At 44.6% G+C, this 144,179-nt stretch overlaps 2 protein-coding genes across 5 annotated transcripts; one reads left to right on the top strand and one right to left on the bottom strand.

The window, feature by feature from the left end:
• Positions 1–25,807: 25,807 nt before the first annotated feature.
• Positions 25,808–27,518, bottom strand: LOC118572130 (zinc finger CCHC domain-containing protein 2-like). Its single transcript, XM_036171517.1, has 2 exons — positions 27,152–27,518; positions 25,808–26,121 (listed from the first exon to the last, which is right to left on the bottom strand). The coding sequence occupies exons 1-2, from the start codon at positions 27,437–27,439 to the stop codon at positions 26,095–26,097; spliced, it is 315 nt and encodes a 104-aa protein (XP_036027410.1). The 5' UTR covers positions 27,440–27,518; the 3' UTR covers positions 25,808–26,094.
• Wasf3 (WASP family member 3) lies at positions 26,970–124,380 on the top strand. 4 transcript variants are annotated; one of them, XM_036171513.1, is made up of 10 exons: positions 26,970–27,291; positions 70,481–70,568; positions 86,813–86,955; positions 101,361–101,495; positions 103,202–103,355; positions 105,154–105,271; positions 113,022–113,197; positions 118,188–118,454; positions 119,656–120,020; positions 121,729–124,380. In XM_036171513.1, the coding sequence occupies exons 3-10, from the start codon at positions 86,823–86,825 to the stop codon at positions 121,884–121,886; spliced, it is 1,506 nt and encodes a 501-aa protein (XP_036027406.1). In that variant the 5' UTR covers positions 26,970–27,291; positions 70,481–70,568; positions 86,813–86,822; the 3' UTR covers positions 121,887–124,380. The 4 variants fall into 4 exon arrangements, with proteins under 4 accessions (XP_036027406.1, XP_036027409.1, XP_036027407.1 ...); XM_036171516.1 differs by lacking the exon at positions 113,022–113,197 and adding an exon at positions 117,233–117,399 and having other exon boundaries at positions 27,211–27,291; XM_036171514.1 differs by lacking the exon at positions 26,970–27,291 and adding an exon at positions 47,654–47,829.
• The last annotated feature ends 19,799 nt before the right edge of the window (positions 124,381–144,179 follow it).

Here is a 144,179-nt window from a genome sequence, read left to right as displayed (position 1 = left end):
ACCTCTTAACTTTCTTCTTTCCTTTGGTGAGCACATACCTCCACTTGGGTATGTTCTACTTTCTTCTGAATGCCTCTCTTTATCATAATGCCATTCTGAGGCATAATTTCCAACCTTTCTTCACTATACCTGCTGGTCCTGAAATTCTTTTGGAGCGATGAATGGCAGTTTGGCTGTGGTTCTTAGGCGAACACCCCAGGCACTGAAGGAGGTAGTGTCCAGGTGGGCTTCCTCACAGTGACATTCTCATGGTTACCTTTTTATGGGAATTTTGACAATGATTGCGTTGAATCTGTAGGTTGCTTTGGGTACTATGCCATTCTCACAATATTAATCCTGTCAATCCAGGCACATGGGAAGTATTTTCATTGCCTAGCATCTTTTTAAAATTTCTTGCTTTTTTTTGTTTTTGTTTTGGTAATTTCTTTGAGTGTGTTAAAAATTTTCATCTTAAAGATCTTTAACATTGGTTATTTATTCCTAGGTGGGTTTTGTTTTGTGTGTGTGTTGTGTTTTGTTCTTGAACTATTGCGAGTGGAGTTTCCCCCTGATTTCTTTTTCAGAAAATTTGTTTGTTTTTGCATACTTGGAATTGATCATTTGCTGAATGTGCTTATCAGGTCTGTGAGTATTCTGATGGCATCTTGAGAGTATTTGTGGTCTTTTAAGTACAGGGTCATGTTGTCTGCAGAAAGGCAAGTTGACTTCTTCCTTGTTCTGTTCACATTCTTCTAATTCCTTTCTCTTGTCTTGTTCCTCTAGCTGACTTAAAGTCCTCTATTGAGAAGAGTGGAGAAGAGGCTCTCCATCTCTTTCAGAGGCTGTGCGTTTAGTGTCCCTGCACAGCACAGTGCTGACTCTAACGTCGTCCTGTGCAGCTTTTATTGTGCTGAGCTATGTCCCTTCCTAATTCCCTTGGATCCTTTTATCATGAAGGGATGCAGAATTATGCCAAAGTCTTTTTTCTACATCAGTCAAGATGACAGTGTGATTTCTACTCATGCGTTGTGGCACCCTTCTTGATTTGCATAGATTGAACCAAATCTGCATCCCTGAAATGAAACTAAAATTGGTCATGTTTTATGACTTTTTTTTTTTCAAGACAGGGTTTCTCTGTGCAGCCCTGGATGTCCTGGAACTCACTTTGTAAACCAGACTAGCCTCAAACTCACAGAGATCTGCCTGGTTTTGCCTCCTAAGTGTTGGGATTAAAGGTGTGCACCATCACTGCCCAGCCTCTATGATTTTCTTAATGTGTTATTTATCTGAGTTTTACTGGGGATTTTTGTTTCTATGTTCACCAGGAAATTTGATCTATAGTTTTCCTTTTTATCCGTGTCTCTATCCTTATCAGAATAATGCTACATTCATAAAGTGAGCTTGGAGCACCTTTCAATTTTATGGGACATTTTGAGTAACATTGTTAAACCCTTCTTTAAAAGTTTGGCAGAAATCATTGGGGATCTCTCTGCTCCTGGGCTTTTCTTTGAGAGACTTCTTATTACAGCCTCAGACACATTGATGACTGTGGATCTGTTTGTGCTGTTTATATTCTCTTTGTTTATTTTTAGTAGATCATGTACGTCCATGAATTCAGACAGTTTTCCCAGAGTCTTCTAGGTTTTTAAAGTATGTTTTCAAAGTACTCCCCCAATGGAACCTGTAATAAATATTCGTTTTCATCTTTAATTTTATTAATTTAGGTGTTCTTTCTTTTTCTGTTAGCTAATTAGAGACATGTTTATCGAGCTTAGTTATATTTTTCATGTCCAATTATTTGATTTATTCTATGTACTTTTGCTTTAGTCTCAATTTTATTAATTTCTGTCATGATCATTAATATTTCTTGCATCTGCTGTCTAGGGTTTGGATTGTTCTTATTTTTTTCAAACATGAGGTACATCATTAGGCTGTTTATCTGTTAGTTCCAGTATTTTTTAAAGCAAGCACTCAAATTTATAAACTGGTTTGCTTAGAACTGATTTAATTCTATCCTAAAGGTTCTGTTAAGTTATAGTTTTATTTTTATTTGATTCTAGGAACATTTAAATGCCCTCCCTTATTTTCTCAGTGACCATCTACTGGTCAGTCATGAGTATACCGTTCAGTCTCCAAGTAAACTTCTCTCTATATTTTTTATTTATATTCTGTTATTTCTAGTTTCACTTCACTAAGATCTGATAAGCTATATGAAATTACTTTGATTCTTTTGCATTTGGTAAGACTTCATTAGTGGCCTATAGTCTAATCTATTTTAGAGAAGGTTCCTTGGGTTGCTGAGAAGGTGTATTCTTTGTTTGTTGGATACACTCTTCACTTCTGGGTTTTCTTTGTTAATGTCTAGTTTGAAAGACCTATCTGGAGATGAGGTCAGGGTATAGAAATTACCCATCATTATTGTACATAGACCTATCAAACCTACTGTGTCCATTAGTGTTTGCTTTCATGAAACTTGAAGCCCCAATGTACAATCATTATATCTTCTTGATGAATTCTTCCCTCTGTTAATATATGGTGGCTTTGTGTTCTAGTATAATTTTTGTTGATGTGATAAAATACCTTGACAAAAAGAAAGGTTTTCTTGGCTTACAGTTTTAGGTGACAGTTCATTATCCTGGGGCATGAAAACATCACAGCCACAATCCAAAGCAGGGGGACAAGCGCATGCATATTTATTTGCCAACCTGCTACTCAACAAGCTTTGTTCACCCTTTATAGTTCAAATATCAAAACCAAACCAACATTCTCTGCATTTTGAACGTTTTGTGCATTCCAGCATGATTGAGTAGGGTTTTATGATGTCTATTTTATCTCCTCCTAGAAGATTTCCTCTTTCTATGTTAGTTAATAACATAGAAATAACATATATTAGTTAAGGAAAATTCTGATGTGTCCATCCCTGGTGGAGTGTGGTAAACTATTCTTGGTTGCCAACTTGACTACTTATGGAATTAATTAAAACTTCAAAATGTAGGAGCACAAGTGTAATGAGTCTTTCTCTGTCCCGCCAGCCAGCTCCCAAATAATGACATGAGACTTATATTAATTATGAAAGCTCAGTCTTAGCTTAGGCTTGTCCCACTAGCTCTCATAACTTAAATTAAACCATTTATATGAATGTACATTTTGCCTCATGGCTTTTTACCTTATCTCCATATTGCCAATTCTGCTTTCTCCATGTGTCTCACTTCTGAGTACCTAGATTCCTCCTCCTCTTTCTTCCTCTCTCTGCTCAGAAGTCCTGCCTATACCTCCTGCCTAGCTGTTGGACGTTCAACTCTTTATTAAACGAATCACAGCAATATATCTTCACACAGTGTAAAAATATCCCACAACAACACACACCTGTGAATTTTTTCTTAATTTGAAGTAGGAGGATCCACTTCTAATCTGGATCTTTGAGGAGGGACAACACACCTTTAATCCAGATCTTTTGATGTATGAAGTCTCACTTTTAATCTGAACCATGCCTTCTGCTGGAAGCCTGTACAAGAGTGTGGAAGAAGGAGGCTTTTGCTCTTTGCCTTCTTGCTCTTGCCTCACTAGCAAGTCCATTCCTTCACTTGCATTAGAGCCTACCTCTTTAGGATTCCAGTGTATACTGAAGACCCGCTGAGACATCCAGCCTTGTTGATGGAACAACGACTAGTTTCTTGGATTTCCATTCATAAGCAGCCATCATTGGACTAGCTGGACCATAGCCTGTAAGTCATTCTAATACACCCCCGCCATGTGTGTATGTGTGCGTGCATGTCTGTCTGTCTGTCTGTATGTGTACACACACACACACACACACACACACACACACACACACACACACATTCTATAACTTCTGTTATTCTAGAGAACTCTAACACACAGACCAAATATGAATAACTAAGTACTAAGAAAATTCTAGCAATTCATTTTATGAAGGGATGGTTTGGCCATACTGTGCAGGGGTAACCATTGGCTATTTTGATGGCAATAGTTTTTTGTTTTTGTTTTGTTTTGTTTTAAACAGGGTCTCACTATGTAGCCCTAACTGGCTTGGAACTTGCTATATAGACCAAGCTTGCCTTGAGCTCACAGAGATTCATCTACCTATGGTTAAGAATGTGTGCCACCATGCCTGGCTCAAGATCTCTGATGCCACTTCTTTCCACTTTGCACAAGTCCTTATGGTCTTGTGAGTATCAATTTTCACTTTTCTAAACAGAAAAGTTGTTATCACTAACACACCCACTTCATGGCAATTGTTTATTTCATGCCGATCTTCCCTTTCAGACAGGAGCTTCAGAAAGCCAGGTATGTGCCTGCCTCCTCATGTAGAACTGGGCACATAGCATCCTACACAAAGCGGAGGAAAAATGGACTCCTGTGACGTTAATACTGTCTGTGGGTAGGAGATGGACATAGAAAGGGAGAAACTGGTATAGTCTAGAAACAATGGAATACAGCCTTTAGCTTGCTAAGTGGCCAGGTTTAGGTTCAAATAGCCCAGCTATGTAAAAATAGTTTTGTTAATATTTAAATAGTATGAACTTAGGGGGAAACCATTGTCTCTGTCACTCTTGTTCAAAGGGTAATCGTGTGAGAGATCTTTGTTGTTAGGACTTGACCTCAGGGAATTCCCCACTCACTTGCGTTGGGATCATTGTGGAGCAACAAAAGTTCCTAGTGAGATCTGAGCTTGCTTCACTCAGCAGGCCTGCACTAGAGCATGGCTTAACCATGTGCGTAGTCACAGGTGTCTGGAAGGGGCTGCACTTGGCTGAGTTAGGGGAGGTTCTTTTTCTCCACCCACTGGTATTCCTATAAAAAGCCCTTTAGAAGAGACAGAAGGGGCTGGTGGATAGGGGTCCAGGTCATTCTGAGCTGTCCTGTGTCTCTGTCTTTTTCTCTCCCCTCTATTCTTCTATCTAAATCTCTTATTCCTCTCTCCTCAAGAGTACCCTGGAGGTAAAAATGTTGGAGCTGGTCTCCCACAGATCACCCTCAGTTTCTACATGGCTGCCTCTCTGCAAGGTGCATGCAGATCAAACATTAGCCCAGACACTATCATCTAAGGAATCTTATTTTGTTAACTTATAAAAAGATTTATTTTTGTTTTATGTGTATGGGTGTTTTGTACATGTGTGTACCGTGTGTGTGCCCAGTGTCTATGGAGCCAAAAGAGGACATCAGATCCCCTGCAACTACAGTTATGAATGGCTGTGAGCCACCATATGGGTCTGGGAACTGAACCCAGGTCCTCTGCAAGAGCAGCCAGTGCTCCTAACCTCATAGCCATCTCTCCGGCCCTTATGAATTGCTTATTTATCTTCAAGTTGAACTACACACTTCACCTGCCTTATATATGACCTCAAAATTGTGCCTAGAAGATGCCTTTATACCCATTTTACAGAACAAAGATGCTAAAGCTAATCCACACAGAAATTAAGATAGAGCTAATTTAAACTCGTTTGCTTTAAATAATCCTTTCCTGAGACTACACTACACCACCACAGAGGCTGCATTTTTACCTTGTCAGCATGTGGCTTGTGTAGGCCAATGGTTCTGGCAAGTGGGGTGGGAAGAGTTAACCTTTCAGGTCTGTTTTCCTCTAATCAGTGGAAGAGTGAGGACGAGGTGGAGCTCTCCACGGTCCTGAAAAGGATGCTCAACCAATAAGGCAATAATGAGCTTATCAAAGGAAGGAATACAGGAAGCCAGAAATGCGTGTGTTAATAAAGATCTTACTGCTATTCCCCAGGTCTTTAAAGTAATCAAGCATCCTCTCTCTCGTTGCCAAGAGTGAGGATTAATAAACAAACCAAATCAGTGCTAACTGAAGGTGTGAGTACATTCACTCAAACATCTCCTGAAAAACACACCTGAAAAACTCCTCACATTTTATCCGATTAAGTAATGTGTGCAATATTTTTATTCTTTAGCCTTGAATTTCAGATTCTCCTATGTGACAGGTTTTGGGGGCTGGCCTTCCAAAGGTCACCACCCCAAGAACCGAGGTTAATCTAATGAGTTTTCTATGAAGCCACATAACCCCTTTGTTCATAGCAATTTTTATCTCTCCTTCCAGCTCACTTCCACATATCACATCAAAGGGCAGAGAAATTACCATACAAATGGTAACATGAGCAAGAGTTTCATTTTCATCTTTATTATTTAAAACGTTTATGCATTTATTGAATGTAATGTACACATCACCACATACACATGGAGGTCAGAGGAAAACTGGAGGGAGTGGGTTCTCTCATTCTACCATTTGAGTTCTGGGGGTCAAACTCGGGTAGTCGTTTGGCATCAAGTGGCTTGCTCCACTGAGCCATCTCTCTGGCCCTAGTATCAGTTTTTAAAAGATGTAATTGATGCAGGATATGTGAAAATATTTAAGCTGAGCACCCCTCCTACATCTTTCTGTCAATGATTGCTAGTTTTTGAGTTCTGAAGCATCCTTCCTTATTGTTCTCAATGTAACCCTACTACGTAGCTCACAAAATCACATGGGATTTGGACATCCTTTTGCTCCAACATGATCACTGAACAGTTTCTTCAAAAATGGTCATGTTAAAGATATAAGGAAATTTTGCTCATTAAATACATTAAAAGACTGTATCAAGCTGGGTGGTGGTGGTGCATGCCTTTAATCCCAGCACTCAGGAGGCAGAGGCAGGTGGATCTCTGTGAGTTCGAGGCCAGCTGGTCTACAGTGCAAGTTCCAGGAAAGGTGCAAAGCTACACAGAGAAACCCTGTCTCAAAAAGAAAAAAAAGACTATATCACATCCAGAATTCTCTCTCTCTCTCTCTCTCTCTCTCTCTCTCTCTCTCTCTCTCATATATATATATATATATATATATATATATATATATATATATATATATACATATGTACATGTATTGGACCATAGCAAAACTAAAATTCTAAAAGGAACAAAAGGTAAAAATTATTATCTAGGTGCCCTTATGGTTATTTGGGAGTGTGTGTGTGTGTGTGTGTGTGTGTGTGTGTGTGTTTGTGTGTGTGTGTACTCAAGTGGTAAGTTCACATATATGGAAGGAGCTCTTTCAAATACAGCTGGATATATTTACACACATCCACATATTTGAAGCTGGAACTATTTGCATAAGAGACCAGAGATCATCTGCATTTCTTCCTTCTGAAGGTTGAGCCTGAGCACTTTGCAAAGAGAAACCTCCCAGAAGTTGGAAGGATTGATCACTGGGGCACACGGTGTAAGAGTTGAATTCCTAAGCCAACACAGAGTCTGGAGCTAATGCAGCTCCAAGGACTGGGATAAAATATAGGAAGATGTAAACATTCTTAATCCATGTGTGGAACCATCCCAGAGCTGGAGGCTCAAGGGATCTCAATGGGATCTCAGAGTGTTTGTAATTTGGGAGATACTGGAAGCAACCCCCTAGACAGGGCAGCATCTTCCCAGGAGGCTGCAGCAGAAACCACTAGAAGGAGGTGGTGAGTGCCCAGAACTCAAGGCAGATGCATGGGATTGGCCAAGCCAGGGCAGCAACCAGTTGGTGCAGAATGAACAAACACCATGGACAGCACCGAGGTCCTGAAAGATGCATCACTCCGCCAGAGTAGGGTGGAAGAGTTCCCAGCTCCCATGATGGCTGATGGCTGTGCCTCTTGCTGCACCACAGGAAGTCCAGATATTTGCCTGAATATCACCCTGAGGATGTCGGAGAGGGTGTTTCAGACAAGAAAAACAGGATTTTACAGTAGGAGGAAAATAGAGGGAAAGATTTGGGTCTACACGAGCAATTTGTGGGCTATTCAAAGGAGAGGGAAGAGAAGAAAGAAGAGAGGAATGGAGGGAGAAAAGTAGAGAAGAGAGAGTGCTGGTTAGTTTGTTGTCAGCTTGACACAGCTAGAGTCATTTGGGAAGAGGAACCTCCACTGAGAAAAGCCTGCACAAGACTGGCTTTGTAGCCAAGTCTCTCCAACATTTTACTGATTGGAATGTGGAAGGGCCCCATCCCACTGTAGGCAGTGCCACACCTGGGCAGGTGGACCTAAGGATTTGTTTTTTATTAGTTTATTTGTTTTTTCAAGACAGGGTTTCTCTGTGTAGTTTTGATGCCTTCCCTGGATCTTGCTCTGTAGACCAGACTGGCCTTGAACTCACAGAGATCCACCTGGCTCTGCCTCCAAAGGCTCATTCCTCATGACCCCAGCCAGGTCAAGTCCAAAGTGCTGGGATTAAAGGCGTGCACCACTGCTGCACAGCGTACCTAAGTTATTTAAAACACAGGCTAAGTGGGCCACAAGGAGCAAGCCAGTGAGCAATGTTCCTCCATGGCCTCTGTTTCAGTTCCTATCTTGGGTTCCTGCCCTGACTTCCCTCAATGACAGAGCATGAACTCAGAGTTGAGGATGAAATAAACTCCTTCCTCCCCAAGCTGCTTTCCATCGTGATGTTTTATCACAATAGAAACCCTAAGACAGAAGGGGTGTCCACCTGGAATCCAGCACTGGGGCAGGGCACTGAGGCTGGATGATCACAAGGCAAGCTAGATTACATATCCACATGAGGCAAACATCTGCTGATAATGATGACTCACTTTTCCCTGACTGCTGTTTTTGCTGTGGGAAGCTGATGAAGTCCAAAGTGGATGTGTATTCCCTGGTCCAAGTACAGATGTTGAGAGCATGTGCAGAAAGCATCAACCACAAAAGCCCTCCCCTTCTTGATGACTGAAGCCTGGGACTGCTCCTCCACGAAAACCTGAGCCAGGAACCACCTCCTCGTCTATGCTGTTTATAATAAAGTCACATTCTACGGCTCCATCCAAGTGCATAGCCAGCTGTTCCCCAGCTTTCCTGTACATGTGTCTGGTATCTCTTCATTCCTCATGGCCCCACCCAGGTCAAGTCCAAAGCCATCTTGTCTTCCAAATCTTGTCTCCATGCTGAGGGTGTAAGGCATCTGAGAGATTAAAGGAAGGACTACTGTTAGGATTAGAATCTAAATTGTCCTCAGCAGGCTCATGCTTTGAACTGCTGCACCCCAACAGCTGCCACTATTTAGAGGGGGGCCATGGAACCTTTAAGAGGGGGTCTAGCTGGTAGCAGTGGGTCATTAGAAGCAAGCCTTTGGAGGTTATAGCCCATTCCTGCTGGTTGCTCTGATCTTCTGGTCAGCTGTGATGTGAACAGCCTCTGCCATACCCTCCTGCCTCCAGGAACCCAAAGAAACAGAGCCAAAATCCATCTTTCTTTGTCTATATCATCCCTGTTGGTATTGTGGCCACAGTTATGTGAATGTAGCTGTAGCTAAGACACTGCATCTTAGGTGTGGCCTATTAGTAGTTCATTAGGAGGTAGAGGGCTGGAGAGGTTCATAAAAACATCCCTGTCTGAACAATTTCACCAAACAGAACACACACAGCCTGTCAGGCCTCCATGTGTGGTGCTCTCCTTCATGTCACATGTCACAGTTAACTGGCTGTGTCAGGTGACTGCTCTGAGACGGTAATCAGTGTTCTCACGGGCCACCATGCACAGAGAGAACTTGGGTCAGTGTGCTCTCTGGGCAGAACCCTTGGCACCTCATTGTGGTTGCCTTCCCTGTTGTTGTGAGAAGCACCATGACTGAAAGCAACCTGAGGGAGGAAAGGGCTTACTTAGGAAAGCCAGGGCAGGAGCTCAAGCCTGGAGCCTGAAGACAGGAACTGAGGCAGAGACCACGTCTGCCCACCAGGCTGCGTGTTCCTGAATTTCCACAACCTTCAAAAACAGTGCCACCAAATTTTAGGGGCCAACTGCTCAAATTCATGAGCCTTGGGGGAATGTTTCCAGTTCAGAGAGTGACACTGGGAACCGTAGGCTCCTTCCTCACTGCCCCCCTCCCCCCAGGCCTGGCAAGCATCACTCTTTCCATCTCTGTCTGGCCTCCTCTGTACGTGGAATCAACAACATATTTGTCTTTCTGTGGCTGGTTTGTTTCCTTCATTTAGTGTCCACAGGAGTCACCAATGTTGTAGCATGAATCAGAATGCCCAGCTTTTTAAGGCTGAGTAATATTCGACTGCTCTCCAGCCTGTTGAATCTCTATCAGGCTAAAGAGGATATCATTGGATTGCATCTGATATGCCATTTTGGGAACATCACTTTTATAGAGATGGCCTCACAAATGATTTGAAATGTATCCTTCCATTGATGGTTTCAGGTTGTGTAAAGTCTAAATTAATGAATGAACTGATTAAAATTCCATTGTGTATATCGAACCCATATTGTGTGAATGGGTTTCCATCCATTGCTTATACTGGTTTGCTTTTGGCATTTCAGTAATCGAGAATGATATTACTAGAAGCATCAGTATACAATCTCTCTCTCTCTCTCTCTCTCTCTCTCTCTCTCTCTCTCTCTCTCTCTCTCTCTCTCTCCTTCCCTCCCTCCCCCTCTGTCTCTGCTCCTCCTTTTTCTCCTTCCCCACCAAGATGTGATGTTAGGGATTGCAAACTTACTTAACACCAAGAGGACACTTGAGAACCATTAACACCTTGGTGCAAATGTGTTTGAAGTGCTGTAAATGAAAGCATCCATATCCTAAAAATTAGGCCAAAGTGAAAGAGTACATGAATATGAATACCACATTACCCATTTTTCATCTTGAGTCTTTGAACACATGGCCATGCTGCTAACAGGCCTTGGAGCACCCCAGAGGTCCACACAGCACAGCCCTGTTACCACTGTCTTGGGTCTGCTTTTCTTCTCTCTCTCTCTGTTTTTATTCTTTGACAATTTCATCCATGTGTACAATGAAATATGATCATACCCACCACACACTTCTCCCCCCGTACCCCCATCCCAACTTTATGTCCCTCTCCCTCCTCTTCTTTTCCCTTTTGATATCCACTAAGTTCAATTAGTGCTGCCCATATGTGCATGGGTGTGTGGCCACCCACTGGAGCATGGGAAACTTGCCAATGGCCACACCCTTAAAATAGAATAATACTCTCCCCCACAACAGCTATCAGCTGGCATTCACTCTTAATAGGAGTGGGGCTTGACAGCAACTCCCGACCTATGTCAGAATTTTGGCTGGATTAATCTGCTGCAAGTCTTGTGTAGGTAACTAGAGCTGCTGTGAGTTTATGAGTTTGATGACTACATCGTTCCCAGAAGACAGTGCACAATGAATATGGGTATGCAAATGCCTCTGAAGTAGGATATGAAGTCCTTCTGGTGTATGCTCAGGAATAGAATACCTGGGTCACACAGCCATCCGACTTTCATTGTTTTGTTTTGTTTTTTGGGGGGAGGGCAGGGGAAGGGAGGTGGACCTAAAGACTTTTTTCCAAGATGGCTTCACTTGTTGGCACTCCCACCAACTCCGCTTTTGCCATATCCTCACCAGAATTTGCTGCTTGTTATCACTTGGATTCTTCGTGATGACTATTCTGACTGGGTGAGAGAATCTTTAAGACATTTTAATCTGCATTTCTCTAATGGCTAAGAATTATGAGCACTTCTTTTAAAATGAGGTCCTCTATATAGTCTGGCTGTCCTGAAACTTGCTCCATAGATCAGGCTGGCCTTGAACTCACAGAGATCCACCTGCCTCAGATTCCAGAGAATTGTGATTAGAGGCATGTGCCACCACCCCTAGCTTGTGGATTGCATTTTAAAAAATATTTCCTGGACACTTGCTTTCCTCCTTTCAAGAATTTTCTGTTCAGTTCTGCAGCCAACTTTCTAGCTGTTCCTTGTTTTCTTAATGTCTAGTTTTTTTGAGGTCCTGGTACAGTATGGACACTGATTTTCTATCGGCTGATAGCTGGTGAAGACTTTCTCCCACTGTGTGGGCTGCTACTCCTGATTTCACAGTTGTTCAGAAGCTGTTCTGTTCTGAGATCCTGTCTGTCAAGTGTTGGCTTTCCTGGGTTGTCAGTCTTCCTCAGCGAGGCCTTCCCCATGCCTGCAAGTGGAGGCACAGCCTCTACCTCTCCCCCAGCACTTCCTGGGCACCCGGCCTCTATTCAACTCCTTGATCCATCTGGAGTTGTGTTTTGTGTAGGCTGAGGGATAAGGATGTAGTTTCATCCTCTTACATGTTGACATCCACTTTCCCCAGCACTACTTGAAGATTCTGTCTTTTCTCTTATATATATATATATATATATATATACAGCATCATTGTCAAAAATCAGTTAACTGCAGTTGCATGGACTTATATCTGGATTCTCCAATCTATCCCATTGATCAGCGCATCTGTTTTGTGCCAGCACTATATTGTTTTTATCACCATTACCCCTGAATGTCCTTGCTATCTGTGGTCATTTCCAAAGGAAGCCCATTTAACCAGAAAGTGTACACAGGAGTTACAAAGTGTTCATGCATCTCAAACTGCTACCATCTAGTGTTCCAACAGGAAGAGGGGGCCCTAACGACTACAGAGGCTCATTTGGCTCAAACTACGGTTGAAGTGAAACCACAGCACACACCCCGACTCCTTCCTGCACACACCTTTGTCCTGCCCCACTGCAGCCTCACTAGTCTCTTCCGGTTGTCTTGTCCTGGTGAAGGCTGTGCTGACTGGCCACACCTGCCATCCATCCACCTGTCTGAATTACACACTAAGAGTCTCCTCTAGACAATAGTCCTTCAGAGAAAGGTGTGCAACCTGCCATCCATCCACCTGTCTGAGTTACACACTAAGAGTCTCCTCTAGACAACAGTCCTTCAGAGAAAGGTGTGCAACTAGCCATCCATCCACCTGTCTGAGTTACACACTAAGAGTCTCCTCTAGACAACAGTCCTTCAGAGAAAGGTGTGCAACCAGCCAAACAGTTGTCATCCTACAAACTGCACATCCTGTTCTCAGAAACCGTTAATAACCTGCCGCGTTTCTTTCTCTGATCATAATGTCACATCATCTTGGCCTGTTGTATCCAGTCAAGTCCTACATGCACAAAGACAGTTTGGGAAGAAACCTCAGCATGTTGGGGGTGGTTGTTACTGGGGAGGAGAATCATACAAACCTTTATATCTCCTACTTTGTAAAATTTGTCTGTATCATCCAGTTATTCTAGAGCCAGTGATTATTTAAAAATTATTTTAAAATTTTTTCATTTTATTTTTATTTTATGTTGGTGAGTTTTTTGCCTATGTGTATGTTTGTGCATTGCCTGAAGAGGTCAGAAAAGGGTGCTGGATCCCCTGGAACTGGAGTTGCAGACTGTTGTGAGCTGCCATGTGGGTGCTGGGAACTAAATTCAGGTCCTCTGCAAGAGCAGCAGGTGATCTTAACCACTGAGCCATCTCTCAGCTCTTCAGCATTCGTTTTAATAAAGAAAACAATGAAGACTCATTGTTGGATTTACAAATATATGAGGTACAATAACCCTGAGGGTTCTGGTCCAGGCAGAGAAGGCAGAGATCTCACTGAGAGCTTCAGTGCCAGAGCGGGCAGCTCAGTCCCAGTGTGTTGGGCTCAAGCTACTGAAGGCAAAAGAAGGTTCACAGATGGCGACTGTAAGAGATGTTTGTGGTTTTGTACTCCAGTGTCCCACTGATTAGCTGTGCACACCTTTGCAAGTTCCTTAGTCTCTCTGTGTCTTGAGGCTTTGACTTGAAGAGTAGGATAGGCTTATTTTATGCATAATCCCCTAGGAACATTTTGAGGACTAATCCTTATGTAATAAATACCTCAAGGACAGCTGGGACACAGTAAGCACTCAAGCAGTGTTAGTTATGGTTACAGGACAAGGTAGACGAACCTGGTAGAACACTCCTGGCTCTCCAGCACTCATGGCCTAAGCCTCTTTTGATGCCTGTTTGTCCCCAAAGTCCACACATTCCTTAAGGTCAAAGCCTTCCCCCAGGCTGTCTTTTCTGAGCCTCCAGCCATTAGAAGTCCCATCATCGCCCGCTCCACAAACTCTTGCAGCCACCTCCAAACATCTCTGCTGTGTATCTCTGCGCTTGCTTCCTGCCCACTTTGAGCCTGTTTGCAGCAGGAACTGTACTGCCTGTCACATGCTGGAAGGCACACTAATTCTGTGCACTGAGTTGCACGTTTTTGAAATGATTGACTTGCCTTTTTTAGAAGTGTCAGTGGTGGTCAGGTGGTGGCAGTACACACTTTTTAATCCCAGCATTCGGGAGGCAGAGGCAGGTGGATCTCTGTGAGTTCGAGGCCAGCCTGGGCTACAGAGTGAGTTTCAGGCTATCTAGGACTATACAGAGAAACACTGTTGCAACACACGCACACACACACACACATACACACACACACACCAAAAAGAAAAAAGAAAGAAAACGAAGGAAGAGAGAGAGAGAGAGAGAGAGAGAGAGAGAGAGAGAGAGAGAGAGAGAAAAATGAATGTAAATGCAAGTTTTCACCTGGGAACCTGCAGCATGGGAACCTGACTGACTGCCTTGATGGAATAGTTCACCTCTCTGCCTCACACCTACAGATTAATCTTGCACTTAACACTGATCTTTGTTCTATGGGAAGGCGGCAGACAACAGGCAGTACCAGGTGGCTCACCTTATTAATCTGCCATCTGAGTTGAACTCTCTCTGACCACAAAACTCACGGATGTCTGATGGGGTTTTGGTGCTAATAACTGTGCATCTCATTCTTGGCCAGTTTTAGTTTGGGGAGCCATGCAAAGCTGTGCTCTTGGCCTGCAGTCAGCAGCTTTATATTTAGAGATGCAAAAATGCTAAATTCGCTAGCGTGTTCTTTTCTATTTACCTCCTGCATGTCTTGGCAAATAAAATGTATACCATTTATTAGTCTCCATCTAGACCACACTTCCTGTTCAGACATTGTCTTCCATTAGTCAGAGAGCCACAGAATCTTAACTGCTGTGCTGTGTCTGTTGCCCAGTACTGATTAGAGTACCAAGCACCTATTCACACAAGCCTTGTGTACTGAAGTGACATTATCTGAAAATAAGGGCTCAGCATTATACACTTAGTATTTTATCTGTATCGAACAGTATTCTGCATGACCTCTTGCATGAAGCCTACTTTAAATTCACCAGAAAGTGTGATTTTCTGGGTTGGAATAGATGTTTGATTGATCTTGAGATTTTCTTAAAAGGCATCCCTTTGGAGCACGCAGAAATTGTGTCTGCACACAAGGGGCATACAGCGCTAATGGAACAAATGTAGGCACATGGGCTAAGGTACAAAAGGAATAAAAGAATATTGAAATATGGCTGCCAGGATAGCATTTGGGGAAATTGTGTCCTGGTGATGTTTTCAGTGAAAGATGGTGCCTTATTCTTTGATGCATGCCAAAGCACTATGATTTGGGGGGTGAGGTGGGAGAGATGGGAGGTATCTTTCCTAATTCTGACCCCAGGGCCTTTTGTTTGTTCTTGATCTGCTTGACCCTTGGAGTTCCCATGCATATGTTGGGGTGAGCAAATACAGATTTATGTCTATCTGCTAAGTTTGAAAACAGACCCCTAAACCGGAAATGTATGAGGGTTTAAGTAGGCAAAGTTTTGAGGAGTGAAAAATGTATGATTTATTGATTACAAAAGATTTTCAGTCTTCATGATAATTGCTAAATGAAATAAGGATAATTTTCAAAGGGAAAATTACTTCCCTTTGAGAGGTCTGATGAGGAAAACTATTGCTGGGTGGCATGTCGACATGAGTTAGGGAGCAAAACAGTAATGTTCCATGAAATTCCAACCCTGAATTCTAGGGGAGGAGTGGACGAGCTGGAAAGACAGGACAATGTGCAGCAAGCGTTACAGCTGTGGTCTCTTTGACACGCCGAAGACATGAGGATCAGAGGCATCAAGCCTGTCTTTCAAAAATCTGGAATTCCAGAAAGATTGGGAGGGGCAGTGACAGTGTCCCTAGCCAGGCTCTCCTTGACCTCTCCCGGCTTCCACAAGTAATAGAGTGGGAAATTGCTTTCAGCGTGGCTTCTACGCAATTGTCAATAGATCATTAGCTGTAGCTATATTTAGCCCAACAAGGATTGATCACTGAGATCCCAGCAGCTGTTATCGACACAGAGATGGTTCCTTAAAAAAAAAAAAAAGTGTTAAAAACCGTGATTTTTGCGTCTTGGTAGACAGATAGATGATAGATGGATGGACAGACGGATGATGGACAGATGGGTGGAAGTTCTTTTGCATCTAAGCATGTCCTTTTCCAGTAACATGACTAGAGAGGATTGGGAAGAATGAGTAAGAATCCAAAGCTGGACTTGGGAATGAGGACAACTAGGAAATATTTTGTTGGTCTCATCAAGGTGTGGTGGTGCACACTTCTAAATCCCAGCACTTGGAAGCTAGGAGCAGGTGGATCTCTGTGTTCTAGGCTTGCCTGGTCTACACGGTGAGTACAAGGCTGACTGAAAGAGAACTATACCTTTGCATATCAAGAACACTCTTTCATTTTTCCTAGTTCTGGATATAAAACTGATTTGTGATTAGATCTCATCATGCAGAGAGTTCTGGGCCAACCAGGGCTACGTACTGAGATCTTGTTTCAAATCAGTTTTACAGCAAGAATTGGGAAAGGTGTTAGAGTGACGTTGATAAGTCAGTAGATAGCTTTCCATCAGAACCACACCTGTCACAGAGAACAGGCGCCACACGTAGGCGTCCTTGTATTATCTGGCTTTATAGGCCAGGCTCATCAAAACATCAAAATATAGCTAAGAATAGCACTGAAGCTAATTAGCTTGAATGTGTCTAAGCAATGTCACAACACAAGATGTTTTCTCACCATCTAGAGAAAAATGCAAGTGACGAGTCCAGCGCTGTGGCGTCTTACACGGCTCTGAGTAGCGGAGCATCCCGAGTCTCTTTGGTAAAGTCTGCTACCATGGAGACTGCAGGACCACTCTTGGCCAGGGGAATGGATGCACATGGCCTCTTAGCGGTCAGAGGGAAAGCCAGACTCTGGCCTGGCGGCTCCCACTACACTGTTTCCATGTTTCCCATACGGTTTCAATTCTCTAGAGCTATGCATACGTCTCACCCAGTATATGCTAAGCAGTGTGAATGGTGGGCGGGCATTTTCCTAGACACTTGAGTAAGAGATGAAGTGCCCTAAGCTCCTGGGCCGGCTGAGATCTGCGGTGGTCAGGGGCAGGAGTGCTGTACGGGCAGCGAAGGGTGATGTGGTGCTTGTCTGCATCCGGCTGCTCTTCACCCTATCCCTGCCCCCTTCTGGCTTAGAATTGCTGCATTACAAGTTTAAGGTTTCCTTCTATGACGCAGGGGTCCTAATAACAGAAATAGTGCCCTTGGCATGACATTCTACAGAGCACCTTGCAGTTTGCCTCTCTACACATGCTAATTGAGTATAGTTAGTGTTTCGCAGTAACCGAGAACCTGATGGTCTCATACTGGTAGGAAGGGCTAGTGGACCTGACACAGGCATCACGGAATTGACTAAAACATGGTCCTTGCCAACAGATTGATTCAGACCAGAAACCTGGCCAGGCAGGAAACTGGGACCTGTGATGGCAGGCAAGTCATTTAATTTCCATATATATTAGGTGCCTGACTGGCTAGTGAAATATCTTCTTACCGAGGGTTTCTCTGAGGAAAAATAAAAATTAACAAACATCCAAATCTGTGAGAAATATTTGTTTCATGAGCAGAGTTGTTACACGATAACTCATGTGTATATGGCATAGATAGTTAAAGAGCAACCCCTCCCCCAGGCCTTGGTGTCAGGGGACTCTGATAATGAAGGCAAGTCACTCAACTCCCATCCACCTGGGATTTGTTTGATTTCCGCCAGAGGCCTGGTGGCTTATATCACTCTACCCCACCACAGCACACAGATAAAAGCCAATCCTCAGTGGCTGCCACAGGTAATTTTGCACAGGATGCTCTGGAAGAGAGTGTGCAATATTTGTTTTAGAAGCAAACTGGGTATAGTAATAACCCAACCAATAAAATGAAGATGTTATAGTTTAATAGCCAAATCTGGGGCCATTAGAGGGCCATTGTCCTCAGCTACATCAGGCTGTAGGGTGTATTTTAAAGATAGAATTCTTTATTGGAAACTATAGGCATACCACACGACCTGGTTCCTATTTGTGTAGTGTGTACAGTGAGCCTTCTTTTGCTTTACGGGCTTAGACTTGGCCACCGCAGGTCACTCTTCTGTTTGCCCTGTAGAACACTGGCCACAAACACACTTCCTCCGGAAGGTTTTGTTGGTCAGCTTTCCAACATTATAACGTAAGTACCTGAGATGATTAGTTTGTAAAGAGGAAAGGCTAATTGGGCTTACAGTACTGAACGTTTAAGTCCATGAAGGGTCGTGGGTCCTGTGGCTTTGTGCTTGTGGTTAGGCAGAGCATAATGGTGGGAGTTCAAGAGGGCAAGGAAAAGCCTCTCCTTAGGATCCACCTCAGACAAATCTTCCAATAGTGCCATCCTGGGGTCTCGGCCTTTAACACTGGATTTTTGGGGGGAACATTGCAGATTCAAACTATATCAATGATGAAGAGAATTGATCTCACTAGTCACAAAACATAAAGAGGAAAGGATGGTGAGAACAATATTATTAATGACTATTGGTCATTGCAGAGCTCCTTCTTAACCATAATTTTTCTATTATTTTCTTTTATGTACGTGGGCCTGAATGTATGACTGTGTACCACATGCATGCAGGCGCCTCCAGAGGCCAGAAGAAGACATTGGATCTCCTAGACCTGGAGGTGTGAGCTGTCATGTGAGTTACAGGCAGGTGTGAACCACCATGTGGGCTACAGGCAGGTGTGAACCGCCATGTGTATTACAGGCAGGTGTGAGCCATCATGTGGGTTCTGGGAACAAAACTGGGGCCTCTGCCAGAGCAGCAAGTATTCTTACCACCCCCTGCATAGCTATTTAAATACCTATGTATATGAGAGAAGTAGGGGTCTTTAACATACTAAGTCACTCTCCCAAGTAAATTATGGATTTGGAATTTAATCCACAGAGACTTGATTCAAGAGGTCATGTCCTGTGCATCCAATCCTCTGAGATTCTAGAATCCAGAGGAAGTGAACAAGGAGTCACAACTAAGTGTGTCTTGCACTTACCTTGGTGTACTTACTATCTCAGCAACCAGGTAACTGCAAGTCCTGATGTTTCCTATGTCTCTTCCCTCAGCAAGCCCAGCACTGTGCATCTGCCTCATGAGGGTAAGGGGAAGCTAGCTGAGTCATGGCAGACAGGGCTGAGCAGTGTGGGAACAGGTAACATGCACTGTCCAGACTACATGGAGTATCACACTCTGCCAGCCAATAGTCACATGGCTACCAGCATCTTCCTGGGAAAAAAAATTTTGAAATTTATTTATTTTTTAATTGTATGTGTTTTGCTGGCATGTGTGTGTGTAGTGCCACGACAGACCAGATGAGGGCACCAGATCCCCTGAAACTGGAGTCATAGACAGTTGTGAGCCACCATGATTGCTGGGAATTGAATCCAGGTCCTCTGGAAGAGCAACAAGTGCTCTTACCACTGAGCCATCTCTTCAGCCCCATCCTGAAGTGGGGACGTCTATTCTCCACATGTTCACCACGGATGTTTTCAAGCCTGCTGCCTAGGAGCCCACTGTCTCTTGTTGTTGTTGTTACTATTTTGGTTTTTCGAGACAGGGTTTCTCTGTGTAACAGCCCTGGCTGTCCTGGAACTTGCTTTGTAGACCAGGCTGGCCTCAAACTCATAGAGATCTATCTGTCTCTGCCTCAAAAGTGCTGGGATTAAAGGTGTATGTCATCATACTTGGCTTTGTCATTATTATTATTTTTAGTTAGCATAAAAATACTGAGTTTCATTGTCACACATGGATATCATTGCACTTTGATCATACTACTCCATGACCCTTTTGCATTCCCCTCTTCCCTTCCCATGGCCCCTTTGTCCCCATATACACGTATATATTCTATATATGAGAAGACATATGAGATATGTCTTTCCTCTCCTCATTAGGTTCTCTTATCATTTAGCCCTCTTTCTTCCCTCAGATAGTCTGAATTATGTGTTCATGTAATGTATAATATATATGTCTTTTCATATTTTAAAATCTGTATTTTGTATATGAAAGTAAACATGATATTTATCTATCTGTGTCTGACTCACTTCAGTAGCATGATGATCTCCAACTCTATCCATTTCTCTACAGATGACATAATTTTATTTTATTTATTTATTTGTGTGTGTCTTTTTGTGTCTGTGTGTGTACTCCCATGCACTTGCACCTGCACACACACCCATGTTTGCATATGCACTCACTTTTTATTGTTTTATGAAACAGTTTCTCACTGGGACCTGCACTTACCAATTAGTCCAGGCTAGCAGGTCAGTGAGTCCCAACGATCCTCCTGCCTCTGACTCGCCAGCGTTGGGATTATAAACATGTGACATCACACCTGGCTATTTTTATCCAGCTGGCTGCTGGGTATCAGCTTCAGGTCCTCATGCTTGCATAATCAGCACTGTACTGGCTGAGCCATCTCCCCAGGCCCCAGTTTTGTGTTCCTTTATGAACCTACTGTCCAAGTACTGTTTAGATTGCTTGGACATTAGTTAATGTTAGGATATCATGAATATTCATTGAACAACCACAAGCTAGCTGCTGAGCATGTGATTGCAGCTGAGAAATTAGAAATAACCTCCTCCAAGGAAGAATGTCCAATACTATAGGGAACAATGTTGTTGTTTTTTGTTTTGTTTTGTTTTGATTTGTTTTTTTGTTTTGTTTTGTTTTTAAGGTCCCAATGCCATGGAAAGCCCAGAGGAATGACAGAGGTAGTCAGGTCAGCTACCCAGGAAAGCTTCAAAGAAAAGTTGGGTTTGAGCTATGAAGATGGTCGTGCCTCCCAGATGAAGATGGGCAGACAGAAATGCTGAAAGTGCGTGAGGACAGCTGGATTTGTCTTGTAGAGATTGGGAGCCTCCTCCGAGGGCTTCTGAACAGGAGATAGATGAGGTTGGGGCTATATTTTAAAAACACCTGCATCTGTGTGAGACAGACTGAAGGAGAATAAAAGAAGGAGAAATAAAGTAGAAGAAGTGATGATGTTGACCTTGGGTTGTGGGGATGGGAACTGGGTGTGGGAGCTGCTTTGAAAGAATCACTAGCCAGCTATTTGTCAAATGTCTCTTCCTGAAGCCATGCTACTTCCCCTGGCAAGAACAGCAACATTTGTAGCTGTTTTAATTACTTTTTCTTGCTGTGATAAAACACCATGACTTAAGGGACTTACGGACAAAAGTGTTTATTTTGGCTTATGGTTCTGGAGGGAGAGTCCATCGTGGCAGGACAGGTATGGCAGCAGGAAGCTGAATAATCATATCTCCTTCCACAGGCCAGAGGCAGAGACACAAATTGGAAGCAGGGTGACGCTAGCCATGCCCAAATCCACCCCTCAGTGACATACTTTCATGAGTATGGCTCTACCTTCTAAAGGTTACAGAACCTCCCACAAACAGTAGCACCTAGTGGGGACCTAGTGTTTAAATATCTAAGCCTATGGGGGATATTTCTAATTCAAACCACCACAGGGAATGTCCTAGGTTAATGGAAAAAATAGCTTACCTGTAAAATATCCTGGGTAGTATTAGGGAAAATAACACTTCTTTATATTTTCACTGCAGAATGGACATGAGAACACAGTGAGTTCATGATAAACGTCTGTTATTTTCATCTCTAACATTGCTTCCCTCATGATAAGGTTATTACCAATATATTGTCCTGCTGCTGTGAGGTAATTAAGTGAAGATTTCCATTTAAGACCTGTATCTTTACATAACTGGAGATTTTATCCCTATGAAATGTATGCATACAGGATATGTTTACATGACTCTTGGGTCAAGATGAGAATAAACACTAATTTATAAATTTTAAAAAGGATTTATTTTCACTTGTGCATCTGAATGTTTGCATATATGTGCATACAGAAGCCAGAAGAGGGCACCAGATGTCTTGGAACTGGAGTTACAGGGGTTATGAACTGCCATGTTGATGCTGGGAATTAAATATGGGTCCTCTGCAAGACCAGCAAGTGTTATTAATTGATGCACCTTCTTTCAAGCCTCCAGTACTATTATACTCTTTGGGATAGGTCTCACTGTGTAGCCCTTGACTGGCCTGGGCTATGCAGGACACTATGTAGGACAGGCTGCCTCGAACTCATAGCCATCCACCTGCCTCTGCCTCTCAAGTCCCAACACTGCGGTGTTTTTTTTTTTTAAAGGAAGCTAGATTAAGTAGAGTAGATAAGTAAAAATTTATGCATGGATCTAAATTAATTCCTGAGAAGCCAAGTATATGTAGTCATTATCTCACTTCATTCTGAGAACAAATACATATGAACATGTCAGGAGCAATGACAATGATTATGTCTTTATAATTTGATTTCTTACATGTTTTAATTATATTCTCTTAATTAGTGGCACCTCTTTGTTCTTCGGCTTTCCCGAAGTGAGACTGGACTCTGCATCTGACGTAGAACAGCGTGTAATTTTTCTGTAAGATGACAGGCCATTAGGTGCAGGAGAATGACAATTGTTTTCTACTCACAGGTTAGCAGCGACAAAAGAGAGCCTAAACCAATTACTGAGCAAACATCTAATTTATAAAGTGTCTCAAAAAGACCGGGCGTCACTATCCATTCCAAGTGCAGATGGACTTCTAGAGCTTTACTTCTTTTTACTTTGGAATCCCAGCCAAGAGTGTGATTAGCCAAGGAACAAAGATGGCGTGTTTCAAGAGGTTTTAGAAATGTCACCATGATTCTCTTACTAGGATTATGATTGAAGGCTGTCCAGGTACATAATCATGTTGGACAGCTGCATCCCACACATAGAAAGGGGTGGGCTCAAGTCTGGCTACACCTTGAGCTGCTCACACAGGATTCCATGGAACATTATCAGTCACTCACATCACCAGAATTCTCACCACCATGATGGCTGATCCCCTCTATCCTCGTTCCAAATTTAATTTTGTCACCTTAGTATGATGCTGGCTCATATCAGTTAGCTGAATATTTATAGCAAAAATAAAAAGGAGATACAGTGAAGTCTGAACGCCTGGTTTCTAGGATGCAGCTACATGCCTTTTTTATATGCCTAAGAATTGATGGAAGTTTCGCATTTGAGATACTTGTTGAAGTATTTAGTGATATGGTTTGAATTTTAAATGTCTCCCAAAAGCCCACATGTGAAGGTGCTGTTGGGAGGCTGTAGGTCCTTTAAGAGTTGGGACCTTGTGTGAGGAGGGGGGTCACTGCGGAATTACCTTTGAAGCAGAAAGGGATAGTGGGCTCTCCACTTCTTTCTGTTCTGTATAACCACTATGAAGGAAGCAGTCGCCAAGGGGTTCCTGTCATGATGTCCTGTCTCACTAGGAGCCCAGAGCAACAGAGCTAAGCAAACACGGACCTGGACTTCTGAAACCATAGTCAAAATATAACGCTCCACCTTTACAGTTAATTTTCTCAGGCAATTTTTTTTTTCACTCTGACAGAAAGTCAACACATTTAGGGTCAAATGTATTGGTGTTTGGCATTTGCCTCCAAGTGGTTTAGTTAAATGACTTATGTGGCTAGAGGAAGAGAGGGGATAGAAAGGAGGGATGGAGGGAGAGAGAGAGAAAAGAAGAGGGAGCAAGAGTGAGCACCTGCAGGAGGAAAAGCCAGTGTGGCAGTGTGTGGCAATGACAAAGTAAACGGACATTCATCCTACAATTCCTTACCTTTCCTTCCGCATTTGGAAAATTTTCAATACAAAGTTGCGTAAGAACTTAATTATCTATGTGAGGAAGGACTCGAATGTAATTTGTGACTTCACTAGGGCAAAGGTGACCTTTTGAGGAGATGAAAGTTTGTCTTCATTGTGATTACTACAGTTTCTATAAGCTTGTCATTGTCAACGATTAACTCATTTTAGAAAGGACATCTGGATCTACAAAATACTTGAGCATGTAAGCACACACATTTCCAGGCACTCAGCCTCTCCTCCTAGGTTTTGGTTATAAATACATTAGTGTGGCCCACTTGTTACAATTGGTAGGCCCATGTAGGTACATTTTTATTGAAGAGAGCCCACAGTTTGCAAGAGAACTTTTCATTCTTTTGGTCTGAACAAATGTGTGATGCACATGTGGCCACTGTAGTGTCACCTCCAGTGGAACTGCATTGTCCTAAGGGTCTATCCAGTCTTTCACTTTTCTACTTCCCCTGACCCCTAGCAACCACCAATCTTGTGCTCTCCATATTTTTGACTTTTTCAGAATGTCACATTTTCAGAATCATGTAAGACACAGTTCCCCCCTCCCCACCCCAAACTGGCTTCTCTTATTTAGCTGTTGGTGGTTTCATCATTCTTTTGTGGCTCCGTGGCTCAATTTTTCTCCTTGTGGAATATCCACTATTTGGATACATCACTGGCTATCTCCTTACCAATAAGGAGTTTCAGTGTTTAGTGATTGTGGCTAAACATTTAAGCATATGTTTTAAGATTTTAAAAAATATTTTTTTTATGTGTATGTGTGTTTGACTGACTGTATATATGTGTACCATGTGTGTGCAGCTCCTATAGCAGTCAGCACAAGGTGTCTGATCCCTGGAATTGGAGTTACATATGGTCGTGAGCTCTCTATGGGCGCTGGGAACTAAACCCCTGTCCTCTGCAAGAGCAGCAAGTTCTCTAACCACTGAGCCATCTCTCCAGTCTGAGGTGTGAGTTTTGTATGCACTTGGATACATTTTAATTCCATTGGATAAATTTCTAAAAATGTTTGCTGGACCCTATGGAAAAACTTGTCTTTACTTTGTATGAAACTGCCAGATTGTCCTCCAGAGTGGCTGTGCCATTTTGCATTCCCAGCAGCAGTGAATGATCAGTCCTGTAGCTCTGCATCCTTGCCAACAATTGGCATCATTGTATTTTTGGATTTCAGTCAATCCAGTATGTATGCTGTGCTGTTTAATTTGTGTTTTAATTTATAACTTCCCAATGGTATATTTGGTGGAGCATATGCCTATTCCATCCCTGTGCTTTCCCATGCCCATTTTGACAGAGGGTTTGATCAGATATATTGCTCATTTTTTTTTTTCAAGACAGGGTTTCTCTGTGTAGCTTTGGTGCCTGCCCTGGATCTCGCTCTGTAGCCCAGGCTGGCCTCGAACTCACAGAGATCCACCTGCCTCTGCCTCCCGAGTGCTGGGATTAAAGGAGTGTGCCACCACTGCCCAGCTATATTGCTCATTTTAAAACCCTGTACATCGCTTTCTTACTGAGATTTCAGTAGCTTTTTATAATGTGGGTCTTCTCTTGAATAAGGCAAATGGGAGACTCAGTCATGAATTTACTTATTTAGCAACTTCGGCAGGTACTGGCCATACATAGACTCTGCATATGTTTTCCCTCTTACTAGCAGAAACTGGATGTCTTTCTATCTTAAAGTATGTAACACTTTTGACCCCTTTGTAGCCATGTAACACAGGTCTGACTAAGAAGAAGCAAAGAGAAGGTGCTCCTGGGGCTTCCTGGAAAGTTTGTTAAAAGGGGTAGAACCCCCTGGCATGGAAATCACTGATCTTTTGAACTTTGTCTATCTACCATTTTCCTGCATGTGATGCGTTGTCTAGAGGACTCATCTTGTAAAGACGATGGCAAGCATCCCGTGATGAGGGACATATTACTAATGACTCTAACAAGCCAAGACATGTGACACCATGGAGATGTGGTTGCAGGAGCTCTGGTGCTTGCCCCAGACTTCTTGTTTAGATATGTAGTGCATTTGAAATAATTTTAGTATGTTGAGGACATGATGCTAACAGTAAGTCATATGTTCTACATACTTACTCAGTATGCTGGTACGTGGTATCACACTGGATGGAAGCAGAGAATAAAGCGATATCTTCCTCAGGGAAGGAACTGAGGTCTAGTTAAAGGGCAGTGACCTGTATGTAGCAACTGCCAACACTCCAGGAACAGGCAATTAGGGATCACAGTATGTTCAAAGTAAGTCCAGAGGCAGCGCGGATACGGCCAGGGTTACTGAAGAAGGAGTGCTGGGGAAATCGTAGCTGGCGAGACAAGGACTCCTTGGTATCAAACACCTTCAGCGTTTGGAGTTCTTGATCAGTGACCTAGATACACACAGGGCAGCCATTCCCCTGGGTAAGAGCAGGTGAAAAGGAGGAAAGACAGTTTTAGTTTGAATGTCAATTCATCTTTGGGCTGTATAAATTTATCACCCCAGTGTCAATGTCTAGAACACCAAGGAACTGAAATTTGTTTATCTGTATATTACACATTGCTATGTTGTGGAAACTGAGGATAGAGCTGTTAAAATCCTTGGAAAGCAGGGCAGACTTTGTGAATGGTGCATGGTTTTTCTGCTGTCTTTCTGGTGGTGTGAACTCTGCTAAAATCTCTATCAACAGTTAGACATTTACTAGTGGCTAGTTTATCACATGCCTTGAAGACAATCTGAATCAGGTTTTCTTGAGCTCTTTATTGGGAATATACATACATACATACATACATACATACATACATACATACATACATACATACACATACACAACTGTTTCCATTTTGTGATCTGGTTTGTAAATAAAAACAAAAGGCATGTGTAACACTTCTGTTTGTAAAACTCATTTCCTTTGGATCCTGGGAGAACATACTGTCTTCTCTTTTATCCCTTTTCCTCCCTGTCTTGTTCATTTTCGCTTCAGTTATCTGGCACCATCTGGGACTGGGGTGAGTTGATAGTTCAAGACTGTCCTGTTTAATAGGTAGTGTGGCTTTCCTCGTGGATGGAGGGATAGGATTTGGAAATGGGTGAAGACAGAGGGAAGAGGAATCTGTGGATGAAAACGATGGGAGAGTTCTGAAGTGATCTGATCAGGGCTTAATGCCAACTGATGACAGGGCTCTAATCCTTTTAGGCTTGGGTGAATGCTCAGCCCTGCACGGTGTCTGAGGACCTATAGGTTTGTAGACAGCTTGTGTCTGAAGTCCTCAAGCCCCAGGTGAAGGTTAGGTTACAGGTGGTGGTGACTCATGAGGTCTGCAACCAGAGGGGGCTACCCGGGTGCCCTGGTTCCCCACCTTGGAGGAGGAGGAGGCCTGAGGAGGCGCCGCCTCCTCCGCAACGCCCCGCCCCCGCAGCGCCTACGCTGCCCACTCCTGACCGCTCACCATTGGCCGCAGCGCTCGCCAATCCAGCCCCCTGGCCGCGAAGGGGGCGTGGCCGCGCGGTGCCGGGCCGGGGGCGGCGTCTATCGCTGCTGCGCGCTGCGGTGCGGGCGGCGGGACGATGGAACCGGGATCGCGGCACGGTGAGTGCGGCTGGGGTCCTTGCCAGGCTCCTGGCCGACCTCTGGGGGACGTGGAGCGGGATTCCGGGGGCGCCGCGCTCGGGCTGCGGACCTGCCCTGGTCCCTCCCGGCCGCAGGTGGCGCCGCATCCTCCCTGCGCATCCTTCATCCCGATAGCTCCCGTCCCGCGTGCGGCCTGGCCTGCGCCGGGGTCCTCCGGGCCGCGTGCGCCGTGGCTCCGGCTACTCCCAGCCTGGTCCACGGCGCAGCTTCCCGGGCTGAACATCTTTCCCCCCTCTGGCTTTGGTACTTCCCAACAAATGCTGGTTTTTCCTCTTGGTTTGGCCTCTCTGCAGTGGAGAGCAGAGTTCTTAATTATTGAGAAACTATGCGATAGGCCTGGGATTAAAGGGAGCCTGTCATCTTCTTGGCTGCTGTTGAGTGGAGTAAGGGATTCTTTATCATTTAGGGGTTGGTTTTAATATGGTGATTGCCTTCTAGCAGTGATTTTTTTTTTTTTTTTTTTTGAGTTTTCAAAAGACGAAGGTTAAAAAGGGTCCTTTTTATTTCGCGTCGAAGCTGTTAAATTCAAATGCCTAATGAGGCATGATATTTTGACTTTTAAGATTCTGAATCCACGTTTTTGTAAGGGTAGAGACTGTTCATTTGAAATGTTTTACATTTTGGAAGTTTAGCTTGTCTAAAACTGTGACAATACCTGCGACTCTACACCAAACCAAGCTTAGCGTGTTAGACACTTGGCTGGTTTCTCTGTCTCGTCCAGGGCAAATTCTTCTGAGCACCGGCTGTTTTTGTGTATGCTTTACCAAACTTTCCTATTCAAGCAGCGAGACAATGCAGTGAGTGGATCTTTTCAGCCAGTTCTTTCATGTACTTGAGAGGCTAAACCAGAGAGAGCAGGTTTGACCTTTCCCAAAGGCAGTTAAAGATCGGATCCTCTCAGCTTCCTTCTCCCGGGAGTCTCAGAGCTGCTTTGTAGCGCTCAGTTTTCTGAATTTAAAAGATCTTCAGAGTTGATTTTTAAGAAAGCTGTGTTGTTTTAGATGTTCAAAGCTCACTGGATTGTAAAGGAGGCCTCGCTTGGACTGGTATTTGTGATGCTTTACTTACAGCAGGGAAAAGAATCTTGTTCTAGACCCATGTATAAACCTCACATTTGCGCAGTTAGCTTTTTCAAGTGAAGCTGCTTTAAAGAATGGCTTGACCAGTTTGCTTAAAATTTATAATCTCGTTCTCACTGATGGTTGCCGATCATCTCAAAAATTCTGCAAATAAAGCTGGAACACATTTTGCTAGGTGGTCGTGCCAACATTGACAACCTCCCTCACCCCGACATGGTCCGTCATCAGTGTGTCTGTGTAGACATACTGTGCAGTTTTCATACAGACTTATACGTTGACAGGCAATTGGAATGCTTGCATGAAAACAATTTTGTTCAGTAGATACAAAAAGACTTGTCTGTGCTGTGTTTTACTGGATTTCTGATTCCAAAAGTTTCCTCTGTAGAATGTAGGTTGTGGTTCTCCCTTGAGAGTGTGTCTTTAAACTGCTGCACAGACTTCAAATTGCTCACCTTCTCAATTCTTTACAGGTTAATTAACTTATTTTAAGTGCTTGTTTAAATTCAGGTTTTTTGTGTCCAGTGTACATGTGTGTATGTGTGTACGTGGGTCCTCTGTTGATCTCTGACTTTCTTGAGGCACAGCCTCATTTAAGCCCTCAGTTTTTTAGCAGATGGTCATCAGCCCCTTGTCTCTGCCTCACCTTCCTCCCCGGTGCGGGGTTACAGGTGCATAGCTATTCTTGGGTTTTTACATGGGTGCTTGAGATCCAAACCCAGTCCTCACGCATGTGTAACAAGCTCTTACCCACTGAGCTGTCTCCCCAGCCTCAGAGCCCTTTAATTTCGTTAGGCGTCGTTTCTAACTTGACTTTTGGGCATTTGGAACCACATGTACTTTGGGGAAAATATTTAATGTCAATATAGAGATGCATGGACTAAAGAGTGTTGGCTTCTACCCTTCCCCCCTTGTGTCTGTGCCAATGCAGTTTCTTTAGGACTAACCAGACTTAATACTATGGGGTATATCTTTCCAGACTTTTTAGAAAGTTATTTATTTATTTAATGTGTATGGGTCTTTGCCTGCATATATGTCTATGCAGGTGCATGTAGCGCCATGGAGGCCAGAAGAGGGCATCAGATCCCCTGGAAATGGAGTTATAGATGGTTTTGAGCCCGCATATGGTGCTAGGAACAGAACCTGAGTCCTCTGGAAGAGCAGCAAGTGCTCCTGTCCATTTCTCCAGCCCCCAGACTTGATTTGATTTTTTTTTTTCAAGCGGCCATTTCTCTTTAGGTGAGTGCGTACTCAGTATCACTCATCACCTTATCCACAGGGGTTACAGAGGTGAGAGACAGGAGATTTTTCAGATCTCCATGCTTGATTCTGACAGACAGTGGAGTGTGGTCAGTATCATGATGGGCAAGCTTCCTGAATGACCTAATGTTTCATTTACCTCTCTTCAACCTTCAGGATCCCTTAGAGTTTGTCAATATACTGATAACAGGATAGATAACTCTGTGGGCTGCCTGTGAAGCTTTCTGTGTACACACTGGCTACAGTTTTTATCGTTTTGTTTTGTTTTGTTTTTTCGAGACAGGGTTTCTCCGTGTAGCTTTGGCACCTGTCCTGGATCTTGCTCTGTAAACCAGGCTGGCTTTGAACTCACAGAGATCCACCTGGCTCTGCCTCCTGAGTGCTAGGATTAAAGGCATTTGCCACTGCTGCCCAGCCTACAGTTTGCATCTGAAAGGACCATAAAACCTCAGAGGAGGACCACTGGCCAGAATTAAGGGTTGTTCTGAGATGAGAAAAACTCCCAGAGTAAGTGAATGGAGAGGAGTCGGCTCCAGTCTCAGCGGAGGGAGAACTAATGTACAGAGAGATGGGCAGGGTAGAGTGGAGTCACTGAAAACAGCTGGAGGGTGTAAGCGCATGGAAGTAGCAAGGCATGAGACTAGAAAATGAAACAGTGCAGGCTGTTGCTGATGGGGGAGTTGGAACATCAGTGGACAGTAGGCTGTGGTTGAAGGATTTTGAACAAAAGAGAGACATGGTTAGATTTGGTGAACCAGAAGAGGGAAGGCTGGGAGGAGGGAGATTTGAAGAGGTCAAATTGCTGGGACTCCATCGTTAGTTGGCTGGACAGTACTTCTAGGGCAGTACTCTGTTGTCCTTGGTGGTTTGTGATTTGGTTGGCAGCCTGGGATTTCTAGGCTTAGATTGGGACAACAGCATCTGGTGCTAGTGATAGGGGGATCCAGGCTTGTCCAGGCTAAGCTGCTGTGGGACAAGTGTTCTGGGGTGTAAGAACAGTGCTGGGTGGCATGAGATTTGAGGAATTCTGCATTTTAAGATAGGTGTGAAGTGATTGAGAAGCAAGAAGGTCACGGTGTCCAAGGCAGCCTACACCAGGAGTACGCTGCAGCCAGGATATCATTTGTGACCCTGAGGTGACAATGACACCTAGTGATGGAGACTGTCCTATTGGTGAAATTATTAAGGCCACTCCACGTAGTTAAAAGGGAGGTTTATTTTGTGGGGTACTTACAAATGAAGGGGTAGGTTACAGGGTCTGGCAAGGGTATAGTGCAGTCCGGCCGTGTTCTCTGGAGAACTCTGCTCGGTCTACCTCCAGCGTCCAGAGTCCGGGAACCAAGAGAGAGACCTCTTCCCAATCCTTGGTCTTCCGCTTCCTCCTCCGCCCTGCCTTGTGGGCGTGACCATTACCGAAGCCTCAATGGAGGTTGGAACTTCCAGGCCAATGCTGGGATGGCTATCCACTACACTGTCCTAAGGCCGGTGTACACCAGGGTTCACTAGTAGTTGTAGCTCTGGAGTGTAGACTGCCTTGTTCTGGAACTTTGGTGGTAACAGTAAAGGATGGATTTAGGGAGTGGAGATGAAGGGTGGCCTTTGGGGTTTTACCTGGATGGCTCTGAGTTAGTATAGAAAACGTGGATGGGAGGAGTCAGAGAGAAGTCCCTCTTTATAGTGACTTCAAGATAGCTGTTGAGTTTGGCCTAGGGGTGCCATTAGTAGCTTTGGTGAGTAGTCTCCCAAGCCTTGTTGCTGTAGATTAAGAAATGAAGGGAAGAGAGAGGAGCTAGCCAGGGTAGGTGGGCTCCTAAAACTCCAGGAAGAGAGAAGAGTAGAAATTCTTTTTTCCAGATGGGAACCAGGGAAGGGCGTCGGGTACAGGATAATTTTTTGGAGATTTTAAAACAGGGTAGTCCTTATTTGAATGGATTCCAACTTGGGCTAGTCTGTCTTTGGGTTCCTCTTGAGGTCATGTTGTCCTTAAAGGGGCAGTGGCCCATTTTGCTGTTTTTCTTTGATGAATGAGTACTCTCTCTGAGTTAAGTTTTGCGCTTGCCTCAAGGCCAGCTCTGTTTGGGTCAGAGCCCGTCCCTCTAGGCTGGTAGACACCCTAGATAGAATGGCTGTTCCATGCTCACATTTCTGTCTCTCTGCCGTCGTTTTTCCCTGGACCCATGCCTGCTCTGGAGGTTACTACTGTTTGTTCCTGTCTTTCTTCTGAGGAATCTTTAAAATTATTTTAATTTTAATTTTAGATGCTCCAAATATCCCACGGTACACTCTCATGTTTCAGGTCAAGCTTCTAAGCCTTGGTTCTGATCTCAGGATCTGTGGATAATTTTCAGCTTTGGCTTTACCTTTTCTGGATGGTACAAACAATTAAACCTGTGTCCTGTCCACGCTAGGTATACCTTCCACCACCAAATCGTCTTAAAGCTTTGTTGGGGATTTAGCTCAGTGGTAGAGCTCTTGCCTAGCAAGTGCAAGGCCCTGGGTTCGATCCTCAGCTCAAAAAAAAAGTTTTCTTATTTTGAGACAGGTTTCACTGGTTACCCAGGCCGCTCAAGCAGAACCTCGGCTCCTCTTGCCTCCACCTTGAATAGCTGGGATTATTGGCCTGCATCACCAGGCCTATGCCCTCCACTTTGTACTATTTTGAAATTTTTCCTGGGGTGTGTTCTCAGGGTCCCCTCTACCACCAGCCCACTGGAGTAGTGGTGTTGAAATTGGTTGAAAATGTCTTCTGTTATTTACATATCTTATTATAAATATATAAATCAGAGCAAATATGTATTATCTATGTATATGTTGACTCTTTTACCATGTAATTTTATGGTTTTCCTTCCTTTTCATTGTGCTAGTTATTGTTAGTCTGTTACTGTAACGAATGCCCGAGATAACCAGTTTATAAAGTGAAAGGTTATTTTGGGTCACTGTTTCAGTCTATGATCAGTTGACCCTCTGTTGCCTTTAGGCATCTGACAAGATATCAAGATAGCATCATGATATAAGGGACTCATTGCTTCAAGGGCGGAGTAGGTGTAGGAAGAAGAAACTGAGGACCTACAATCTCACACACCCAATTCCTTGAAACTTCCCATCAGGCCCCACTTCTTAATCTTACCATCTCCCTGTCACATTTCTCTGACAGTCAAAACTTTAACACTAGACCTTGGAGTGTTTAAATTTCAACACTAGCAGTCAGTCCTCATGTTTGGAAGCCTGTGTCTTAGGTCCCATTGGTTACATGATCAAGCTTCTATTTAAGTATCCTTTATCTGGAGTGCCCAGGATCAGAAGTGCTTTGGGCCAGGCGGTGGTGGCACACACCTTTAATCCTAGCACTCGGGAGGCAGAAGCAGGCGGGTCTTTGTGAGTTTGAGGCCAGCCTGGTCTCCAAAGCGAGTTCCAGGAAAGGCGCAAAGCTACACAGAGAAACCCTGTCTCAAAAAATCAAAACCAAACAAACAAACAAAAAAGAAGTGCTTTGGATGCTGGAAGTTTCTGCATAAACATAATGAGGTATCATGAATATGGGACCCAAGTACAAACACAATTCATGAATGTTTTATATATATCACATATAGGCCCTCAAGTTAATCTTACACGATGTTTATAATATTTTTTGTTTTGCATAAAACTAAGTTTCATGGTGGAACATTTTCTACTTATGTCATATTTCAGAGCTTATAAAGTTTTGGTTTTGAATTTCTGTTTTGGTGTGTGTGTGTTTCTGTGTGTGTGGTCAGAGGTCAAATCTCAGAATTCTGTCTTCTCTTCCAACATGGAGTCAACTGGCAAGAGCTTTTACCCACTGGGCCATCTTGGTAGCTTATAGTCTTGGTCTTTGGATTAGAAGTTGCACTGGTTAGTGTTTGTCAGCTTGACCAGGTAGAGTCACCTGGAAAAAGGGAACCCTAGTAGGAGAATTGCCTCCATCAGATTGGCCTGTGGCAGTGTCTGTGGGACTTTTCTTGACTAATGGTTAAATGCGGGAGAGGGGACAGCCCACTGGGAGTGGTGTCACCCCTAGGCTGGTGGTCCTGAGTTCTATAAGAAGGCGGGCTGAGCAAGCCATGATGAGCAAGCCAGTGAGCAGTGCTCCTCTGTGAGACCTGCCTATGCGCCTGCCTCAGGTTCCTGCCCTGGTTCCTTCCGTGACTAGCATTGATCAGGATGGGTAAGTCAAACCAATCCTTTTCTCCCTAGTTGTGTTTGGTCGTGGTGATTATGACAGTAGTGGGAGCAAACAGGACCGCTCAGCCCACTAAGAGTAACTCTTCTCCTGGTAAATCATGACTACTTTATAGATGGTATTTCTCGTTTGTTTGTTTGTTTGTTTGTTTGTTATTAGTTGTTTTAAACTACTGTTACATGATTTTTAGTAAAAGAGCAGGCTCTGAGTTGTACTTCTGGCCCTGGACTAGATGGATATATATATATATATATATATATATATATATATATATATATAGTAGTTTACATTGTCCAAAAGAATCTAAGAGTACAAAGACACATCCTACTTTAAGAGTTAATATAAATGAGCCGGGCCATGGTGGCACACACCTTTAGTTCCGGCACTGGGGAGTTCGAGCCAGCCTGGCGCGGCGCGCGCGCACACACACACACACACACACATACACACACACACACACACACACACACACACACACACACCACACACACCACACACACACACACACACACACACACACACACACCACACACACACACACCACACACACACACACACACACACACACACACACACACAGAGAGAGAGAGAGAGAGAGAGAGAATATTAATGTTAATGGATCTCTCAAGTCAGTGTCAACCACCTGAACACAGACAGCCCTAGTTATACTTTAAGTGATCTGTTTAACTATTCCTTTAATAAGAGATGTACTTAAAATGTTTTTATTATTATATTCACTCTCCCTCCCCATGTGCGCGTGTGTGCGTGCGTGCGTGCGTGCGTATGTGTGTGTGTGTGTGTGTGTGTGTGTGTGTGTGTATGTATGTGTGTGTGTGTGTATCAGAGGACAACTTACAGGAGTTCTTTCCGCCATATGAGTTCTGGGGGTTGACTGCAGTTCCTCAGGCTTGGTAGCAAGTGCCTTTCCCGTACAGCCGGCTTACTGCCCCTGAGATAGGGACTTTTACCCAGAAGTCCTTTCCTCACTGCAGTAGTTTATAAATCCTCACTGAGCCTCCCTGCTTTTCCGAGTTAGAACTCTGTCTTTTTCTTTCTCTCTTGATCTACCATTTTCTTCTGCTTTTCTGACCCCTTCACTTAAAAACAAAACAACAACAAAATCCTGGCTTTCTCTTCCTCTAACCCAGCTGTCATGAAATTGTTCTCCAGTTCCCTTCTGAGTCAGCTGTAAAATTTTGTCATCTCTGAGAACCGTAACTTGAAGAAGGGACCCTGAGTTCCCACGTCAGCAGGGAGTTCTGGATGCAGCTGCTGGGACTTGGAGGTTTTTGTGTCTCTGAACAGGAAATGGACAGAGGCACGTGTCTGATAGTTAGAAAGCTCAGATGTGTTAAGAAAGACTACAGTAGGAAGCAGATCTGAGCAGGGAGAGGGAGAGGCTCATGGGAGAGGTGCAGCAAGGATCCATGTGGTGTGTTGACTTCCTGGCTTTCCAGCCTTAACGTTTGAAGAACCGTTGTTATGCCTGCGGGTCTGTAACTTACTGGTCTTGCTGGGTCAAATGTCCCTCATCCTCTTTGCCAGTGGGGGCTTTTTCTTGAATGCTAATTTTGCAGTCTTTGTGTGAGGCCTGGACTTCACTCTTGGCCCTACTTCCCAGCCTTAATAGTACCACTGAGTCTGGCTTCTTGATTTTTAACTTAAAACTAGAAATTACAGAAATCCCCCAATTCCGAAGTCACCAGGCAACTGGTTTTAATTATACAATGCAACAATGTTTCTCAAGACTTCAACTGCAGTTGAATCATTCCTTGAAATATTCTATTAAGCTGTTACACCCCCACCTCCCATCCCCCTACCCCCCACCCCCCGCCAAAGTTGACATTGCAGTTTATAGCAGTTTCAAGGTTTGTCAGGGATAATGATAAATTCATACCTGAGCTGTCCTCCCAATTTTCATGACTTCTTTGCTGTTTGAACCTTACACAAGCTTAATTAAAAAAAATTCTTCCAGTGTTGACATGTCCAGTTCCTTCTATACTTACTCAAAACAAAGCAAACGCACAAAGACCAACAAAAACATAAAACGTGGTAGAATTGTGTGAGGCTCACACATGGTTACCATGAGTTTTAGTAATCAACTTTACACAATCAAGTGTCCCTTGGGAAGAGGGGACCTCAGTGAGGAACTGCCTCCACCAGATGGGCCTATGAGTGTGACTGTGGGGCATTTTCTGACTGCTAATTGATGTGGGAGGCTCAGCCCACTGTGGGCGGTGCCATCCCTAGGCAGGGGAGCCTGGGCTGTGTAATAAAGACAGCTGGACATGAGCCTGGAGCAAGCCAGTGAACAGCGTAGCATTCTGCCACAGCCTTTGCTTTAGTTCCTCCCTCAGCCTCCCTCAGTGGTGGACTGTAATCTGTGAGCCAAATAAACCTGCTCCTCCCCAGGCTGCTTCTGCTCATGCGTTTATCACAGCAGCAGCAGCAGCAGCAGGCCAGCTAGGGCAGGGAGTTCTGTGGTCAGGACAGCCGCAGCTGCCCCACTCTCAGTCTGTTTATTATTAACTGTGGTTCGCCAGTAGGCACTGGGAGTTTGTGGCTTCACTCCTCTGCTTTTCGGTGTCTAATGATTGGCGGACTTAATTGAGACACAGCGTCTTACTCTGCATTCTAATATCTCAGAGTGCTTTCTCATTTTGGACAAAGAATTTAGGCCTGCTTGCGGGTTAGTGAAAGTGACTAGTTGTGTTTAAGTGGGCGTGTTTATTGTCTGAGACGCTCATGGTTTTATTGGTCATAGTCAGTGGAGGCTTCTGTAGATGAACAGTCTTGTTAAATAAGAAACGCAGAGCCAATTGCAGAGGTAAAAGCCAAGAGGTCAGAGCAATAGTTAAGAGCTGAAAACCTTTTCTTACCCTTCACTGCCGCTGCTGTTCTTCCTCTCCGCAAAAAGAGACCTACTTCTGTGTGTCTGTCTTTTTTATAGACCTTCTGTTCTGCCTTCTCATTGGTTGTAAACCCAGCCACATGACCTCCTCGTCACTGCCTGTCTGTACAGACCTCCAGGTCTTCTATGGTTGGTATTGAGATTAAAGGCGTGTGTCTCCATGCTGGCTGTGTCCTTGAACACACAGAGATCTGCCTGTCATGTGATCTGGATTAAAGGTGTGCACCACCACCGCCTGGCTTCTGCTATGGCTTGCTATTAGCTCTGACGCCCAGGCAACTTTATTTATTAACATACAAATAAAATCACATTTCAGTACAAATAAAATATCACCATAGGCTTCTTGCTTGCCTCTCACTAAATGAAGATCTGAGTTAGCTCCTAAGAAGTACCCATAACAATAAAGAGCTAACTGTGAATTCCAAGAACCATTAATCTATGGGGACCAAGAGTGAAGCACCAAGGCTCGTTCCTCCGGTATGGTTAAGTCTCCATGGCCAGCATTTTAGATGGCAGAGCTAGCAGCTTCAGTAACTGCAAGATTTCAATGACTGGGCTGGAGAAATCTGTGTGTGAAGGCTTGTGTCTCCGGCAGCGCTGGCATCCCTAGTGAACTTCTGTATGGATGTCCTGGTAGTCAGTCTTTTTTCACCTTGCATCACGCTTTCTGTAGGAACTGGGACCCTGGGTGGTTTGACTGGTGGCTGGGGAAAGATAAGAGCCTGTGGACGGCTCCAAGAGCCCGCACAGTCACCCCTCCAACTGCTGGCTGTGCTGGGACTCAGCCTCGCTTAGCCAGCCATAGGTGTGGCTGGGAACCCCCAGAGAAGAGACGGCATCACCAGCTCTTGCCGGGGCTGACTAAGAGTGGTGGTTTGCATCCTGGTGGCCTTTAGTAAAGGAGCAAAACTCAGCTTTTTGCTGTAGTTTGCACTATTCACAAAGAACGTACCAGCTTCCTTAATAAATCCTTGATTTCACATCGCGTTTTCTTCAAGCTGCTACTCAGAAACAGTTTAAAAGGCGTGTGTGTGTGTGTGTGTGTGTGTGTGTGTGTGTGTGTGTGATGTCTAAAGGATTTGTGTGACTGTTTTCTCAGCTTGGGGGCAGGGACACAGTATTTTGTGCTGTTCACTGAAGGCAGATTTAGAGACCAAAGGGATGCTTCACTTACTCAGAGTGTTGTTCACTGTGTACTACAGCAGAGGTTGGTGCACCCATTAGTTTTTGCTTTTTATCAACTTCACACAAACTAAATTATCTAGGAAGAGAGAACCTCAACTGAAAAATTGCCTCTTTCAGATTGGCCTGGAGGTTGTAGGCCATTTTCTTGATTGATGACTGATGTAGGATGACCCAGCCCACTGTGGGTGGGGCCACCCCCAGCCAGGTAGTCTTGGGTGCCAGGCTGAGCAAGACAGTCAGCACTGTTCTTCCAAGGCTTCTGCTTCAGTTCCTGCCTCCAGGTTTCTGCCCTGACTTCCTCCATGATAGACTAAGGTTGACAGTGTTAGGGTAATAAAATCAACCATTTCCTCCCCAAGTTGCTTTTGGTCAGAATGTTTTATCTCATCTCAGAAAGTAGGACAGTTGGTAAGCTGCATCCCGGGAACCAAACCCGGATTGTGACTTGATTTGGTAAGACTGTGTTGGTATACAGACATACCCTTTTGTTTCTTCGTGGTGTGTGACTGCCTCAGGACAGCTAGGTAGAGTGGAACAGAGGTCAGTGGTGGCAACTAGAAGTGTGCAACCCGCCAAGAGTGGAGTAGTTAGTGTGTGACGCTTTACAGCCAAACGCTTAGCCCAGTTTCAGAGGACCGGCTTTGCACCGTTCGCTGGGGAGAGACGATGGGCACCTTGTAAACACAGACAGTAGGGATGGTCTAGGAAGATGAGTGGGGATGGCGAAGAGTACCCCAGGTTTGTACGGTGGTCAGGGAAGTCCTCTGTGAGACATAAGCGAAGGTGTGAGTGAAAGGGAGGGGAGCTGTCTGCACAGACACTTTGGGAAAGAGCTCAGTAAGATCAACGAGGAATACATCTGTCCCCAAGATGTCTGGAGATGTGTGTGCCCAGCTGTGCGAACTGATTGCAACTGTAAGGGGGCCAGTCTAGGACCGAGTGGACCAAGGTGGCACTTTGTACTCTGAGGTGGGAGTTTTTGAGCAGGGAAGAGGCTGGTATCATTTATGATGGATTCCTGGAACTGCTATGCAGAAAACAGGTTGTAGGGGGAACAGTTGAGGCAGGGTGTATGTGCTAGGCATTTCTGGGTTCTATGGCTGTCTGGATGACTGAGGCATTCCTTCCTTGAAGATCTCATGGTGTGATCGTAAAGGGAAGGGGTTCCTGCAGTGTGCTGCCATAGGTGGGGCAGCACACTGTCCTTAGCAGAGGTGCTGGGTCAAATCAGGAGGTAACACATCATCGAATTTAGAGAGTGCCAATCAAGACTACTTCTGTACCCACATTCTGAGGTCCTTGGAAGGACAGTGGCACACAAGTGTTTCACCCAGTCCAGGCACTTGGCTGGACTGTTAGAGCTTTTGCTAGAGTTTAGGTGGTTTGGCGTTAAGATCAGGTGGCCATGCCACCGGTGGCTGTCTGGACCCATGAGCAGGAGTGATGCTAGGACCCTGTCTCAGCCCAGAAGGACAGTGTGTGGTCACTGAAGAGAGGAATGACATTTGCCTTCTTTGCAGAGAACAGGGCCAAGGTAATTTTGATTTGGGAAAAAATAGTATCCCTGAGTTATAAAAAGTCAGTAATCTGTCAAGAGTGTATTGTGGAGAACTGCTGTCTTCATGTGTACCCAGCAATATGAATTAGTTGCAAAATGCACCTCTGTGTAATTAAACAAATTGCTGTGCTCCCTGGAGTTATGGATATGACCCAATTAAACTTGGGAAGATGCCTAAAGAAATTACTTTATTTTCCAGGTAGGTGACATTAAGCTGTTTCGGATAATGATTAGTTGAAAAAAAGATTAAAAAAAATAATTGTGGAAGAGGTCATTTACCTTCCTGTTCCCTATAACAGGATGTCTACATAATTAGAAATATTTTTAGTTTTTATAGTTTAGGTTTAAAATGAAATTAAGGAAATAAAACCACAAATTGTGGAATTTTTTTTAATAAACACATTTCTGCAATGGCTGGAACTAAATTTAGTAAAGATTTGAATGACATAATTAATCCATTTCTCTGGCATGTCCAGATGTTGCTCCTAAAAGCTATGAGTGCACATTCTTTAAAGTTCACACAGACATTTACACAAGCTCCCAGCTCAATGGGGCAAAAGAAAATCCCAGTGGATGCTAGACAATTCAAATAAAATAGAATGCTGTTTTTAAACAAAAATCAATAGCCAAATGTGTCCAGAAGATTATTCCCAAAGTAACCCATGGCCAGAGAAAATGTTATAATAGGAATGACTACATTTTAGAAATATTTTGATTAGAAGTAATATAAAAATACTATATGTAAAGAATTCGGGGTTTGGGAATTTAGTTCAGTGGTAGAGCACTTGCAGCGCAAGGCCCTGGGTTCAGTTCTCAGCTCTGGGGAAAAAAACAGAGACTTAGGGTGCAGCTAAAATTGTACTCAGAGGAACATTCTTAACCATAAATGAATACATTAGGAAAGAGAAAAGCCTGGAAAATATTTAGTGCTCTGAGCATTCATTTAGGGTGTCAAATGTTAGTGCATACTCATGTGAGCATGTGTACCTTCTTTCACGCTTTCTCATGTTTGCCCTAAAGTCACATCAAGAAAGAATTCATCCATTCCTATTCACTCAAGAGACTTAGTATGTGTGGGGGTATGTACATGTGAATGCAGGTTCCTGTGAAGGCCAGAAGAGGGTACCAAATCCTCTGGAGTTGGAGTTATAGTGGGGTGTGAGGCACCCAATGTGAGTGCTGGGAATCCAACCCAGGTCCTCTGGAAGAGAGAGCAGTACACATTCTTTGTTGTTATTGTTGTTGTTTTGTTTTGTTCAAGACAGGGTTTCTCAGTGTAGCTTTGGAGCCTGTCCTGGAACTTGCTCTGTAGACCAGACTGGCCTCCAACTCACAGAGATTCTCCTGCCTCTGCCTCCCGAGTGCTGGTATTAAAGGTGTGCACCACCACCACCCAGCACTCTTAATCTCTGAGTTTATGGCTCCTGCCTCCTCAAAAGATTTGCTATTGTTGTGATTATGAATGGGTGTTGAATTCTATCCAAAGCTTCTTCACCCTTTCTAGAGGTAACAATATAATTCTTCTCTTGCTGTTTATTAGTTTGGTGAATTTCTTGCCACAATTGCCAATAGTGAAACATTGTTACATTACTGTCATAGCCCTTGATGGTGTTTCTGCAGTTTTTCTGTTTCTTTTTTCTTTTCTCCCCCCCCCCCCCCCAGACAGGGTTTCTCTGTAGGTTTGGAGCCTGTCCTGGACTAGCCCTGTAGTCTGTTTCTTATGTGTTATTTGGTTCACATGAGTCATTAGCTTTTCCTTCATTGGAAGTATAGCTTCCAGTCTGTAAGCAGTTATTGTCTATGTCAATAGTTTTATCTTGGATTTTATTTTAACCGATATTATTAAAACATAATATTTCCATTTGCCTAATAATTTTTTTGTCTACTCTTTAACTTTTTGAGTATGCATTTTAACTTCCTATAAATGCACTAATTATTCTGAATTTTAAACATGACTCATATAGTCAAAATAATTTGCCCTAAACAATGTGAAATATTTTTCATTCAATAGGCAAGTTAAGATCATTTACATTAATTGCTATTTAACTATGTTTTCAATTCTGTCACTGTATAATTATGTCTACATTTCACTTCACTTTATTTACTTAGTGATTCATTGTTAGATTTGTTTCATTGATTAAATTCTTTTGATGTCAGGAAAGACTTTATTATTCTTGTGATTACCTTTGAAATAGCAACCACAGAAGCACCTTAATGGCCTGCTCATTTGAACCTGTCCATTTTGACTAGCATCCTTTGTTCTCAACTATTGCCTGCATGGTAATGCTGACTCGACAGTGTTCTCCTCTCTCTCCCCATTTCCTCTCAATATCTTCGTGGTATTCTACATAGTTTAGGTATAGAAGGTTTGCCTCCATCAATTAATTTATTTTTAAATTTAGTTTTATTTTATATATTTGAATGTTTCCCTGCATGTATATATGTATACTACCTGCATTCAGTAGCTGTAGAGGCCCTAAGAGTGCATTGGATCTCCTGGAGTATGGAGTTATGGGCTGCCATGTGGTTTCTGGGAACCCAACCTGGGTTCTGTGGAAGAGCAACCAGTCCTCTTAACCCCTGAGCCATCTCTTCAGCCTCATGCCTGCTGTTTCTCTGTCCAGGACTCCGGTCTTGTTCCGCCTTCATTCTACCAGTGGATACACAGACGTTGACTCCTTCACTAGCCTTTTACTCCGCTTGCTTTAGTAATCCCCATTAGAGAGACTTCCAGCTCTGACGCATCTGTTGAAGAAGCCACCTCTTGCTGATGTATCTAGGGTGGTATTAGTTGGGTACCATTTGGGGATAACTGAGAACTTATTATTAAGATAATTGACTATGTCTGTGGTCCAAGTGATGAACCTGGGTCTTAGCATGGGTGTGTAAGTACTTTGAGTCTCTGCTTGTTCAGATGTATGTGTGTCTGTATTTAAATGGCCTTGATATGTGACAGAAGCTCACTTGGCTGTCACTAATTAAGAACATGCCTATGGACCAATATTTTAGAGACATTTTCTAAATTTAGGTCACCTCCCTTAGATGACTTTAGCATGTGTCAGGCTGACATAAAGCCATCCAGCATGCCTTTGGTTCTTGGCACCTGTTGAGATTCAGTACCATAAGAAGGTCCTGGGGACATGCATCTGAAAGGTACTGCTTCCTACAGGAATGGTTTATCTCTGGGATTTCCAAAATCCTAACTTCTGGGACCCAGTCTCTGAATTGTGATGCCTCTAGAGTGCTATATGGGTCTGAAGTTTTGGGTGTTAATCGGGTGATTCCAGTTTGTTTGGGGACATGACCGGTCTGGCTTGGAGTGGTGTGGAGCTGCATACTGCTCCTAACCATTGTATTTGCTGTTTCAAAAAAATATGTAAGATAGGTTCCCAAACACACAAAAGGATCATCTACAGATTTTCATTTCCTTCTTGGGGGTTTGCTGTTATTATATAGAAATGCAATTAATATTGATTTACTTACTAGTATTGAACATTGGATGTAGGGCCCCATGAATGCTAGGCAAGCACTGTATTACCAAGCTATATCACCCTCTGTCCTTTAAATATAAAATTTATTTATTGTTATTGTGGTGCATGTGAGTGTGGATGTATGCATGCCCTGGTTGTGTGTGTTTGTGTGTGTGTGTGTTTGGGGGGTCAGAGGACAACTTTCAGGAGTGGGTTTTCTTCTTTTACTGTAGGATCCGGATCTGGGAATTAAACTCAGGTTGTTGAGTTTATGCACCAAACACTTTTACCTGAGCATTTCGCTGCCCTCAACTTCTATTTTAGACTTTTTATTTTGAGACCAGGTCTCACTAAATTGCCCAGGCTGGCCTTGAACTTGAGACACTCCTGCCTTTGCCTCGCAAGTACCTGGAATTTCTGGCCTGTATCACCAGGCATAGATAATTACAGTTTATTTTTAACTTTTTATTTTAAACAGTTGCAGGCTCATAGTAAGTTCAAGGAGGGTACTGAACAATCCTGTGTACTCTCTGCTCAATATCACATCTGTTGGGAGTAGTGCAATATCAAAGTTAGGATACTGACAGGGTTGGGGAAGGCTCAGCAGTTAAGAGCACGGGCTGCTCTTGCAGAGGACCTGGCTTCCATTCCCAGCACTCGCACGGCCGTTTATAAAGGGCTCTAACTCCAGTGCCAGGGGATCTGGTGCCCTCTTCTGGCTGCCATGGGCACTGCATGCACATGGTACCCATATACATTAAATAAAATAAAATAATTAAGAGGACTCATCCTAACTTCAAAAAATAATCACTGTAGGCAGGGCAGTGGTGGCTCACACATTTGATCCCAGCATTTGGGAGGCAGAGGCAGATAGAGCTCTCTGAGTTCGAGGCCAGCCTGGTCTACAGAGCTAGTCCTGGGATAGCCAAAGCTACACAAAAAACCCTGTCTCAAAAAACAAAAACAGACAAAAAACGAAACAAAACCACTTAAAAATGATCTGTGATTACTGTTGGGTGTGTGCACACCACAGCAGAACTCTGGAAGTCGGAGTGGAGCCTGTGTTCTCTCTCCTTCCAATATTATGTGGATCAGATGGTGGAACTCAGATCGTTAGCTTATGCCACAAGTACCTTCCCCGCTGACCACTGACCCAACTCTGTTTTCCAAATGACCTCGCCCTTGAACTTATCTTTTGATTCTTGTGAGGCTTCTTTTTTTCTTTTTCATGTGTATGAGAAGTGTTAAATCTTTTTTACTTGATATTATAACTAAACCACTCAGAAACTATGTTCATCAGTGAAAGACGGCATTCTTTGACAATAGGGAATTTTAATTAAATCAGCCTCATCAAGAATAGAGACCATTGCTTCCTTGTGTTTGAACAGGAACAGGCCAGTGAACACAAGTGCAGACTCAGTGGAGTCTTCTGTTCGGATCTGCGGCAGTGAGTTTCCCCATGTTTAGACATTTTCTGTAAATCTAGTGTAAAACAGTCATATAAATCTAAGTGGAAGACCATTCCATAGGCTTGAAGTTGGCATTTCCCATCTTTATGGAAAGTCGAACATTCCTAATTAAATCCAACCCATCTTTAGAAAGCACCACAGTGGTAGTGCCTCCAAACTGGGGTTGTTACTGTGAGCCAACCTTAAGTAAATCAGGACTGTCCAAACAAAACATTCTGGTAGCTGCTCACGATCAGAGTTCTGGTGTGTGACTTACATTATGGGTCTCACTAAAAGTCACAGAATATTTGTCTTGTAAATAAGGCAGTGGCTATGGTGGCCTTTTAAAGGTATTAGGTCTGCTCTTTCCCCCTTCTTAATCCCGGTGAAGTAATTAATGCTCAGGGATGTTTCTCCAGACATTCACTCCATGCCTGCATCATCTCCCAGGTGATGCCTCTGCTCTCGAGGGCATGTGTATAAGAGAATCCAGTGGTTTGACCCATCTCCCCCCCCCCTCCTCGCCCCCTGCATGCGGTGAAGATTTGGTCCAGTCTTAAGCTTGCCTCCCATTTCTACAGTGTGTCACCAGGCACACTTCTGAACAAAAACCTTCTTGCCTTTCTCAACATTACTTATTTTTAACCAACACTGTGAATGTTATATCCCGAAGCCACGTCCTGCTCTCTGATTCGAGTAATTTGATTCTGTGCTCCTTCAGATTTTCTGCATGTGACATGATGACATGAGTTAGTCATGAAGCTGAGCGGCAAGGTGATGTCACTGCCTCTTCCCTGTCTGACTTTGCTGCTCATTTACCATGTTCATTGGCACTGATCTCTCCTTCTTTCTTGCCTCACTGCTCTGGGTAGGATCCCATTGCAGTCCTGCATAGAGGAACGGGTGTGTCTGTTTTGGCCCTCAGTCTCAGCATTGTGATATTAGTTGTAGTGACTTTTTTTTTTTTTTTTGTAAATGTCTCCTGTCAAGTTGAGGAAGAAAAGATTTTTGTTTTATTCTTTATGTCTCTGTGTGTGGGTATGTGCATATGAGTACAGGTGTTCACAGAGGCCAGAAGAGGGTGTGTCAGATTCCCTGGAGCTGGAGTTCCAGGCAATTGTGAGCCTCCTGACACAGGTACTAAAAACCAAACTCAAAAAAGAAAAAAAAGAAAAAGAAACAAAAACCAAACTCAAGTTTCCTCTGAGATCAGCAAGTGCTCTTCACTGCTGAGCCTCTGTCTAACCCCAGAATTACTATTACTTTTAAAAGACAAGAAACGAAAGTTCTCTGTCACAAGGGGATTAATGGATGGCAAAGCTGGGCTGAAAATTCATCCAGTGTTTATTTCTGAAACAGGTAAGCTGGAAGATGAAGAGTAATTCACATGAGTAGTTCAAAGAGAGTAAGCTGAACTCAACTCATTCTTTTGTTTTCGTTATTGTTATTAGCTGTGTGCTAGCATTTCATTGAAAAATACCTCATTTTATTAAAAACTCAATATTAGGGATGTGTTGGTCTTTGTCACTATAACAAAATATCTGAGGTTGTCAGTTTATGATGAGAGATTGTTGTTTTCACTCAGTATTTTAGAAGTTCTACTCTGCGATAGGCTGTCTTGTTTGGGGCCTGTAAAGAAGCAGTGCCTTATGGGAGACGTGTGTGATAGAGCAAAGCCATTCATGGCCAGAAAGCAGAGAGAGGCATGGTGAGGAGGGAGCAGAGGTTCCATAATCCCCTTCAAGGACATGGTGCTTCTTGGCGCTCCTTACTATCTCCCCTCCAGAAGGTTCCATCATTTGAGAGAGTCATCACCCCCTGAGAACATTGTCACATCCAGACTGTAGTTGTGAGTTCGGTTTTGTGACCTTTTTTGTGGTTCATTAAACAGTTGTGCAGTATAATGGTCTTGACCATTTTGCATTTTCTTTTAAATTACTCTTGCACGTGTCCATGTAGGATTTCCCTTTCTCTGTGTCAGAGCCTTTATTGTCTGTTGAAGTCACTCCAGTCTAGCTGTGGCTTGTTGGCTCCAGTCTTTCAGTCCGTCCCCCCAAACCAGGTGGGTCCTCACAGCATAAGAGCCGCGGCTGTCATTGGAGGAGCCGGGAGTCTGCAATGAGAAAGCAGACCCTTGCAGAGACAGCTTCTGTTCAGAGGCTCAGCTCGGTTTGAGAAGATGTTTGCACTCATTGCGTTGTGCCTGTGGTCTCCAAGAGACAGTGCATTTTTGCCTGATGTTTTAATCCTCAATTTCCACCTGCTTCTTGTCTCATCCTCCAAGATATATTTCGATTTTACAAGATTACTGATATCAAGCAAACACTGCTAAATAAAGTAATTCTTTCTTGATACGCCTTTTTCTCTCTCATTTTAGATTAGTTTAGATTGGTTCCAAGAGACCAGTAATTGAACAGAATGTTGGGACCTTAGTGATTTTTTTTTCTTCATAGCTAGTAATTTTTGGTGATACACAGCTGAAGTATTTTAGGGTTTTAAAGACCTTTAAAATTTTTATTTATTTATTTATTCTATTAGGGTTTGTGTGTGTGCCTGAGTGGATGTGTGTGCACTTTGTGCATGCGAGTTCCCTGGAGCTGGAGTTACAGATGGTTGTGTAGGTGCTGGGAGTTAAACTCTGCTCATCTGGAAGAGCAGCCAGTGATCTCAACTGCTGAGCCACCTCTCCAGCCCCTCAATGTGACCACTGAGCCACTTCTCCAGCCCCTCAATGTGACCACTGAGCCACCGCTCCAGCCCCTCAATGTGACCACTGAGCCACCGCTCCAGCCCCGCAATAATGATTTAAAAGACCTTTCTACTTTAAGACTACTTAAAATTTTATTTCTTCTAGTTCTTAGTGGTTACCATTGAAATACTTGACTTTTCTTTTGTTATAAAGTGTCCAATAATGACCCCCTCAGTGAATCTAGTTGTTATGGCAACACTGTTGTATTTGTTTCCTTACTGTCAGTTGGTTTGTTTCTTTCCCTTCCCCTCTCCCTCCCTCTCTCCTCCCCCTCCTCCTCCTCCCCCTCCTCCCCCTCCTCCCCCTCCCTCCCCCTCCTCTTTTGTTTGAGACTAGGTCTCACTCTGTACTTGGGGATGGCCTGTAACTTACTGTTCAGCCCAGACTGGCCTCGGTCGGTCGCTACAGCCTTCCTCCTCAGCCTCCTCAGTGCTGACCTGGCTCTGTTTCTGCTCTTTCTGTTCCTCATAGCTTTGTTTGCTTTGCTCTGCCTAACTCGGCACTTCTAATGTCTTCGTCTCTGTTCGTCATTATTCTTTCGTAGATTTTCTTTGGTTATTTATTCTGTGAGAATTTTAAAGTCAGCCTGTCTGGTTCCTAGAAGATGACCAGAGATACTCAAGAAAACCATTCTCTCTGCTGTAAGTTCTTGGGGGCCTTGTCTGGATTCCAGATCTGGAAACAGGGTTTTAGACTTTGGTCTGACACTGGCTCTGGAAAAAAATATTTAGATTTATGCTTTGTTATCAGATAGTGTTCATTGGTCTTTGAAGACTTACTTTGCTGTCTTCTTTGTTTTGTTTAATTTTGTCTGTATTTTTGTCAGTTGAGCACGGGAGCAGTAGTCCTCCTGTTTGCAGACATGAGCACTGGAGCAGTAGTCCTGTTTGCAGACATGAGCACTGGAGCAGTAGTCCTCCTGTTTGCAGACGTGAGCACGGGAGCAGTAGTCCTCCTGTTTGCAGACGTGAGCACGGGAGCAGTAGTCCTCCTGTTTGCAGACGTGAGCACGGGAGCAGTAGTCCTCCTGTTTGTAGACGTGAGCACGGGAGCAGTAGTCCTCCTGTTTGCAGACATAGCTCAGCCCCTTCGTTGTTGTAAAACTCAACTGGGAATAATAAAAGTCCATTATATCACCAATCTAATTAAGTCTCGAATTAAAATGTTTGTAGGAAAAAGGCTTTCTTACCAAGAGAGAAGCTTCAGAAATGGTTTTGGCACAAGATATTTCTCTCTGCCTTTTCCTCCAAACCAGTCGGTGTTTTGGGAGGACGTGTGCTGTCCAGATTTTCAGAATTCTCCATGATGAGGGTGAGAGAGGCCCTCATATCCGAAGCACAAGACACGCTGTGTGTCTGCGACAGGAGGAGGCTTGTGTTCTCTGCCTGTCATTCATGGTTGTGGTAAGCCTTCTTCTGAGAGCTGCCAACACAACAGTTTACCAAAGACAGTCAAGACTGGTCGTTCTTGAAGGCTGATCTCCAGACCTTGAAGGGCAGATCAAACCATGCTTCAGTAACTCAGTGAAAGATCAGAAAAGAATGGAGCAAATAGTGAGGGAAAACTGACCTTCATCTGCTGCTGAGTGGCGGCTCTGCTGATTGACAATGAACTTCCTAAATGAGGTGGCTTTGCTTGTTTGTCTTGTCCCTTTTGGAAAATTATTTTGAGGTTTGTTAAAATTGCCACAGGATTTAAGCAACTTTTCTTAAACTTTAACCATAATCTGTCATTCCAGTTTTGATAATATTCCACAGAAGAGGGTGAGGTTTCAAAGTCGTGTGGCTACACTAGACAATTTATTGAAGAAATTATAAATAATATTCTCAAATATGATAACCAAATGGACTGATGTAATGATCATTATTGAAATTAGCAAGATGAGAGAAGGGAGTTTAGAAACAAATGTAAACAAAACATAGTCCTGGAGGATTAGTGTGAAAAATTCAAAGCAAGGTCAGTTTAATGACCCCTCAAATGTTATTTCTTTTGCCCTAAGTAGGAATGAGTTGCTGAGGCTGAGAGGGTGGAGGAGGAGGGAGCTCTTGATGGCATTTGTATATTATTCAGTGTGTGTGACAAGATAAAATCAGAATTGCTCAGTCACCATTCAATTTTTCAGGAGGGCCGTTTGGGCCCTTTTTGGGTCATGCCTGTTTGGGCAACCTTCTCCAGGTTTATGAAGTGACATCCATGTCCCAGTTACCTCTGTGTTCAATTGTCATCACAGTTTACATTGGAGAATTATGTATTTCTTTCTTCTAGAGCTGAATTTGAGCTGTGACCCCCTTCTCAGCTGTCCACATTTACACTAGAGCCTGCAAGTACCTTCTTGCTCCCACATTCTGGCCTGCATTGGGATTTTCCATCTTTGCTAATCTAATAAATTAAAATTATTATGCATTGCATTGTACTGTACCTCTCTTCCATTTCATTATGTTGCATGAGGCTGGACTTTAAAAAAAAAAAAAAACACCTATTTTCTGAATAATCAGTAGGTGCACATTTTGTTTAATTAATTTCTTTTTGAAACAGGGTCTCACCTGGCAGCCCTGTCTGGCTTGGAACTCACAGAGCTCTGCCTGCTTCTACCTCTTGAGTGTTGAGACTAAAGGTTTATACCACATACCCAACAGGCAGTGTCATATAGCCCAGGCTGCCCTGGAACTGCTGAGCCTCCTGCTCTTCCTGCCCCCCACTCTGAAGTGCTGGGCAGTAGGCACAACCAGCTTGTTAGGTACATGGTTCCTTGGTTTCTTCTATTTTTTTTTTCCTAGCCAGATTGGTGGGCAGTACTAAGATTCTGGTTTGGGAGAGTCAGTATGGAGGCAGTTTTATTCTGTCAGGAAATTGAGTGCTGCTGACAAGTGCCTGCTTTGAAAGCAGGAAGCACAACCCAAAGCTTGCCCTCTCAGTGAAAGCCACTCCTAAACCTCCCCAGAGTGCCACCAGCTGGGGACCAGGCTTTCAAATGCAGGAGCCTATGGGGGACAATTCTTACTTAAATCATCCCACGGTCCCTGACCAGGGTGTGTTGGGAGATGTCTTGATTGGTAGATAACAAACCTTACCATAAATTGCCCTCAGAAGAAAGGGACCACTGTGTGCTGCAGAAAGTGACTTGCTTGGACAGCAGTAAGGACCTACTATGGTGGAGAGATTCAGCCTGCTGTGGCATCCATAGTTGATGCATTTGTGAGATGTCTTGCTCTTTGGCATATTGTTGAATGTTAAGAATAAAGAGGTTACCTCAGTGATACTTTAGCCTGCTTTGTCAGTATATGTTCAGTGGAGTGTGGCTTTCCCCTGCATATGTCCAACCTGCCAATGTTGGATTTGCAGGAACAAATTGCAGAGGACCAACGGTACCTCTGAAGGCATTTCTCTAGTTTCATATAGAATAAAATGGAATGCCAGACACACTCCACTTTTATTTTTGAGTGGCTACTTAGTGGCTGCTGTATGCCACAGCCTGTTTTGGGCAATGGGGGACACATGATTGAACAAAATAGTTAAGAAGTTCCTGCCCTGCCCCTCCCCACCCTGCCCGGCACACATAGGTGAAATGTCATTGAAGACCCAGGCAGAAGAGATTTGCACTGCAGAGCGGAAGCTCACAGGTTGTAACAGAGAAGAAGGTAGAGGTCTGGCGTGGCAGTTTTAGTTGGAGTAGGGTCAGAACAGGTAATGTTTAAGCAGAGGTGGGAAGGAATGGGACAATGATGCATTTATCTAATTATTTTATCAATAAAAATCAGAGAAGCAGTGGAGCAGCCACCAGTGACCTGCTATCTCTTCTGTTCCTCCATCCAAAAGGGCTGAGATCCTCTCTCAGCCCCACCTTACTACTTTCTGTTCCTATCTATAGTCCTCCAAACCTCTTTGGTTAATGGTTTTAGTCAGCTAGTGGTAGCCCAGCCCTCTGACTCCAAGCAAGCCTTATTGTCAGAATATGATCAAAATATCACACAGTAGGGCGGGGTTTGGGGAAGAACATTCCAGGTGCGATTGCTTTGGAGCCAAAATCCCCAGGTGGTTGCTGCCTGTGGGTGGATCTGTGCCGCATATGTGACAGACACACACACACACACACACACACACACACACACACACACCCCAGACAGCAAGAAGGGAAGCGAGTAGGTTGGGTCCTTGGAAGAGTTCTTTCTTCTGACAAAGTTGCTCTGGCTTTTGTGTGATGGAGATCAGCCTGTTGAGAACCAAAGAAAAGACCAGAAAACCAGGCCTGAAGCTTAGGCTAAGTTTGAGGCAGTAGAGTGGTCCGCTTTTGGTCTGTGTAGAAGGAAGGAAAGACTTGGGTGTCAGGATGCCTGAGTGGTCTGAGGTGCATGTAAATAACAGCATGAAACTTATTGTTATATATACTATCAGCTAGTAAAAATATTAGTTATAAAGAGGATTTTACAAAATGTTAGTCTTCTCAAATAATTTTGCAAAGTATATAAATACTTTTTGCATATTTGTAGATCTGATATAATTTACCTTAATTCTTTGACTTGGTGTAGTTAGTTACATCTGAGTTTATTGCCAGAAAGAAATGTGAGTTGAAATGATTTGAGATCAGACTGACATGTGCTGACGACAGAGGTCTCAGAGCTCCTCGCATGTACCACCTCTGCTGTCCTGTGTTCACCCCCTTGGGTGATCCCAGCTATGGCTGGACTAGACCTTTGATTGCAGCCAGGACTGTTGCTTTGCAGGTTCTGCTCCTGGCTGCAGCTCTGCACTTTGTAGACAGCAGGACGTTCCCTGCACTGGAAACTCACCGACTCCCAATGTGTAATTTTTAGTTTGCCATCAAAATGTGTTTCCTGCCTCTGTAATGCTTCTGAGAGAGATGACAGTTGAGTGGAACTTCAAGAGCGAGTCTCAGCTCTGTCTTCCCTTTTATCCTTAACTAGCTTGTAGATGCGATTTATTACAGTTTGCATCTGACCCGTCCCCTAGAGTCACTGTGTGTGAACACTGGATTCCCAGCAAGCAGTGCTGCCTGGGGAAGTTTCAGAGGCTTTGGTTGAGGATGGGCCTGGATGGCAGATGTGGGTGGAGATTAGTCTGTAGGGTGGGCCTTTGAGGGTGACAGCCCAGCCCTGCTTCCTGGTCTGAGGCCATGGTGTTGGCAAGAAGCATCACACTCCTCCCTGTGCAGAGGGAGTTGCTTCAGCTGCCAGCCCAGATGACTCTCCCTCCCTTCGTCCCTCCCTCCCTCAGTCCCTCCCTCCCTCAGGTTGTTTCTGCCAGGCTTTGTCACAGTGATGGCAGAGCACGCCTTTCGTTTCTGTGCTTTTTGATGTGGCTTTGGCTCAGGCTATGAGGGTGGCTCTCCTAGACTGTTGCGTTATCGCCCCCACACCGACAAGCTAAAGCACCCCTCCCCTTCCTCTCTTAAGTGGATCCAGCCCCCCAAACCCTCCCATGTAGAGTGATGCTTAAACCTTTGGCTCAGCAGAGGCCCTGTGCTCTACCTACCCACCCGGTTTGCCGTTTCCTAGGGCTTTCTCTCTTCTCTCTTGGGTGTCTGGAGCCCTTTGCACATCCCTCACATGTCTTCTTTATACATCCATAGTTCTGTGCCTGAGTATCGTCTCCCACGATTGACTACATTCCTCCTTAGATCCAGTTCGGTGAAGACTTTCTCAGGAAACATCTGTGGAGGAGCTGACTAGCAGTGTGCATTGAACTAACAGATGTCTCAGTGGGAACTCACGGTGCCCAGTGCTCTTGGCTCTCCTGTGTCCAGCCTTCCTGCACAATTCAGTGTTTCATTAAGCCCAAGGAACTGGAGGGTCTTTCTCCTGTGGGTTTGCTCTGGTTTGGTTGACCAGAAAAGGTCTTATTTTGCCTTCCTCTAAAAAACAACACTTTTATTTTCCAATAATTATACTCTCACAGAATATTAACACACACACACACACACACGCACACACACTCACGCATGCATGCACGCACATGCACACGCACTTACAGTATCCCATCTATTTTTTTGCTCAGGTTCTCCAATGATGACATCCTTCACAATTAGTATAATATTTTAGCTGCTGAGCCATCTCTTCAGTCCCAAATATATTTCTTTTTAGCTTCCCCTTTATCATGAAGCAGAACACCCTTCAGGTCTATTCAGGGGGTTGTATCCATTGTATATGTATTTTATTGCCGACTAGTATGTCATTATGCAGGTTGTCCAGCTACCTGTCCAAATAGCTTCTTGGTATTAGCAGTAAAGCTGAAATGAACTTTCAGATAAGATTTTTGTGAGATTATAAACTTTTATTTCTCTGGGATGAGCACCCCTGGGAGTGATTGCTGAACAGTCAGTAGTAGTAGTAGTAGTAGTTGATTTTGTATAACCTGACCAAACTGTTTCCTAGAATGACTGCTGTTTTCCATTTGTACCAGAAGAGTGTGAATGACCCAGTGTTTCTGGATTCTTAGCTGTCGATGTTTTATTGCAAATGTTCTATTGTGTGTGTAATGGTCTCTCATTTTGGTTTTGATTTGCATTTTCCTATGACTAGTGATGTACTGATGGTCACCATCTTTTTTTGTTTGTTTGATTTTTGTTTGTTTGTTTTTTTGAGACAGGGTTTCTCTGTGCAGCTTTGGAGCCTTTCTTGGAACTCACTTGGTAGCCCAGGCTGGCCTTAAACTCACAGAGATCCGCCTGGCTCTGCCTCCTGAGTGCTGGGATTATAGGCGTGCACCACCACCACCTGGCTAGTCACCATCTTTAAAGCAGTTCATTTGCCTTCCGAGTGTCCTCTGTGGCGAAATGGTCTTTTGTATTTTGTTAGTTTTATAAGTGGTTTATTTTCACCTAGTTCTTTTTATTAGAGATTTGTATTTTGTTTTTGTTTTTTTACTTTATGTATATGAGTATCTTGCCTGTGTGTATGTCTGTGTACCATGTGCATGCAGTACCTACAGAGGCCAGAAGAGGGTGCTAGATCCTGTGGAACTTGAGTTAAGACAGCTGTTAAGTGGATGCTGGAAACTGAGCCTCTTAACCATTTAAACCTCACTGCCCATTGCTGCATCATGCTCAGCGTGGTCCTGGAAACCTGACTTGGGTAACAGGGAATGAAGAAACTACAGACATACAGACACAGGTCCAAAAATCTGGGTGCCCATGGGCTGTGCTCACTCTGATACAACAACCTGGAACCTCAGTGCCAGGGGGAGGGGTGAGCTGCTGTCCACAGGAGGTCTCTGTTGGTGAGTCTCAGCTTGCAGTAATCTGGGAGGAAGAAGCTGTGGTTGTTAGTTTTAAATATGCTGCCAACATCTGTACAGAGACCAGAGGTAGGCTTTGCCACTTCCCACCGTCTTTCTCAATAATACACATCACTCAGGACTCCATCCACTCCTCACACTCAATCAGGACTCCATCCTCACACACTCACCCAGGACTCCATCCTCACACACTCACTCAGGACTCCATCCTCTCCTCACACACTCACTCAGGACTCCATCCTCACACACTCACTCAGGACTCCATCCTCACACACTCACTCAGGACTCCATCCTCACACACTCACTCAGGACTCCATCCACTCCTCACACACTCACCCAGGACTCCATCCTCACACACTCACTCAGGACTCCCTCCACTCCTCACACACTCACTCAGGACTCCATCCACTCCTCACACACTCACTCAGGACTCCATCCTCACACACTCACTCAGGACTCCATCCTCACACACTCACCCAGGACTCCATCCTCACACACTCACCCAGGACTCCATCCTCACACACTCACTCAGGACTCCTTCCTCACACACTCACCCAGGACTCCATCCTCACACACTCACTCAGGACCCCATCCACTCCTCAGATTGTTTAATCTGTGTGCAGTGACCACACCCCCCTGTTCAGTTGCATGTAATGAACACACTGACCTTCAGGGTGCTACAGTTTCTCCATCAGAGAGCGCAGTCCTCCAGTCCCAGCTGTCTGTGTGAGTGTCTGCCATCTCTTCATTCCCCTGCGTCCCAGTCAGATCCCGGTCCCTGATGCCGTGCAAAGACATGGTGAGTGGTTCTCTGTTAGGTTCCTCCTACTCTAATCCCCGCCCCTTTAATAGGTCTCTTTTCCTTTTGGCCCTTTGGCCATTTACTCTGCAGTTAGCAGTTCGCTGTTGGCTTGCAGATGAAGTGCCCTCCCAGCAAGGCTCAGGTGTGAATGAAGACCTGGTCTCTGCCTCAGGGTTCTGTCCATTCAGACACAATCAGCTCATGAGGCCTCTGGTGGCATCACTGCACAAATCTTCTGAAAATTCATAACTTTATGGAATTGTTCGGAGGGGGCTCGGCTGGACAGGTAGGCTCGTGGGAGCTTGATGTTGAAGGGCATCTTGTTCTTCACTTCCCTCTGCCTCTTTGTACGCTTCCCAGAGTTCACCAGGTGAGCAGCTCTGCCCCACCTTGCCTCTGCGCATCTTAGACCCAGAAGCAGTGGAGCAGCCACTGTGGGCTGAACCTCTGAGCTGCCACCCATGACTCTTGCCTGGCTCCTTCACTCTGTCTTTTAGGCCTTTGTCACAGTGGCAGGAAGTGGACCGTAGAGCTGTGAAGCCCGCTGTTTGCATGGCACTCCCCCTCCTTGGGGTTGGTGGAACCGCTGGGATCGATCACGGGTCCTCACGGTTGCCGAGTTCTCCGTGTGATGGACGCAGCTGTTGGCTGTCTCCTTGCCATGTTTGTTCTCCCTGCCTTCGGGGTGTCCTTGGTTTCCCATCTCTCTTTCCAGAACATAGACCTTTCTCTGTATCGAGTTTGTTCTTAAACTCATGTCCTTTATTTCTGAGATTATAATTTCTAGGTTTGCTGCTTGTGTATACAGGTGTATCTTTTGAAAAAAAACTTACATTTTCTAAATTTAGTATGTATGTATATATGTTTGTATGTGTGTGGGTGCATGTGTGTGGAGCACAGGACACATTTGGAGGTCAGAGGACATCTTGCAGGACTTGGTTCTCTCCTTCAGTCCTGAGGATTTGAACTCATATTGTCAGGCTTGACAACAAGCACCTTTGCCTGCTGAGCCATCTCACTGGCCCTCATTCTTTACTGTTCACATCCATTTTCTGTTCTTACCAGATCCTTTATGGTCTCATTCAGGGTTACCTGTGCTGGTTGTAACATCAGGGACATGTCTAGGTCTACCTCTGTTGGTTTTTAATGGATTCTTTGCATTGTGTCTCTCATGCTGGGCCGCCTTGTCCATCCTTAATACATGGGAGGTGCTTAGTCTCACTGCAACTTGATAAGCCATGTTTTGTTGATACTCGTGGGAGACCTGCCCTTTCCTAAACAGAAACAGAGGAGGAGCGGATTGGGGGGTGGGACAGGAGAGGGGCCATGGGGGAGGGACTGGGAGGAGAGGAGGGGGGAAACTGGCCACCGAAGACCCTGGGTCCCTGCTTCTGGCACAGCACCTGTCCTCTCTGCTGTGTGGGTTTCTGAGGGCGGGCTTGGGCCTTGTAGCAGCACTAGTCAGATTAATCCCACTTCTGCTGTCTCCTACTCTGGGATCAGCCTTTGTTCCCAGCAGACTTTCAGGTCTCAGTGCAAGTGGACCTGGGAGCTCTCTGTGCTCCGGAGACCAGTTGCTGAGCTTCTGAACGGCAGTGCTCTCTCTGCCCTACCACTGTTAGGGGTTTTCTCTGCCTTCCTTTTCTGCAGAAGAACTGGGCTCCATTCTCCAGCCTCATCCCAATGTCAGGCAACCTGTGCATTCAAGAACATCCACAAGTGTGCGAAGGGAAAACCTCCCAATTCTCCCCATCGCCAGTGTCCTACCCCTGTGTACTTGGTAGTGTCTCACAGGGAAGAACTGACAGGTAGACTTGTTCTGGCTTGGCCTCGACTCACAGGTGATTTATAAAACTTAAACAATATCTAGTCCCTTCTTAGCCCCATTGGTGGTGTGCTGCCATGCCGAGCACAGCTGTGATGTCTGCTTTTCTAGGGAAGCCTTTTTGATACCTGGCATTTCCTTCATTTAGGTTTCTTTGTGTACTGGGCTTATTTTAAGACCCAGGGCATACTGTGTCTGTATAATGGGCATTACTGTCCCACCCCAGAAGGTTTGGTTTGATCCCTTAGACACAGTATTTCCAGAGGCATCATCTGTGAATGAAATGGGCAGTTCAGATGTCAGCTTTACTCCCTAGCAGCTTTGTGGTAGGATTCAGTAAGTGTCTCTGGAAGTACTCATTCATTTATCTGCCGTCCTCTCTGCGCCCTGAAGATGATGGAGTTGAGTGTATACAGAAGAACACAGCAACTTCATGGGCTTGAATGGCTGCCCAGATTACTGCACAGAGCGTTTTTGAGATGTTTGCTTTCAGTAGTGGAGTGGGTAGCTTTCTGTTTCCAGAGACATCTTTAGAGTGAGAAGGCTTTGTTCTAAATAAAAGGCTAATGGCTGACAGCCCTGTTTTCTAGAAGCAGGTCTTCCAGGTTTGACGTACTTCTTTTTGTACCACGTGTAGAGGTAAGAGAGGAACTGGCCAGGGGCATCTAGCTCTTTGGTCAGTTGCCACAGCATCTGCACTGTCCTTGGGATTGGTGCCCCCACTGTCACATTCAGGGATGGAGAAGGGGGCGTGCCACCTGCACACGAGTGTGGGGTGACGCCAACACTTCCTCATCTCCCTGCACACGAGTAGGGGTGACACTAATGCTTCCTCTTCATCCACCTGCACACGAGTGTGGGGTGACGCTAACACTTCCTCATCTCCCTGCACACAAGTAGGGGTGACACTAATGCTTCCTCTTCATCCACCTGCACACAAGTGTGGGGTGACGCCAACACTTCCTCATCTCCCTGCACACGAGTAGGGGTGACACTAATGCTTCCTCTTCATCCACCTGCACACGAGTGTGGGGTGACGCCAACACTTCCTCATCTCCCTGCACACGAGTAGGGGTGACACTAATGCTTCCTCTTCATCCACCTGCACACGAGTGTGGGGTGACGCTAACGCTTCCTCTTCCGAGCATCCAGGTGAAGCAGCTAAGTGTGGCAGCTGTGCTCTTCTGTGGCCTTCTCAGTCTGCTGACAGGCTCCACCTTGTGCTCCCCACAGCAGAAGAGGGATAGCTGTCATTCATGAAATGCACCGCCCACTCCCCTGGGTTCTTTGCCTGGGATAGCCCACCCCCTCTATCTTCACACCCTGAAGGAGGTGTTGTCAGCTATGTTTTTATACAAGGGGCACTTGAGGATCTTCCAGCCATGTCCTCACCAGTGCCCAGAGCTTTGGGTGGTTGATCTCTGCAGACACCCCCACTCCTGCTTTAACATACAGGCTTGGGAGCCACAGAAAATGTTTCTAGCAAGATCGTATTGGATGCTATAATTAAATGAGTACCGCAACTTAGCGAATCAGAGATTGATTTGATGTTAGAGATACTCTTATTGTGAATCATTATGCTGGTCGTTTCTCTCCTTGGTGTGACAGAAATGCATGATCAAAGCAGCTAAGGAAGTAGGGAATCACGCTGGCTTATAGACCTAAGTAATTCAGTCCATCAGGGTGAGAAGGCATGGCAGCAGGAGCTGGTCACATGCCACCCACATCCAGGAAGCAGAAAGATGGATACTGGTGCTCAGCTCACTTTCTCCTTTTCATTCCATCTGGGACCCCAGCCCATAGGATGGGGTCACCCACATTTAGGGTGGGTCTTCCCTCCTCAGTCAACCTAATCTAGACATTTCCTCACAGATGTGCCTGGAGATCTGGGTGATTCTGGATTCTGTCAAGCTGACAATGTTAACCATCACAAGCTTACCTCCTTGTCAATTTGGTGTCAACACACATCAATGTTAAACCACAACCTTACTCTCCACACCACTCAGTCCCCATTGGCCTGTGGTCATCTCCTAATTCATAATGCAAAATGCATGCAATCCAACTTCAAAGTCCCCATGATCTTTAGCAGTCCCAACACTGTGAAAAGGTAAGTACAAAGTGTCTTCAGAGACTAAGGGCGTCTCTTACCTGTGAGTCCCTACATCAGAAAACCAGCTAAATGCTTCCATCGTGCACTGGCATAAAGTAAACATCCTCATTTTCAAAGAGAAGAAGACTGGGATGATCAGAGCAAAGCAAGATTGAAACCCAGCAGGGAAAACGCCAAATCTGCAGCCCCATGCCTGGCATATGGGGCTCACGATGGAATCAGCTGGGCTCCAGGGGCTTAGGTAGCTGTCTGCAGCACACATAGCCTCTCTCTTGGGCCAGTTCAACTCCAGGTCTTCAGCTTTCCTCCCTAGATGTCTGATGGTTCCAACATCTCTAATATCTTGAGATCTCTACTACAGCCTCGACTTCACCTCCATAGCTTTATGTCACCGCCCCTCAGATCCTTCTTACAGCAACTCTGACCCTGCCACGCGTTGCCTGGCCTGTGTGGAACCTCTTCAGAACCTCGGCCCCAGGCCCCACCCCCTACTCTTGCATAGTTCACAAATGCAAAAGAAGCGCCACATGGTCGGCACTGCCAAGTTCTGCTGCTAATCTGGGGTAGATCTCGGATCACAGTTATATCAGCTTCTATGTACTGACCCTGGAAAAACACTTGTCTGAATGATTGTTTTCAAGCAGGGAATCTCCCGAGTGCCTACCCTTTCAGATGAATTTGCATATTCAGCAGATGGAAGCTTCAGCGGGAAAGGTCTTGCCTTTAGGGTCCTTTCATGTTGTGCCAGTGCAGAGAGTATGGTTTCTCCTAATGATACTGCTTTTGTTAGCTATCACAGCTGCCTTCAAACCTGCTTTATCTGTAAGGCTAAACCTGCTTACACTTTTCCTGCACGAACTGCACATCTTAATCATTGCTCTGCTTCGCTTTTTGCTCTGGCTTGCTGTAGACTTGGATGATGGCAGTATTATGTATGACATAGCCTAATTGCCGTCCTGGGTCAACAAATGCGCCCATTACCTTTGAATTCAACATTGATGCAGCCGTTCTTTGCCAAAATGTAACATAAATGATTTCTAGGTGAGTTCCCAGGAGAGTCCGTGTTCCCTTCTGAAACATCATGAGCCAGACTCTCACTTTCCACATTTTTTTCAGCATTCTGGCCTTCTGAGCTCCCACCAGAATAGTCCAGCAAGTTCTGTTTATAACATCCAAGGGCTTCTCTAGCCTGAAGTTCCAGTTCCAGACTGTTCCACATTCTTCCAGCAAACCAGCTCCAAAGGCTCATGGATCACAACAAAGATGTCATGTCTAGGTACCAGCTCTGTGGTGGTCACTTTCCTGTTGCAGTGGCCACAGTCCTGACAGAAGTGGTCATTCAGCTCTCTGACTACTTTATATGGGTCACACCAGAGGCTTGGGAGAATGGGGCTGGAGCCGTGTGGTAAAGCAGCCCAGCTGTGTTCGTCAGTCTTTTTGAACACAGTCCTCTGTGGGTAGAAGTTTACAGACCTAGTTGTTACAATAGCCATGATTATACATTATCTGCAGGTAATTTGTACACAAAGTCTTTGTATCAGATTTAGTATTTATTTCACAGCTAGCTGTGAAATATAGTTTGATTCTAGAATAGTAAAAATTGTCATGGTAATAATGAAAAAAAAAAAAAAAACCAAACCAACAAAACTCCCTGTAATGTTCCTCAGGCCTCTTTGCTTTCATTTGATACAGGTGCAGTTTTCCCAAGTATTTTGCTCATTTATGTAATAATTCTCATTATTTTCCTTTGTCAAAACTAGAGTTAATATATCCAGTGACACTGAATGGCAATCCCGTGATCAGGCTAAGACTTAACTTTCAGTGTTGGGGAGGTTGCTGGACATGGTGTTTTATTTTAGGTCAGGGTATCCGTCACCTGTTTGGAAGCAGGAATTTGAAACAGAAGGAGGTCAGGGCCCTGGGAGGTGGGAGTAGCTATTAAGGCTGCTGTTACATTTTTCTTTCTCCCCAAACAGCTGTGGCAGTGCAGAGTTCCAGCTGTCAGCAGAAGTTAAAAAACATAAAGGCACGACCCCTCTCTGGCCAACAACAGAAGGCTGTGTGGCTCCTCTGGAGAGGCTGAGGGAGCAAAGGCTGGCCAGTGGGGCTGGGCTGGGGCTGGGGCTGGTCATTCAAGAGGAGGATACTGGCACCTGTGGAGTACTGAGGAGTCAAGGTCAATTGCATTTATTTATTTAGTGTGCACTGGAAAGACAGAGGGATGGAAGGCAGGTTGTGCTAAGCATCACATGGGTTCTGAGTTTATTTGAAGTTATTGGGAGGGGTGCTCCTTCTGGGTGAGATGGTCTCAGGATATGCCGAGGAAGATAATGGGGCGCAGAGCCAGAAGGAGCAGACTTTTGTGGAGGAGACCCTTCATGTAGGGTTCTTTTGTTTTTCCCCAGGGTGAGTGTGGGGAATTGAATTGAAGGCCTCCAGATGCTAGACAAGTGCTCTGCTACTAAGCTATGTAGTCCCAGTCCTGGAGGGATGACTTGTGAGTGCATGTTTCACTTTTTAGCTTGTGCCCTAATTTACTGAATATATAAAAGTAATTCTTGGGCCTGGAGAAATGGCTCAGTGGTTAAGAGCGGCAAGTGTGCTTCTAGAAGGTCAGAATTTGGATCTTGGCACTATGTCAGCAATAAATAAATCCAGCTCCAGGGCCTCTGGTGCCCACTTCTGGTCTCCACAGATCCATACACACGTGGCAGACATTTACATAGGTGCTTACACACATATACACATAAATTTTTTAAAGTAATTCTTACTTTGCTGGTGTCAGTGTTGTGGATTAAATAAGATGATTTATCTGAAAGCCTTTTGTAACTGACCCTCTGCATTCAAATGTAAGTTGTTATTAATAAAAATAATTTGCCATTTTTGATGGGGAGCCAGATGGATGGTTGCTTTGTTTTAATCCTTTCATCGTATGTAATGAGATTGTATTCTTGTCATCAGGAGTCGTTTAATGAAGGTCGTGATTAGAAGTAGAGGGAGTAAGCCTATAAACTCTTGTGTTTTTTGTTTGTTTTGAGACAGGGTCTTAACATGTAGTGCTGACTGAGCCATGAACTCACAGAGATCCACCTGCCTCTGCCTCCCATGTGCTAGGATTAAAGGTGTGCACTCCAACATGCCTGGCTAGGAAACCATTTTTAAGTAAGATATAATGCAGTAATTTCAGTAATATGTAATTGATATGATATTGAAAATTAATGTTTTGTGTATCTGAAGTGTTTTACATTTTGGCTAATAAAAAGGCAGCATGTTTGAAGGATACATTGAAGGAAGTCAAGCTGGGAAAAAATAAGAGCAAGATGGTGAGATGCGTCTCATTCTGCATTCTGTAGTGGGCTATTTTTAGCATCTCTTTGAATCAATGATGAATTCTCATTTCAAGATTCAACCATTAAAGGAGAGAAAAACATAAACCAGTTTAGTTTAGGCCAGGATGCTTTCCCCTCGGCCCAGATCTGTTTCAGGCTTTAACATGTGACGGGGCACTTCCTGGGAGCCAGTGGTTTGCAGTCTTTGAAGGAGCAAGGGCAGTGGGGAGAGAGAAAGCCAGAGGATCAGCCAAGGACACGCTGCTCCACTTTGACAAACTCCGGAGTGGGGGGATTGCTTAATGAGGAAGCTGCATTGTATCTGTGATGCTGGACAAAGGAGTCAGTCAGGCGTCCCGTGGCCCCACTGCCTCCCTCCTGTCCTCGGGTCCTGTTCTTAGCGGTTGGTGTCCACCCTCTGGACCCCATCCCGTCTGCTACCCGACCTGGCTGCTGCCCCGGCTCTTTCCTCAGTCTTGGGCTGCCTCTGAGGACAGCTCGAGAAAACTGCTTCCGAAGCCAGCTGGGACCAGTCCACGTTGCTGATGTTCAGCGGTGCTGCTGTCCACCAGCCTGGCCACGTGCTTCTCCTCATCAACCTCTCCCAAAGTGGGAAGCCTATTTCATTCTGAACAAATTATATTCTTATTTTTATCTGTCGATGCTCATCCCAGAGAGGCTCATTAACCATTTGGTGGCCTGGAAACAGCTGCTCCCTGGCACACATTCTCATGCTAAGCCCATGTGATTCTTGAAAGTGGTGACCACAGATTCAGTTTGAGGTCATTGAGTCCAAGGCACAGCCAGCTTTCTCTTGCTCAATTAGGTCAGAAACAATTCTTCTTCTTTTGTTTTTTAAGCTTAGGCATTTGAGAAACTCTCTTATTTGTCAAATGATTGGGTATTGTGTATGTACTAAGGGAGGAATGGGAGGGAGAGTGGAATTAGGATGGAAGGTCTGAGAACGTTTAGGGCCATACTCTCCCACCAAGGGAGATTAACAGAAAAAGAAACACTAGCCTGGCCTGTGTAGGCTGAAACATTGTATAGCTGGGTAATCCACTTTTCCTCTGAAAACCAAGTATGTTTGCTATGAATATCTGACCATCTCCAGCCTCTACAGGTTTTGCTCTCCAGTGGTCTAGTTATTTTGATCTGCTAATCAAGACCTCAACAGATTTACTACCAGAGCTGAGCTGAACCTTTCCAGAAGACATCTTAAGGGTTAGTTTTGTGTGTTGGTTTTGTTTTGGCTAACATTGAGTGGAAGCTGCTGTGCTGTGATGTCCCTTCTGGGTGACCCCAGGGCTTAGGACCCATGTGCAGTGACCCACTCTGCAGTCGGCAGTGACCGCTGGCCAGTGTTGTCATGTCCTGAGGCTGGTTCTTCCTGTCATGAAGTCATTTAGTGACTCTCCCAGTCTCTTCTTTGTAGCTTGGGAACAGGTTTGAAGGAACTGCCCTTCTTCTCTTTGTGAGTAAGTGGAGGGAAGCCCATGAGAGATTGAGGCTCGCTTAAGTGCCCACTGCAGACTGGCCTTCTGTGAAGCGGGCACAGAGAAGAGAGATGGGCTCTTCCACAGGGGTCACCGCTGGTTGCTCACCGTTAAGAAAGGGATGGGAAATGCCAGTGCTGGCCTGCTAGGGCTGAGGTGGTGTGTGCTGATGCGAAGTACTTGAAGGCCACCTTGGAAAAGCAATTGGCATCCTGCATGGAAGGACTTGGATGCTATGCTCAAGAACTGGACATCACTGGAGCTGCAGGGTCAAGGGACAGGGACCTGATTTGTGCTGACATTGTCAAGGAAGTAGATATGTACAGAGGGGACAGACTGGTGTTGCAGTCCAGAGGTGTGTGCCTTCCTGGTAGACCTTGTGTGGTGGGCGACCTTGTGTGGTGGGCGACCTTGTGTGGTGGGCGACCTTGTGTGGTGGGCAGGCATCTCTCCTGAAGCTAGAGAGCCCTGGGCACCTTTGGGCCCGTGTTAGCCCTCAGGAAGGCGGTGGAGTTGTAGACTTCGGACACTGGTGTTGGGTTAGAGCAGGGAGCACTGACCTGATGTTTCAAGGATGCAGCTTCCTCTAAGTACAAAGCGAGCCTTAGTTCAGACAGAGGTGCTTAGTCTCTGGGATAACAAAACATGAACTCCCTCTGGCCTGCAGTGCTCAGGTGGAAGTGGCCGGGAGTTGGAGGAGGGGAGCTCTCACTAAGTAGGTGTGTCTCTCAGACTCAACACCTGACACCAATGAAGTCAAGTGTGAGAGGCCCGTCTCCATGGAGATGCATGTGCACTGTATGTAACGTGTCAGGAGCAAGCAGCGGCTCGCATGGTGTTCAGATGATGTCAGCCCTTTATCTTCACATTCACTTTATATACTCTGCATCCAAAGGATGGCTTCCCAGTGTCCATGTTCCACGGGCAAACTTTAGATCCTGCCTTGCTGCAGCTGCTGCCAGGTTTCTCTCAGCACTTGGTCTCCCTCCCTCCAACACTTCGGCCAGGATGAAAGCCAGCGGCTTTCTAACCTGTAGTGGGAGGCCAGAGCCGAGGGGCAGAATTCAACTCACGCTTTCAAGATGGCTGTTAGAGGTGATTCTGTAGTCAGGCAACTACTTGTATAAAGACAGTAAGTCGTCTCGTGTGCTGGGCAGACAGGCGTGGATCCACTGGCAGAAATAGGGGTGACGAGTGGATTGAGTGCTTTAGCATTGCTGCCCATCTTACACGGCACCCCTGATGGGCTGCTCAGTGTTTCTCTCTTCAGATTTGCGCCCCCCCTTGAAAGTCAGTCCGTTTCAGGATTCCGTTTGATGGTGTGACTGGCACCTAGCATGAATGACAACATTTCTGTTAGGTCTGACCCACAGAGGCCTACTGCAGTTGAGTCCAAAACAGTAGCCTTCCATGGTCATCCTTTCAATATTTTCCACCAGGCACGGTTAGCGTGGTCAAACACACGTTCCAGTCCTGAGTTTCTGCAAAGTCGTATTATGGCAGGGATTGATTTTCCTTCCTTCATAGCATTTCAGGCTCGCAGCCATCCTCACTTCCAGTTCCCAAGGGCACCATGCACAATTGTGGTGTGCATACATACATGCAGGCAAAACATTCATGCACATAAAATAAAGAAATTTAAAAGGATTTTTCAGAAGCGAAAATACTAGCTGACAGTGTGATTTGCACTGCATTTGATGACTGCCACCTGGTGTTTTTATTTTAACTTACTCCACCGTCTCTTCCAGCACCTGCTTTATATTTATCTGTGTGCCCCTACCAGTTCAGTAAAGACTTGTAAGGGCAAGGACTGACTCTTGTTACTCAACAGTGGCTCCCCATCCTCTTTACAGTCCAGTTATATGTTGTATTGAGTCGTGGGGCCAGATAAACGCAGTCCTACTGGTTCTGCTGTAAAAGGTGTAGGTGTGTAATGCAGTGGAACTAAACTCCAGAAACCACAGAGAGAACACCAGAGCTGCTGCTGTTGGTGCCAGACATCTGCTTCCTGACCCCACTCTCTCTCCCTCCCTCCCCTTCCTCTCTTTCTCTCCTCTGCCCTTCCTTTCTCTTCCCTATGCTGAACTTTGCCCCCAGTCCCTTGAAATGTCATGTTTCATGTTTTATGAAGTGTGCTTTCCAACACTAATAGTGGCCACGTGTTTTATAGGCTTGAGCAGGGTGTTGCAAACAGAACTTGGTTTGTGAACAGTTGAGGATGCTGCTGGCCTGATCTGGTAGATGGAAATGGAGTCTAGTTAAGAGAGGGGGACGAGGAAATGAAGCCAGCAAACAGCCGCACCAGGAGGGGCCACATGTGAGTTGTGTGTGTCAGCTTCTGAGTTCTGTGGAAGTAGGATCGGGAGGCTTAAGAGCCATGGCATGGACCAAAATAGTCACCAGATTTAGTGCAATCAGATTAGGAGAATCTGGGCAGATTAACAGTGAGCAGTTTAGACACAGTCTGTTTGATGTGAAGCATTTTCATATCACAGAATTCCTTATTTCCTATTGACTTTAAATGTCACCAGCAAGTGAGATCAGCAGACTGCTCCAGAGAACGTTAGATTACCATTGGCTTTGGAAGATGCTCCATAGATGACTTCCCGAGCATGCATAGTATGTCACCTTTCATGCTGCGTGCTGAGAAATGTGAACTGAAGGTAATTTGTACTGCTGCTGTTGCCATAAATGGCCTAAAATGCATTTGAAGTTATCTGAATTCATGTTCGTAATCATAAAAGATGTCTGGTCCTCTTCCCTCTTTCCTCTCTTGCTTTTAGGACAAGACTTGAAAGCAGTAACAACAACAAAACTAGGTGGTTATTTATCCAAAGCTGTGACTCACTATGGCTTCACGATGTACTTACTATAAGTGATTTTTATTTGGTAGCAACATTTTGACAATTACCTGGAGACAGCATGAGTACATTTTGATGCTGCTGTGTTGAGGTCGCTAATCAGAACCCAAATGGCCAAGGGTAGATACATCTTTGATGGGATTTTGGAAGGGTGTGTGGCTCCACAAAGACCACCTCTTTAATTATTGATTTGCTTGTTCTTGGAGTCAGCAATCACTTGAACGTATGTATGTTGTTTTTCCCAGTATTTCTTTCTTAGATACTTGTAATAGGAGCTTCTGTCCAGCTCTCTGAGCCAGAATCCCCAGGGTGGTACTGTTTGACACGGTGGTCAGTTGCTTCATATTATTGCTTATGTTAACATTAATTAAAATTAAATATAACACTAAGTCTCTCCATCACACTAGCTGGCACCCAGGTAAGTGTTCCAGGTCCCTGGAGGCCGTCCGATTGAACATCATTCTCTGGAGCATTTCTCTCATGGCAAGAAGCTTAGGTGCTCAGGTTACCTTAGGGTATTCCTCGTCCAGGAGATAGCTCAGCCTTCCCTCCCACTTCTGCCCATGATCTGCGTCTTCCACTTTATTCCCCGTAAACTTCTCCCGCATCTTAGTGTGAGGCTGTATCCCCAGCCACCTGAATTGTGACACAAAGTCAGTGTCTAAATCCATAGCCCTTCCACTGCCTCCCTCCAGATTCCAGGCCCCTGCCCTGTGCTGGTTTGGACCATTGAAACCCCTGTAAAGTGCTGGTTACCTGAAACCTCACTTGCTCTTTCTGGTCTGCTGAGAAATGCTTTGGTATGCAGGAAGGGGCTTTGGTCATTGCAAATTGGGAACTCCGGCTGTTTGACTTGTAACTGCAAATGTATTGATTGAGGAGTGGTGTGAAAGTGAATGATATCTCTAAAGGATAGAGATGATTTGGATGCTCCTGACAGAGGAACATGATGGGCAGGAACAGACAGGGGCTATCCTCTGCTCCTGGGTGGTAGCCACACAGGGTTGCTGAGTTAGCCTTGGGCACAAGAAGAGCTGGAACCATGGTGCTCTCTGTAAACGTGTGTCCTGAGCTGGCAAGATTTCACCTCTTTAAAAATTCATCTTTAAAGCCACTTGATGGTGGCACATGCCTTTAATCTCGGCAGGAAGGCAGAGGCAGGCAGATCTCTGTGAGTTCAAGGCCAGCCTGGTCTACAGAGTGAGTGCCAGGACAGCCTGGGCTGTACACAGAGAAACCTGATCTCAAAAAATAAAAAGGAAAAAAGAAAAAAAATTGTGTTTAGATTTACTCATTTTAAGTGTATGACTGTTTTGCCTGCATGTATGTATGTTCCTAGTTCCTATGGAGGTCAGAAGAGGGCAGTAGATCCTCTGGAACTCTAGTTACAGGTGGTTGTGAACTGACATATGGGTGCTGGGACTCAAACCCAGGTCTTCTGGAAAAGCAACCAATGTTCTTAACCACTGAGCCATCTCTCCAGCACCAGGATTTCACCTCTTGGTAGCTGTGCTGGGTTTCACATATAATAACTTTGATCACTAACATGATCTAGTTAATTCTTAAAGACTTTGGTGGTTCTGGCCTGTATTAGAAACATGAGCAGCTCTTCAGGGAAGAAACCCGCATGTGTTATATCTGAAGAGAGACCACAGGATCTAGTTAGTAACAGGCTACCGTGTCCACCAGTCAGTTAGCCCGGTGCCTGCTTGTCCTGTGTGGTGCTGCACAGGTCACCCCCTGACACTCCAGTTCTTCGCTGCAGTGGATGCTCTACCTGCTTCGAAGGGTAAGTTGGACCCATGTGTGATGTTGCTTCTCGAATGGTCCTGACTCCTGACTGCAGCAATTACCAAATGTCAGCTAGTAGTAAATGTGGTGTATCTGTGACTTCACACAGGTTGGAGAGTGCCTGGGTATAACTGATTATTCGGAAACCAGGACACTGGACACTTTCCTTCCCTAAGGTGCAGTTAGATGTACCCATTTCTAAAGTGAGCCTAACAGTGTTGGCAGATTAGCTGCTTTTTTTTTGTCACTGTGATAAAAAACACCATGGCTAGAACAACTGGTAGAAGGAATTTATTTTGGCTTACCATTCCAGAGCCAGAGTCCGTGGTGGAGAAGGTATTGGCATGGTGAAGGAACAGGAAGCTGGGGGATCTTATCTTGACCATACGTGGGAAGCAGGGACAGGAAACAGGAAGCGAGGAGAGGTTATAAACCCTCAAAACCCACCCCAACAATGTGCTTCCTAAAGGTATCATAGCTTTCCCAAACAGCGCCTATTGGGGACCAACTATTCAAACACATGAGTCAGATTGGGGGGGATGGTGTTTCTGATTCAGACCATGATAATTGGTTACTCTTAAAATCATCTAGTGGAGGAAAAATGAGGCCTGGATAACCCAAAACCCAAGTATAATTTTCTGAACTTATAAATAAATTGGTACCGTACACAAATTACTTAGGAAAAAAAGGACATCTTTTTCAAAAAGGGTTTATTTTCTTTTGAGTCTTATGTGTTCATGTGTGTTGTGTGTATGTGGCCATGAGTGCTGGTGCCTGTGGAGGTCAGAGGACAGTGTCAGAGCGTTGGAGCTAGAGTTACAGTCCGTTGTGAGCTGCCTGTCGCAGCCTGTGGGAACTGAACTCGGGCCCTCCGCAAGAGCAGTAGGCAGGCACTCCTAACCACCCGCCATCTCCTCAGTGCCCGGTTTTCTTTCACGCTTCAAAATCAAGAGCAGGCGACCCAGCGGACTTCTAACGTGTTCTCAGAAGGATGGTGGCCGCCATGCTGGTTCTCAGTCTTGAACTGGTGTAACTGAGGCAGGTTCAGATGATTCTTCTGGAAGACTGAAGCTGCTTTGCTCTGCTCAGAACCTGTACCATTTCTGCTATCCCCCTGGGCCTGGACTGCCTGCCCCAGGCTTTCCTGGTGACTGGTTGGCCACTGGTGACCGCTAAGAGGCGGTTTGGCAAATGCATCCGACTTCTAGGCTGCATTGTTCTTGGTGTCTCACAGGAGCTGTTTTTGCAGTAGAACCCCCGTGTGTTTCTTATTTTGATTCTTTTGTGAGCAGTCATTTCTCAAGGGTTGTATGTGTTTGGTTCTAAAAGGGGCTGACTTGTCTTTTTGGTGTTTATCTCCACATTTTTCACCATCGAAATGTTTGTAACACAATTATCAAGATTCTAATTAAATACAAATGTTGGGAAAAATGAATAGTCCTTACATGAATGATCAGTATTACTTGACTAATTCTGTAGAGGCGGTAACAAGGCCTAAAATAACTTACTGTTGAATGAACAAATCAAATCACTTAGCTGAAGGTGCTTAGAATACAGCTGACATTTTTTCTGCCCTTTAACTTTTATTAACTATGAATCCTTGACATTACTTCTAGAATTTCTTCCAGAACAGGAAGCTGAGCTAAATAAAGCTTTATGTACTGTATTAGATCTTTGCTTAAACTAATTTAAAAAAATTAGTTGTTCTGGGATTAGGGCTCCCTTGGTGAAACTGTTGAGTTGTAAAATCTGAATTTCGGGTTTAGGAGAAGACTTGAGAACATCTCAACTACTGTTATTAATTATTTCCTTTATTTTCTCATCTAGTTCTGATCCCGCTCGCTGTCCCTGCTGACACCTGAGCCGCAGCGGTGATGCTGCCGAGACGTCTGCAGCCCACAAGTCAACCTGCATGGTAGGAGTGCCAGCCGCTTAGAGTCAAGCCACGCAGGTTCAACAACAGCGTAGCTAGAAATGTAACTGAAAATAGAATGGCATACGGGATACTGATGGCTTTGGATATTTACTAACAGTGTAATTTAATGTCTCAATAATAACTAAAGGCCTGTGGTTCTAACCAGTGTTTCAGGGTGTTAAAAGAGAAGGACTGGCTGGAGAGATTCATTGCATTTTCATGTGAAGCAAGTAACATGTCTGCCTGGTTTACATCTTATTTTACAGTTCTATTCTTATTCCCCCATGAGAATTTTTAATGAGATTTTATTTCTATTTTATGTATATGGGTATTTTTCTGTGTGTTTGTATCTGTCTGTACTATGTGCATGCCATGCCTGCAGTGACCAGAAGAGGGCATCAGATCCCCTGGCAAATGGCTGCCATGCAGGTGCTGAGAATTGAACCCAGGTCCTCTGGAAGGGCAGCCAGTGCCCTTAACTGCTGAGTCATCTCTCCAGCACTGCCTCCCCCCATTAATTGATCTGTACAGTTCTCAAGAAGGACCTTTGTGTATGACAGAGTTGTGCCACAGTGTCATGCCCGGGACTTTTTCTTCCAGTTCTTCTGTGCCCACTCCTTGTCAGGTGGTCCTGACTCACAGCCCATTCGTCCCGTATCCAAATGTAATCAAAGGTTCTCTTTTGATTGCAGAACTCCAGTGATGAAAGGAGACATCCTGGCTCTGCATTCTCAATTAGTCCGATACCAAGGACTCCTGGCAACAAAAACATCCTTAGCACTTGATTTCATTAGTGTGAAAAGGAAAATATGGGATGCCAAGTGCTGTTGACTGCAGAGGCCCAGGAATCTGACAGTGTTTAGAAATCAGCATGATTCACAATATTAACAGACTAAGCAGCAGAGTATTTTCACCTCCTGTGATCGTTTATGTAGCTGCATCTAGCAATACTCATCACTTCGTGTAATGATAAAATTCATAATTGGTAAGGTCTCAGAAAATCAGGAATGTAAGAAACATTTTCAAAAATAGGAAAAGAAAATCCTTCCAGACCGTGATAAAGGTGTCTGTGAAAACTCTGTAGGTAATACTGGACTCATTAGTAACTGTAAATGTTGGGAACCTTTACCTGAGGTTGGGAACATGCCAAGGTGGCCCAGAGATCTGTGAGCACAGTGAAGCAGGAATGGAAATCAGAGGATTCAGGAAGAAAGAAATGAAATCACCTTCCAGTCTCTGAAGTAGGGAAGGATGAGAAGATGATAAAGTCTAGACACTCGTGACGGCAGCACAGTCTATAACTCACCTCTGCCGATAGAGATGAACAGAACAAGAGAAAACAGCTCACATGCTAGTGCAGCACAGCACAGTGGTTTTTCAATCCCTGGAAATCTCTGTCCTTTTCCCCACAGCCCACACCTGACCCTTCTAAAGCTCCCCACCCTGTTGGTTTGGGCCACAGAGGGCTTGAGGCTGCCTCCATTTCTAATTGTGGGCTCTGTCACAGAGCATCCAGCCTGCGACTCTCCATCTCTCAGAGTTCCAAAACAAGCAGGGGCCAACAGCGAGGGGAGGCGCTGCTCCCTCCACACCTGTAACGCTGATGAATTCTCAATATGCCTCACACTGAAGATGGACCATAGCAACTCGTTTCTAACAAGAGGACTGGGGGATAGGAATGGAATGTGAATGCCAGTAGACATTGTCTGCTAAAAGTGTGTGTGTGCATGTGTGAGGACATGTACATGCAAGTGTGCATGTATGTGTGTGCTTGTGGGGAACGTGTGTGTGTGCACACTCACATGTGTGCCTGTTCACTAGTGTGTGCATGTGTGCACATGTGTATCCTTGTATAGTGTTTATCATTTGAGTCTTATTTGTATAGCACTATAAGTCACATATTATGGCTGTTGATTTCTGCTTAGTGCTTTCCAAATCTTTACTCATTTTTATGAAGTTTTGCAGTATGGAGTTGAGGAAATTTGAGTTCTGGTCCCAACATCTTGGAATAGTTATGTGACCTGTCTAGTGGCTGTGGATGATTTTCCAGAATTATTCCTAAGTCACTTGAAATAAGTCAGTTAATTTGCCTGGGTAGGACGTATAGACATTTTATAAAAGCCTGTGGCAGCGTGCCCTCCCCTCCGAGTGCTCTGTGTGGTGGGATAGTGCAGTAGTGCACACATTAATCCTGAATGTGGAGTAGACAGGTTTAAGCGGTATCAATCAGCTGCTGTTCTTCTACTTAAATTGGGTCGACGTCTTGCAAACACAAAGTCCATCTTCTTAAGTGTTCCAGCCTTGAGCTCCGCGTGTCAGTGGCTCTCAGCTCTCAGCCTCAGCAGCTCTGAGCTCCCATTACTGGCAGCTGTCAGCAGCAGTGTTGATGGCTGCTCTTGGCAGCCCTCTTAGCAGCTCTCTGTCGCTGTCCCCAGCCAGAGCCAGTAGCTCCTGGCAGCTCTCTTCACGACTCTGCCTGCTTGGCAGTTTCAAAGCTCCTGGTGTTACCAGCTCTCAGTGAAAGGAACTCAGCCCACTCAGTCCCTGACGCAGACATGAGCAGATGATAAAACCATAAGAACTTGGCTATACTGGGGTTTACATAAGCTGCTCTGCTTGGAGCAGAGGTCTGACGCTGGCCTGGTGAGGACAAGATGATGCTATTTCTCTAGACGTACAGGGTGGGCTCATGCAGGGCTGCTGCTCACTAACTGTGGACTCCCTGGATTGCCATGCCGCCTGAACAAGCACATTGGACTTACCTACCCTGGCTGTCACAGACCAGAGTTAGGAAACCTGAAATGGCTGTAGTGTGGGTGGAGATTCCTGGAGTGCTGAGGCTCTACGTCCAGGGCACCTGCAGAGGGACTACTGCACACAGGGCAGAAGGAAACGTGCAGGAATGGGCTGGATAGTTTTAGTTCAACCAGGCATAACTCAGTTGAGAGAAAGCTCCTGTCAGACTGGTCTGTGGCGAGCCCGTGGGGGATTTTTTCTTGACTGATGTTTGCTGTTTGTTGTTTTCTTACCCTTTAGGGGCCCACCACCCAGCTCCCAAATAAATCGTACACGAAGACTCATTCTTAAGAAGCCTTAGCTTCTTGTTTTTTGCCAGCTTTCCCTAACTGTAAATTAACTCGTCTGTCTTTTGCCTCTGGACTTTTACCTTTCTCAATTTTTGTATATCTTTCTTTCTTACTCTATTGCCGGCTGTGAAGCTTGGTGGCTAGCCCCTGATGTCTTCCTCCTTCTCTTGCTCCTAAACCTCCCTCTCCCAGATTTCTCCTGTTTATTCTCTCTGCCTGCCAGCCCCACCCATCCTTTCTCCTGCCTTGCTATTGGCTGTTCAGATCTTTATTAGCCCATCAGGTGTTTTAGACAGTAAAGTAACAGTAAAGCCCAGTAAGTAACACAGCTTCACAGAGTTAAACAGATGCAGCATAAACAAAAGTAACACACCTTAAAATAATATCCCCCAACATATGATTAATGTGGAAGAGCCCAGTTCACTGTGGGTGGTCCTGTGTTGTACACAAAGGCAGACTGAGGAAGCCAGTTCCTATCTCCAGGTTCCTGCTCTGTTTGAGTTCCTACCCTGACTTCCTTCAGTGATAGACTATGATGTAGACTGTAAGCTGAAATAAATCCTTCCCTCCCTAAGGTGCATTGGGTTGTGGTGTTTTATCACAGCAACAGAAACCCAAGGGCAGGAATTAAGACCACCCTGGTGGTTGCTCTAACAACTTTAGAAGTGGTGGTGTCTGGAAGGGACTTTTCTGTGCTGTCAGAATGATAGCCTAGATCGATACTCAAAACAGCCTGTACACTCACACGCTCAGTGGAGTCCTCAGCCGCAGTAGAAGCCGTGACAGGTGTTGTGGCAGCTAAGATGCAGAGGTCTAGAATTCAGAGCCAGGGCTCCCAGCAGCCATGCCTGATCTGTGCTGATCTGTGTGCCTGTGGACCATCTGGACCCCTTTAGGATGGCAGCGGCAGCCGTACTAAGGAGCCCATCATTTAGGGTTGTGGTGGGAGATGCAGGCTTGACTGTCAGTTTGCTGGCCTCCCAAGGGAAAGGTCCTGGTTGATTGACATCTGCTGTTTTTATTTGGAGGGAAGGACGCTCATTTGCTCTCTTGTTTGCCAGCCATTTGTGTTTCCTGGATGGGACTTCCTTCCCTCTTCCTTTATGTCTCTTTAGCCATGCCTGCTGACCAGCACAGCCCTCAGCGTGTGTTTAGCTTGTGGTTTCTTCGTTGTTTTTTAACTGTTGGAGGTTGTTTGTGATCTGTAGCTCAGCAGCATTATGCAGACATTTCAAATGTGGGTCTTGCTTTCTATGAATTGGAACCTGAAGGACAAACCTACACAGGAATGTTTCTATTGATTATAAAACCTTTGAAATAATTCCTATAAATAATTGTTTATCATTCTAAACATACCTGTTGACGTGCAAACCTAGTCATACACCTCTCGTTTTAGTCAAGAAATGCATACATTTGGCATGTGCCAGGGCTTGTAGGGAGAATAGATTGCATGGAGTACTGAAGGAGAGCGAGAAGTTTCTTCCCCATCTGTGGGAAATTGCACTTTTCCTTGGCCTGGCCACAGCGTTTCACTGAGTCTCCTTAGTGACTCTGTGCATTTCAGTCTTGCACACTCAGTTTCTTCACAGTTACCAAATAGAATTAGTGTCACAAAGGGCCATACTGGATCCTGGCCCACAGAGACTCAGAACTGTTCCTCTGGCCTGAGCAAGTGTAGGCTATGGCGCAAATATCTACACTCTACAGTGGCCAGCCAAAAGCTAACTGCATACGTGGAAAGTGCAGAAGAGAGGGAGACAGGAGTCTCAGGTCGTGCACACAGTCAGCTACAAGGCAGTGTGGGGAGGTGAGGATCCAAGCAGGTCGTCTGTGAGTGAGAGAAAAATCTCAGACACAAATGGAAGAGCAGAAATGCAGCCTGCTTGTCTTTCACATGCTGGAGCTCACTGTTCATGGCAGATGACAGTTAAATTGGGAGGGAAGTAGAGAAAATGGAAGTCAAGGGCCTCTCCAGTCCTCAAGCCGATGACAGGCCACACTGTGGACAGCAGAGGGAACCAGTTAGCACAGTGCAGTACTTTGGTGAATGTGATCTTAATGGTCCCTCTGCCCCCCTCAGATTGCATTTCTCTAAAGTGCAACAGAGAGGATATGCATGACTGCAGAGGACCATGTGACTAGTGGGAATTCAGGAAGCCAAGTCCTTGCTTTGATTGTGGGAAGGTAGAGCTAGTGATGGCTGTCCTTGCTTTGACTGTGGGAAGGTAGAGCTAGTGATGGCTGTCCCCTGGGAGATAGCAGGAGGCACTTGACTCCACCCATGGTACTGTAACACAGAGGCAAATAGATCTAGATTGAGTCCCGACCCTTGGAATAGAAAGGGCACCCTTAGGTGAAAAGCAGAGTGGGCTCTGGTCAGCATCATGCCACTCGCAGTGTGACCACAAGGATGCCGCTGGGACCGCTTGTCTTCCAAGGTGAGTTACAAGTTCATGTAACTAGAAAGCCAACATCTGCAGCACGTACGAACTTAGTTCAGTGGGTATAATGCACTCGGTGTCACCCAATTTAGCTCTGCCACATGCTGCAGTCTTAATTGCCTGGCATGCAGCAATCAGAGTAAAGGTCACCAGCCCATCAGGAATAGAAAAGACAGACTCGTTAGCCCTGCCAGGTCTTGCAAACGGATGGAGCCTTTAAGTTGCTGGTGTAAAGCATCACATCATCTACAAATAGGCGAAGCCTTGCTCCTTCCTCCCTGTTTTTAACCCTTTGATTTTTAACCCTTTGCTGTAGCGAAGATGTTAAGCACTGTATTGAAGTCTTCCCGTGATCTTAGTGGCGAGGTTTTGATGTTTTCTCCATTTGGTACCATGCTGGCCAAGGTTTTCGTGTGTGCCCTTGTTTTGGTGAGCTCTATTCTTGGTTTCTTTGTTTTTGTTTTTGTTTTTTGGAGCTGAGGATTGAACCCAGGGCCTTGCGCTTGCTAGGCAAGCACTCTACCACTGAGCTCAATCCCAACCCCGTGGTTTTTTTTCTTCATGAAGGAACCCTCGGCCCCAAAACACAACTCTCCCCTCACAAGGGTTAAGAGGCAGTCAGTTCTAGAGTGAAATATGAGTGACTGAGGCCCAGGAACACAGACTCAGATTATCTTAAATAATAGGTTCCAATATGGTGATCATTTGATGATGTCTTTGTAGTAACAGAACAAAGACAGTCATAAATCAAAGCATTTTTCAAATGGAAAATGTTAGGCTCTGGGTTACAGCAGAGCTGGGAAGTCTCAGCTGTGACTTCAGATGCTGGTTGGTGGCTTCTTAGACTTTGCATGATGAAAACTGGGGTTTTGTTAAGTTAACCTGTTCCAGGAGGTTCCTCTGTTAGTCACAGAATGGAAGATCAGACACAGAAGTAGACCAGGAATGGTTGTTTAGTGGGCTGAAGGTATGTTGTATATTGTACATACAAGATAAACTGTAGTTAGGTTCTGGACCGGCAGTATTCCAACCTCTCTACAGTCAGTGAGGTTCTGATTGGTCAGTCAGCCTTGCAGAAGGCTCAGTGGCCAGTGTGCTTTTTGGGGGACTTCGACTCACAGCCATTAGGAAACAAACTACAATGATTGGATCCTATCAAAATCTACTAGCCATTGTCATCCAGATTTGGTTTTTTGGTCTGTATTTGTCACGACATGTTACTTGTAGCCTATGAGCTTATTTTATTGTTTGGAGTCTTTGAAAAAACCTACTGCCTTTTAATTTTAGTTGGTCTTTTGGCCAGCTTGATCTTACAGCTACAGCCATGGTACAGCATGCTCTAATTCCCAGGAAAGATAACTTGATTAAAAGTTAGTACTACCAAGATTAATATTGCTTTACCATATATAAGAATAGACAAAAAGTACTAAATATTATAAGCAACTTTAAGAAAAATCTAATTTAAAAAGAATTTAAGAAACGTAAGAAAGAACTGTTAGGTGTTAGGGACTGCATTGCTAATGTAGTTGAAGATGAGTATAATCCAGTGTTCTACATCGTGTGGATGTGCTCTGGGATGGAGCCGACACGTGTTTGAAATAGCAAGCTAAAAGTTTGTCTCCTGAGGTTTACAGCATAGGAGTAGACTGGACCTAGCAGGCTGGAACCCTTTTCTTGTAGGCCACCTGGAGGCTTGGGTGGGATGATGGGATGCCTACTTCCTGGTTGATGAGTTCATCTGGTTTTCTTTGTCCTTCCAGGAAGGCTCTGTAATTCAGAATTTTTATTTATCATATTTAAAGTTTCACACTTCCTGAGACCTTGTGCAGGAATCCACTGGACCAGCTCGTGGGAACCACTGCCTCAGACAGGCACTTTTTATTGGCTTCATATTCAGTTTCTCTCGCATTGTGGGACATTGTGGGAGGGAGGGGTGTTAATTTTGTTAATTTGCAGAACGTAAGGTTTTATGCCTTTATCATGACCTGCTTAAGAAACCCGACTTGGCTTGTCCGGTAACCTTTGAACTCAGACTACCTCTCTCTTCATAGAGAGTGGACAAGACAGTAACTGCCGGCAGCAGCTCCTGTTGGCTCCTCCTCTGCTGTCTCCTCCCTTCACTGGTCCAATTGCAGCTGTGCTGGTTTCTGACCAGCACCCACATGCTGAGTCACCACTGTGAACACTAGGCTGGGGCTTCCGCTCCGCTCCGTCAGCTGGCCATGTGAGTCTGCATCTCCAGTGGAGACTGGGAGGTCTGACCATGATGCTCACAGGGTTCAGCTCTATCTCATGCACTGTTGCGGGTTCAAATTGGTAACTCAGCTGACAGAACTCCACTAATTCTGGGAATCCAACAAGACCTGGTGACACACCAAAAGCTTTGTACCAAGGGCCTTCTCTGAAGTGATGGCAGAGTCTATAATGTTAGTGAGGTTGTATAAGGAAGGAGGGTCTCAGCTAAAATTACACAAGAAATAAAGCTATCCGCCTGACCTAGGAGACAGGTGTTGTTTCCACAAGGATGTTACTTTAGTTCAGGAGATCGTTTGGCCTTGGATGCTTGATAGGTATTTTAGATAAATACGCCATTAGGAGTTTTTGGAAGCACACACAGCATACAAGAAAATCATTGTAGGAACCAGCTAATATATACACAAAAGCTAAAATATCACCAAGACTTCTCAAGCCATGGCTTGACCTTTGGAAAAGTCTTTGACTTTTCCAAGTAGTAGCTTTTGTAATAGTAGCTGGATTCCATTCCATTTTCCTGTGACCTGTAGCACACAGCAACTCTTATAAAGGAAAACATTTAATTGGGTGACTTACAGTACAGACGTTAAGTTCATTATCATCATTGTGGGAAACATGGTGGCCTGTAGTTCATTATCATCATCATGGTGGGAAAAGTGGAGCATCTTCACTTGTAGGAAAACAGGAAGTAGTCTGTCTCATTGGGCATGACTTGAGCATATGAGACCTCAAAGCCTGCTTCTGCAGTGACAAACTACCTCCAACAAGACCACACCTACTTGAACAAAGCCACATCTTCTAATAGTACCATTCCTTTGGGGCCATTTTTTTTCAAGCCACCACAGAGAGGACAGTCCATCACAGCCTTGACTAATGGATCCCATCCAGCATTCTAAGGTCAACATTCTAAGGTTCTCTGTAGAATTTATCTGTCACCCTTTGAAGACACAAACCTCCAGCTATCAGCCACCATGCATCCTTTCTGATTAGTCAGCATGATGCCCAGTGATGTCTTTCTTTCTTACTGGGCTCTGCCCTTCCGAGACTGGATTATGCCACTGTCTGCCCCTAGACACAGTTTGTTGCAGAGGAAGGATATACAGCGCCCCCTGGAGGTGTTTGGACTCAGCAGCATCTTATGTATCTATCTACATGTTCCCTCTGAGTCTTCAGGATGCCAGGTTTCATCTACTTCCTGGGGCCCAAATGCTGCTCCTGTCTTGGCTGGCAGACTTTCCCCATTCTAACTCCACAGGTCGATCTTTAGCCCACAGCTTCCCATTGTGTCTGTGCTGTAGGTACATACATGTCCTAAGAAGACTGCTTTTACCTGCCAGCAAGGCTTTATGGTTTTCATCCTTGTCCATGATCTGCTCATTTACAGCTTTCAGTCTCTCGTTGACTTTCCATGGGACAGGAGGACAGCTCATCTGTCACTGGCTGCCTTGCTCTTTTGTGGTTGGTGTCTCCTCTCTATCATTCAGAGGCCCCACCATGCACATTCCTCAACCAGGAATTTTCCAGGTTACCCAGTGAAATAGTCAGTAACTGAATCATACCACATGACAAGACTGCATGTTACCTATCAGCTAGGTCATCAGTCCCTCACCCTCACCTGCAGAGTGGTATTCAGGCAAGTCCTAAATCACCATTCTTGGGGTCACTGTGTTAGTTTTTGTCTGAGAAACCAAGGCCAAGATGTGATTGAGGAAGTCCCATCTGTGAAAAGGGGTGAGGTGGGGGCAGGGCGGATGTCACTGAGGAAGCCAGAACTCCAGGGAAGCGCAGGCCAGCCCTGCAGGGACAGAGTGTCCTCCCTGGACTGCCATCCTCCTGACAGGGTGATGCAGTAGAGGTGCGGGGACCCTGGCTTTTCCTGACTTTGCCAGTTGCTCAGGTATTGCATTCCAGTTTCTCTCTGCAGACTTTGTCGATCTGTCTCATGCAGTGAGGTCTGTCTGTCTCCTCCATTAAAGAGCACAGTCACTCCAAGCTGGGCATTGTGGTCCCACTTCCAGATTCCTAGGAGTCTGAGATCTAGTTCACAGTTGTGGGATCTAGGTTGTCTCGCTAAGTTGAGACCATTTTCCAGACAAGTGGGAGACATCAACCACACCGCTAACACTGATTAACAAAGCCCCCAGTAACCCATACAACTTTCACTGGCAACCTTTGCTTCACTCTTAGCAGACAGACAGACTTGAAAGCATGGTTTGATGCATTCTGGTTCTTCCAATAGAGACTCGTGCTGAGCTCTTCTGTGGGCAACAGTTAGATTAATCAACTGTTTGTCTTTGCCATTTGTAAAGCATTCCCAGGAGTAATGACCACCCCGACATTGGTTTTCCTTTCTCATTCTTGTTCTCAGTTAATTCAAGACTGAATTAGTGTCAGATAAAATAAAGGCAACCTGGGGAAAGTGTGCAAGGACTTCACACTGGCCCAGAAAGTGTTGCTTACAGTGGGATTGAAAACCTATTTACTGAAATTGCAGGTAGGGACTTCAGTCCCGTGTGTGTTGTCAGTGTTTTACACCTGTGTGGGAGCTTCAGCGAGAGAGACACAGGAGAAACAGTTGAGAGACTAGTCAAGGCTGAAATTCTAGAACAGCAGCCGGCAGGGGACCAAACAATACATAAGCACGTGGCTGACTAACCAGCAGACTCCTTTTTCCAGAATCAGGCTGTGCTGAGGGCATTCGTGGCATCGGAGTGAGCAGATTCTTAGACTCAGATCACTTTGGAGCACAGGCAGGAATGCATTTCAAGTGGGAAAAGAGGAAGTTTCAAGTTGCTGCAGTCTCAGCCGGCCTTGGGAGCGCGATCCTGTCTGGCCTCTGCTTCATGGTCCGCCATCATCCTCTTCAGAAGCCCTTGCCCTCTCTTCGCCTTTGTTGCTCTGTGATTTTTGTTTTCAGTTCTTGGGCAGTTTCGTACATGCACACACTGAAATTGTGTCATTTTCACATCTGTGTCTCACCCACCTCCCTGTCCTGCTGACATCTTCCTTCCCAACATGGCCCTTGGAACGTGTGTGTGTGTGTGTGTGTGTGTGTGTGTGTGTGTGTGTGTGTGTGTGTGCATGTGTGCGTCCCATGGAGTTAAATTAAGATTGCTTGCATGAACATCCATGGAGGTTATTCATGCATCATGGGCAATCCCATCACAGTCAGCCTTTCACCCCAGGACCCATTAGCTGCTCATACTCCCATAGTCTGTGAGGGATGGGCCTCACTGGCTCCTCCTCCACACATGATAGTACGGTGACCAGCCCAGTCCTGTGCAGGGTTTATGCAGGTAACCACAGCTGTGGTGAGTTCAGGAGTGCAAAGGCAGTGCCGTGACCAGACGCTGTTTTACATCACTCCTCCTGACCTCTGATGCTTAGATTCTTCCTGCTCCTCCTCCCGGGATGTTCTCCAGCCTTGGAGGGGGGTAGAGATAGCTTAAGGACCAGTCAGTGACTCTCAGCACTTTGATGAGTTGTGAGCTGCTGCATTCACCCCCATCATTGCAAAAAGGCGCTCCTCTGATGAAGGCTGAGAGCTGAACCAGGCTGTGGATATAAACACAAACATTTAGAAGGCAGTTCGTGTCCATTTACAAAACAGCAGTAGTGCGTTTTCTCCTGGGGCCTATGACATCACCAGCCACAGATTCTTGACCAGGTTTACAGTCGAGGCATGAGTCCCCTCCTATGGAAAGGGCCTCACATCTGAATAGAAAGAAAATTGATTATTCCCATAAAAGTTATGCTACTATTGCATCAGCAAGCATATCTAGCAGGTCGTTGTTGTAACCGGTCGAGTCCACAGCTGGGTAGAAACATTGGTGACCTTTCTCTGCCAGCAACTATCTAGTACCTTTTGGCACCGTGAGAGCTAGCCGCCAGGGAGGAACCTTCCAGCCACAAGTTGTGCAGACAGCTGTAGTGCAGCAGCTTCTGTGAGTGGTTGTCCAGGCTGGGTGAGTCATTTCTGCTCCTGAGTAACACTAGTTACCTCCTTGGTTCACCACGCTTGACTGTAGTGGTGTCCTTTGGTCTGTCTGCTTCCCTAATCTGGAGTGAGTGGATGTTTGTTCCCATCTCCTGGGATCAGTGCCACACAACACAGGCATACTAATGGGTTCTCTTCTTTTTTCTTCCTCATAAGGAACCCTAGTTTTGTAGTTCACTGTGATAACTTACCACCTTGTTTTAAATGATCCTCCCACAAGTAAACATTAATTCATAATAAATCTTTTACCCCTTTACTCAGAGACTTTACTATCTGGAATTTCATATTTTAACACACCCACATTGAACATGTACCTCTTCAATGATATTTTGCAAATAATGCTGAGAATTTTCTTGGGTCTGTCCTTCAGCCAACTGTTCTCATTACAATGAGAATAATAATTAAAATATAATCATTGTATATAGATGCAATTATTACAACCAGTTACTCTTTAGTGTTACTTCATACTAGTCAGTCTCCTGAGTGATTGATGTATGTGTGGAGGCACACACAGCCCCAGTTCCCCTTGGGGAAATGTCATTGTCCCCACTTTCTAGAAAGGCATCTGAAGTGCAGATGGGTGAAGTGATGTGCGTAGACACGTACCAGAATGGATGAGGTAGTTTGGTCTGAAATATCATCAGTGTGCTCAGTTGCCATCATGGGACACTAAGGCAAAAATAGCAAAGAACAAGCTGTGATTCAACAGAACTTTTCCTTAATTCCTCATGGCTTGACTCGCTCCTCCTCCTCCTCCTTCTCTTCCCCCACATAGTCTCTGTTGTGGACTTTTTGGAAGTTGGCTATCATGCATTCCCTAGGTTTAAGTTCATCAGTCACAGTCACAGAGAGTGCCCATGAGCCCTGAGATTGCTCAGCACCATGTCCTTGCAAGGTTTCATAACCCCCCAGACCTCTGCTTTATTGCCATCACAGTGGGCATGTCAACACTATGACTTAGCCAATGTCCGGCTTCTCTGCTAAAGCTCCCCTGGAGGAAGGTCTCTGCAGACCTTGCACATCTCTCCCCCACTGTCACATCCTCAGCACCTTGCATCTCATGGGTACCTGGAAGGTGATCAGAAGGTTACAGTTTTGGAGTCAGTGGACTCCAAGCTCATGAAGAGAGGAGGAAGAGAATCAAGGGTTAGTCCACATTGCGACTTTCTGGCTTCTGTCCATGCAGCATGCCATTTAGTTACTGTATTGGCTGACAGTACTGTTTGCTTCAGGTAATGGAAAACTCAACTACATGGGCTTAAACATAGGTTATTAATCTCCCTCGAGCCATAGGAATCCCAGATCAGTATGTCAAGACTGATTTAACTGCTAACGAGAGTCATCTATGTACTGGGCTTCTCTTCCTGGAAGTTGGAAAAGCAATAGGAGAAGCTTGTGAAATTGAAAATTCATCTCAGTGGTTGGATTTTCTAGTGTTACATAAGGAGCGATGTATGAAACTCATAAACCTCTTTCAATAAGTGTGCAGTTCTGATTGCATTTATAATTTATGTGTGGGGGCTGCAGTTAAGAGCACTGGCTGCTCTTCCAGAGGACTGGGTTCAATTCCCACATCTATATAATGGCTCACAACTGTTTATAACTCCAGCTCCAATGCCTCTTCTGGCCTCTGGGGGCACTGCACATACATGGTGCATCTGCAGACATGCAAGCAAACACTCATGCACATGAAATAAAACATTTGAAAAGTGTTTTAAAAACCAAAGAATCCCATCTCCTCTTGGGAAAGCAGTTCTTTGTTTAAAAATACGTAATATATTGTAGAGGGGAGACAGCTGGAAACGGGTCCTGTTGGGGAGCTCTTTCCTGCTGTGACTGCCTTTTATTGAAATCTGAGGCCCCAAAAGCTGGTTGAACATGTGTGCCTGGGGGACTATTGACAAGTGCTACTGCAGGGTGACCTGGCTGTCATTTTAGCAGGGAGACACCAGTGTCAGTGTTTATAGATTTTTTTTCATATGTTCCCTGGGGGAAATATCCCCGTCTCTGGGTAGGGAGTTTTCTGAGATGTAGTGTTCTGGGCAGTTAAGATGTTTGCTCTACGACTGTCTGCATTTCCCATCTCTATTCCTGTGCCCAGCATCATGCCGAGTGGGCGGAAGAGGGGATTCCCAACAAGGGAAGAAGGATCTTTAAGTGCATTTTTAAAAAGCCACTTTTTAAATTTCCTTGTATTCCATTCCCATTTCTTTAGTACCCAGTGCCCCTGATTCCTTAGCATTTGGTAGTGAGGGCAGGGAATGTTCTAGAGTTCAGGTAATACAGCCTCGTCTGTCTGCGATCTGGCTGTGCTTCATCTGGTCTTGTGGTGACTTCCCTTCTCTTGTTTTCAGTTCTGTGTCTGTCAGCTTTTCTTGGTGTGTTAGAAAATGCTGGAGTCAGTCATCAAAGAGGAAAGGCTAATTTGGCTCACAGTTCAGGGTTCCACCCCACAGTTGGTCGGCCTGTTGCATTGGGCCTTTGGTGAGGTAACGTGTCTTAGAGGCAATAGAGGGACAAACTGTTTAACCTCATTGCTAAGAACTTTGCAATGAGGGGCACGTGGCTAAAGTCTGCCAGCCTCCTTCAGTGGCACTCCTGAAATGTCCAAGCCCTGGACCCCATTTCTTCAAGTTTCTACCCTGCCCTCATCACATTGCCTCAGATACCAGGACTGTTACACTCAAGTCTTGGAAGGACATTGAAACCCAACAGTTGGTGTGCTTCTGTGTGTCCACATGTATGTTTAGTTTTCAAAGCATCATCCTTTATAATTGACTCAAACTTAAAATGACTCAAAAGCATTCAACAGTAGAATGTGTAAGTAAATTGTGGCATAGGCACAGCTGATGTGTAAAAACAAATGTTGAACAGCAAAGAAAGAAAGAAAGAAAGAATATGTAGTCTATTTTCATGAATACTCACAAATATTTCTGGACATTCCACAGAAGTATTAAAAACCCAAAAAGTGAAGGCTGTGGAGTCTTTTTTATTTTTAAAATGTTTTTAATTCTAGTAGAATTACATCATTCCCCCTTTCTTTTCTTTTAGTTGATAGCCTTGTTTTATTTGACTATTATTCTGTATATTCACCCTGCTGAGTCCATTTTTATTGATGTGTATATATGATTTCAAGGCTGACCACTTTGCATTGGACAATCAGTGTGGGGCTCATCCCTAAGAGAGGCTAATTCTTGTTCTCCCAGAAGTCACCAGTTGCTTTAGTTTGTTGTCTAGAGTGGAACCCTGCAAAATGTCCCCCTCCAATGTTGACATGTCCATTGACATTGCCACTGTTCCAGCCTTGTTTATGTGGCTGTTTCTAGAAGAGACTGTTTCATAGTAGAAGTCCTGGGATGCTGGCTCTTACAGTCTTTCTGCCCCTTCTTCTTTGATGTTCCCCGAGCCACAGATGCAGGAGCTGTGTGTACCCATTGTCTTGGATGAGCGGTGGTGGTTACACTTATCAGATTTAGAATGCAGTAAGGGATTACGCTGCTCTGGCAGTGGCAGTTGTAGACTCTTTTCTAAGGTCCGTGACCTCACTGGCCCCAGGAAGCTGGCTAGGTTTCCCTCCTGTTGTTATAAAGCAATGAAAATGAAATATACCAACTCTGATAAGTATTACAAACATTATATACAAGAAAAATCACAAGACTTGGTATGACTCCAGTTATATCACATCAATCAAAAAACTAAACCATATGATTAGAGGCTTCATACATAGGTGGTAAACTCAACAGAAAGGACTGGGGACACCTGCCAGACACTCAGGGTCTTGGGGAGTGAGGAAGGAACTGTGACCAGGAAGGGACATTCAGAGACCTTGCTGGCTGCCAGCAGTCCCCACCCAGTGGTAATAACAGGAGTACTGCAAAGCATCCTTGAGCATTGGGAGAGATATATAAAGGATTCTGTATGTATTTTGCTTTAACTAATACTAATGGGTTTGTTTTTGTTTTGTTTTTGAGACAGGGTCTTCTTTGTTTTTGAGACAGCTTTGGCTGTGCTGGAACTTGATTTGTAGACCAGGCTGGCCTCAAACTCATAGAGATCTGCCTGCTTCTGCCTCCCATGTGCTGGGATTAAAAGTGTGCACCGCCAAGCCCGGCTGTAATTTGTTTTTTGTTTTTTGTTTTTTGTTTTTCTGGCCTTTTTTCTTTTCTTTCTGCTGTCATTTTAGTGGAGAGGGAGAGAGGGAATGATTCGTGTGCCCAGGCTCTTGCCTGTACCGGGAACTCTAGTGTATTCTCCTATTAAAGGAGAATTCTATGTATATCTGAAATCTATGAAGTTTTAAGGTAACCAAACATGTATCGCCCAGCCAATTCTTTCACATAGGAATGAAAGACCAATTAAAATTCCTGGCCAAGAGTCCACTTCCAAAAAATATTAAAACTCCAGGTTTGTTTAAATGAAATCATGACCTTTTTTTTAAATGAACATATATATCTTTTTAATTTTTAGATTGTCAGCCATGCCTTTAGTGAAGAGGAATATCGAACCCCGGCACCTGTGCCGTGGGGCTCTGCCGGAAGGAATCACCAGTGAGCTTGAATGTGTAACTAATAGCACTCTTGCTGCAATCATCCGCCAGCTAAGCAGTCTGAGTAAGTCCCACCTTGTCCCCTGGTTATTGGCAGTATTTTGTGGACTTCACACCACCCAGTGGGTTTTGACTCAAGAGTGGCATCTGTGAAGATGAGAAGCCTCCTTCATCCGCCGTGGCCAATTAGTGTGTCTGCCCTAGGCTCCCGAAGCCTGCCTCTGCATTTAAAGTTGTCATCAGGAAAATATGAGCTTGCGTATCGCTAGAGAGGACCAAATGTGTAGACTTCACATGTTGTTAATTTTTAATGCCTTTTAAGAGGAACTTGATTGTAGATTAAATTTTTTTCTTTAGCGAACTGCCTTATTAAATTGACAGGACCAAGTTTTTTTGTTTTTGTTTTTGTTTTTGTTTTTTAACCTGTTTGGTTGAAAAGTAGTTAGCATAGCAGTGTAACAGTATGCTGTTGGCGTTCAACAGATATTTGCCCAATTCCAAATAGAAATAAACAGGTAAGCTGATTATTGCATGCATGTCACGTGTGTTGTACATATATGTAGTTGATTGATAATGGATGCACCCTTAAGGAAGGAAAGATTCCATCATTCTATCAATGAAGGTTAATATTAAATATCCAAGGGATTATTCTGGGGACTCAACTATGCATGAAAAGGCTTTTTTCTTCAAAGCTTTCTGAAATTATATATTTCTCCCACTTTGACTTTTCCGTCCTAACCTTCTTTTCTCACTTGTCTCCACTCTTCTTTAGTGATGACAGATTTTCACACTTAAAATCTGTAGGAACTGGTCAGAGCTAGAAAATCTCCATGAAATTCTATATTCTGGTAGCCTTAAGTACAGAAGGTAGATGTGTGTGTGTGTGTGTGTGTGCGTGTGCGTGTGTGTGTGCGTGTGTATGTGTGTGTGTGTGTGTGAGAGAGAGAGAGAGAGAGAGAGAGAAAGAGAGACGGGGGGGGGGGAGACTCATGTGTACCTTAATGTATTTATTTTGGAAAAGAGCTACTGCACATAACTATTTCTTTATAAGAATTATATTTGGTACTGATGTTTTTAAGGAGATTTGTAAATTATGGAAAACATAACTTGGAAATTGATTAACATGTATTTTGAAATAGATTTCCTCAGGAATCTAAGCTAATTACATTTGACTTTGGGGTAGTAGTTATTCATAGAATATATACATTTATATAATTACAGGAAAAAAATCTCTTGCAAGTTACTGATCGACACACATTTCTATTTGCTTTTGTGTATTTCTGCAAGTTTATTTTCTTGTTTGTAGCTAGAATGTCTTCTGACAAAGTATAAGTAATGAAAACTGACTTAAACTTACAAATGTAATAACCAGGCTACCCCTTGAACTGTGTTGTTCAGCAGAATGTTGTACTAATCAGGTTTATTCTGCATGTTTGGGTACAGTCCCGTGTAGCTTTCTCACCTGTTTCACTGCACACAGCTCTAGCGATCTGTACCCCCAACCCCTTCCCAGTGTGCCACACCCCTGTGCTTGAAACCTATAGATCTGCTAAAGACTCAAGAACATTCATAAAGCAGCTGCCCTTAGGGTAAGGATATTTCCCTGGTCCCAGGAAATCACAGATTATGGGCTTCCTTTAAATGTGGAGGGGGCAATAGAAAAATTGGTGCCAGAGTGTTTCCTATCAGCTCCCCTGCCTTTGAAGGTGGGGTACAGGTAGTCCTTAGAAGCTAAAGGCAGGGGAATGGACTCTCCTGAGCTCCCAAAGGAACAGCCTTGCTAATATCTCAACTTTAATCCTGTACAGACCAAGTCCATTCTAGACATCAGTCCTCCAAGTATAGGATAATATCTGTGGTTTAAAGCTGTCATTTGTGAATCCATCTGTTACTCTGGAGTGGATTTTGTTGTATTGCACAGGATCAGACACTTGGCACCACTGGGCACCACTGATCCTCTGTGGCCTCACAACTGGACCAGCAGTGGTACCTGTCTCTCCAGGACACTCAGTCCCTACCTACGTTCCCTCAGTGGCTCCCAAACCTCTGACTCCTCCAGACTCACTTGGAGAGCATTAAGACAAGATTCCAGGAAGCATCACATAGGTAGAGATTGAAACATGGAGCAGAGATGCCAGCCACCAAGTGCAGACCTGTGTGTCTGCATTTAAAAGATAATCTAGGCCAATCAATTCATTTTAGGAACTTTGAATGAAGAAACACAATGAATTATGGGACCTGCTGTTAAAATGTCATCCCAGGATAAGGAGCTGTGATGACCACCTGGGAATCCCAAGTTGCAGAGCAGACAGATCTGGAAAGAAGGCTGCAGTTAATGGTGTCTGTCTCTCCAGATAGGTCCACAGCTCCCCAAATAGCACCACCCACAGGGGAGCAAGTGAACAAAACCTTAGCCTGTGGGGGACTCTCTCATTCAAACACCACACTTACACTATGTTTCCAACTTGCCCTCCACCTTGCCCTGTGCAGTTCATTCTGCTTGGCTGCGTTGAATGTGCCCCAGCCCCCATTATGCTTCAGTCTGTGAGGAGTCTCTCCTCAGAGGGTTTTATTGGTGACTGAGTTCTAAGTGTGTGTATGATGGAGTGAGGGCTGCTCACCTCAGGTACTCGTCAGCAACTTTCTGACTATGAGGGTGGACAAGACTGCAGGCCAAGTGGAAGTAAGCAGCCTGATTTTGGTCACTTAGGCAATGGATAAGATGGCTTCCCATTGGGGTTTTTTCCCCTCCAAGGCATTTATGGCCAATCTCAGCCTCACTGCCCCCATCTCTGCACTCTGCACTGGCCGTCTGTCATTCTACCCAAGGAGTGGGCCACCGTGAGAAAGTGAGCTGTGTTAGCACCAGAATTGAATTTACGGTGTAATTTTTAAATGGGGTGGAGGAGATCAGTATTGCCTTTGTCACAGTGGGCTCCACTCCCATTATACTGTCACCAGGCTGGACAAAGTGGCACAGGGTTGTAACCTCAGCATCAGGAACTGGAGGCAGGAGGACCAGGTCAGAGTCATCCTTGAATGTACAGAGAGTCCCAGGCCTGCCTGACTCCATTAGACCCTGTCTTTCATGGTCTTGTCTTTTCTAATCATCATCAGAAGGCATTATTGTTTGTCTAGGTATGAAGGGGTTCTGGCTCAGGTCCTTTTGCGGTCTAGAGCAGTGTCTGCTCAAGTAGCCCGCCAAGCTGTACCCATCCCTCCAAATGTTCAGGGATTTATGATACACAGTTTTAGGAACGCATGAATTTGTCATTTTAGAATTTTTTTTTTCCAAATATTCCACTCTTTTTGATAAAGCCAAAGCAGAATCTTTTAAAACTTTCTTGGGTCTCTAACTATTGTTAAGACAATCCAGATGTAAAAGGATTATCTAACAGTTTCTAATTTCCTATCCAACCCCTCTTCCTCCTCCATCAATCCAACCCCTCTTCCTGTCTCCATCAATCCAACCCCTCTTCCTCCTCCATCAATCCAACCCCTCTTCTTCTTCCTCCACCAATCCAACCCCTCTTCCTGTCTCCATCAATCCAACCCCTCTTCCTCCTCCACCAATCCAACCCCTCTTCCTGTCTCCATCAATCCAACCCCTCTTCCTCCTCCACCAATCCAACCCCTCTTCCTGCCATCCACTGTTAACACTTTCAGGTGCAGTTCCGGATGGGCGATGTTCAGCACCTGGATTTCCTACAGGCGTGAGAGAAAGGCTATCTGACAGGCCATCATGGTGGGGGGTGTTAGTGGGAGCTAAAGGATTTGCCTTAATCTTACATTGGCCATCCCTCTCTGAGAGCATTTTCTTGTGGTTCTAGGATAGACAAAGACACCAGAAATCCCCCAAGGAATCTTGGTTGTCTGTTTGTTACTCACCTGGTCATTCTGATCCTCCTAAGTTTATTGGAAACTCATGAAAGTGAGAATTGACGGTACTGTTTAAAGCCTGAAGAGATTCTGGTCCTGTGTACTAAACAGAATCCAGAGCCCTGTTCTCTGTGTGCCTTTGGGCTGTCAGCACATTCCTTTTACAGCCTAATTGAACACCAGCTTTCAAGACAAAGGATTTTCGCAGCATTGTTTTTCAGTGGGGTTTTTAGGAAGCCTTTTCAATGAGAGGATATTGGCTGCTGCTACTAAGGTTAGGGACAGTCATAGGAAGGCACACTTATGACTTGAGCAGTGTTAGTATAAAAGTCAAAGGCCCACAAGCCTTTGGAGTTTATCCAGTAACATTTACAAAGAATTCATTATGAATTTTCAGATTATTTCTGAATGGCACTAACTTCCAATATAGGAGATTGGAAGAGTGGGTGAGGGAGCAAAGCCCTGCTAACACAGCTTTGGCTAACTCTGTGTTACTTGGTGTCCAGCTGAGGAGCGTTGAGGCATTTCCTTCGGATAATGACAGTCGGTTCTGCACACCAATTAACATGAAAGCGAGAATGCTTCTCCACTGTCTTCCTTGACTAATAGTCTCAGGCTGTTGCTCCTCTCAGCCGGCTGCTCAATTACAATTACAGTATCTTGCAATCAGCTACTTGCTGGTATTATAGTGTAATGTTTTTATAAGTTAAAACTTCATTAAAGCCAGAAACTTCCAAGAAAGATCCTTTTTAAAGAATGGAAAGATGAGCCCCTGAATAGAAGAAATATGTTTTGTCTAAGAGCACTGGCCACTCTGACAAGACCTGGATTCAGTTCCCAGCACCCACATGGCAGCCACAGCCATCTGTAAGTCTAGTTTAGGAGAACCTGACGCCCTCTTCTGGCCTCCACAAGCATTGCATGCATGCGGTGTACATACATACATGCAGGCAAACACTCATACACATAAAATAAAATATCCTTTTAAAAAGTGAATAAATAACAGTACCAAGGAAGAATGAGATAACAAATACACATGTAAGAAGATACTCAACACCGTTAGAATGTGATTTCAATATAATTTTCCTTTTAAAGAAAGAATAACATCAGGAGTCAATGTGAGCTGTGAGAGGAGTGATTGTTACTGAATTTCTCTTTGTTCTTGTGTTAATATTTCCCCTTCTTCCCTTTAGAATGTTCCCAAGATGTCACAAAGAAAGGAATTAGAACTTTAGTGTATCCTGCACGCGTGTGTGTGCACACACAGACACACACGTTATACTTTGTAGTATCAATTATATGTAAAAAATATAGCACAAAGTTATACAAAGTACACAATATACAACACTGCATCAGATGAAATCACTGATGATGCTTTGTGTATATCTTTGTAAGAATGACATCTCAGGCCTGGCAGTGGTGGCCCACGCCTTTAATCCCAGCACTCGGGAGGCAGAGCCAGGTGGATCTCTGTGAGTTCAAGGCCAGCCTGGTCTACAGAATGAGATCCAGGAAAGGTGCCAAAACTACACAGAGAAACCCTGTCTCAAAAAAAAAAAAAAAAAGAAAGAAAGAAAGAATTAATGAATGACATCTCCGTATACAAAATAGCCTATCCTTGCTACATAATATTTCTGTGGATTCTTTTAAGACACCTTTTTGATAGTTAAGAATTATTATGTACATAGAATTATTTAACCATTTGCACTGTTAGAATTCATGAGGCTTCTTTGTTGGGGGACATGATTATAAATTTATTTTACAAAACGTAACAGATCTTTGGGTGCTCTGGAAAAAAATGTTCTGCTATCTTAGTAGCCATTAACTTACTCTTAATGAGAAATAGTCTCTGCAGATGGCTTAGAATTCTATGAATTCATTCATTTAAAATCTGCCTTTCTGGGCGGTGGTGGCACACGCCTTTAATCCCAGCACTCAGGAGGCAGAGCCAGACTGATCTCTGTGAGTTCGAGGCCAGCCTGGGCTACAGAGTCAGTTCCAGGAAAGGCGCAAAGCTACACAGAGAAGTTCTGTCTCGGAAAAAAAAAAAATCTGCCTCTTTTCCTCAATCATTGCAGTCCTCTTAAAAGAGAGATCACCAAGTTAAAATAGTGAGGCTAAAATATATATAATTTAAGGGTAAATACACAGACTTAAAGACAATCATAGGAAGAAAATAAATCATTCAAATGCAATACATAGGAAAGCTGGTTTGGTTAATATCAGACGAGAGACTAGGAGAGAGATGAAGGGTTTCAAAGTGATAAAAAGGCCAAGAACATGGACCAGTCTTAAGTGTGCGTCTAGGGAAAACATTTCAAGATACAGGTATAAGTAAGAACTTTCTGAACAGTACTCCAGCAGCAAAGGAAATTACACAAAAAATTAACAAACGGGATTTCATATCATTAAAAAGCTTCTCTACAGCAAAGGCATGTAGCTGAAGTTTTCTCTGGTCCTGCTCAGCCCCACAGACCCCGCAGCCACTTATAAAATAATCACTCAGAAGCTTATATTAATTAAAACTGCTCAGCCATTAGCTCAGGCTTATTACTGACTAGCTCTTACACTTAAATTAACCCACAATTCTTATCTATATTTAGCCATGTGATTTGGTACGTTTTTTCAGTTCTGCCTTCTCATCTTGCTTCTTCTGTGTCTGTCTGGCAATTCCTGACTCAGCCTTCCTCTTCCCAGAATTCTCATCTCTTTGCCCTGCCTATCCTTCCTGCCTGGCTACTGGCCAATCAGCATTTTATTTATCAACCAATCAGAGCAACACATATTCAGAGCATACAGAATGACATCCCACAGCAAAGGCACCCCTCAGCAGATCAAACAGTCCAAGGAATGAGAGACTCTTTGGCAGCTACACTTCAGACAGAGCCTCACATCTTGATTTTACAGAGAACTGCAAATGTGAAACACCGAACGGTAAACCTCCAGTCAGTAAATGGATTGAAAGACAGTTTGTAAAAGAAGAAACACAAAGTGATTGTTCTGAAAAGTGTTCAACACCCTTCACCAACAGGGACATGTAGATCAAGGCTGTTGAGTGTCCCTCTTTCCCAGTCAGAATGGCAGTCATCCAGAAAACAAATGGCAGTGAGGACTGGTGACGGTGTGGGGGGAGAATGTTGTATGTGCTGCTAGTGGGAAGTAAACCAGCACAGTCGTTATAGAAACCAACATGGAAGTTTCTTGAAAACTAAACAGAACTATTACACAATCCAAGTATTCTACTCTGGGACGTAGTCTCTAAAGACTTCATGCCCTGCCACAAAGACATTTGGATATCTATGTTCATTGCTGGTCTGTTCAGATCCCACAGAACTGGAGTTGTAGGTGGTTGTGAGCTGCCTAACATGGGTGCTGGGAATCAAACTTGGGTCCTCTGCAAGAGCATTCACAATAGCATGAAAGTAGAATCCGCCTGGATGTCCAGGGACAGCTGAATGGATAATGAAAATATGTACACATACACAAAGAGTTTTATTCAGCTGTAAAAACAAATTATGAAATTTGAAGGAAAGTGGATGGATATGAAGATTACTGTATTAAGTAAGATGACCTAGATTCAGAAAGACAAAGATGGTATGTTCTCCCTAACATGCAGATCAAGTTTAATTTTCATGTATGCTTATAGAGATGGGTGTACTATGAGAAGTGTTGAGGAACAGTAACAGAACGCAAGTGGAATGAGGACATAAAAGAAGCTTCCAGGGTTAGGAGGGTCCAAGGGAGCAGAGTGGGGGAAGAGAGAGAAGACAAAATAAGTTATATTTGAAGATGATACAATAAAACCCAACTCAATATGTGCATATATATGTTACAGAGACAGAACAGTAAATTATCAATACAAGGAATGAAAATGTAGGGATCACTTCATACCTGATGATACGAAAGATAATATAGTCCAAAGGTTGAAAACATGCATCTGATAAGAGAGCTCCAAAGCACATTGAAGAAAAATAAACAGAACTAAGCAACTAGAGAGATGGTTGAGTGATTAAGAGCTCTCACTGCTCTTGCAGAGGACCCAGGTTCAATTCCCAGCACCCACGGGACAGCTCACAACCACCCGTACCTCCATCTGTGGGGAATCTGATGCCCTCTTCTGGTTTCTGTGGGCACTACACCAATGTACACATACTAATACATAGACACACAATTAAACAAACAAAAAACCCAGAATATTTTAAAAATAAAATAAGCAATACTAACAGGAGGAATACACAAGACACAAATAACAATTGGGGTATAATTTTAAAAAGGCCTAATTATTGAAATAAAATGTAGACAAAATAATTTATAATAATATAAATGTTCAAACAATACTAATCAGTTTGGCTTAACTGATCTTTGTATAGTAAATTCCCAAGCTGTAGGACATACATTTTCAAACAGGCAAGATGGCTGAGCAGATAGAGGTACTTCTTGCCAACCCCAGTGGCCTGAGTCTGGTAACTGGGAACTCATAGTGGGGGAAGGGAACTGGCTGCTACAAGTTGCCCTCTGACCTCACTATGTGCAGGACAGCATATACATGCATGCACATGTGCACATACTTTGAAATTTTTAAAAATTTATTTGTATGTATATGAGTGTTTTAACTGCATTTATTTCTGTGGACCACATATGTACAGTGCTCATGGAGGCCAGAAAAGGGCAGCAGATGCCCTGGAACTGGAGTTGCAAAAGGCTGTGAGCTACTATGTGGGTGCTGGGAACTGAATTAGATTCTGTGCAAGAGCAGCCAGTGCCCTTAACCTCTGAGCCATCACTCCAGCCCATATAAATGTTTTTCTTTTTTAAAGAATATACATTGTTGTAATTCCCAGGTAACATTCACCAGATGGAACATCCGCTAGAATATAGCAAATCTGTTGGAAGAGGTTCATATACAGAGTGTGATGATAATGAGGTGATAATTATCTTTAAGATAATTTTCAAATATTGGAAAATCAAGCAATAGTTTTTAAAGTATTCCCAGTAAAAGAAAAACCCAAGATGGTTATTCGAAACACATTCATAGTGGTAATGAACACAAAATGCCAGTGTCTTTGTGGGCTTTACTTATGGAAATCCAGGGTAAGTTGCTCAGTGATGCTGCTGTAATTTCTTCATTAATTAGTGTCTGTATTTTTAGACTTGCTGCTTCATATCTGCTCTTCCCACTTCACATGTACACTCATGAACTTGCTGTTTATTTCACTTATAAAACAAAAGAGAACTACATTCCCTCTGAGGAAATCAACCCTGGGTTGGCGTCTGTACTCTCACACTGTTCACCCTTCTTCACCGTGGATGTGATGTTCATGCATCTGTGGGATCCATTGCTGCCACTGAACCCACACACTCCTGTTCAGCTCTCTGTTCTGTATCATCTCCCATCACATGAAACCTAGTGCGAGTGCTCCCAGACCTCTTGATCATCCTCCCCATTTGCTGATTCTCTTCACAGCAAGGCTCCTTCAAGAACTCCTCAGGCTCAGCAGCCTCCACTCCCCTCCCTGTCTCCTGTTCCCACTCAGGTTTTGTCTGTACGATCTTTTGAAACTACATCAACATTTGCAGAGACTTCCAAGTGGCTGACCCCCTCAGTCTCACCCGCATTACCTGATGTGTTACTGATATTTGTTCATGGATAGCTTCCTGTCTGGAGAGACTGTCTACGCCTAGCATCTGGAACACTTCACTATGATGTTTCTCTTGGGATGGTCTCATCTTCCCATCCTCTCTGTTGGGACAAACACTCTAGGGACTGGCCATTAGAATTTTTTCCTCTCTTTCCAAACATTTGGGAAGCTACTCTGACAATATTTATGCTGTGACTTCAAAGTTTACATCTATAGTTGTGACCTCTCCCCTAGATTTTAAATTTATTTATACAACTACTCACTTGATATCATTGTTTAGGTGTCTCTCACAAGCACATCAGATTCAATGTGCCTGAAACACAAGTGTATAATTTCTACCTTTGCTGCTTCTTTCTCTCAAACCAAATGTCCACTCCATAGCAAAAGAGTTCAGTCGCTTTGAGAACAGATACGTACTTTGCACACCCACTCGCTCCCCTGCTGCCAGTATCCCCATCCCAGCCATCATCACCTTCCCTCTGGTGGACAGGACCATCATCTCACCTTGCTGACATTCCACCGCCCCCAAGGGCGGATATGAATTTCTCAGGTCCGCCACTCTCTGGGCCCAGCGACACTGCTGGCCTCCTTGGTGTTGCTCACACACACCAGGACCATTGTTGTCTTCTGTTGAACAGTTCTGCCCCAGATAGAACCCTCTGTGCTTCCGTTGATACACTTTACCCAAGGCCATGTGATGCACACACATATACATACAGGCAGAATGCCCATATACATAAAATAATTAAAGAATTCTCAGCTGTCAAATATGGGCAAAAATCCCTTTATAATCTTTCTATTTTGACACTTTGGGGACATTCTCTTAATCTGATGTTATTGGTTCGCAAGGTCCTGATAAACCCAGAAGCAGAACCTTTGTCAATAACAAATGCATAACTTGTAACTCCCTTAATACAGTCATGAACTCACTTCAGAATTACTTTACTTTGGCTCTTACTAGACTTGCTATATATATACTAGTAGAATTCAGCATTTCAGATCTTTTTGGAAAGTCGAAAACTGTAACAGCAACACTTTTTTCGTATTCACCAGAAAATATACTTCCTTCCATTTCCTTCCTTTTTAGCCACTTATCTGCTTTCTGCAGCTGAAAAACATTAATTACAGAAGTCTTTAATTTCTGTATCTTGTTATAAATCAAGAGCTTCTGAGTGGAAAGATACCATCAATTCCATGCTCTCCAAGTTGTTAAGTATTCATGGTAGAGGCTACATGTCATCTATCATTTTCTGCTCATATAGCATCTAACATAGAGTGAGCACGCGCATGTGAATGCATAAGCATGAACATGAGTGGGTGCATCTGCATGTGTGCTGTGTCTGTCCCTGTGTGTTCAGAACCATGAATGGTCAAGCACTAAACAAACTAGTGCCATTTGGTTATGTCACACATTCAGACATAGAGCACTGGTAGACTGGAGTTCCTCACACAGGGGCTGAGCCATGCTCTTCTTTCACATTCCCATGCCTGTTAAGGATTTTCAGGTGCCCCCAGCATAGTAGAAACATTTGATCCCTTTAGCTAATGTTCTCAACAAGTCTCAACAAGGCAGCATCTGTTGTGTACTTACTCATTAACAAGAAGACATTGGTCCAGTCCGTGTCTTTTCTCTTCAGTAGCCATTGGGAACCAGCTCTGTGTAAGTAGTGCGAAGTTCACATGCTCAGAAAGCTGGTGAGTTAAAAACAGCATTAGCTTTATGTGAGTCGGGAGTAAGATAAGCTTAGGTATCATGGGAACTCAGTGTTGATGTCTTACAGAAACCCTACCTTGTAGGGCTTGGTTTTAGGTTAACCAGCTCGTGATTCGGATCATGTTTTCATTCTTTAACTCCCAAACCTTCCAAACTCCCAGTGCTATTCCCAAGAGCAGTTCACTCATGACAACTGCTGACTTTGGTCACTAAGTTTGCTGTGGTGGCCACAGACCTGGTGGCTGCTTAGCATTCACAGGACAGCCTGGGTGTGTTTGTTCACAAAGTTTTCAATGGAAGCTATTATGTAAATCAGGAGCTGGGGAGTCAGTAGGAGCAGCTTGGCCCCCCCAGGGCAAGAAAGCACGTCCATCTCCTTAACTATAGTTGATAAACTGAATGTTCAGATGCAGCTTCCACTCTGCCAACAACCTGCCTCCTCAAGGCTTCCACATTGTTAGTTTTAATTGTGACAAATATGGATACCATAAAATTGACCATTGTTTGTAGTGGGAACCTGTTCCATATATGACCTTGAGGTCCCAGCCCTTAGGGCATGGCCTGAGCTAGCTTAAGACCTAAGGGGCACATATGCAGGACATTTTCTTCTCTCCCTGGCTGGCTTGGATGGTGGGGACTGACCCAGGCAGCAGAAGCAGCGTAGGACCGGCCATCAGCCTTCCAGGACTCTGTGACAGATTTGCCTTATTCTGTTTGGTAGTTGTTCTTCTCAATATAAATAATAAATAATTCCTTCATCAGTATCTATGGATTCTCTGCAATATCTGGCACCCAACCCAATTACAACTTATAACCAACCCCTAACAGATGACAATTATCCATAACCCTGAGAAAATAAAACCTTTTTGGAGAGGGGGTGTCATTTTCTTAAAATTGCTTCATTAAACTACCCATGCACCCCCTTCCCCAAGTCCATGGTAACCACCATTCTACTTTGTGTCTGAATTTGTCTGTTCTATAATGTCTGTGCATGAAATCATGCAGGATTGCCTTTCTGTGACCATCTTGTTTCACTTAGCATAGTGTGCTTGAGAATCATCCATGTTGTGGAATGTGCTAGAATTCACTGCTTTCTAAAGATGAATATTCTCCTTCATCATCCATTTATCTATTGATGAATGCATGAGTTGCTTTTACCTCTTAGCCATACTGAATACTGCTCCTGTGAACATGTGTGTACAAACATCTGTTTCTATTATTTTTATTTTTTTTTATGTGTATGAGGAGCCCTTGGAAGTGGAGTTACAGGTGGTGTCAGCTGCCACGTGGGTGCTAGGAACTGAGCTTGGGTCCTCTGAAAGAGCAGAAAGTGCTTTTTTTGTTTTGTTTTGTTTTTCAAGACAGGGTTTCTCTGTAGTTTTGGTGCCTGTCCTAGATCTCCCTCTGTAGACCAGGCTGGCCTTGAACTCACATAAATCCACCTGGCTCTGCCTCTGGAGTGCTGAGATTAAAGGTGTGAGCCACCACCATCCAGCTCAGAAAGTTCTCTTAATGAACAAACCATCTCTCCAGTTCATTAAAATTTTATTTGACAGACAGACAGCTGATTTTCTGGGCTGTGCTCAAGTGAAGTGACTGGATTGTATGTGATTCTGTGTTGCATACTGTGAGGATCTGTCACAGTGTTGTATGTGGCCACAGAGGTCCAATGAAGTAGACGACAGAAGCTGAAACTAACAGAAGGCAAGTTTTTTGTCTCATCTATTTCTGCCACTTACAAGGTCAGTGATCTGTCCCTTAGAGATCACCATTTGTGGTTCTTAGTTTAATCATCTAGAGAGTGAAAACAGTAACTCTGTCTGTGTGCTGGGCTCACTCATTCACTTGCTGAATGAATGATGGAAAGGTGCAGCTCTGTTGCTGGAATTACAGTGGTACACAGGCACAGTTCCTGTTCTCATGGATTTGGCCATGAGCACCAAAACCAGCCCTGATTGGTTAGCTGCAAATGCCTTCTACAATGTGATTGTTTGTATTAGTTACTTTTCTGTTGTTGTGATAAAATACCATGACCAAAATCAATGTGCAGAAGGAAGAGTTTATTTTGGCTTACATTTCCCAAGGGAGAGTCCATAATATCAGGGGAAACATGATGGCAGTTGTTTAGAGCAAGAAGCTGAGAGATCACATTTTCATCCACATGCAGGAAGCAGAGAGAATGAACTGAAAGTAGGTGAGACCAAAAACTAAAAGCCCATTCCCAGGAACACACTTCCTCCAGCAAGGCTCCACCTCCTACAGGTTACACACACACACACACACACACACACACACACACACACACACAGTGTCACCAACTGGGAACCATGTGTTCTCAAACATGAGTCTGTGAAGAGCATTTCTCTTTCAAACCACCAGCATTCTTGGATCGGTCAACCCGTCTCCCTGAAGTGTTCAGATTCTCTTTTGTCAGTAGAGCAAAGACTCTATAGAAAATGAAAATCAGCATAAGTGCTAGTTGCTTCTGTCCAAGATGTTGATTTCTTAGATGCAATGAGTGTTCATTCACTAAACATTTGTAGAATGAAGGAAGAATAGTGATGGGGTTTGGAGATTCAAGGCGAGGAAGTACATCTTTCTAGAAATGTTAAATAGATTTTAAGAAAAGGAGGGACCCAAGACATGGTGTCAAATGCTAATAATCCCAGCCCCAGGGAGGCTGAGTCAAGGGGATATGGCCAGCCTGGGCTACATAGAGGGACCCTGTCTGCACTATGTCTAGCATCCATAAGAAAGTGGAGATGAGCCTGGCTGGAAGTTTTAAACTGAAATCTTAGATGCTGATTTAGAGTGTGTGAGACTCAGTACTGCATTTCCAAGTGTTTGGAGAATATAATGTCATTAGAAGGCATCAAGCACAGCTCAAGATAATCAGTGCCACTTATTTGATGACATTCTACATCAACGGCCAAGGTGAACTCTTGAATTTCATTGAGCAGTTAAAGGAGAGCTTCATTCATGAGGTAAGATTTCTGTTTTGTGCAAAATGAGAACTTAGTTTTGTCCTTTAAAGAAGTTTTGTTTAGTGGTAACAACTTGAGTGATAGTAACAGCTCAGGCAGCAGGAGGATGCTGTGCTGTCTGGAATCTTTACTGCTGTGAAGGCCTTGGGCCGTGACCCTTGCTGCGATACTCCTTTGGACAGCCCCGTGTGGCTGCGGCAGTGAGCCTGCATTGCAGGTCCTCAGCAGGTGCCTTTCTCCCTCTCTTCTCTAGGCAAACATGCAGAGGACATATTTGGTGAGTTGTTTAATGAGGCTAACAACTTCTACATCAGAGCAAATTCTCTTCAAGACAGAATTGATCGCCTCGCTGTCAAAGTCACCCAGCTGGACTCCACAGTGGAGGAGGGTAGGTAATTGCATGAAAGCAGTGAACTCCGCAGATGTCAACAGGACAGTAGTAATTAACTACTTCAAATAAGCTCTGCTTCTCCCTTTGGGCAGCACACTGCCGTTTATCTTGTCTCTTCCTGGAAGAATGGGAAGGGGATGCCCCGTAACACTGGGTTAATTAGTGACTTTTAAAAAAGAGTCCCATTTCATCTACTTCATATGTCATGCTCTTGTTTTAAAAGTCGCAGATGTTACATTTGAATTCAGTAATAATAAATAATCTTAGGACAGTCATTTTAATTGAGTTTTGAAGTTTTATTTACAGATTAAAAATAAAACTTTAATAGCTACTTGGTCTGTTCAGGTAAGAAATTGGTAGTATCTTTTAAAGAAGATTTATTTTATTTTTAAATTATGTGTCTTTCTGTGTGTCTCTGTGGGGGTGAGTGCAGATACCTGTGGAGAAGAGGGCATTGAAAGCCCTGGAGCTGGAATTATCGGCAGTTGTGAGCCACCCAGTGTGGGCACTAGGAACTAAACCCAGGTCCCCTGCAAAAGCACTAAGTGCCATCTCTCGGGCCTCAGTTTCTTTTTCTTAATTACATTCACTTTGCAAATGTGTGTCACAGATGAGTTTTAGATAGTTTTTCTTGTGTATTGTTATTGGTTCTTAGAATCGAAGGCTCATGATAAACTCTACACGGGAAAAGATGAATAGGTTAAATGATACGAAGTTTCAGGGAATGTGTTCTATCTTTAAACTCTCTTTCCAGGCACAGTTTCACTATATTGTTTGCACTGGCAAGAATATTAGTATTGCAGAGACCTTTTCCTAAAAGAATCTAGGTCCCTTCCCTGGGCTGTCACTTTATTGGTGATGTCACACAGCGTATATGATTATAGTTAGGATGATCCAGTGGGAGGGCAGATGGGGCTAGCTTGGACACCTAAAAGAGCGCCGTGTCAGATGAGTTAAACCAATGTGAAAGTTGTGAAAAGCACAAGATGGCTCACTCACCCAGTCAGCGGAGTGCTTACTAGCTCAGCGTGGTTTCCAAATCAGGGTGCATATTGTGTGGGTCATCGGTGGGAAAGTTTTGTGCTCCCTCTTCCCATCAGTGTGAGAGATGCTCCATTTGTGTATTGTTCTGTACGGCTATTTCACTGAAACTGGGACTAATGATTTCTCCTAAGATACCCAGATCTGTGCACATGCCTGCTGTACTCTGCTGTTTACTGTGTGGTGACTGAGACGTGCTACTTAAACAGCAACAAATGATTCCCTGGCCCAGGGACATATCTGTTATTATAAAAGATAACAGAGCTGTAATTGACCTCAAGACATAGAGAAAACTTGTCTTTTAGAGGAAGGAAAGGTTTTAAAGGAGCAAAACACCATCATTTCAGGAGCTAGAGCAACGGCTCAGTGGTTAAGAGCACTTGATACTCTTGCAGAGGACCCAGAGTCAGTTCCCAGCAAACCACCTTGGATGGCTCACAGCTACCTAGAATTCAAGTTCCAGGGGGATCCGGTGCCCTCCTCTGGCCTCTGCTGGCACTGCACACATCACTCAGGCACATACACATACAATAAATCTCTTTTCAAAAGCCGATATTGGACCATTCTGGGAGATGTTTATGATTCTGAGTCAAACAATGGTTCTTACTTCTAAACAGAAAATACTTCTATGTAACTCAGCCTGGGGGATTTTTCTCTCAAAGTCTCACTGCAGGATATCAACATGAAGAAGGCATTCAAAAGCTCTACCATCCAAGACCAACAGGTGGTTTCCAAAAACAGCATTCCCAACCCTGTTGCTGACATTTACAACCAGAGTGACAAGCCTCCACCTCTGAACATTCTCACACCATACAGGTACGGCTCCCTCACGCTTCCCCACAGCCTCTACAGTGGAGGTGGATAGGTGCTTCGGCAGAGAGAAAATGTGCTGATGTGCTGGGCGGGACCACCTTTGAGGGCTCTTTTGGTTGCAAAAGAACATTTTGAAAACAGTTAACGGCTGCATCGTACCCGATGAAATGAGCCATTGCTACAGACCTGTTGGAGTTCGTAATTATAAGATGTATACTAGGAGAAGCGGAGTTCTGGCTTTCGCACTCAGACATGGCTGTCTTCAGTAGAAGTGGCACTTTGCGCTGCATCCCAGGTGTGGGTATGCTGTTCCTTATGTTCACAGTGAGCTGGAGAGAAATGGCACGGTTCATTTATAACATGGTAAAATCCTCGTCCCAGCCCTTCGGCACCACACAGACATCTGCCGTTCTGTTGTTGCTATGGTGGCTGGGCATGTCGGGGACAGACTCCAAGAGAAAGGCTAGAAAAGCAGCACTCACAAGAAGAGGCCGCCTGCACACACCCTGTCAAGCCCTGATTGCCCCTCCCGTCACCGTGGGGCTTTCTTGTCGCACCTCCTGTCTTCATGTTTAGATCTTCCTTTCTCCTTACCGCCCCCTTGTCCTCTGTGGTGGGCCTTGCCCCTCTGCCCGTCTTTCCTCCCTCTGTGGATCTCACTTCACCAGCACCTGCTGGGCACGGCAGTGGGAGCCAATAGGCAGAGTCGAGTGTCAGATAGTCATGGAGAAGCCTGTGTTTTGTTTGTGCTCGTTGTCCTGACATTCCTACTACCGGGCCATTTGGTCCTCCTCAGAAGAGCCAAGGCTCTTGGTCTGGTGTAGAGCAAGCCTCCATGATAGGATACTTAGGAGTGCCATCTTTTCTTTCTGCTGGACAGAGAGAGTCTCTCAGACAAATGGGCTTGCACCCTGGAAACTGACAGGAGATAGGCAACATGCCTTGGCTTCAGGGGGACAAGTGTGCTTTCCTAGAATTTAGAGCACACACATTTAAAACTTTTTATTTTGCTTATGTATCTGTCTGTGTGTATAGGCCCAATAGTGCAGTACCCTCAGAGGCTGGAAGAGGAAGGGGGAGTTACAGGCAGTTGTGGGCCACCTAACATGGGTGCTTCGATCTGAGCTCAGGTCCTCTGGAAGAGAAGTTGGAGCTTTTAGCTGCTGAGCCAACTCTCTAGCCCCTTGAGTAGTGCTGTTGATTCCCATTACAACCCTGAGTTCATAGAGGCTACATTATTACAGGTTAAATGATAAGGGAGTAATTTACATAATGACTTGAAATATTATTTAGACTGTAGTAATCCTAGCAGTACTTGAAACTGACATAGCCACAGGGAATGAAGTTTCTTGAAAACGCATTGTTTCTGTCTCATCCCCATACCACAAATGGTGCTGAATAAACCTGAATTGACCAAAAGGGACAGAGCGCTTACTAGTTTTTATATGACTATATTTAAGTTCCCAGCAGAGCTTAGTATACGGCGAGCATCCCGCTGTCTCTCTATGTAGCTTACTGTTGGAATAAACCAAATAGTTCCTTAAATATTGAAACTGGATATTTGTAAGTTGGGGGGAATTTTCAGAGAAGATTCACACCTAGTTAGCTCTTAGTTTTTAAGACTTTTAGTTTAAGTTTTTAAGCTTTTGTGTGGGTTTCCATGTTTTTCCAAATAGGGAAATTTAGAGTGGTCAGGATGCCTCTTGCAGTGTTAGGATCCAGAGCTAAGCTGAATGTCCAGCTCCCCACGGAGGCCACTAACGATCTTTCTCGCCCTGATTCTGAATGCATTGATCCATAGAGATGATAAGAAGGATGGGCTGAAGTTCTACACGGACCCCTCTTACTTCTTCGACCTCTGGAAAGAGAAGATGCTGCAGGACACAGAAGACAAGAGGAAGGAGAAACGGCGTCAGAAGGTGCGTGGCTAGGTGGGGTTCACTCATCAGTGCGCACACAGGCCCTTTGCTCAGGGAGTTGAGGTATTACCTCTAGTGCTCAGGTTTTCTCAGGGTGCCCTCTTCTCACATGACAGTCCTGACACTTTATAACAGCAAGGCTATGTTTAAATCAACACGACAGGATTTGTTCTGCAGCATTTGTGTGCCTTTAACAAAAGAAGTCTTCAGTTTGGTTTCTGACGTGTTTCATAGCTCCTGTTCCTCTGCTCCCTCAGAGTTTCATAGGGCAGTCAGAGCTCCTCTCAGACATTGGGGTGCTTTGTCTTGTTCACACTTGGGCTGTGGGGGTGCCACCTCACTGTGACTGAGATCTTGGTGAGGTGTTGGTGAGAGATTGGGAAGCATGAGTGGTCTGTGCTTTCAGAGATACTTCCTAGAAATGATCCTCCCTTTGAGGAGGGCAGAGGTAAAAGCAAGAGGAATACAAGTCAGCACACTAGAAACAGCTGCTCTACCCACAGTCTTGGAAGGACAAGGTGACTCATTCAGGTTCAGAAATTTCCACTTTAAAACTTGCCCCCTTAGGGCTGAGAAGTTAGCTCTCTCTCTCTCTCTCTCTCTCTCTCTCTCTCTCTCTATATATATATATATATATATATATATATATATATATATATAGATAGATAGATATAGATATATATATATAGATATATATATGAACTGTATTCAGAAATTAACCCCCCATGCCATGGTTTTAATCCCAACATGAGGAGGCAGAAGCAGGCAGATTTCTGTGATTTCAAGGCCAGCCTGGTCTACAGAGCTCATTCCAGGACAGCCAGGGATACACAGAGAAAGCCTGTCTCAAAAAAAACCCCAAAATTATAATACCAAAACAACCACTCAGCTTGCTTGACAGATGCTAGGTCCCACTGGAAGAAATACTTAGCACTCTGTGGGATGGTCTTGAGGTTTGAAGCACTTAAATGTATTGGCCCAATTGGAGTGAGAGTTGAAGATGATTAAGAACATGAGGTTTGGAAATAGGATTTCAGAACGGCCTGGTGTAGCTCGGCACCAGAGCGCCTGATCGAATGTGTAGGTCTTGGTTCCACTTCTCAGCAGTGACCAAAGAAGGAAGAGAAGAGGGGGTAGAGAGGAGTCAGAGGGGAGAGAGGAGACAGAGGGGTAGAGAGGAGACAGAGGGGTAGAGAGGAGACAGAGGGTAGAGAGGAGACAGAGGGGTAGAGAGGAGACAGAGGGGTAGAGAGGAGACAGAGGGTAGAGAGGAGACAGAGGGGTAGAGAGGAGACAGAGGGTAGAGAGGAGACAGAGGATAGAGAGGAGACAGAGGATAGAGAGGGGACAGAGGGTAGAGAGGAGACAGAGGATAGAGAGGAGACAGAGGGGTAGAGAGGAGACAGAGGGGTAGAGAGGAGACAGAGGGGTAGAGAGGAGACAGAGGGTAGAGAGGAGACAGAGGGTAGAGAGGAGACAGAGGGTAGAGAGGAGACAGAGGATAGAGAGGAGACAGAGGGTAGAGAGGAGACAGGATAGAGAGGAGACAGAGGGTAGAGAGGAGACAGAGGGTAGAGAGGAGACAGAGGATAGAGAGGAGACAGAGGGGTAGAGAGGAGACAGAGGGGTAGAGAGGAGACAGAGGGTAGAGAGGAGACAGAGGGTAGAGAGGAGACAGAGGGTAGAGAGGAGACAGAGGATAGAGAGGAGACAGAGGGTAGAGAGGAGACAGGATAGAGAGGAGACAGAGGGTAGAGAGGAGACAGAGGGTAGAGAGGAGACAGGATAGAGAGGAGACAGAGGGTAGAGAGGAGACAGAGGGTAGAGAGGAGACAGAGGGGTAGAGAGGAGACAGAGGGTAGAGAGGAGACAGAGGATAGAGAGGAGACAGGATAGAGAGGAGACAGAGGATAGAGAGGAGACAGAGGGTAGAGAGGAGACAGGATAGAGAGGAGACAGAGGGTAGAGAGGAGACAGAGGGTAGAGAGGAGACAGGATAGAGAGGAGACAGAGGGTAGAGAGGAGACAGAGGGTAGAGAGGAGACAGAGGGTAGAGAGGAGACAGAGGGTAGAGAGGAGACAGAGGGTAGAGAGGAGACAGGATAGAGAGGAGACAGAGGGTAGAGAGGAGACAGAGGGGTAGAGAGGAGACAGAGGATAGAGAGGGGACAGAGGGTAGAGATGAGACAGAGGGGTAGAGAGGAGACAGAGGGGGTAGAGAGGAGACAGAGGGTAGAGAGGAGACAGAGGGGTAGAGAGGAGACAGAGGATAGAGAGGGGACAGAGGGTAGAGAGGAGACAGAGGGGTAGAGAGGAGACAGAGGGGGTAGAGAGGAGACAGAGGGTAGAGAGGAGACAGAGGGGTAGAGAGGAGACAGAGGGGGTAGAGAGGAGACAGAGGGTAGAGAGGAGACAGAGGATAGAGAGGAGACAGAGGGTAGAGAGGAGACAGAGGGGGTAGAGAGGAGACAGAGGGTAGAGAGGAGACAGAGGATAGAGAGGAGACAGAGGATAGAGAGGAGACAGAGGATAGAGAGGAGACAGAGGATAGAGAGGAGACAGAGGGTAGAGAGGAGACAGAGGGTAGAGAGGAGACAGAGGGTAGAGAGGAGACAGGATAGAGAGGAGACAGAGGGTAGAGAGGAGACAGAGGTAGAGAGACAGAGGGGTAGAGAGGAGACAGAGGTAGAGAGGAGACAGAGGATAGAGAGGAGACAGAGGATAGAGAGGAGACAGGATAGAGAGGAGACAGAGGGTAGAGAGGAGACAGAGGGGTAGAGAGGAGACAGAGGATAGAGAGGAGACAGAGGATAGAGAGGAGACAGGATAGAGAGGAGACAGAGGGTAGAGAGGAGACAGAGGATAGAGAGGAGACAGAGGATAGAGAGGAGACAGAGGGTAGAGAGGGGACAGAGGGTAGAGAGGAGACAGAGGGGTAGAGAGGAGACAGAGGGTAGAGAGGAGACAGAGGGTAGAGAGGAGACAGAGGGGTAGAGAGGAGACAGAGGGTAGAGAGACAGAGGGTAGAGAGGAGACAGGATAGAGAGGAGAACAGAGGGTAGCAGAGGAGACAGAGGGGTAGCGAGGAGATCAGGATGGAGAGAGGAGACAGAGGAATAGAGAGGCGACAGAGGGTAAGAGGGGACAGAGGGTAGAGAGGAGACGAGAGGGTAGATGAGGAGACAGAGGGTAGTAGAGGAGGCAGAGGGTAGCGATGGAGACCAGAGGGGTAGAGAGGAGACAGAGGATAGAGAGGAGACAGAGGATAGAGAGGGGACAGAGGATAGAGAGGAGACAGAGGGTAGAGAGGAGACCAGAGGGTGAGAGGGAGACAGAGGGTAGAGAGGGGACAGAGGGGGTAGAGACAGAGGGGTAGAGAGGAGACAGAGGGTAGAGAGGAGACAGAGGGGGTAGAGACAGAGGGGTAGAGAGGAGTCAGATAGTATAGAGAGGGGTCAGAGGGGTAGAGAGAAGACGGGGTGGGGGGTGGAAAGGAGGAGTGCCCAGATTCTGGGACAGGGTTTCTAAGATGTGGGTTCGATTACACTCTCTCCTTATACTCATGCTGCACACAGATGTAACTGGGGAATCTGGGAAGAACTTCTGAATTTCACAAAGAATTCAAGCAAAGAAGTCATGGAAGGAAGAAATATATTGAAAGGCGTTTTTCTGTAACACACCATGCCTTTCATTGTAAAGGGCAAAATCCAGGACTTTCAGGAGTGCCTTCCATGGACACTTCCTGACCTTCCAAAAGGCCCTCCCTTCTTAGGATCCTTTTCAGGAGAGCATTCCCCTTCCGAAAATTTTATTTATTTATCTGTTTGTTTATTTGTTTAATGTGGATAGATGTTTTGCCTTGTATATGTATTATATATCACTTGAGTGCCTGGTGCCTGCAGAGGCTAGAAGACAGCATCAAATCCCCTGAAACTGGAGTTACAGATGGTTGTGAGCCACCATGTGGGTGCTGGGATTGGAATCCAGGTCCTCTGGAAGAGCAGCCCGTGTTCCTTACCACTGATCCATCTCTCCAGTCCTGAGTATTTATTTTCCTGGCCAATAACCTGTTCAAAAAAAGAATTCTTTTTGTTGTTGGCCTATATTCATTGTATTCATACTGGTTTCATAGGGTGTGTGTGTGTGTGTGTGTGTGTGTGTGTGTGTGTGTGTGTGTGTGTGAAAGAATCTATGTTTAATAAAAGAGAAAAATAAATAATAAAATCTAGGATCGATAAATGAGGGAATACATGTGATACTTGTGTTTTGGAGTCAGACTTCATTCACTTAATATCAGAATTTCCTGTTGATCCATTTTCCCTCCTTCTTTGTAGCTGAACTCAGTTCATTGTGCATGTGTCTGACATTGTTTTCTCCACTCCTCTGTTGGCAGGCAACAATTAGCTGCTGTGAGCAGCACTGAAGTTAAGCCTGGGGAGGAACCATCTCTTCAATAAGTAGACTTAGAGTCCTTTGAGCAAATCCCTGCAGTGGGAGAGCTGGTCTGGTTTGGGTTTTAGGGGCCTCTGTATTGCTTCCCTAGATGTGGGATTAGTTTCCGTGCATGCCCAGGAAGTGTTTACTGGCCCCGTCTCTCTCTGTCCTCACAGGCAGTGCTCTTCTTAGTGAGTGCTGACCTGGCTGAGCTGAGACCGATGCTGGGTGTGGCTGTCATCTGTGTCTCCTAAGAAGGCACTTGCAAGGCTCCTTCCTGGAGTCTGTGTGTTTGCTTATCCTTGAGGGCTGGGGGTAGAGCATTTTTGCATGTGTTACATGGGGTCTTACTCCCCAGTGTACAGATGTTGAACCATCCCCACACCTCTAGAATGAAACCAATTTGGTCATGGTGAATGATCTTTTTTTATGTTCCATTTGCAAACACTTTACTGAAATGTCTCTGATAAGGCAATTGGCCTCTAATTCTCCCTTTTTGGTGCTGTTTTATCTTAATCCTGTTTTTGTATCTGGGTGGTGCTGGCAATGTACGGAACATTTGGTGGCATTTCTCCCTTTCTAGTCTAGGAAACAGCATGAGGAGCATCCCCGTTGGCTCTGTGACTGCCTCACAGAAGTCAGCAATGACTCTGGCAGGCACCTGGGGTTTTGGAGAGATTTTTTTTCTTTTTTATTACTGCTTCAACGTTGTTTTATGTAGAGGTTTAAGTAGTTTTTATCCTCTTTGCTCACTTTTGATGTGTCATCGGCATCTAGAAATGCACCCCTTTCTTTTGTGTTTACCAGCTTACTCTAAAGCAAGTTCTTCAGTTACAGCCCAGCGAGCTTCTGAATTCTGTGTTGTCCCTGAATTTCCCTTTTCATCTCTAATTCTGTTCATTTGGGTCTTTGTTTGGATTCCTTCTGTTGGTTTGACTCAGCGTCGATCTTACTTATCTTTTATTTTTTTAATTTCATGTCTTTCTCCTCTGATGTCTGTTATTTCTGTTCACTTGCTGATGGGGTTTTTCTTGTTCTTATTTTTCTAAGGCTCCAAGGCACGTTGTTAAGTTTGTATTTCAAGTCTCTTGTATTTTAGGACGAGGCACTTCCCAGCTCTAGGGCTGATTCCATCCATTATGGATTCTTTCCGTTTGTGTTCTCTATCATGGAAGCGTTTCTCCTTCAATGATAACAGACAGTTTTGCTGGATTAACAGAATTCTGAGTTAGCAGAATAACGGCATGCATGAGGTGGGGGCAGTAAGGACAGGCACAAGTGTGATGGATGGGCTTCAAGAGTCCAGGGGTTTCCTTGGAAGAAGTATGGAGGTGCACCCTAGGGCAAGAAGCTATGTTGCATAATCTGGGGATGTTGCAGATTGTGCCGGTTGATGTAGTTGAGATATGATTTACATATTTTAATATTTAGCGATGATGGCCTGGTGTGTGAGTCTCTATCTTATATACATGTTACTGGATAGAACTGACGGCTGAACTATTGTGAAGAAATAACACTTATTCCCCGAATATGTCAATGTGTGCCTCTCGAGCAGGAAGTGTGATAGTTGTTAAATGCCTTTAACACTGTGGCTCTTAATTAGGATGCAAATTGGCTTCACATTGACATTCCCTTCCCTCTTTTTCTTTTAAAAGTATACAAACAATATGTCCTGGCTATAGCACAACCAAGTGGCTTTGAGGGTGACAAAGGCACACCCTCTCTGTGAGGTCCTAGCATTGCAGAGCAGTCTTGTGAGCATCTTTTCAGACCGTTAGGCCGTGTATAAAGGCATGCGTACATATGTGGTGCAGCATTTTATAGATGTAAAATCATACTAGACAGGATTGTGCACATAGAAATTATTAGAGATGTGGGTTTTTTTCTGAATAGCATACAGTGTTCTGAAATACAAATGCTCCATAGACTTCCTACCCTTTACCGTGTTGATGAATGGATGTTGATTGTAAATTGCCCTCTTAAAGCACCACAGTTGGATTCCTATAGCAATGGAGGTAGTTTCTAGGATCAATTCCTAGAAATTGAATTGCTGTCAAGGAGGAGAAAGTAAGGCAAGGTTGGGATGGCCCCATCACACCACTGCTGCGTCTTGAAAGGCTGAAGACTTAGTTCATACCTCCAGTGGACCTCGCCAGCCTCCAATATTGTTAGTTTGCTGAGTGTCTCATCTCATCTGTATCATGTCTGCTCATATCTCACATTCTGGCATTCTACATCTTGTGTGCATTTTGCCTTCGTTCTAGAGCCTCTAACATTCTGAAAACAATCCAGTCTGTCCAGTCTTCTCACTGCCTAAAATTGCAGACTATTACATTTGGTATATACATGTACATATTTAAATATATGAAATGTATAAATATATAATATGCATGTCTAATATATAGTTGTGCATAATATAGATTACATTTTAAAATATAGATACATTTATATTTTACCACATTCTACAGAGACACTTATTTATGCCAGCTTTCAGACTTCCCCTTCTGGAGTACAAGCTCCATTAGGATAAGTGTGTGTGTGTGTGTGCATCTGTGTCAGCAGTGCCTGAATGCTGAGCATGGTCCCTGGGACATGCCTGTGCTTGAGGCATGGTGTGTGGCTTTGATCATTCAGCCAGCGTTCATTGAGTGTACGTTTCCTGGAACAGTAAAACAGTGTGGTGAGGTCCATAAGGGAGAGTGGGGAGAAGCACACAACCTTTGTCAAGAAAGGCCATAAATGCTTGTGTAAGAAAAGGGACAGATGTGTAGATGCACAGAGAGGGTCTCACCTTGGAGGAGGGTCTTGCATGGGACCACAGTGAGCATTGAGTGTGCCTTAGCTAACAAACAGGACTGGTGTAAGAATGACTTTGTGTATGAACAGGTAAGTTTTATCTGTGTGTGTGTGTGTGTGTGTGTGTGTGTGTGTGTGTGTGTGTGTGCGCGCGTGTGCGCGCGTGTGCGCGCGCACATGAGTTCAAGGTGTGTCAATGAAAGAAATTATTTTTATGAATGGTTTTACCAGATACTTCACATGGGCAATGCAGATCTAGGTGTGAGCGTGTTAAACAGGCCATAAGGTGAAGGTAAGTGCTATGGTGGGGGTGAGAGCCTTTTGTTTCTTTGGAGAACCACTTTATTCTAATGGACCTGGTGAGCCCGAGGCATTTGCTGTCTTAGAATTTCCTTATGAGCAGGATGGAAATGCCTCTGAGTGTGCACCAGACTTGTTTTCTGTGCATTTAACTGCATCTAACCTGCTGTTTTCCTTCCCTTCTGTCTTGGCATGCTTGCTTTCTTTTCCTGGACATCAGGAGCAAAAACGAGTAGACGGCACCACCCGTGAGGTGAAAAAGGTTAGAAAGGCCAGGAACAGGCGCCAGGAGTGGAGGTTGATGGCGTATGACAAAGAGCTTAGGCCCGACAGCAGGTGGTCTCAGAGTGTGCAGCACGGAGCATCCTCCGAGGGATCTCTGTCCCCAGATACTAGGTGTGTGCATGTCACGGACCCCTCCCCATGTCTGAGCCCTGGTATTTTGGGTTTCTATGTGCCCCACTATGTACTTTAAAATGACATATATTTTGCTTTCAAAATAATGCTCTAAGGCAGTGCTGTTTGAGGCTTGGTTACTCTGCATGCTTTTTCAATGAAGTTTGCTCTGGGGTTAATCTGGAAAGAGGAGTTTTAATGTGGATCCTGAACTTGGGTGACTGTCAGTGACTCTAATTTTGCTCAGTTGTCCCTTACTTCTTGAATGTGGAATGTTTAATTCTCTTTGCTCTTTGTCATCTAACTATGATCATGGGGTGGTAGCAGTAATCCAGGGAGACCTTGCTTTGAAGAAGACACAGACAACAGGGCCTGATGTCTCTCTCCAGAGAACTCATCTTCCAGGCGCTCATTTCAGGAGGACTTCCTGCTGAATTTTCTTTTCAAAGTTGACAGACCTGAGTAAGACTATTTCTTGCAGGTGCAAACAGTGAAGTCATGAGGTCACAAGGAGACTTACCGGGTGACCAACCGGCCTGTTTTCACTTTGATTTAATGTCTTGCTCTGTTTTATTGAATCATCATGATCCATTTGTGTGGACTTCCAGTCTTCAGCATTTACAAGTTGGAATTCAAGCTGGGCGTACAGCTCAGTTGGAAGAGTGGTCGCCTGGCACTGTGAATCCTGGGTGTGAAGCCTGGAGTTTCATAAGCCCAGCATGGTGGCACATGCCTCTAATCCTAACGCTCAGAGGTGGAGGCAGAATATCAGAAAATCAGGGTCATCCTGGGCTACATACTTGAGGCCATCCTGGGGTACATGAGACTCTATCTTTAAAATTACAACAAACAAACAAACAAAATGCCAAAAATTTATCCAAGAAAATGTCAAACTAGGAAGAAATCAAGTATACACCTCATACTTCTGGTTCTTTCTTCTTTTCACCTTTAAAACCTCAGAGTTTAGAGCAGTCTCCACCTACCCAAGGAATAGGTGGGTGTTTGCTAGGAGACAAATTTAGGGATTGCAGGGCGTTTGATGCTGCTTCCTGCCCAGGCCTGTGAGCTCAAAAGGCACACACCCCAGTAATCTTTCTATATACCTGCTACCTTAAGCATTTGGAGAACTCCGGGAGCTCTGGCTTCTAGCCTCACAATTGGACTTTATTGCTGGTTATTGATATCACGGCTCTGCTCCTAAGGTGAGGGATACAGGGACCCGAGTGTTCCCATCAGTGTCGATTTGCTGTTTTGACAAAAGCTTAGTTGGGATTTTGATTTTGTCACACAAAGCCCATACCCATTTTCTCTCCATATGTGCTCCAATTTAAACATGTGTAGATGGAAAACCTTCGGATTTTTTTTAACCCCTCAGTTGAATGCTTCTCATGCTACCATCTGAGATGAGCTTGTTCCATGCCTGGCATGATGCAGATGGCCATTGGAATAATTTGATACTTTGCTTGTATGCTCACATGGCCTAGATAGAGTTTCATTTCTCTCAGCTTACAAAAACAGAGCTAGGTGGATCACTTCGCCAAAAATTTGCTTTTTTCTCATACTCTTTCCCATGACTTACTCTTGGCATACATAACTAACTTATTAATAAACAGAGCACAGTTCATCATTGGTCTTAGACAGAACTCCTTGAATTAATTTGGAAAGTTTGGCTTATTTTATTAAAACCGCAGCCTTTTCTCTCTTTAAGAAAATGTTTATTTTCTTTTCAGTTATTTGTATATATTTGTACATGACATTAGGTGTGTGAGTGCAGTTCCTGCAGAGGCCAGAAGAGGGTGTCAGATCCCCTAGAATTGGAGTTACAGGTGTTTTTTTGTTTTTTTTTTCCTCCTTTTTTTATTATTATATTTGTGTATTAATTTTACACATCAGCCGTGGGTTCCCCTGTCCTCCCCCCTCCCATCCCCGCCCCCACCTTCCTCCCAGCCCCTCACCCCCATTCCCATCTCCTCCAGGGCGAAGACTCCCCTGGGGATTCATTTAAACCTGGTGGATTCAGTACAGGCAGGTCCAGTCCCCATCCTTCCAGGCTGAGCAAAGTGTCCCTGTGTAAGCCCAAGGTTCCAAACAGCCAGCCCATGCACTAAGGACAGGTCCCGGTCCCACAGCCTGGGTGCCTCCCAAACACTTCAAGCTATTCAATTGTCTCACTTATCCAGAGGGCCTGATCCAGCTGGGGGCTCCACAGCCTTTGGTTCGTAATTCATGTGTTTCCATTAGTTTGGCTATTTGTCCCTGTGCTTTTCCAATCTTGGTCTCAACAATTCACACGCTTACAATCCCTCCTCTTTCTCGACAATTGGACTCCTGGAGCTCCACTAACTGTAATATGAGTGTGGAAATCAAACCTGGGTCCTCTGCAAGAGCAGCAAGTATGTTTAACCGCTGAGCCATCCATCACTCCAGCTCTAACTTTTTCTTATTATGAAACAAAACACACTTATAATCTGGATATTACAGAAAGAAATTAAAATTAAATACTCATCATGACATCATCCAGAGACACCATTTGCATTTTACGGTATGTGCCTATGTGTGGGATTTTTATCTTTACAAAACTGGAATCATGCCATACATTTTCCTTTGACTTCTTTTATTTTTTTTGAGGGGGGTTTTTGTTTGTTTGTTTGTTTGTTTGACATGGGGTCTCACTATGTAGCCCTGGGTGCCCTGGAACTCAACAGATAGACCTCATACACCCAGAGACCCATCTGCCTCAGCCTCCCAAGTACTGGGATTAAAGGCGTGTGCCACCATACCTAGCTCTTTGACATCTTAAAAATACCATATTTTTAAATATTATTTGATAAAAGCATGGTTTTTAGTGGTATAGCCTTCTTCTCTCACATGTATATTAAAGATACCAAGGAAAGTTTCATGGTGTGTGTACAAGGCAGTTGTATATATAAAGTGTTTTAGCTCATGCAGTCCAAGTGAACTAAACTCAAGTTCTGCCCTCTCCTTACAGATGCTAGGCATGGCTTGTCTCCAGCTGTGAGTTTTGGATGAGCAGTTGATGGGATGTTCTCTGTAGTCAGAATTCAGTACATCTCCACATCCAGCCTGCCTTAGTTTCTACCATCTAGTTCTGAGCCATGCTTTAGTGCTGTGGCTCTGCCCACCTGCCTCTACACCCCCTGGGGATTGATGGGATTCTCCTACTGGGTGAACGGGCCCCTTCCTTCCTCTTTATCTTAACCTGCCAGTTCTCTCTGCTGCAGCACACGGAGACTGACCATTGCAGAGCCCCAGGGTTGCACCCTCATCACCATATCGGTGGCGTGCCTCATGGTGACTTCTGCCTGCCCACTCAGCCAGCGTCCTCTGAGGCTCCACCCACAGGCTGCTGGCAACCCCCTGTTCCCTGGCCCTTCGATCTTCCTGATCACCCTCTGCTTCTCCTGTTCTCATCTTCCTCACAGTCCCATCCTGTGGAAATCATCTGTGTGGCACCTCCGTCTCTGTCTGCTCACCTCTTTTGTCTTGGCTCCTTTTTGCTGTTTCTCTAATCTGTTTTCCAAGAATGGCATTCTCATTGGTACCACGGAACATTCTGTGTCCTGTCCTGTGTCTCACTGGAGACACTCCACGCTGTGCTGGGTGACTGTTTTCTTTAGAAAGTGACACTTCAGTGATCTAGTTACTTAGCAGAGTGTGGATGTTATCTCCAACCCCATAGTTTTAGATCTGTTTATACTTTTGAAACCCAAGTACAGGACAGATAGCCTCTGCCCCGAAAATATTGGAGCTCGTTTGCTAGTGGTTGGAAGAGTGGACCAGACATCTTCGCAAGCACACCATAATCTAGACCACAGCTGATAAACAGGAGAGACAAATAAGCTGTTAATTGTCATGCAGTAGTTAGGGACAGTGGGGAGGAGTAGATTCCTGTGACTTGTTCTGTGCTCTGGGTGGGGAAAGCTACCCACAGAAGTCCCAGAGACAGACGTGGGTTTGTATCTTCATCCTGCTCCCTCTATATCCCCAAGTGTGTGTTGACCTGTCTTCCTTCAGAGAGAGAAACACAAGCTGAACCCTAACAGGAACCAACAAGTATATGTGAGAAAAGTCAGAACGAGACGAGAAGAGTGGGAGAGGAGGAAAATGGGCATTGAATTCATGAGTGACGCAAGGAGACTGGATCAGGCAGGGAGCGCGGAGGAAGACGGCAGGCCCAGAGGGTGCGTCGGTTTGCTTTCTTGGATCCCCAGACCGAGGTCAAGCCCTGCTTCAGCGTCATGAGAGGATGTGCAGCCCCTACTCACTGTCCTGTAACTCAGGCGAGAGCGTGTGCCTCCTATTAACATGCTTGTGGCTGCTACACACGCCAGCTAACCCTCCTGCCAGGCTATGCAGGATGCCCGTCATCAGCCCCTTCCAAACTGCTCACTAACTAACTCAAGGTCTCCTTTCCTTTTAGAGCTCTGCTGTGGTGGTGCACTCACAGCCCAGGAGACCGGTCTGGGCTGCTGCTCCTTCCTTGGGTTTAATATATTTCTGCCATTTAAGAAAAGGCCCACTCACTATTGCACTCTGGACCCCACTTTCTCTTCTTGTGGTTAACATGTATCCAGCTCGCCTGCTGTCTAATTATATGCTGCCATATTTATTGCCTTTGAAGTTCTTTGTCAATCTGAGATATTGTTTCTCAATGAAATGGGGTTTGACATATAGTATTGTCTCATAAAGAAATACATGGAATGCTGCGGAAATGAGGCTCTGCTGGTCCCCACTTACTGGTCTGACTTATCAAAGCTTCAAATCTGAATCCATGTAACACTAGGGCTTGCTGCTGAAATAATTGTGTTGTGCTTGGAAGCTCTCATGGAGCTGGACCTAGCTGATCATAAAAGAAATAAATGTCTCATCCTTGTATACTGACAATGATGTTATTTGTAGATATGCATCTACCTCTTGGGGGACATTTTTAAAACTTCGGTGTTTCTCACCCCCTTCCCTCCAAAATCAGGTCTCACACATCCGACATCACCGATTGCTCTTACCCTGCTACTCCCAGCCACTCTCTGCAGCCACAGCCCGTGACACCTTCCTGCACAGCAGGTGACGCACCACTGCATGGAACCGCAAACCAAGGCGCTGAGCATGAGTACCGACCCTCATCTGCCTCAGCCAGGCACATGGCCCTGAACAGACCTCAGCAGCCACCGCCCCCACCTCCTCCCCAGGCCCCAGAGGGGTCCCAGACTTCTACATCAGTGGCTCCAGCCGACTATGGGTAAGTTGCTGTTCATGTTTATCGTTGCTCTTGAATTTGTGTCTTGGTAGAATTTTATCATGTAGAATACAGACAAGAATGAATGGGCATAGTGTTGGCATTGGCAGAGTCTGTGTCAAACAAAATAAGTGGCGAAGCCTGCCACTGGCCATTTCTTCTGTAGCCACATCTCAGGTGAACAGCGTATGTGTGTGCTCCCCTGGTCTCCTGCTCACATGCTGACTCTGAGCCAAGGCATGGATAAAGGGTAACATGCTTATTTGTGAACCTGTCCACACCCTCATGTTTCTGAGGGTGTGCTGGCCATGCAAAATGAAAACACGTAACGTCAGTCCTCACCACGCATCCTGTGACCCCTTTCTTGGCCTCTGGGCTCCTGGAGCACTGTGCCCTACACCCTCTTGTTTTCGGATCTATTGAACGCCTCCACTGTGAACACTCTTCCTGACCGTGTGAGTTCATTTGCACCCCTCCCTTATTTCGGTAGGTTGTCTTTAGCTCTTTCAGACTTAGTCTTTAAAATGTTCCCTAGTGTCAGTGTCTGCACCCAGGAAAGTTGAATATAACAGCGTGTCTTCTCCACCCAAGTGCCAGCATTGCTTTCTAATTGTACCTATGGCCTGAAAGAGGAGAACCACATGGTCTGGGTGTCCCCTATCCTTAGGCCTTGACTAAGCTGGAATTACTAGAATGTGTTTTAAGGCTGCTATATCAGGCACATGGAGAGCCTTTGGTTTTGAAAACCATTGCCCCATCTCTTGGGTGTTTGACATACTGCTAGGCTCTTAACTCTGAGGATTCTCATCGGACAGGGTCAGAGAAGGCAGCATCCTTCCAACCCTGTCTCCTCGGTCTCAGAGGCCTCATGAGATAAGGTAAGCAGTTACACAGCATCTTTGAGAACCCAGGATGGAAAGGGCACCAGCCTTCTTCTGCCATGCATGTGCCCTAGCTATCCACAGAGGTCACCACGCTCTTAAATGGTCGTGTTAGGTCATTTCAGTGGGTTTTTCATTGTCATGATGAATCGTGTAAAACTGGAAGAAACTGACTCTCAGAGTGGACATATGTACCCTGAAGTGACTCTCTCCAGCTGGTGGCAGCATGCACTGTCCAAGAGGGTCCTCTCTATAAGCTCTATTAAAATGAGGAAGATGTGACCCTCCCTGGTCACTTGAGTGACTCTGTTATTGTTCCTTAGGATGCTTCCAGCACAGATAATTGAATACTACAACCCCTCAGGACCACCACCACCTCCTCCTCCACCCATGATTCCTTCAGCACAAACTGCCTTCGTCAGCCCTCTCCAGATCCCTGCGCACCCCCCGTTCCCTGCGTCTGCTGGCTCTACGTACCCTGCTCCTTCTCACCAGCCCTCCACTGGGCTCCTGGCCACAGCGCCACCGCCTCCAGGCCCCCCACCTCCTCCACCTGGCCCTCCTGGCCCCTCTTCTCTTTCATCTTCTCCACTGCATGGTCCCCCTGTGGCTGAGGGAAAGCGCCCGGAACCTGCACAGCCACCCATAAGCGATGCAAGAAGTGACCTCCTGGCTGCCATCCGGATGGGTGAGTGCACACCTCATGTCACAGTCTCCCTTTTTAGACACAGCTCGGGTTCAGCCAGCTACACTGCCTCAAAAGATAACTACGTTCTGTCGTTTGATACTTTGTTAATAAGTTGGGATTCTTTTACAGGTAGCATGGAAACACACTATAGTAAGAAGTTAAAAATTCAGGAAAGGTGTACTTAACAAGAAACCAGAAATGAGACATCACACGATAGATTAAGTGATAGGACCTTTCTCCACTTTGTACCACAGAATAAAGTGGAAGACAGTAAGCAGTCAGCAATGGTTTCATTTTAGACAAATCTAAGTTTACTCTGGACTCGTCAGAGAAGCTCCATGTGCCGAGCCAGTGGCTTCCGGCATTTATTCAGTAGCATACAGATTGTGCCAGCAAAAGTCCTGCCCTCACCACCAGCCCCACACAGGAGAAGGGTCATGTACATCATGTACACTCAGTAGGGGGAGCCTGGCCCCTGGCCTATTTGACTGCCCCAGAGCCTCCCAGGAAGACCTGTATGCAGTACCATTCATCTTAACCATCAAAGTCCAGGGTGGCCAGGGCAGCAATAGACTCTGGAATATTCAGAGAGCTTCTTGAGCCTCAGGGAGCCGTATGCCTCCTGACTATAGTTTGTCTCAGCTGAAAACAACTGAGACCAGTTGCTGGTCTGCAACCCTAGACCTCCACTGTTGTAACATCCTTGAGCTATGATGTAACTGCCTCTGACTGAGCTCATTGAATCAGGCCAGTACACACACACACACACACACACACACACACACACACACACACACACACACCTCCGCCACTCAAAGATTCCTCTAAGTACCTTGAACATCATTGATAGACTTCAGTTTGTCAAGAGATGAAGTCTGAAAGCCAGAATCCCTTAAGGGAGGTCAGCTTTCCAGTCACAGGAAGAGAGTATTAAATGTGCTTTTATACACCAGTCTAATGAGTCCGTAACCAGAGACTGCCATGTTCCAAAAGACCATCTCCATTCTCTGAAGATGCAAAGCTTGTAAATATAGAAATCAAAGCACTGTTCAGATTAAGGTTTACCAGAAATGAGTCAGGATGGTTGGATCCTGAGTTAGGGAAAATGCCCCAGTAGATTGGCTTAGTGGTGGCATTTGAATAATATTTATAAGGGAAGTAGTAACAGGGTTTATCTATAGTAACTTCTGGTTTTCAAGTTTCCTTCAGGAAAGAACATATGAAGTATTTTAGTAATATAGGAACATCTATGTCCCATATAACTCCTGAACACTCCAGAGAAAAGTGTGTGTGTGTGTGTGTGTGTGTGTGTGTGTGTGTGTGTGTCTGTGTCTGTGTCTGTGTCTGTGTCTGTGTCTATGTCTGTATGTTTGTGTGTGGCAGATTGGGAAAGCTTGCTCCAACATTGTTAGGGCATATAATACAGGAATATTTTTCTCCTATTTCATAGCTAGCTAATAAATCTGAAATTCTGTCGAAGAGAAAGGTTTAAAATAAAGTGGTCCAAGTCAAATCCCCTGCGTATTGTGTCACAACACAGCTGTGCAGAAGGTTGTATCTTGTGTCCATCCCTGAAGACTTAGCACACACCTTCTTTCCACCTGCAGATGGCCACCACCTTGTATTTGTAAACTCAGTAGAAACCTGTTTGGTTTTCCTTCACTGGGAATGAGCAAAGAGACTGATTCTCTCCCCACTGTGTTTTCAGGAATCCAGTTGAAAAAGGTTCAAGAGCAGCGGGAGCAGGAAGCCAAGCGGGAGCCTGTCGGGAACGATGTGGCCACAATCTTGTCCAGACGCATCGCTGTGGAGTACAGTGACTCAGACGATGACTCTGAGTTTGATGAGAATGACTGGTCGGACTGAATCGCACAGGGCTGGGCAGCAGGTGGACAGCCAGGGCACAGTATGGAAGTGTGTTAGGAGTGCGTGTGATCTCTGCACCCACATAGTGGTATTACCCTGTAGCTTTAGTAATTTTTGTATTAACAGTGTGCTATTGCTTCTGCACATCCTTCTGGATTTGTTGAGTATTTACTGTGTAATACTTAAGTGCCACTAAACACAGCACACTGTGCTGCACACCAGGAAATACGCTGTAACTAGTGCATAGTCCTGAAATAGCATCTCGCTTCCCTCTCGGCCGTGAGAGCCTCCCTCTTGTCCATCCTGATTCAGCAGACTTGCCATGTGTCTGTGGAGCTGCCCACTGTCAGGTCTTTGCAAGGTGAATGGCTGTGTGTCACCGTGATGTCTTCCAACCAGTAGGCGATACTGCTTCACCGTCCAATCCTTTGCAGGGTGATTTCCAGATGGACTTGGTTGTGGAGGGAGAGGTTTAACAAGTGAGAAAGAGACGTTTCTCCATTTGGACTCTTGGCCCGGTGGCCTTTGAGTGAATGGGCCTGCTCTTTTTTCCTTATCTGCTCTGTTGCCTTTTGCTACCTTTGCACCACAGCAGAGGGCTCCCTAACTAAGCAGAGACCCCTTTGGGTACTCACATGGAAAGCGCCCACTAGTGACTTTGGTACAACGTTGCAAATGGAGCTCACTGTAGTGGCCAGCCCTGGTAGTGTGGACACCAGTTAGCCAGGCCAGATGCCAGCTGCTGAGTTGCAGAGCCTACATGACAAAACACCTGGTCCCCTCCTCCTCCACCCAGTGCAGACAAGACCTACACATTTCGCTTCCTGGGATCCCTGCTCCTCTGGTCACCATGGAGAGAGCATAATTCAGCACCTCACCCGACTTGCTCAGCATCTTAGGAGCTTGGGTTCAGCTGAGAAGCGCCGCCAGCTGTTCACAACCCGTGGTGCTGTGGCTGGATTCGCAGTCAGTCTCTCAAACAGGGCCTTCTCCTGAAGCACAGTACTCTTCTCTCATGTTGTTGGCACATTTGAATTTTAAAAAGTACCTCACAAGATAAACTGGATCCAGCCAGTTGCCATGGCAGAGAACCCTGACTTCCCCTCTGCTGGTGGTCCATGGCTCTAACTCCAGGAGGACACTGTCTTCTCCTTTGCTGTTCTGGAAGGACAGCTGCTCACTTAAATAAGTCACTGGGTGTCCCCGTGCTTGGGTTACATAGAACCTTACACACATGCTAGGATGCTGAGTTCCCAGGGCTCTTGAGGTGTACACTTCAAATGGACCACAGCCGATAGTATGGCTCACTTTTGATGAAAAGAAGAATCTAGAGCTGGGGTGGAGTTGTGTCAGTCAATGTGGAATGTCAGTGGGGTAGTAACAACTGATTTTTGCTCATGAGGTTGGGGACATCACCCAGCTGCCGCGTCACCCTCTGTGTGAGTGGACACCTGTGCACTTGGGAAGCTGTCCTTTAACACCTGCCAGTAGTAGGTTCTAGTCACATTGCATTTGACACCAAACCCATCTACAGCCCCTCTTTTGCGCTGCTTTGGCGTGTGTCCCAGGGCTGCTGGGTGGACTGGCAGCCCTGGAGCCATCAGGCTGGAGTCCGTGCAGATGTGGCCGTTACTGTGGCTCACGATCATAGTGGAAATTTAAGAAGCCTTTCTCTTTCTTTCTCATTTCTGTTTTTCGGGCACTGAGACCTACCATGTCGACATTGTCCTCACAACTTGGACATCTTGAGTCTTTCGTTATGCTTACAGCAGTTTGTCTCTGTTGTTCCTCCTGTGTCTGTGTGCCCTGTGGAACTCCAGAACTCACATTGGTTGCACTCCTTCATTTGGTAGGGTCCTTATGCTCTCAGGGTGGAGGAAATACATTAAAGCTATTGCCAGGATTTCTTTTACTGATACCATATCGTAGTGACGTTAGTGGCACTTTACTCATAAATATTCATGAGCTTATCAGTTGTTGATTGTCCTGTAGTTTCATCAACCAGTGAGTTTTAGTTTGTTTTCATAGCTAGTGAGAAAGCTTTTGCCCAATGTATTATGTAAGCTTTAAAAGAATGGAAAAGCTAAAATCCAATTTAGATCATTTTTAGAGTATCTTTTCAGCAAATTTGATTTAGTCTAAAACTTAAATCCAAGATGCTTCTAAATACAATACTTTACAAAAGAGAGCAAAGTAAAAGTTTAAATTTTTGATTTTCATTTTTTAATAAATATCTACTAAAACAAATGGAGAACAGAATTCCATAGTATATTTAATTTCTGTAAGTTTCATGCTTAGAATTACAGCTACAGATTTTAAGATTGTTTTAAATTGTCCCCAGCTTTAGTCTTCTTTATGTATTTCAGCTGAGTATCTGACATATTTTTTCTCATTATATAGACTCAGGCGAATGGATAGATGGAGGTATGGATGGGGCATGAGTGGGCAGATGGATGGATGTGTGGGTAGGTAGGTAGGTAGGTAGATGGATGATAGGTGGGTGGGTGGGTAGGTGGATCAGTGGATGGGTGGGTGGATGGATGATAGGTAGATGGGTAAGTGGATGAGTGAATGGATGGATAGGTGGGTTTGTGGATTAGTGAGTGGGTGGATGAATGGGTGATAGATGAGTCAATTGTAGATGATGCATGAATGGTTGGAGATATGGATGGGTGGTAGATGGGTGGATGCATGGGTGAGTGGTGGACAGAAGATGTCTGAGTCTCTCATCACTGCACTGCCAAAGGGAAGGGAGTGCACAAACCATGAGCTTCAGTACTTAGATCTTATTCACTAAGACGCTGTTAGAAGATGGATGTTTTCATCCTCGTACATTTTTAACACATCAAAATTGTTATGAGCACAGGATGGGAAGGGTCATGAAAGCTTTGTAATATTTTAAACAGAAATGTGTGATACATTTGAATCCCTTAAAGACTGCAAAGAGTGTATCAGCAAGACTAGCAAGGAGTTTTTTGTTTTATGCAGGAGAGTATCTGTTATCTTGCAGTATTATCAATGCAGTTGTGAATTAAATCTAAAGTGGTATTAAAAACTGTCAAACAATTTTTAATCTGTTTGTATATCTTACTATAGATCACAAGTAACATCTAAATAAAATTACACGTGCAAGTCTACCTGGATCTGCTTATTTACGACAACATTATGTGTTCAACTCCTCAGGGAGAGAAGCTGGGCACATACAGTATCTTTAGTTGACGTTATCCTCAGGAAACAGCAGAAGAGTCCCACCAAAATCTGCATTAAATTTCTGTGTGACCACAGGTTGTGAAGTCTGCAAAGGCCATGGGGAAGCACTCATATGTAGGTAGATGTCTCTTCAAAAGTGGTGACAACATGATCATTGGGGAGAGAGACCAGGACAGTGAGTGTCTTAGCTGCATTGAGTCTCCATAATAATCATAAATAATCTGTGGCACTCATAGCATGTGAGGTATTTTTACTACTTACATCTTCTTAGGAGGATGCTTGCCCTCTTTCCCCCAAGGAAACTAGAGTAAAGCCACGTTGTTCAGTGTGACTTGGCTGGATACAGACACAAGCAGAGAGTAGCATTTCATTTGTGAAACCGTGGAAATAAAGCCTAGGCTGGGTAGGTAGGTGTGAGAAATTGAATGTGTGCCTCCTTAGATGGCTGCTTTTGAGCACCAAGAGTGCCCTGTGTGCCTCCACTGTGAGTCTTCACACAGGACGCCTAGGACTTTGCAGAGCCTGGAGTAGTGCTTGACCTACCCAGAAGACTCTGTACTGTGCCCAGGCTCCTGGAGAGTGAGCAGCTTCTTGGTAAACGATGAAATGAGAGGCTGGGTTTCCCAACTTCTTTGTAAACAGAAAGTAAATGTAAACTGTCTCTAAAGACATGGCATATTGAGTCTTTGATTGTGGGTACTGCCCCAGGCATCTGCTGTGATTGTCTCACTTGCTTTCACTGGAAGCAGGATTTCAATAGAAACTCCACCATCTTCCAGGGAAGAACACAGAAGCTAGGCCATTGCTTGGGGACACAACTGAGATTCTAAGCCAGACCTTCTGCTCAGACCTGCTCTTATGAACTTGCTGCTCAGGCCACAGGGGGATGCTACTGGTAGCTCAAGACATTTGCCAATGTGCTGGGGCTACCTGGGGCCTCTGCGATGTGCTGCCACAATGAAGGTGTGAGTCTGAGGACCCAAATACCTCTCAAAGATGTCTATCTTACAAAGTGAGTGACCATTCTGAGGCTTTTCATAGCAGCTGGCAGGCCAGATCCCAGGGCCAGTCTGTTCCCAAGTGTTTTTCTTCTAGCCAATGGTTGAACCTCTAGAACTGTTGCTCCCTACAGCTTGAGTCCCCTCCCCCAAGCTTCATTCTGGGTCACAGGCATTGGGGGAAACATGGCACACCAGTAGACAGACATCTGTCTGTCTGCCTTGATTAATAAAAATGTTTCCATGTAGTAGTCATCCTGTGATAGCTATGCTATGAAAACATCCTGCTTTACTCACTACAAAGACAGGAAAAAAAAAAAAAACCTGGTCCTATTGGTGAAATTATTAAAGCCACTCCACGTAGTTAAAAGGGAGGTTTATTTTGTGGGGTAACTTACAAATGAAGGGGTAAGTTACAGGGTCTGGCAAGGGTATAGTGCAGTCCGGCGGTGTTCTCTGGAGAACTCTGCTCGGTCTACCTCCAGCGTCCAGAGTCTGGGAACCAAGCGAGAGACCTCTTCCCGATCCTTGGTCTTCCGCTTCCTCCTCCGCCCTGCCTTGTGGGCGTGACCATTACCGAAGCCTCAATGGGGGTTGGACCTTCCAGGCCAATGCTGGGATGGCTATCCACTACATCTCCCCCTTTTGTCTAAATAAGAAAGTTATAACCTAATACAAGACTATATACAAAGAGATGGTTATCAAATATTGTCCAAGAGTAATGAGGGATAATGACCTAGATAAGTTGGAATTACAATAAGTACAAACAATATCAAGCAAAAAACACATAGTAAAATCCAGGGAAGTCTAGGGCATGGGTAGGTGGCGTGTTACAAAGATCATTCCAAAAGGTGTCCTATCCTAAAGGACCTGAGTCTAATACTTAATATATCCTATCTAAGATATTATATATGTATATATACTAAGTTGTAACTATAACTGCGAATCTCCAACCTCATTTGAAGACAAATGCCCCAACTTTACAAAGGAACATTAGGTGACTGTTCAGGCTGCCAGCTGTCTCTGTCTACCCTGCAAGACTCCCGAAAGTTGCTTGCGTCCTTCTCCCGGTTCTCAGGTAATATTATATCCTTCTGAGGTCTTTGATGTGGTTGAAGGCTAGATAGTTATAATTTCCTCAGTTATGATAAAAGATAAGTTAGATATAAAACCTTAGACTCACAAATATAAGATAGGATATCTTCTTTAATATTGTAACTGTAATTCTTGCTTGATAATTGTTTTGTTATATGTAATTGTACTATGTAAAAGTTAAAACCTTCCTTTAAAAAAAAAAGAAAAGGGGAAGTGCTGTGGATATCGCTCTGTGTAAATAAAGTTCTGATTGGCCAGTGGCCAGGCAGGAAGTATAGGCGGGACAAGAGAGTAGAGAATTCTGGGAAGCAGAAGGCTAAAGAGAGACACCGCCAGCCGCCGCCATGAAAAGCAACATGTAAAGACACTGGTAAGCCACAAGCCATGTGGCAAAGTATAGACTAACAGAAATGGGTTAATTTAAGATAGAAGAAGTAGATAACAAGAAGCCTGCCACAGCCATACAGTTTCGAAATAATGTAAGTTTCTGTGTGCTTTCTTGGTTGGGTCTGAGCAACTATGGGACTGGTGGGTAAGAGAGATTTGTCCTGACTGTGGGCCAGGCAGGAAAACTCTAACTACATGGTCCCATCTGTGATAATCCTGTTTAAATAAGGTACCTGTGGGCAGAGGCAGGCAGGCCCAGCGGCGGGGGTGGCAGCCTAGATGCAATTTAATAGAAACCAGAAACCAAGCTACCATCCGCTGAGGAGTTAATGAAAACAAGCTCTTAATCAAGAACTTGGAACAGGGACACCTTTAATCCCAACACCCTGGGAAAGGAGCCATCTCCATGGGAGGAGACCAGAACGGATCTGAACACTGTCTGAGGCCAACCCAGGGCCCAGCTGCCGATCCTGTGAAACCCAACAACTTGGAGGTGTTGCTGAGACTACCCTACTCAGCTGAAATCCATCTGGGAGAGGAATCAGAAACCTACAGTTGCAGTCTGAGGAAACAAGATCAGCTGAGGAGTAGACAAAAGAGCAAAACGTGATCTGAGAACACAAAAGAAGACACTGCCCAGCCACTGAACCAGATCACCAGAATCGTAAGTATATACTTCACCAACAGAGAACAGGTAAGCTCCCATCTCCAGACCGACAGATCATGTCTCTAAACTCCTAGGCCCTACCCATTGGAGTCCCAGCAACCAGACAGCTACCTTCCCCTACTCCCCCACCAAAAAACAAACAAACAAACAACAACAAAAAAAACTAACCGTTATGAACCTAACAACCATGGAAACCATAAGCACACCATACACCAACCGGGAATAACTGCCCACAGAGACAGAACCCACTAACACTGATTTGACTAAGCTGATCCCGAAGAAACAGAGACCAACAGCAGCAATTTAACAAAAAAATCCTAGTGAACCAAGACTATCAATTAGAACAAGAGAGGCACCTTCAGACACAGACACTTCCTGCACTGAACAGAGGAAGAGATGAGTAGACACCAGTGCAAAAACACAGGCAACAACATGAAGACCTACATGACAACATCACAACCTAGTGATTCTACACCTACAAGACCTAAACATACCAAGGCAGAAGAATCAGAAGAAATCAACCCTAAAAATGACTTTAAGGAGATGATAGAGGCCCTTAAAGAGGAAATGAAAAACTCTCTTAAAGAGGAAGTGAAAAACTCCCATAGAGAGGAAATAAAAAATTCCCTTAAAGAAATGGAAGAAAAAACAAACAAAAAATTGGAAGAAATCAAAGAAAGCCAAGAAAAAGTAATTAAACAAAGGAAGGAAACAATCGAAAATCTGAAAAATGAAATTGAGAGAATAAAGAAAACACAAAGTGAGCGAATGCTGGAAATAGAAATCTTGACTAAACAAACAGGAACTACAGAAACAAGCATAACCAACTGAATACAAGAGATGGAACAGAGAATCTCGGACAATGAAGACACAATAGAGAAAATAGATATATCAGTCAAACAAAACACTAAAGACAAAAAAGTAGTAACACAAAACATCCAAGAAATTTGGGACACCATGAAAAGACCAAACCTAAGAATAATAGAGATAAAAGGAGGAGAAGAATACCAACTCAAAGGCACAGAAAAGTATATTCAACAAAATCATAGAAGAAAACTTTCCTAACCTAAAGAAAGAAATACCTATGAAGATACAAGAAGCTTACAGAACACCAAATAAGCTGGATCCAAAAAAGTCCTCTCTCCACATAATAATCAAAACACTAAACATACAGAACAAAGAAAAAATATTAAAAGCCGCAAAGGAAAAAGACCAAGTAACATATAAAGGCAAATCCATCAGAATAACACCAGACTTCTCAATAGAGACTATGAAAGTTAGAAGGTACTGGACAAATGTTATGCAGACACTAAGAGACCACAGATGCCAACCCAGACTATTATACCCAGCAAAACTGTCAATCACCATAGACAGAGTAAACAAAATATTCCATGATAAAACCAAAATTTAAACAATACTTGTCAACAAACCCAGCCCTACAGAAAGCACTAGAAGGAAAAATCCAACCTAAAGAAGCTAAACACACCTAGGAAAACTCAGGCAATAGATAATCCCACACCAACAAACGCCAAAGAAGGACAACACAACACGACCACAAAAATAACAGGAACCAACAATCACTGGTCATTAATATCCATCAATATCAATGGTCTCTACTCACCTATAAAAAGACACAGACTAACAGAATGGATAAGAAAACAGGATCCATCCTTCTGCTGCATACAAGAAACCCCCCCTTACTTCAAAGACAGACACTACCTCAGAATAAAGGGCTGGGGAAAGGCTTTCCAAGCCAATGGACCTAAGAAACAAGCTGGTGTAGCTATCCTTATACTAATAAAATAGATTTCAAACTAAAATCAATTGAAAGAGATCAGGATGGACATTACACATTTATCACAGGAAAATTACACCAAGATGAAGTCTTGATCCTGAACATTTATGCCCCAAATACAAATGCACCCACATTCATAAAAGAAACACTAGTAAAGCTTAAAACACACATCAAAACCCACAAATTAGTAGTGGGAGATTTCAACACACCACTCTCACCAGAAGATAGATCTATCAGACTGAAACTCAACAAAGAAATAAAGGACCTAACAGATGTTATGACTCAAATGGACTTAATAGACATCTACAGAACATTCCATCATAACACAAAAGGATATACCTTCTTCTCAGCACCCCATGGAACCTTCTAAAAAATGACCACATGCTTGGTCACAAAACAAATCTCACAGATACAAAAACATTGGAATAACCCCCTGTATCTTATCAAACCACGATGCCTTAAAGTTAGACTTCAACAACAACAAAAATTATAGAAAGCCTACAATCTCATGGAAACTGAATAATGCTCACCTGAAACATCAATAGGTCAAGGAAGAAATAAGGAAAGAAATTAAAGATTTCTTAGAATTCAATGAAAATGAAAGTACAACATACCCAAACTTATGGGACATTATGAAAGCAGTACTAAGAGGAAAATTCATGGCTCTGAACGCACACATAAAGAAGATGGAGAACTCTCATACCAATGAATTAACAGCATAACTGAAAGCGCTAGAACAAAAAGAAACAAACTCACCAGGAAAAATAGACGCCAGGAAATAATCAAATTGAGGGCTGAAATCAACGAAATAGAAACCACGAGAAGAATACAAAAAAAATCAATGAAACAAAGAGTTGGTTCTTTGAACAAAATCAACAAGATAGTCAAACCCCTAGCCAAATTAACCAAAAGGCAAAGAGAGAGCACCCAAATTAACAAAATCAGAAATGAAAAGGAAGACATAACAATAGACAACAAGGAAATCCAGAGAGTCATCAGGTCATACTTCAAAAACCTGTACTCCACAAAATAGAAAAAATCTGGAAGAAATGGACAATTTTCTGGATAGATACTACATACCAAAGTTAAATCAAGACCAGAGAAACCATTTAAATAGACCAATAACCCCTAAAGAAATAGAAACAGTCATCAAAAGTCTCCCAACCAAAAAAATCCCAAGACCAGATGGTTTTGGTGCAGAATTTTACCAGACTTTCAAAGAACTAATACCAATACTCTTCAAATTGTTCCACACAATAGAAACAGAAGGAACACTACCAAACTCTTTCTATGAAGCTACAATTACCCTGATACCCAAACCAAACAAAGATGCAACAAAGAAAGAGAATTACAGACCAATCTCCCTCATGAACATTGATGCAAAAATACTCAACAAAATATTGGCAAACTGAATCTAAGAATACATCAAAAAAATTATCCATCATGACCAAGTAGGTTTCATCCCAGGGATGCAAGGATGGTTCAACATATGAAAATCTGCCAATGTAATACACCATATAAACAAACTGAAAGAAAAAAACCACATGATCATCTCATTAGATGCTGAAAAGCCTTTGACAAAATCCAATACCCCTTCATGATAAAGGTCTTAGAGAGATCAGGAATACAAGGAACATTCCTAAACATAATGAAGGCAATTTACAGCAAGCCAGCAGCCACTATCAAATTAAACAGAGAGAAAATCAAACCGATACCACTAAAATCAGGAACAAGACAAGGCTGTCCACTCTCCCCATATTTATTCAATATAGTACTAGAAGTTCTAGCTAGAGCAATAAGACAACAAAAAGAGATCAAAGGGATACAAATTGGAAAGGAAGAAGTCAAACTTTCACTATTTGCAGATGATATGATAGTATACATAAGTGACCCCAAAAATTCTACCAGGGAACTCCTACAGCTGATAAACTCCTTCAGTAAAGTGGCAGGATACAAGATCAACTCAAAAAAATAAATCAGTAGCCCTCCTATACACAAATGATAAAAGGGCTGAGAAAGAAGTCAGAGAAACATCACCCTTTACAATAGCCACAAATAATATAAAATACCTTGGGATAACACTAACTAAACAAGTGAAGGACCTTTTTGATAAGAACTTTAAATCTCTAAAGAAAGAAATTGAAGAAGATATCAGAAAATGGAAGGATATCCCATGCTCATGGATAGGTAGGTTTAACATAGTAAAAATGGCAATCTTACCAAAAGCAATCTACAGACTCAATGCAATCCCCATCAAAATCCCAACACAATTATTCACAGACTTGGAAAGAAAAATACTCAACTTCATATGGAAAAACAAAAGACCCAGGATAGCTAAAAGAATCCTGTATGATAAGGCAACCTCTGGAGGCATCACCATCCCTGACCTCAAGCTCTATTATAGAGCTATAGTAATAAAAACAGCCTGGTACTGGTATAAAAACCCATATGTGGACCAATGGAATTGAATTGAAGACCCTGACATTAATCCACACACATATGAACACCTGATTTTTGACAAAGAAGCCAAAACTGTACAATGGAAAAAAGAAAGTATCTTCAACAAATGGTGATGGCATAACTGGGTGTCAATATGTAAAAGATTACAAATAGATCCATATCTGTCACCATGCACAAAACTCAAGTCCAAGTGGATCAAAGACCTCAATGTAAATCCTGTTACACTAAACAATAGAAGAGAAAGTAGGAAGTACTCTTGAACGCATTGGCACTGGCGATCACTTCCTAAATATAACACCAGCAGCACAGACACTGAGCACAACAATTAATAAATGGGACCTCTTGAAACTGAGAAGCTTTTGCAGCTGAAGCCCAACATGCAGAAAAACTGGGCCTTTGTGAAAAACTCTCCGCTTCCGATGCCAATGGGGATTGAAAGCCCAATAGGGCCAGCTTTGGCAAGCATTAACGTAAGCCTAGGAACTGCAGCCATGCGGTTGGATTCTCCAGAAGAGCTGCCAGCTTAGGTCTTTCTGGGATCAAGAATAATGGGCCTCAGCAGTTCATGTTCCTGGAGTTGTGTCCATGCCAATGGATACCCACATGCTCCAGAAGAGAATTTGACATCACTGCTGCCGATGTTGCTGTTACAACAGTGACGACCTCTGCTACTACTGTTTCTGAGATTGCCATTTCATAACTGGTTACTACAGCTAGCACAATGGAGCTACCACAGTTAATTAACTTTTCATCCTATTGGGCATGACAAATTAAATCAATAGTTATATACATTTCGATTGGCTTTGAAAGTTATAAATTTACAAACTCAAATTCCATTTGCTTTTGGGATACCATCTTACAAGGACTTCAATTTGCAGTAAGGTTCATTAAGGAAGGGAATGGCTCAGCTGCCTTTAGGCTACTGGCTATGGATGGGTTAAGACTTCTGTTGGTCTTTTCTGTGTCGAACACACAGATTGCAAGCCCAGCGCCACTTAGAGATCTTTGGCAACAGTTAACTCTGCAGCTCTCACAGGATTGAGCCTGTATGATAATGAGTATTCAGAGATGTCTGGGGGGCACTCACCAACCTAAGACAGAACACCTGTGTGGCCTGGACAGATGTCTCCATGATGGGTAAGGGGACCTGCTGATGTCCCATGCAACCTAACTCAGAAGCTCATTTTTTATTAAAAGTGGGGGACCTATAGGTACCTGGGCCCCGTTTTGGGTAACTGTTGCATTGCTTGCTGACCTTGACCTTGATATCCTCCCTTATGCTAATTCCTTGCGAGATTCCACCCTCCTGAATGCTTAAGGGAAGCTCCTTGTCTGTGTATCCAGCATATTGGGCGTTATTAGCTTAGATGCAAGATTGTAAAACATCAGAAGCGGGGTTGGGGACTTTGCTCAGTGGTAGAGTGCTTGCCTAGCAAGCACAAGGCCTAGGGTTCGATCCTCAGCTTAAAAAAAAGAAATCAGAAGCGAACTTCTGCCATCCAGTGTTCTCCCATTGTGCTGTAAGCCTGTGTTTAAGACTTCCTCCCTCCTTCAATAAACGGCATTCGGCATTCAAAAAAGAAGAAGAAGGAAGAAGGGGAAGGGGAAGGGGAAGGAGGAGGAGGAGGAGAAGAGAAGAAGAAGAAGAAGAAGAAGAAGAAGAAGAAGAAGAAGAAGAAGAAGAAGAAGAAGAAGAAGAAGTCAAGATCATGATGGGGAAACCCACAGAGACAGCTGACCGGTGCTAGTTGGAGCTCACTGACTCTGGACTGACAGCTCGGGAGCCTGCATGGGACCGAACTAGACCCGCTGAATGTGGGTGACAGTTGTGTGGCTTGATCATATGTGGGTCCCTGGCAGCAGGACCAGGACTTATCCTAGGCACATGAACTGGCTTTTTGGAGCCCATTCCCTGTGGTGGGATACCTTGCTCAGCCTTGATACAATGGGGAGTGGCTAGGCTGTCCTTCAACTTGGTATGCCAGACTTTGTTGACTACCATGGGAGGCCTTACCCACTCTGAGGAGTGGATGGGGGTAGAGTGGGAGGGAGGTGAGGAGGCAGGAGAAGGGGAGGGAGGGGAACTGGGGTTGATAATGTAAAATGAAAAAAATTTTAATAAACGAATATATTTTTAAAAAATAAGGTACCTGTGACCCTCTGTGGTAGTTCCAATGTAATTGGACCCCATAATCTCATAGGGAGTGGCACTATTAGGAGGTGTGGCATTGTTGGAGTGGGTATGCCCTCGTTGGAGGAAGTGTGCCACTGTGGGGGGTAGGCTTTGAGGATTCCTGTGCTCAGGATACCTTCCATGTCTCAATCTACTTCCTGTTACCTGCAAAATGTAGGACTCTCAGCTACTACTGCAACACTACTTCTTCCTGCATGCTACCATGCTCCCTAGTCATGATGATAATGTACCAAACTTCTGAACTGTAAGCTAGTCCCAGTTAAATGTTTTCCCAGTACTCATGTCAGGAAACTTGCAACTGCCTCCTTGCACATCTGCATTCATGCGTACATGGTCACACACACATACACACAGGCACACACACACACACCATTTCAAAGAAAATGAAAAGCTCATGTTAATACTCCCAAAGAAAAATCTAGAGGCTTTAGCCACCTCTGCTTCCTTTGTCTCCCTGCTCTGTGGAGTCCTTGGGGGTCTATTGAACCACTTGAGACAGAAGCAAGAGTGTCTGGGGACCCGCATTGAGATATTTTAGCCATTGGAGTATCTTCTGTACTATCTTGCCGCTGTCTAGGGATAATTCTAGCTGAGTAGTCTGATGTCTGTAAAACAGCATGGGGTAAAACTAATCCTCACCCACCGGTGGTGGCTGCGCCTGCCTTTAATCCCAGCACTCGGGAGGCAGAACCAAATAGATCTCTGGGAGTTTGAGGCCAGCCTGGGCTACTGAGCGAGATCCAGGACAGGCACCAAAACAGCACAGAGAAACCCTGTCTTGAAAAACAAAACAAACAAACAAACAAACAAACAAACAACAACAACAAAAACCAAAAAACGAAACAAAACAAACCTACTCCTCCCCTGGGAACCTGATAACTACTTAGTAGGATACCTCTGGCCTCTACAGTTTCACATTTCTTTTCTGGATTCGCTGTGCACTGAGATTACTATTGTTGAAGCCTGTGAATGTGCATATTTTTGTTTTTGTATTTTAGACAGCATCTCACCACGTCTGTCTGGCCTCAAACTCATAGAGATCCTCCTGCCTCTGCCTCACTCCCAGGTGTGTCCCTGATGAATGTGGGTGTGTGGGAATGACTTTAGATTACATATTTAATATATAAAAACTGTTGCTTGCATCTAGTTTTTTTTGCTTTCCCTTTTTTCCTCTGAAAAGATGTTCGGGTAAGACAGAAGAATTGAAATCACGTACTTAGCATTCAAGACTGCAGAAGAACTGGTTCTCTGAGACAGACTCCTCCAGCAGCCTCACTAAAATGTTAACTTCTTAACAGAGGAATGTCAAGCCTCCTTCCTGCAATGCTTTGGGTTTGGCACTCTCAAATATTAGTTCTGGAAACTGAGGCTGTGAAAGTTATCTTCTTATGGGCTGTCCTGGAAAGATGATTAGTATCTTTAATTTAAATGGTTACTAAATTGTTAAATTTACTCTGATTAAATGCTAAGAAATTTTCTTTTTCTTTTTTCTTTTTCTTCTTTTCTTTTTCTTTTTCTTTTTTTTTTCAAAGCTGAGGACCAAACCCAGGGCCTTGCACTTGCTAGGCAAGCGCTCTACCACTGAGCTAAATCCCCAACCCCACTAAGAAATTTTCTAAACATTTGTTTTGACAAACAAACTTACATAATAAATTCAAAAGATTAATTTAGAACTTGCCTCTCTGTAGAGAGTTTTACATGATTTCTGGGCTTTGGTCCATATGAAATGCACATGTATTTGTCCATGTTGAGATGGGCACATTTTCTTTTAGAATAATTGCTAATGAAAACACATTTTGAAGGGCTCTAGTAGGCCCAAGCATGGTAAACATGGCTCAGGCAGGTCTTGCCCTTCCCTGTTCCCTCTGCCTTGCTAAAAAACATTAGATTGCATCCCTAAAGCTAGACACCAAGGTCTGCTCCTTTATTTGGCCACTTCCTACTCCTGAGGCTGACCAAGGTCCAGCTATCAAAGCCCCCTTCGGCTGCCCTAATTAACATGTTCAATCAAAATCAAACACCTCATCCTAACACGGAGTTTTCCCTTTTACCCTTATAAACTGCCATTTGTCTGTGGGCAGGTCTGTCTCCTCTCTGTCCAGAGGCAGTCCTCTGTTCCTGCAGGACAAATACGCCCCCCTCCCTCTTCCCTGCCCCCTCTTCCTCTTCCCTGCCCCCTCTCCCTCTTCCCTGCCCCCTCTCCCTCTCCCCTGCCCCCTTCCCTCTTCTTGCCCCCTCTCCCTCATCCTCTCTCTCCTGTCTTTGTCTCTCTTTCCCTGCCCTTTGTCCCTCTGGGGCAAAGAAATCTCCTTTGTGGTGAGAACTTGGTCTTGGGGTGTATTGTGCTGATACTGCTCCTTTCACATTTTGTGGTAAATATTGCAAGACTGGATATTTTAATATATAATTTGATAAGGATAGCTGACATCAAATATGATATTGGCTGTTGTTCAATAACACAGATTTAAGTTTTTCCCAAATTCTATGTTCCATGTGATGACCCCTTCATGGCGTTTTTACAGTAACAGACAAAGAGAATCATAAATCAGGGCATATACTTTGGTGAAAACATTAGGGGGTGAGTCAAAGCAAAGCGGGGAATCTATAGGCCTCAGATACTGTCTAAGGACATCCTCAGATTTTGATTAGTTGGAAAGTAGTGCTCTGTTTGTCTATTCCAATGAGTCCCAATGGTCACACAAATGTTGGGTAATAAATGGGTATGAAAGGGGCCATAGATGCCCTAAGGTAATTTGGCTCTGAGCTTGCACCATCCCAACCTCCCTGCAATTGCTGAAGTGCATCAGTTTATTGGCTGTCAGAGGAAGTATACATACAGTTCTCATTTTGTGGTCATTCATTCACAGCATGTATCAAGAATTTCTGGTTTACAGCTCAGTTGGTAAAATACCATTCAAACATGAGGACCTGAGTTTGATTCCCAGAACCCACATGAAAACAAACAAAAGCAGGACTTGTTGGTGGATAGGAAGGAAAGATGAATGGATCCCTGGGGCTCACAGGCCCAGCTTTAGGCAATCCCAGGTCAGTGAGGGATCTTGTCCCAAAAATAGCACCTGAGGAAAGATACCTGAGACTGACCTCTGACCCACACATGCACACATGTGCACACCCCCACATACACAGGATTGCACACATCTCTCTCTCTCTCTCTCTCTCTCTCTCTCTCTCTCTCTCACTCACACACACACACACACACACACACACACACACAGATAAATGAGTAAAGAAATAAAACATAAAAACCAATTAATTGTTTTGTTACTCATCGATTTTGTCAGGCTTGTGGCTATTTAGGAATTATCAAGGTTTAAGGATCCATTGTTGACATATTTGAAATGAGTAGTTTATAAGCAACTGCTTTAATACCCTATGTTGATGGTTGGGGCAGCTAGGTATCTGAACTTTATATTTTGCACAAGCTTATAGGGTTCTGTTTAAACTAAATATATGCTAAGAAACGAGTGAGGGCTATTTTATGAATATGTGAAAGTCTGCATTATACCTGGACTCCCAACGTACAAAGCAGCCAGTGAAGTTCTTTGGACATGTCTGCTGGTCCTCATCAGTGCCGTTCAGAGAGAAAACCTGCCGTTCAGGTTGTCTTCTCTGAATCTACTCACCTTGATAGAACAAGTAGTGTGCTACTGCATATTTCTGCCTGTCACTAGCAGTAACAGTGTAAGTGTTCCAATTCTATCATGAATCTGTAAACAGAGGTAACTGAAAATGCTCTAGTAGTGTGCACTCCAAGCAGTGCCTTTAAAACAATCGAAAGATACTGGACACCTACGGAGGCATCTGCAGTTTTCTTTAAGTGTTTGCTCTTAGGGGCTTGAGATGGCTCAGTGGCTAAAAACACTGGCTGCCAGCAGGCAGTGATGGCGCATGCCTTTAATCCCAGCAATTAGGAGGCAGAGGCAGACAGACCTCTGTAAGTTCTAGGCCAGGCTAGTCTACAGAGTGAGTTCCAGGACAGCCAGGGCTACACAGAGAACCTTGTCTTTACAAGCCCAAAACAACAACAGCAGCAACAAAAATGGAGTCACCCGCGCCAGTCCTTCATGAGCAGCTAAGACCAAGCGAGTGTGGAGAAGTGATCCTTTGTTTATATTCCCAATGTGACTACTTGAATTAAATGTCCTTTCTCTGCACTTTTTTGTGTGTGTTTGCTTGTTTTGGTTTGGTTTTGAAACAGGGCTTCTCTTTCATGTAGTCTGGGAACTCACTATGTAGCTAGGCCAGGCTGGCCTTTAAACTCACAGACATCAACCTGCCACTACCTAAGAATGCTGGGGGAAAGGTGTGCACCACTATTCTGCTCTTCATGTTGTCAGCAGGCCTAAAGAGGATGGGTGGCCAAAGTCTAGGGATTTAGAGGTGCCGGGGCCCGGGCTCTGACCCTAACAACAACCCCCACCCCAGCATCTCTGCCTGTATGTTATCCTATGAACAGCCATCAGGTGGATGTCTGGGAAACAGGAACAGAATTTTGAGGAGCTGAGGTGTCAGGAGACAAGACAAGATTTGGGTCTGACTGGTGGAGTCCTGGGCCAAGAAGCTCCCAACACCACCCCTGAGATGCACACCAGGCTCCCCTGGGTTATCTGGACAAAAGAGGAATAATCAGATCATGATCGGGGCTGAAGTCTCAGACCCACCCTTTTTTAAGTGAACATCATCTCCATGTGAACACAGATTGGGGCAGGGCTGTCATGTATGGCCACCCAGCATATACAAGGGGCTTGGTTCTCCTTGAACATGGGACAAGTCTCAGCATTCCGAGGTAAAGGTAAAGCTAGCTGGAAATCTGCCTTTGAAGAATTTCCATCAATTATCCCACCACCCTTTGAGCTCCAGAAAAGCAACTGTCTGTCCTGATATGGCCCATGCTTCTGCAGGAGGGGATGCCTTTCACACAGACACGGATACCTGCTCTGCAGAGGATCAAATAAATGGAAAGCTACAACCTCTGATTTTCTCCACAGCCTATCAAGGACATCCATGTTGGAGTGAAGCTCTGCCGATCCTGTTGTATTGCGTTCACCTCAGTAGCTACCCGCATTCCCATCCTTTTGAAATGTCACTGAGATTCCATCAAACAGGTCAGGGAGGGCCTCCTTGTGTTTCCATGGAGAATCACTGTCCTCTAGTGGGCCAAATGATGAATAATACTATCCATGGAGAAAGGTTCACAGGCACTCAACTTTGTGTCAATTAATCTTTACCTCATTGGAGAAAAGCTCTGTGATGACAGTTAGGGTACTCACCTGTCTGATCACTGGGGTAAGCCAGTTCAGTTCAGGCACCCTCTCCACTATTTCTACTAGTCTAAGCTGGGATCATCCTTGGGGATTCCTGGCAACTTCCCTAGCACTGGGTTTCTCTATCCCCACAATATTTCCCTGTATCATGGTATCTTTCTCATTGCTTTCCCACTCCATCCCTGTTCCAGCTCAACCATCCCATTCCCTTATATTCTCATCCCCCATCCCTACCCTCCATTGCCCATCCCAGTTTACTCATGGAGATATCCACAGCCAAACAACAGGCAGAGTTCCAGGAGTCCAATCAGAGAGAGAGAGGAGGGATTCTATGAGCAAGTGCATCAGGATCATGATGGGGAAACCTGCAGAGATGACCAAACCAAACTAGTGGAAACTCATGAAAGCTGGATCAATGGCTGTGGAGCCTGCGTGGGACTGGACTAGGCCCTCTGCCATGGTGAGACAGTCGTGTAACTTGATTTACTTAGGAGTCCCCTGGTGGTAGAATCAGAATCCATCCCTGGTGCATGAGGCGGCTTTTTGGAGCCCACTACCTAAATGGGACACCTCGTGTAGCCTTGAGGCAGGGGAAGGGCTTGGACTTGCCTCCACTGGATGTGCCTCCCCATGGGAGGCCTTGGCTTTTTTGAAGGGGGAAGGGGAGGTAGGGAGTGGGGAAACATAAAGGGGTAGGAGGAGGGAAGAGGGGGACCTTTGATGGGTGTGTAAAATGGATGAAAAATATTTTAATAAAAAATAGAAACAAAATATCAAATAAAAATTGATCTTTATCTGTCTCTGTCTGTCTCTCTAGAGAGAGAAAGAAATTTGTGCAATTTTTCAGGAGCACAATTTATCAAACCTCAATTAAAAATAAAAACATGTGTGCTCCACACAAAGCAATTCATGTTCTAGAAGTATATTCAAAGAGGCTGGAGTTTTCCAAGTCTGGTGACAGGTGTGTTTCTTCTGGAATCCTCTACTCTCTATGAATAGGTGGACTGTGTTGCCCTCTGTTGAAGCTATTGGGTTTTGGCACTGCCCTGCTGCATGGCTGACATCAAAGGCCAGGCTCCGAGAGGCTTTCTGCAGGGTCACCACCACCATGCTGTGGGGAAGCCAGACCCCAGCTGTCCCAGCCGGCAGCCAGCAGAGCATCCCTTGGCAGACCTGAGTCAGCAAGGCTTCAGACCCTGGAGACTCCAGCTGGTGGGCAGCCCGTCTGCATCCTGGAATACAGCTCCACCCATCCACCCATCCCCCCTGACCTGTCTCCATAATTGCACAGCTGAAGCCAAAATAAGCATGGCCATCAACTGAAGTTGCAAACATTCTTGGTACAATAGTTTAATTAATAGGACAGATGTGAATGACACTCACCACCAAGTTGTACAGAATAACCCAGCTGGTCACACTGGCTGCTGATCACGGTTTCTACAAGGGGTCACTCTGTGACCGCAAAGAGAACAAAAATGAGCTGGAGAGATGTCTCAGTGGTTAAGAGCACTGGCTGCTCTTGTAGAGGACCAGGTTCAATTCCCAGCACTGACATGGCAGCTCACAACCATCCATAACCCCAGTTCCAGGGGATCCAACACCCTCTTCTGGCTTCCATGGGCACTGCACATACACACTGCATAGAAACACATGGGTTCACACGTGAAAATAATAAGATAATATTTCAAAGAAGGCCGGGCAGTGGTGGCACATGCCTTTAATCCCAGCACTCGGGAGGCAGAGGCAGGTGGATCTCTGTGAGTTCGAGGCCAGAGTGAGATCCAGGAAAGGCACAAAGCTACACAGAGAAACCCTTTCTCGAAAAAAAATTCAAAGAAGAATTTCAATTCATAAAAGAATGAAGATATGTAAACTTATACCAAAGTCTTAAAGTTAGTGCGTACTTTTCCCGAGGTAAGGAATGTTCTGAGAGGTGTTGACACCCTGAACCAGAACCCAGACAATGTCTGGGGATGCAGAAGACGCACACTGTTGCCTGTGGAAGCTTAAATGGAATAAACACTTAGCGAGCATAGAAAAGGAAAGGAGCCCAGCCTGGTGAGGACATGGCACATGTGACTTTTTGTGCCTTTACCTGTGGTGATAGTGGTATGGGGTTTCCCAGGTATAGGGAATCAGTGATCATATGCATATGATGACATACTAGGAAATTGATGCTAGAATGATCTACAGGGAGCAGGTTGGGACAGTGGGGAGACCCTAAGAGAAAATGACTTTTTTTCTGGGATGCATGAGGTATAGAGGAAATGGCCTGGAAACCTCTTCTGCCTTCTCAAAGCTGAGCGTCTGGCTGAAGCCAGGCTTCCCAGGTCAGTGTGAGGCATGAGCCTATGGACACCAAGGTGTTTCATTGTACACATGGAAAGGCGGAAGGAGAGAAGTTGGCAGCCCTGGTCAGCCTAGAGAAAGTCTATGTGGAGGAGGTGCAGGCTGGAGGGCCCCAGGAAGTGACCTCACTTCCTTAGCATTATTACAGATGGAACACAGACTCCAGGTTACCAGGTAACCAGATGTCAGCAGCAGCCTCAACTGACCCACTTCGCTGGAAGCAAGATGTTCTCCTGTTTGAGGAGTTCCAGGGGCTCAGGCCACCAAACACTTAAGTGCCCTGGCCTTTTCCAACTTGCAGTACGCTGTATGTATCAAAACCTCTGTCCATTTTCCCACAGGGAAAACGAGGTAACACAGGCCAGTCTGTGGCAGGAAAACTTTCCGGTCCCCCTGATCCTTTGCAGTTCCTGACTGGGTCTGTGTTCCTGTGATAATACATCCTTTATGCCAGCTTTTCACTTCAGTGTGTGGTAATGGGTTGTTATTGTCTCTGAGATTTCACATTTAAACTCTCCTTCCTTCCTTGGTCTTTCCTCAGGAAAACAGGAAGCTGGACAACTACACAATAGTTGATCCCAAGAGCCCAAACTACATGAAAGTTCTGTTTAACCATATACCAATAGCCATTAAGGACAGAAAATTTCTTTTCATGTATATCATGTTGGCTATCTACCCTAAGTTTGTGACCACCTGGGAGATGCTGGACTTGCAGGCTCTCTAGCCTCCTGGTTTGGACTCTGCTCTTCTTTGGGACTGTACGCTCTCACAGCACACATAGGATTGTATCCTGGCATCACTGGTCCTGGGCCTGGACCTTCAAAGTGACGTGGCCAGAGATGGGGGTGGAGGAGACAGCTCTAGATTGTGTCATTCATTTCCCCAAGAAGTGTCAATCACTGTCCTTCCTTATGCCTTGAGCAGAGCCTTTCCCCCATTTGTAGAAAAGGTTCTAGACACTATCTAGGCTTGATGGGATTAATGGAAGCAGAGGAGGGTCCCTGGGGCCACTCAAGCAGTCCTGGACTGAAAATCCTAGCAAGAAGGAGCTTAGGTTCCACCCATTGCATGAAGATCCTTGGAGAGCTGTGACCAGAGGCTCATTCCCAGGCCCTCAGCATGGAAGTCAGAACAGTGCAAGGCGCCCCGAGCACCCTTATCCTCTTCCTGGCGTCTGTTCCTCCACCAGATTCAAGTAGCTCCCTCTAGATCTCTTGGTGGTTTGGGGACACATGTTCTTAGTGGTGACACCATCATGAAATGCCACAGGTATGGATCCGTGCAGCATGGCTATGTGGAGGATCAGCAAATAGAGATGTGAGTTGGGCTCTGGGTGAAGAGGGAGGTAAGAGCCTCATCTGCACATTGGGATGTTTGTGGTGCTAGGGTTGAGGCCTGAGCCATTACCAGTCCCCCTGCTCAGGGGATTCTATTAGAGGGATGGTACCAGAGACTTCACGTGCAGGTGGGAAAAAACAGAAATCTCCAATGGTCTCCTTGGTCCTGAAGAGCACAGGGATTGATGGAAGCTGAAGGACCCTAGGGGAATCCTTCCCCACTACAGCCCAGCCCAGTCTGCCCAGTCTGTCCTCCAAGGGTCAGGAAGTGTCTCGAGTCCTCTCCATTACAGCTCTGTAGTCCTGACCGCCGTGCCCAGCAGCACATGGGCTTGGCAGCCTTTTCCTCATCTAAGAGACATTGCTGTGCTGGTGACGTGAACCAGGCATCTGACTCTACTTCCTGCCAACCTGCTCTGCCCTGCAGTGCCTTATTATCTTTTCTGTCAATATGGAGAATAAAACACCCTCGGGACTTCCTTCAGACTCCAGACCTTGTTTGGCCAAGAAGCTCGT

This window comes from Onychomys torridus, chromosome 22 (genome assembly GCF_903995425.1).
Source record: "Onychomys torridus chromosome 22, mOncTor1.1, whole genome shotgun sequence".
NCBI lineage: Eukaryota > Metazoa > Chordata > Mammalia > Rodentia > Cricetidae > Onychomys > Onychomys torridus.
This window is presented reverse-complemented; position numbering and strand designations above follow the sequence as displayed.

Coding starts and splice junctions, on each gene's coding strand:
- LOC118572130 (XM_036171517.1), bottom strand. CDS start 27,439: ATGAAGGATGCGCAGGGAGGATGCGGCGCCACCTGCGGCCGGGAGGGA. Junction 26,122..27,151: donor GGCGAGCGCTGCGGCCAATG/GTGAGCGGTCAG, acceptor GCTCTTACCCAG/GGGAATGGCTGCCCTGTGTG.
- Wasf3 (XM_036171513.1), top strand. CDS start 86,823: ATGCCTTTAGTGAAGAGGAATATCGAACCCCGGCACCTGTGCCGTGGG. Junction 105,272..113,021: donor AGGAGAAACGGCGTCAGAAG/GTGCGTGGCTAG, acceptor CCTGGACATCAG/GAGCAAAAACGAGTAGACGG. Junction 120,021..121,728: donor CCTGGCTGCCATCCGGATGG/GTGAGTGCACAC, acceptor CTGTGTTTTCAG/GAATCCAGTTGAAAAAGGTT.